General features: G+C 39.4%; 4 protein-coding genes across 10 annotated transcripts; 1 reads left to right on the top strand and 3 right to left on the bottom strand.

Moving 5' to 3' along the window:
* Positions 1 to 3345: 3345 nt before the first annotated feature.
* TMEM267 (transmembrane protein 267) lies at positions 3346 to 14913 on the bottom strand. The gene is made up of 3 exons (XM_082336485.1): positions 14828 to 14913; positions 12455 to 12842; positions 3346 to 3980 (listed from the first exon to the last, which is right to left on the bottom strand). Exons 2-3 carry the CDS (start codon positions 12776 to 12778, stop codon positions 3645 to 3647), a joined length of 660 nt encoding a protein of 219 aa, XP_082192611.1. The 5' UTR covers positions 12779 to 12842; positions 14828 to 14913; the 3' UTR covers positions 3346 to 3644.
* Positions 14914 to 18438: 3525 nt separating this feature from the next.
* Positions 18439 to 30867, bottom strand: LOC309602690 (uncharacterized protein C5orf34). Its single transcript, XM_082336477.1, has 12 exons — positions 30633 to 30867; positions 30250 to 30339; positions 26411 to 27057; positions 25692 to 25787; positions 24307 to 24430; positions 23288 to 23379; positions 23002 to 23071; positions 22527 to 22697; positions 21420 to 21508; positions 20593 to 20685; positions 19743 to 19783; positions 18439 to 18957 (listed from the first exon to the last, which is right to left on the bottom strand). The coding sequence occupies exons 1-12, from the start codon at positions 30825 to 30827 to the stop codon at positions 18764 to 18766; spliced, it is 1902 nt and encodes a 633-aa protein (XP_082192603.1). The 5' UTR covers positions 30828 to 30867; the 3' UTR covers positions 18439 to 18763.
* A 4765-nt stretch (positions 30868 to 35632) lies between these two features.
* On the bottom strand, positions 35633 to 62453 carry PAIP1 (poly(A) binding protein interacting protein 1). 7 transcript variants are annotated; one of them, XM_082336480.1, is made up of 12 exons: positions 61983 to 62453; positions 60764 to 60868; positions 56996 to 57177; positions 51429 to 51617; positions 47797 to 47909; positions 44931 to 45042; positions 43548 to 43673; positions 41185 to 41291; positions 39626 to 39743; positions 39437 to 39491; positions 38726 to 38819; positions 35633 to 36591 (listed from the first exon to the last, which is right to left on the bottom strand). In XM_082336480.1, the coding sequence occupies exons 2-12, from the start codon at positions 60792 to 60794 to the stop codon at positions 36498 to 36500; spliced, it is 1221 nt and encodes a 406-aa protein (XP_082192606.1). In that variant the 5' UTR covers positions 60795 to 60868; positions 61983 to 62453; the 3' UTR covers positions 35633 to 36497. The 7 variants fall into 7 exon arrangements, with proteins under 7 accessions (XP_082192606.1, XP_082192607.1, XP_082192609.1 ...); XM_082336481.1 differs by lacking the exon at positions 61983 to 62453 and adding an exon at positions 61730 to 61952; XM_082336483.1 differs by lacking the exon at positions 61983 to 62453 and adding an exon at positions 58399 to 58450 and having other exon boundaries at positions 60764 to 60863.
* A 123-nt stretch (positions 62454 to 62576) lies between these two features.
* Positions 62577 to 106491, top strand: NNT (nicotinamide nucleotide transhydrogenase). Its single transcript, XM_082336414.1, has 22 exons — positions 62577 to 62607; positions 63647 to 63844; positions 70594 to 70823; positions 71975 to 72192; positions 73696 to 73783; positions 74442 to 74530; positions 76114 to 76301; positions 77063 to 77196; positions 78958 to 79149; positions 80301 to 80454; positions 81356 to 81517; positions 82326 to 82436; positions 83222 to 83367; positions 83769 to 83964; positions 84585 to 84818; positions 86711 to 86871; positions 87613 to 87792; positions 92101 to 92260; positions 93694 to 93775; positions 101805 to 101923; positions 102894 to 103009; positions 104289 to 106491. The coding sequence occupies exons 2-22, from the start codon at positions 63694 to 63696 to the stop codon at positions 104436 to 104438; spliced, it is 3261 nt and encodes a 1086-aa protein (XP_082192540.1). The 5' UTR covers positions 62577 to 62607; positions 63647 to 63693; the 3' UTR covers positions 104439 to 106491.
* Positions 106492 to 144179: the final 37688 nt, after the last annotated feature.

Consider the following 144179-nt stretch of genomic DNA (forward strand, 5'->3'; position numbering starts at 1 on the left):
TACCAACTGATCAAAGCCCATGCTATGTAACACTTACAATACAAAATTTCTTCTGCCCTGAATAAATTTGCATAATTGACAGAACTTAGATTGGCTCAATTACTTACACAGAAATGTACTTTTCTGATGCATTTCATCATTTAGCTTCATACTGACAGTAGCTGATGGCATAAAAATGTATGTGTTCAAAATTAACTAAGTACTAACATTTCCTTTAGACTGAATATTAACCCCTTACCTCTCTCTTTCTGGAACTTTATTTCCATTAGCAAAGGAAATGTTCTTCTGATAATAAGCTAATACCAATGGCCTGGCTGTTAAAATTATTTCAGTTTAATTCAAACTCACCAGAATTTTCCTTGGAGCATGGCATCAGTTATGAATAATTCACTTACCAATAACCACTTAAAGGCACATGATACAATATACTTCACTGTAGAAAAACGTGGTACCAGTAGTCATGAGAAAATACAGATTACTTTTTAAACTAGAATATAAATTGATAGGAAATGCATTCACTCTTTCTGTTAAGGCCACTAGGGAATTAGGAGAAATTTTATCCTATTTCTAGAGGACTGGGGAGAAGAAACATTCTAACATTTTTCTTTTAACTTGGCAATTATTCATACCAACTTTTTATGACAGCAATCCATTAAAGCAGGAAAAAAAGCAGCACAGTTCTAACAAAAAATAACTCAGAAAAACCCTACACTTCCCTCAACTTTGTAAGTACAACTTGCAAATACGTGGAAAAAGTTTAGATTAGCATAGTAAATGAACAACTGAAATAACTAATATTTTAGTGATATGTATTATACATTGTGCATGAAATTATTATCTTGAATTTGTTAACAATTTTTTATGTAATTCACATGCTTTTTGTACTTCACATTTACTCTTTATTGTAATGCATGCAGTAAAGAACAAATTCATTATGTTTTTACTATTTTGATTTATTTTTGCCATGGTTTTGCTACATGTGGCAGGTATCAATGCATAGTTGGAAATATCAATGAATTTGAAATATACATGAAATACTGGTAAGAAATTGTTAGGAAATTCATTCATAATAGGCAGGCATATCTCCTAGGTGACATGGGCTCAAACAAATATTTAACTTCTCCTTCTCTCTAATCTGGCTACCTACAAATGACAGCATTACATATTACGTGTCAGTTTACCTTAAAACATTGCCAATGGCCTGAGCTAAAGTTGCCTAAATGTCAGGATGAAGTGTGAGAATGCCATGTCTGTTTGGAGGGAAAGAGAAAGAAGTCACGTCCCACAAGTGCTTGCTACTTTCCTTAATATGTTTCTAAGTGTTGTTCATCTATTGCTGTGGTAGAAGTGGTATAACAACGTGACCAGAAAAATAGTATTTTGAAATACAGCTGGAAATTATTGTTAAAAAAACCACAAAAACCGCTATAAATGAAGAGAATGAAAATACATGTTTTTAAACTACTGAAGATGTACCTATTAACTGGTCCTTAAACATAGCTAGCACAGTACGGTAGCAATCTTACGGACTGTTGGTGGACCTATAGTTACCAAAAATGCTACAGCTGCAAACTAAAAATGAGAAAGTGCAATTCTCCACTTTGTTCCTATATACATTTCCTTTTGCAACAAATCAGCATAAAGCACAAAATTATACAAATATTATACCATGAAACAAGAATACGGAAAATTTTCTACAGGGATTTAAGTGTTCACTTCTTGCACAAAATATATTCATTACTGGCATTTCATAACCTATAGTTTAAAATACAGGTTAGAAGTAAATGAACGAGCAACACTGCTCCTCTACTAAACCATCATGCCTTTGGATAAAAGACCGTTCCTGCTCTGAGGGCTCTAAAGCAAGACATTTCTGATGTTGTTTCTGTGAAACTTTTACATACTATAAAAGACAGAAATCCACAGTATAAGGATAATCCTTTACGGAATGTCCTGCTTCTCCAATCTTCTTTCCAAGAAAAAAACTTTTATTCATTTTATAATAAAGGCTGAACAGGCCCACTGTACTGCCAGACAAGTTTCCATAGAAAGCACAGATTTCTAATGTGAAGGACGAATAGGGCAGAGACTATTCTTTTTGTGGGAAGGCACATTTTAAAAGGGTGAAACACTTTCCGTAATTAGCTTAGTGTGCTGCAGAGAGCTTTTAGTACTTTGCAGCCATAGATCATCTCTGGCACCCATGGAGCCAGCCATCCGTGTTAATATTTTCTGCATTTTTTTTGTACTTTATACTAAGATACATTTACCAACATAAATATAGTATGAACACATCACCTAATCTTTGCACCCTTTGATAACTTAAGTTCAGCACATGCTACCCTATATATGCTCTTCCATAAAAATAATCCCTTTTGACAGCTATTCATCACAAAACTGGAATAATTAAGGCCCCATCTCCTTAATGGGCAATGGAGTTCAACGAATAAAAAATTAACAAAACAATTACAAATAGACATTTCTCAGCTTGTACACTGTAAACTAGACAAGAGCTTAATTTTTACTTCGGGACTTTTTCTGAGAAATTTCTGTAAGTGAAAACTGTTACTTTGAATAGTTCACAGTGCAAATTGCTACGTTACGAACCTGCAACATAACAACATTTTTCCTTAAGGAACTTATTTATGAAGAAATTTCTATTTCTGTACACTAATAATGCATTTTATTCTACAATAATAAGGATGATATTGCACTTAAGGGAAAATGCTGTTTATGCGTACAGTAGTAAGGTCTTTAAGCAAACTCACACTTTGAGAAATTTTGTTTTCTTATATCTTCCTGAATCTTCCGTAAAGCTTATGTTTTACTGTAATAAATAAGTTTGCCTTTACACAATCCTTAAATATTTACTAAAATTCCTTAGTTCAAAATTTAATAATATTAATAATTAGTATATTTTTAAAATTAAACAATTTGGCCAATACACATAATACTGTAACCAAACTGTTTTCTCCTTTCTAACCACAAATAATAGCTAGTCATTATCTGCAAATTGAGTACCAAGCAACTACAGAGGAATAGAATTTAGCAGAAACACTATGATAGCAGTGTTCAAAGAGGTGAAGATACACAGTTGCACACTGTGAAATACAAACAGCATTTCTTTTAAAACAGTTGTATACAAGCAGGATGTTTTTTCCAGCAGGAAAAGAAATAAATAAATTCAAAAGGCTAACTGATGTTTTTTAGAAGTGCCATACACTACTAAATTCTCACTAATACTTAGCATTTATATAGTACTTTACATTTTTAAGGCGCTATACAAATGCTATCTAGATGAAATGTATTATCTAAAGGCAGAATACAAATCCAATGTGAATGGTGATCAGATGAATGGCACCATGACAGTAAAATGTAATGTAATTACTACAGAGAGAGACCAAGTACTTTATAAATCAGCTAGCTATGCATGAACTATAATGGAAGATCAACGGAGATTACAAGGGGAATGTATAGATATAAAATTATTATCATTCATTAAAGGAATTGACACAGGAGCTGTAACTGGCTCCACAGCCTTAAAACGCCTAACTTGGAACTCGTAGGAAACATAAGGAAACCACTTCAGTGATAAAGAGCTTATTTCAAGTGCTAATACAAACAACCTTTAAGAGCAATCATTCTTATACATCAATGCGGATTCCATGTTTTATAGACATTAATTCTCTAGTGCCTGTTAAATACATAATAAATGAACATAGATGAGGTAAAGATGCTGTAATTGCCACATACAGCCAATATGGCAAAGGAGGTGTTTTTCCAAACGGGCAGATCCAGAGGCCATGACGAATTCCGTCACGGACGTGATGAGAAGTCCAGGATATGAACAACATCCAAGGAAGAAAGCACCATGAATCCTTAAGCCTGAAAAGGTGCATAATAAACTTTAATGTCAGAGCCACAACAGGAATCACAGTAGAACAATGAAGAAGTGGTCTCTGTGGAAGAGTCAGAGCAGCCTGCAGAAAAGAAAAATATAAGTGGCAATGGCTACAATCGTGACAAGAAAAGAAATGTTTCATGGATGTTTACAGGTGTAACAGGCACCAGAGATGTATTCTTTGCACATGACAGTGCATCTGATTGTTAGGTTGAACATATCCCTCACTGCATCTACTGCAGAAAGCAAACAAAGCATTGCTACAAGACACCAGCCAGTAACCCATTAATGCTTCAGTTGTGTTAATTGTTGCAGGATTCAACAGCTATGGTACCTGAGAGTGGGACTGTGGAATAGCTTCATCGAGTTTTCATGGATAATTTAGATGACTGCTTGGAACGCTGTCTTCTCTGTAAGGAAACTTTGATGCAGCCTTAGCCAAGAAATACAGAGATGGAAACTTATGGACTACCTTGGAATATAATAGCCTGTGCTTTAAACCAAAGCCAACCTTAAAAGGCTTGCAGAAAGCTTTGGTCTATTAGCTTCCACCACATACTAGTCCATTACTCTCTCGATCAGGTCATGGGATTAAAAACCTCACAAACTGTCTCAGCAGCTTTAACTGTAATGGTATGGACCCAACTCCTGCAAAGCGTGTATTTTCTTTAACTTCTTTTCTGTTTCATACAAGCAGATTGTTCGCGGATTAAAGTAGAAGAATCCTGTGATGGTGAAATTGTTTATCACCTACGCTACAAAGATAGTCAGATTTTTGTTACTGTCAGCAAGAGCCCAAGAAGTCCATACTAGCCTAATTTTGAAAAACCACCCTGGAAGGTGATACATTTTGGCAGATATCCTATTGACTGGTCACTATTTCTGCACTTTGAAAAAAATCAGTGGAAAAGTCTAAATGAGTCTTTCCCCTCTGCCCTATGGAGGTTAGATGCCAACAGCAACACAGTGAATAAGGAGAATTTGAATGTTAATTACGTATGCAATTTATCAGTATTAGCGCCAATCTTTACTCAGTTTTGGGGAGGTGATGCTTAAATTTTTTCATACAGAATTTTAGATGACAGGGTTGTTCATACAGCAAACCTGAGCGCTCAATTTTAGCAAGAGGAAACCCTATTTTGTAATTGCAGTACAGTCATTAGGCTTCTGAAATGCTGTTGCCCAAGTTCTGAGAGAAGAATAGTCTGTTTTCTCTTCTACATTCTCTAACTAGAGGAACATTTACTTCCTTGAGCTGCCAAGCCCAAGAGACAGACATGTAGTTCTATCTGGCAATATAAGCTGTTATACTCTTTCTCCTAACAGGCAAATTTGTTTGCCTTTAGAAATCACCAGATCTTGGGGAAAAAAAAAAAAAAAAAAAAAGCCTTTTCTGCCTTAAACCTCCTGGAAAAAGATGATCATGGTTTGGGTAGATTTAGGGGGACATCTACCATGAGAGAGATCAGGCTGCAGTTGCAAACAGAATTTATTCACAACACAAATTACCTTTTTCATTTGCCTATGTGTTCAATCAGGTGCAAGATCTTCTTGAAGTTCCTGCTCCTCCAACTCCTCTCACATATTACGATAAGCAGCTGGAGACAGGAGACAACAATCGCATGCAGGAGAACCCAAGCAAACTCTTTGCTTTAATGCTCAAAGAGACACCACGGAATTTATGTAACAACATGGGCTCCCTCGCTCATATTCCGTGATGCTTTGCAAGCCTGAAGTCCTTAGTTTCGAGGCCGATTTATACATTCAATGTTAAATTAATTGTGTGTGTGCAAAGCCTATTCTCCAATTCCAGACATGCTCCTGTGCAGCCCAGGTTGGTCAGCAGTGGCACATTAACCAGCTCTGTTATGTACATTTGCTGGTACAATCTTGTTTGCCACCAACTGCATTCTCTACACTTTTAGAAGCTGGTGAGTCTTGAGTAGCAAGGTAGCAATTTCTGCATGTCTGTTCTGCAACATGAGTGTTTAGGCTACAATCCTGGGGACACTTCTCACTGAAGTCATACCTGTATCACATTTAGCCCATCATGCTGCTCTTGGTTATCAGTAATACTGAGTATGATGGCAGGCTGCAGTAACTTTCACCTTCGGAGCTAGTCAATGAGACAGATTCTTCAAACACCGATTCTTAGATTCTTCTACACTTGTGTGCATATAATACACAGTAAAAACTACATGGAATACAAAGAACTACAAATTTTAAGTAGCAAAGTCTTTGTAGACTTTATACTTGATGCAAAAATAATGTGGGCAAAAGGACAGACACACGCTACTTGGTACACAAGTATTTGTCAGAGTAAACATATAAATACCACAGGTGACTATTTACCCTGAATGCTCCAGAAGAATAATGACGACACTGTGAAAAACAGCCCAATAGCCAAATAACCCAAGCAGTGAGCTGTGTCAGCAGGGACAGGAGTAGATGACTGGAGTACTGTGAAGCTAGCAACTGGAGGTAGAAGGCAAAACCTTGTGCTGCACAGAAGGGTTACTTCAAAAAAGTAACCAGTCATCAGATTTAAGAGTGATGATGAAGAGCTTTATAGATAATTGTGTAATGTGAAAAATACTATTGTTACAAATTAGTAATAGTGGTGTGGTTAGTTAATTAGTTCTCTTAATTATTACTTACTTAGTATTGTGTTGCATAAGCAGTAAACATTGTAATCTCTTAAATCAGTTACTCTCAATCCTGCAATATAAAGAGGAAGAATGGGACTGGAACTTACAAGTAAGTAGTAAAAAAGTATCCCATGAAGTAATAAATTACATAGGCAACAGCCTGAAATGATGACATGAAAGTGAAAGGCACATCATATGAAGTTGAGAAAAGAAAAATCACATATTAGAATCAGGTCTAGCTAGCCAGGCAACAACACAGCAGAAAAGTTTATGGGGATTACATTATATCACAAACTAAAAAGATGCTGATGGCATCACAAGAAGACAGAAAACCTGTAACAGATATTTTTTTTTTTTTCTTTTTAAAAAGACAGGAGTGTTGCATGCATGTCACATTAAAAGGAATTAATCTATGCTGTTTGGCTCAAATGAAGTCTCACCTAAAATACCATATGCAGTTCAGGACAGGACCCTTTGAAGATGATTTGATGAGCATGGTCACCTCACAAACAGGGACATAGACAAAGCAGAGACAGTTAATGCTTTCTTTGCCTCGGTCTTCAACACCATTGATGGGCTCTGGGACCCTCAGAGTCCTGGGCTAGAGAACCATGATTGTGAGAATGATAAACTCCCAACCAACCCTGAAACTGGGCGGGATTTGCTGCTCCAGCTGGATCCCTGTAAGTCAATGGGACCCGATGGGATTCATCTGAGGGTACTTAAAGAGCTGGCTGATGTCATAGTGAGAGCTTTCTCAATGATTTTTCAATGCTCTTGGGAATCTGGAGAGGTCCCAGTTGACTGGAAGCTGGCAAACACTGTCCCAAACTTCAAGAAGGGCAACAGGGATGACCCCAGTAACTACAGACTTGTCAGTCTCACCTCTGTGCCTGGCAAAATGATGGAGAAGATTATTCTGGGAGTTATTGAAAAACACCTGAAAGACAACACAGTTATTGGCCCCAGCCAGCACGGGTTCACGAGGGGCAAGTCCTGCTTGACAAACTTAATTTCTTTCTATGACAAGGTTACCCACCCAGTTGACCAAGGGAAGCCAGTCAACGGAATCTCTTTGGATTTCAGTAAAGCTTTTGATACTGTTTCTCACAGTATCCTCCTGGACAAAATGTCCAGCATACAGCTAGATAAACACATAATGCAATGGGTGAGCAATTGGCTGACGGGTCAGGCTCAAAGGGTTATAGTAAATGGGGTTACATCAGGCTGGCAACCAGTCACTAGCGGGGTTCCGCAGGGATCCATCTTAGGGCCAGTGCTCTTTAATGTCTTCATAAATGACTTGGATGCAGGACTTGAAGGATTACTATCTAAGTTTGCCGATGACACAAAACTGGGAGGAGCTGTTGACACTCTCAAGAGCAGAGAGGCCCTGCAGAGACATGTGGACAAATTAGAGAGCTGGGCAATCACCAACCGTATGAAGTTTAACAAGGGCAAGTGCCAGATTTTGCACCTGGCACAGGGCACACCTGGATGTCCATACAGACTGGGGAACGAGAGGCTGGAGAGCAGCCCCATGGAGAGGGATCTGGGGGTTCTGGTCAACGGCAAGTTGAACATGAGCCAACAGTGTGTCCTGGCAGCCAGGAGGGCCAACCGTGTCCTGGGGTGCATCAAGCACTGTATCGCTAGCCGGTCGAGGGAGGGGATTGTCCCGCTCTGCTCTGCACTGGTGCGGCCTCACCTTGAGCACTGGGTGCAGTTTGGGCGCCACAGTACAAAAAGGATACGAAGCTACTAGGGAGTGTCCAGAGGAGAGCCACAAAGATGGTGAAGGGTTCAGAGGGGAAGCCGTATGAGGAGCGGCTGAAGTCACTTGGTCAGTTCAGCCTGGAGAAGAGGAGACTGAGGGGAGACCTCATCGCAGTCTACAGCTTCCTCACAAGGGGAAGAGGAGGGGCAGGGGCTGATCTCTTCTCCCTGGTGACCAGCGACAGGACCCAAGGGAACAGCAGGAAGATATGCCAGGGGAGGTTTAGGTTGGACATTAGGAAAAGGTTCTTCACCCAGAGGGTGGTGGAGCACTGGAACAGGCTCCCCCAGGAGGCAGTCACGGCACCAAGCCTGACAATATTCAAGAAGCATTTGGACAACGCCCTCAGACATGTGGTGTGAATTTTGGGGTTGTCCTATGCAGGCACAGGAGTTGGACTCGATGATCCTTGTGGGTCCCTTCCAACTCAGGATATTCTATGATTCTATGAATTTAGGCAAATGGTAATCCAGAGGAGACGAGAAAAATAGTAAGAGATTTAGAAAACATAAATCCAGGTCCTTCAGATTTTTTTTTAAGTTATTTAGTCAAGAAGAGACTTTTTGTAAATGATAATGCTTTTGCAAGTTGTAAGAGTAATGCTGTTACTGCTGTAAGGGTCAAGAGACCCACACAGGATGTGGTTTACAGGTAAACATCCCTTATTGGCCCAGTTAACACCCAGTTAACATAAAGAAGGGGGAAGACTTTGTAGGCAAATGACCATGAAAAAGCCTTTGGGCATCTTGCCTTCTCCTTACCTCAGCTAAGTAAATTTGGCTGCTAAAGGGCTGCTATTCTACCTGCGCCATCTTGTACTTCTGATTTGAAAAACATTTTTGGGGAGAGCACAGCAATCAGCTGTCTTTGCAGAAAGACCTTAAAGAATAAGAAAACAACATCTAACTGCCAGCAACAATACTTTAGGCTGGATATAGAAAAAGAATTTCTAGCTGCTTGGGAACTGAAACAACACCGGATCAAATTAAGTCATGAAACTGCAATAATGTGGGATACTAGGGATAGGCTACACAAACATTCTCCATCATGAAAAGTGCAAGCATATTTAACCTTGCCTCACTGAAGGCAGTAAAGGGATAGGTCACCTCCCAATTCTATGATACAATACTCAACTGTCTAAACAGACACTGGTGAAGAGTGTCATCTAGTGGTCATAATTAAGAAAAATACTGGTGATGATCTCAAATACAAGAAAAAGTAGCAATAAAATTTTAACAATGGTTTCTAATAACTAGTCATCCATTACTTGCATTTACTGATTTTAAAATAAGAAAATACATGTTAGAATAATTATAGATTTAAATGCTATACTAAAATGTTCATATTATAGGACCCATTAATCAACCAAACTAACTTAACTTTTCTTTATATAGTTTTGTAATTTTACATTATTTCCATATGTAGAAAGTACAGAAAAGGGGAGAACTAGGAACTGCCTAGGGAGTAACAACCCCAGGCAACAGTACATGCTGGAGGCTGACTGGCTGGAGAGCCATTTTGAGGAAACGACCTGGGGGACAAGAAGTTGACTATGAACCAGTAACGTGACCTTGTGGCGAAGAAGGACAGTGGCATCCTGGGCTGCATTAGCAGGAGTGCTGCCAGCAGGTTGAGGGAGACGATCCTTCCCTTTCTCCTCAGCACTGGCAAGGCCACCTCTGGAGGTCTGAGTCCCATTCTGGGCTCCCCAGTACGAGAGAGACATAGAGCTACTGGAGATCAAGACGAGAGAAAGGCCACTAAGATCACGAAGGGACTGGAGCATCTTGCATACGAGGAAAGGATGGGACTGTGCAGCCTGGAGAAGATAAGGCTCAGAGGGGACATCATCAAGGTGTACAAATATCTGAAGGGAGGGTGCAAAGATAACAGAGCCAGTCTCTTTCCAGTGGTGCCCACTGACAGGGCAAGGGGATGACCTCTAGCAGACCCTTCCAACCACAAACACTCTGTGATTCTGTGAAAATATCCTCTTTGTTAAAGACAAATATAAGGGGAAAACTGACCAAATCCACAAACAGGAAAACGTCTTTTCTCTACAACAGTGATATTGTACATAAACAAAAACTATTTTCCCATCGGAAGTCTGATTTTTACATCTCAACCATAAGCAATAATGCTTCTTGCATTTAGCTGTCTTTACATATTAAAAAAATATGGTAAACCATTTTGCATTGTTCTTTAATTAAAGGATTACAAAGAACAGCAATTTTCCCTCCGTCTCCTTCCTTCCTCTGAGCTACTTCCTCCGTCATCCACATGAAGTGTTGTCCTGGCTTCAGCTGGGATAGAGTTAATTTTCTTCTTGGTAGCCGGTATGGGGCTGTGTTTTGGGTTCGGGATGAGAACAATGTCGAGGATACACTGACGTTTTGTTCTTGCTAAGTAGTTGCTAAGTGGCGCTCACCATGGTAAAGGACTTTTCAGCTTCCCCTGCTCTGCCGGGTGCACAAGAAGCTGGGAGGGGGCACAGCCAGGACAGCTGACCCAGACTGGCCAAGGGGCTATTCCATACCATGTGACGTCATGCTCAGTATATAAGCTGGGGGAGTTAGCCGGTGGAGGGGCAACGATCGCTGCTTGGGGGACGGGCTGGGCATCTGTCGGCGGGTGGTGAGCAATTGTAGAGTGTACCACTTGCTTTGTATTACTATTGTACTATTATTACTTGTTATTATTATAATTGTTATTATTATTATTACTACTGTTCTATTTTTATTCTACTTTATTTATTAAACTGTTCTTATCTCAACCCACGAGCTTTCCCCTTTTGCTCTTCCGATACTCTTCCCTGTCCCACCGGTGGGGGAGTGAGCCAGTGGCTGCGTGGTGCTTAGTTGCCGGCTCGGGTTAAACCACGACAAGCGTGTAACACTATTATGAGCAAACTGGAGGAGAAGAAAGAAGGCAAGACAGTCAAACAAGGTAAGTTACACTTAACCAGTTACACTGGTTGAATGGATAAAGGTTGGTATCTTCCCGTTCTCCTGTGCAGGTCCATCTGTAGGTGGGCGTGTACATTTTTGGGGAGGGGAGAGTAAGTAGTATGTATGCATACATATGCTAGCAACACCAGCATAATCAAACTGTGAAGACTTGTGTTGCTGAGCAGAGCAAATTCCTGATAATGAGCAGAGTGGCAAGGCTCTAGCTATGGGGACCAGGAGCTAGCTGGGGGCGAGGAGTGCCTACCTGAGGTATGTCATCTGGAGGGCAGCGTTAAGAGAACTCTGGCTGGGGATGGCACAGCTGGAGCATACAGAAGGTGCAAACATTTTGGAGAGTGTACAGAAGAGACTGTTGTGGTCAGGGAAGGCTGGGTGGAATGTCCGGAGCAGGCAAGAAGACAGGGATGTCTGCGCCTGTGTGAATGGGGAAGCAGGAACGGGACACACCTAAACCACTGGAGAACCACTGAAAGAGAATGCCATGACCTGGTAGTACCAATCCTATTAAGAAACTCTGTCCTAACAAGCAGTTCTGCAAATGGATGATGATCACATATATTCCTTAACAGATGCCAATTCACCTTTTTACTAACAAGTTTGACACTTGCTCTATTTTTTTTTTTACAACCAACTATATTAAAGGGCAAACTCAGACTAACTTTTTAAAGGTGACAACTCATATATAGCTTGTTTGTGGGAGAAATATTTAGGGCTGGCTAGAACTAAAGGTACTACTTTCCAATGAGACTGAATGAAATCAAACAGCAGACGGATTATCTACTTTCCAGATATTTCTACCCCTTATTGTAAATAGAAATGGAATAATCCACTTTATACACAAAGCGTGCATGGCAGCATTTAACTGTTTAAGTTGGATAACAAAGCAACTATGTGATATACATGGGATACCATGTACATGGGCTTTCAGAACTCTTTTTTCAGAGCCTTGTAAAGAGCAGAACTTAACAGCAGCTGTAAAATGTTTTTATGGCTTTTAAATTCGTAACAACTGCATACAAATATAATTCCCATATATCTATTTAAAATGTATCTAATTAAAGTATCATTGGAACTTTTTTTGTTTCGGGTATGGTAGAAGAACAATAAAGTAAACAGTGGTGAAGGAGGAAAATAAACAATCACTGATCTCTTGACTTACCTTTAACGACAGGGAGCCAGCAAGAAAGAAGTGGTCCACATCAATGACAGACGCGAGGAAGCCAGCCAGAGTGACCTCAGTGAAGTCACTTTTCTTCCTGAGTCCAATCACTATTGCCCAGGACCACATTCCCAGTATACCATGCACTGCATTATCAGAGAAGGCTCGGAGCCAGTCATTTTGCTGAATGAAGGAAAACTGCAGAAGTCTGTCTGCTACAAAGCAGAATATTCCCAAACCTAGACTAGAAATAACTGAAGCTGTGCTGAAAGTTTGGAGAAGAGCATGGGCCTTTTCAGTCTCTGAGGCCATGGCAAAAACCATGTCACAGCACACAAACTGTCACCAGGATATACACTGTGCATTGTCCTTTGTATTGTCAGTTGTTCTGTAAATGTCAGAGAACAGAAAGAAAACTATTAAAGAAAAAAATCCATTAGCACAAGCCATTTGTTATCACAGCTACAACTGAGCATAAAAACCCCACTTTCAATGTTTGCATTTAATATTCCTGGGGAATCTTTGATTTCAGTTAATTTGTTGACTTGAACATGACAGCTCTGAATTAGAACACTTGTCCTGTTTTAATTAGAACAAGCACCTTCGTAACTCCACTTTCTGAAATCTTAAATTTTACAAAATAATTTGAAACATGTCTATGATAATACATTGAATATGTTTTGAGATTCCTCCTTGTCTTAAATACATGTTGTTCATAAAATTAAATCCTTTACACTCTAACAACAAAAAAAGATTGAATTTGGAGGATTCTTAGGACTGATGCTCAAAAATCCCAAATCTTTCTATGCAACAACTGTTGAAATTGAGTTTCTAATCTATAATCCAAAACACTATTTTCATTTACATACTTTGTAAACATATGTATTATCACCCTGGTACCCATGTTTGAGCAACTCGTTGTTTAGCTTGGAGAATGGCATGGAGAATAAGCATTAAGAAAACCAGAACCACTAAAATATCTTTACTATTTATCATAAACACAAAGACAACCACCATTCAGTCAAGCAGAAGTGACCAAAACTAACTCTGTACAGAGCAAAACTACATATGCTTTTCCACAGTATGTGCTTCAGCAGCAAACACTACTGTCACTTATAGGACTTGTCTGTTGCCTCCCACTTTACCTTCCTAACAGCTCTTTTCGCAGAACAAAAGAAAATTAACTAATACCAGTCATTTTACTTTTCAGAAGTTGACCATTGTAATTTGAAAATAAAGGCATTGTTATTAGCATTAATAATCACTTGAAAGTCCTTAGAAACTATTTATGTTCTTTAATTATTATGAAACCCTCTTATACAAGGTGATTTCTTGGGAATAATTATTGTCCTTAAGTAAACTGACACCTCAAAAGAGATTCCAAAAATAATTCAAGATCTTAAAGACATCCCCACCCCACTCCCAAGAACCAATTCTAGGATTCCCAGATTATAAAGACAGAGTACTCATTTCTGTGATAACATTAAAAAGAACACTTCTGAAATAAAAATCCTCATATAAATGATGTATTCCCTAGCTTCATTACGTTAAACGCATTGAAAGGAAGCCTTTGAAAGACAGTATCAATTCTAACTGTCCCAACTATTATTCTCCTTTTGGGGAGCCACGGAGATAGACTGTAGTTCCAAAGCCTACATCCTATCTAAAACCAGATTCTTCCCAAGAGGTTGCTATTTCTGTGCAATACATTAAATCTTGATAATCCTCCTTCTTACAGTGCTATCAGGTAAATTTTTATTCTAAATGGGCTTTTTATGAGTGTATTAGACTTCCTTTAAAAATGAATACTTCTAACAATGTTGACACATAATAGTTTATTATTTTAAACACAGTATTGATTATAAGCCCCAGAAAATATTTAAAATGTTTCTTCTGGCTTATTTACATGCCTGTTTATTGTAGAATTATCCACAAGACATGACTACTGGCATTGATCTTTACAGAAAAAAAGCCCACTGAAGCATTTATTTGGAAAGGGTAAAAAAAAAGAGAAGAAAGCATGAATAATACATGGACTTTGCACACAGATGAAAAAAAGTGGGTCAAGTTTAGCGTCTTGTTAACCATGACTGTGCCTCTTCTGAATGAACATGTAGGCACAAAGTATTTCCTGAAACACTGGAACTGCCATTTTCTGGTGGCTGACTTTACAATATACAGCAAATTTCTGAATAAATTCCATTTTAAGTAACAAATGGTGATCTCTTCACAAATGTTGCTTCTATATAACCATCATGTCAGATTGGATTTTATTTAAAATTACCATAAAATCTGTATAAGAATCCAGCCTGGGAAAAGCTGATGTAGCAACATGCCATTAAAAAACACACCAGTATTCAGAATTAAACTTACCCTGGGACTAGGAGAACATATTTTTTCCATTGCAGTTGCCTTATTCCAGTAGCAAACTTGGCCTATGCCTCAGTGTTGAGCCTCTGTGCCTTCTGAATCCAGTCTGCCCAGTCCAATAGAGGAAAGACCACATACCATTTGTTCCACCCTAAATAAATCGAACCAGGCAGCAGTAAGCACTGATACTACACAAAACTCTACAAACTCTCTACAAAACATACATGGAAACTGAACAATAGTAAAAAATACAGAAAGAAGCAACATCTTTATAATTAATTCCTTAACAAATATAATTGAGCTAAAAGCAACTTCAGATAGGGCTTAGAAGCTCTGTTGAGGAAAGCAGGGAAAAAAGATCATAAAACAAGAGAAGGGCACAAATACAGATGGAACTAGATAATAATTAAAAGATAATAAAACCCAATGTCATAAGGTCGGAAAAGGGCACTTCCAGCCTTCTGTTTTAAGTAATTGCATTTCGAAATATAGAGAGATCTATTTTAACAGATGTGTGCCTGAAAGAACCGTGTGCCTGAAAGATTCCCACCTAATGAAACATTTATGAGTCACATTCAGGGATCTCTTTTTAATTTAATCCCACCAATCAGTGACCTTGGAATAGATAAACAGAGACCTATAAATTCAAATAGCAACAGAGGTTTGTGTCAGTTCTGTGGTAGGCTTACGCTGCTTTGTTCTGATATTACTAACATGTGCATAAAGTACACAGGAAAAGTATCACTACAGAATTAAAAAAAAATCCAAAACGAGTATGACTTGAAAATTACGTATCATGAGTGAAATAAAGGTAACAATCCCAACTGGAAAACAAGGACAACATGTGAATGGGTGTCTTTGAGCCAGAATGAAGAACAGGAAGCAGAAATGTGGCTTCAAATTACCCTTAGTTAAGAGCCATATCCATGGCACAACAGTTCTTTTCAAACAGTCTGTCTCTGCCGTCTTTTATAGACAAAAATGACTGCTGTCTGTGTAAAACCTGAGTCACATTCCCAGGTACAACAGTGTAAGTATAAATACTCTGCAGATCAACAGTGAAATCAGACTAGAAAAAGCAAAACTCTGTTGAACCAACATAATCTCCAAAGTTACGTTTTTTAATATAAAATTAGAAACTGTGTTTTTTGTCTGAAAAATAATGATTTTCAGACTGTTTAAAAAATATCACAATAAAGTGTCATAGGTTTTTCTATCCTATAAATCTCAGAAAGCATAGTTATGGAGCTTACATTCTTGTTAAAACAGAACAGTGGGAAATAGATGTATTACACAAAAATGCTTAGAAACCTATGGGTTGTCAGTACGGTTAAGATATTGAGGGAAAGATTTAGGTTGGGTTTACATAAAACACATGCACACAACAGCGGATAGAGCAACAGTGCTTAGAATTGTGATTTCTCATGACATTTTTATATAAGATAAAGCATTATACATAATCTCCGCCTAGACCCACAAAATGCAATTTTTCTGATATATGTAATTTCATTTAAGGAAATTATAAAAATCATTTTAACAAACACACAGTTAACATTGTAAATTACTGACACAAGAAGATATTTAGATCAAAGCTGTAAATATGCATTTAGGGAAATAACTGACACTAAGAGGCCTTTCAACTCATGACGTAAGAGCAAAACAAAAATCCAAAGGCTAAAATTATCATTTAGAAATATTGCTCTCCAAAATTTTTGCCCCAATTTTGCAAGAAGTTATCAGGTACACGAATACATATAGGAATTTAATGCATAAAATTAGCTGAATTATGCAACTGCAAGAAGTCAAGAGATTGCAGTAGTCCCTTATAATTCTAGAATCTCCTAAAAAAACATTTATTTGATATTAGATGTTAATTTGTATGAAAAACTCCATAAAGTACAATTATCATTTAAGACACAAGCTCAAACTTTTAATGTATCATCTCATGGAAAAGCAGATCCGAGCCTGAAACAATCTGTCAAGAACTGATAACGCAAATATTTTTGGGTCAGATAATTACAATGCGTTATTGGGCTTGGAGGGTAGAAGGAGACTGAAGAGGAAAGAGGACAAAAGCACAGAATAAACTGGTAGGATTTTACCAAGATACAAACTGAATTAAACCCACAAGGAAATTAAGAAAAACAAACAAACAAACAAAACACCCATAAAATCAGGATTTAATTAAATTGCTTATTTCAGGAACCGTAAATTAAAGTGTTTGAAAAGAGATACCAAGACACTCAAATGTAGACCTTCTCCTTGGTGAGTACTTTGGAACCGAGATGTACCTAAAAGAAAGAGTTGAAAGAAATATCCTAAAAGCATTTAGTAACTAGAAACAAACCACAGTACCATCCATTGGAAGAAAAAATCATTTGTCATCCTAGACAAAAAAAAAAAAAAGGGAAGAAAAAAGCATGAACAGTTTATGTATTACCCTCATAAACTACAACAATATTCGGACCATAAACAGCTAATCCAATTTATGATTAAAATACAATCGGTGTGCATAACTAAAGCGAGGGATGAAGGAAAGACGGGCATGCGGCAGACAGACACTTAAAATTACAGAGATCAGCAACAATTTTTATTCCTTGAGGAAAGAGCACGCTATGTCTCAACACCCAGCACCAAAGCCCCTCATCAGCTATCTCCTCAGTCATTAAGAAATAAAAATGTACTGTCATCTTTACTGCAAAAACGGAGGCAAGAGTGTTAGGGAGCCTTACATCTAAGTGACATGCCTGGCTTTAGGTAAAGCACCGCATTACCATTTCTTATGTTAAGACCTGACACGACGTGTGGGTCGTTATTAATAAAACAGGAATTTGACGCTGGCTCCTGTCGGACTGCTACGACAGCCTTCCCCCGCTTCAGCTTCTCCTCACTAAACCCCACTGCACTGAAAACCCCCCGGGGTGCCCTCACCAACGGACCCCCGAAACCCCATGAGGAGAAGCCCGCGTCTACTCGGCCCGGGCGGCGGCGGTCGGCTTCCCGCCTCCGCGGGGTGAGGGGGGCTGCCATGGCAGCCCCCCTCACCCCGCGGAGGCGGGAAGCCGCCCGCCGCCGCCGCTCCCTGTGCCCAGCCCGCCCCGCCGCCCTCTTCGCCCACCTGAAGTTCGGCCGCCGCCAGCCGCCCCCTCGGCCCCATGAGGTGAAGCGCAGCCGCCCGCCCCCCAGCCCCGTCGGGGTAGGAGGCATGCGTGGCCGCGGAGCACGCTGGGACCGCGGCCCGCCCGCCGCGGCTGAGGGAGCCGCCTCTCTCCTCCCCTGGCGCCGCGCTGGGGTGAAGGGAGCGGGGTTCGGTTCTGAGGGAGAAATTTTTCTAGAAATATTAAAAATAGGGTTTGGGTATTCACGACATGTTGAAATAAAGCGCTGGAAGAGAAACCAACGGTATTTGATCACTGAAGGTACGGTGCGCCACCGAGTGACAGACCACACACCAGAAAGGGCTGAAGATGCTTTAAATAAATTTATTTACTACAAAACAGTAGAGTAGAAAGCGTTTGGAAAACTTTTTATTCAATATTGGACTACTTGGTTTAAACTTCCGAATAAAAGCACGTTTTTACAGTTAAAAGTACTTACCCCCTACCCTACTAAGTTAACTAAGTTGTTTGCACAATCCTCTATAAAACTAAACGACTCAAACAGACATTGGTACATTTAAAAGCAGCACCGTCAGGTCAGCCCTGATGTGTTTATACAGCTGTGCTCTATTATTTCACCTGTTCTTCTCGCCTACCCGCAACACACAACCGCGGCGTTGCAATGGCAGCTGAGAGGCTGCTGGTCTGCTGTGGCACCCCAAGGGCGACTCCCGGCCCTGCCGCCCGCCCGCGCTCCTCTGGCACCTCAAGGCCTCCCCGGGCACAGCGGGGACAGCTCCTTCGAAGGCCGGGAACGCAGGGCTTCCCGTGCTATGAAGCCTCACCTCCCAGACGCTGCAAGCAGAGACTCAATGTCCTGAATTACTTTAGAAGTTTTTTCCAAAGCCTCCAAGACGTACCCTTCACTGATTCCTTCCGGCTCACTCCCGCTTTCTGTTTTTCTGACAGTAATACCAGGTGGATTGGTTTTTGCAGCAGATGTCCTTTCCAGAACATTGCTATTATCCAATAAAACTAGTGTTATTTTGTTAAGAAAAAAATACCAAGCTCCTCCTCCTAATGAGAAAAGTACTTCTCCGTACTTGTACTCATCATTCTGCAGTGCAAAGTCTCACATTTCATAGCATGGTAATTACATAAAGCTAAAAAATAAAAGAGTATATTACTTAAAATGTCTACAACATTTAGAGAAAATGTCTTTAACTAAGACTTCAATTTATCCAAAAGTTACTTTAAAAAGGAAACTATCTGATGTCACACTGCACAGTTTAACAGTATGCACTTTTCACACTAACAAAATTCAGCACTGGCTTAAAGACAATTATGGAGTGGCTTTAAGCACACGCAGCACAGCACACTTTTTTGAGCTGGCTGAACATAGTGCAGCAATACCGAGGCTGTTGATTTTACAGAAAGGTACTGTACTGCAACAAGCCCAAAGGCAACTGCGTCATCCCTCCTTCAAGAACAGATCAGCAGATGAGTGTTAGCAAAACTGATGCAATACCCATTAAAGGACTTCCTTTTTTTGGTAATTTTCTATTTTAGTTTTGTACTCTGCCACTGGTTTTGTTTCTGGTGCTGTGATGCAGAAGTTGGACAAAATCAATGATAAACCAAAAATGATAAATAAGAAAACAAAAAATGGCTTAAAAAGGTAATTTTAAGAAGTGGGTAAGACAATAAAAGAAGGTGAGAACAGGATAGAGAGCCTTTGATGATCTAAAATGCAGATTTGAATATGCAGATGAACAACAGAATATAAAAGTGAAAAATGTTTACAGCTTTCAAAAGGATACAGTTAAATCTCTGTATTTTTTCGAGCTCAGCATCAGCAGACCTGTCCAAGAAAATAAAGATTAAACAACTTAGTATCATAAAAGGTTCTCAAATGTATTTTCTGCTTCAGATTTTAATTTTTAATAGTTTCCAGCAATACTGAAAACTAGACAAGCAAAATCCCAGTGAAAAAAATGCTTTATTTTTGTCTTTCATATCACTAGTCAATGGCTGCCATTTGTCAACCATTTGCGTTTCCAAAAATCAGGGCTCTGCTCTAAGGACAGCCTCTTTGCTATATGTATGTATAAATATAGATAGAATTTTCATTTCAGCAGCTACTGAATATGCTATAATTTGAATAACAAGTGCAAGTGTAATCGATTTCAATTAACACATTTTTAATACCCAAATATGGTTTTTTATATGATGTCAGCAGCCCTTTGGTCAGTAGCATGCATTAAAAAGGACAAATACATTGGCAAGAGAGACGAGCGTCATTCAACAGTTCAAAGTACTATTTTGAACTGCTTGGTGTCCTGTTAAAAGATGCCTTTCTTAGTCTAGCTTCTCTTTTTCACCTTGCAAGATACTATCTCCATAACATTAATCCTCCTTTGGCAAAGTCACCATAATTCTGATTTTTAAGTAAGGCAGGCAGAAGCGCAATGCAACAAGCTTCACCTAGAACTCAACTTACCTGACGTTTTAAACGCTGAAAGAAAAATATGAAACCACACCAAATAAATGGATTTACAATTTTCATTTTTGACCCTTAGGAAATGCAGCCTATAAAACTGAGTTTATAGTCTTTTTGAGTTTTATTTTCAACATTATTTGTAGCCAATTATTTAGGATAAAGATGAATACCAATTTTCTTCAGTTAGAGAGTGCGCAGTATATTCAGCAATCTCGTTCCTTTCATTCAAACTTCTGCACCATTCTATTGCCATTCTGATGTACCTATGTTAACATGAAAATTCATAAAAAAGTAGTTATTTATATGAGAAATACACTCTATTAATTCTAGCAAAAAACTGAAGGCATTAAGCAATACACCTGGATCTGAAAGAAAAAGCCATGATTCAAAATCTAGCTTTTTCTCTAGGTTTCCTTGCCATATTTTGATTCCCACTCTTTGTGTAGAACCTCCTTCATATTTAAATCTATGCAGTTATAGAAAATTATAACAAAGCTGTATGATTTGTAATGAATAGTGTACAAATGTTAATTTTTGTTTGTGACTATCTGCTTGCTAAAACGCAGCACAGTAAGCTTCTGATGATTCCCATAATGAGTCTGTAATTAGAGCAAGCAGATTAGAGAAAGCAATCTGCAGGCAGAGGTCAATATCTGTAATAAAGCAAAAATTGGATAAAGTGCTATCCAGTTCTATGCACCAGCTCTATATAGGACAAAGATTTTTTCTTTTTCTTATCCACTGACGTTAAGTGCCAAGTTGCAGCTCTGGTTATTTTTTAAAAAGACATTACTGTAGCAATTATAATGGAATGACAGTATGCAGTGGTTCTGAGTCATACAGGTCCTGAATCTGTGCCAGATGTAAGATGGAGCTTTTATCATTACGTGTTTGGTTCCCCTCTCAATATATTTTCAGTAAATACCATTTCTTCATATAAAAGGATTTGTACAGAATTCTTTTATATTTAACTTTAAATTGTTTAAATTACTTATACCTTTCATAGATTCCAGGATGACTTATTTGGATTAGCTGCTGAACCCCATCAGGAGTAGTTAACTTACACCAGCCTACATCTTCATTTACCTTAGAAGAAAAAAAATTACAAGTATTAATTTTCTGCTGCAGTCCGAAGGAAAAAAAGCAAGTATAATATGTCAATTTAAGAATTAAGTATCTATGAACATTCCACTTTAAACACTTAAAAGTTTGTGTTTTGCTAAGGATAGAATTTGGTATAGTCTGCTATGACAAATGCAGGGGAGGGGGGAGAGAACACCTGGCATGGCCCCAACACTCGTTTTGTGCTATGCAAGAATAAATTATTTCTAAAAGTGTGTAGAAATGTTTCCAAACCTGTAGAATTTTCAGTTCTTCCTCCTTTTATCATGAGTGAGCATACAGATTTGAGCTAGCTCACATCAGGAAGTTATACTCTATCTTTTGACACACTATCATATTTATATTGTTTATAATAGAGACAATCCCAGACACATTAACATCTTCTTTGTGTCTTGTCACCTTAGGGTAATAAGCAAAGACACAGAAGCCAAAAGTGTCAGCAGTCAACCTTGGATCCCATACTCACGTAATTTTCTCTGCAGTGCCATTTTGCAAAAATCAACATAATCTTTTTACTTCTATATTAAGTATATTTAAAAATGTGTATGGAATACCATATGTGCAAGGTTACTTTCCTAAGTAATTTTTCACTAGCCATTTCCTCAATTACAGATAATTGGAAATAAAACCCAAATATTCCCTTCTTTGATCAATGTGAGTGACTTCTTAAAAGGATAAAGTTTCATTTGCCTCTTTAGGCATCAGTTATGCACTAAAATATTTTTCCTCCTCATTTCTGGTTACAATACTGGCAATACATTAACAGTGGCATTTGCAGATAGTTCCTATTTTCATTTACACTAGTACACAAGCTTAAGAGTAAGCCACGGCAGCAGACTGCTGTGAGTTATGAATCTCTCAAAAGACTTCAGTTTGTATTTTACAGGCATCAAAACTTTTGTTTAGTTTCCTCATTAGTTTCCTAGTAACACTTTTTCATGAAGAGTTTTAAGAATAGTCATTCCTCTCACTCATGGGTTACCTGGATCTTACTACAGGAAGAGCTGAAATCCCAGACCATATTCAAGGTCACCCCATCCCAAAAAGCAGCGTGGACTTTATGATCCGAGTACACGAGGAGTCTTCCTATGCTGGGAATAACTTTTTCATGCAGCAAAACTGGCAACATCTCTCGTCCATCTGTCTCAGGTACCTAGAACCAAACAAATACATTAAAAACTTGAGGAAAGGCTACTTACATCATTACAGCTGTTTGCATCTCTCCCACATTTTCAACTCACTTGTTTTTCCAGACCACAACCAGCTCTCTTTATCATGCAATTGCTTTCTGCTTCACAAATACAGCTTTACACTGCATGCTTTTGGTTCCCAAATATATACCTTCTGATCTTTGAGGATACACTCACCATTCTTCCCTCTAGATTAGGTCCTATTCCCTATAGCCTTTATAATCATCCTTGTAACACTGGAAGATTTATAAATCTTCAGCTACATACCATTTTCCAGCAGCAGAGATAACAGTTATGAGTTAATGATAGTTTAGTCTTGTAGCAGTACTGAAGTATTCTGAGGAGAAAAAAGCCAAACAAAATATTAAGCACTTCATACTTACTATGTCTTCTAAATAGCTGCGCGCTTTGTTCTGTAAGTTTATAGACACCATCAGAGCTATAAATTCCTTCAATTTTTATACTTAATGTCATAATAAGTATTATGTGTAATTTTTACTACTGTCCTTTCAAAGTCAGAGGAATTAACATAACAAAGATAAAGTAAAGTTACTTGGTTGCCTGAGTAATAACGGAGGATATAGAGTACGGATTTCCTGGTACATCAGGAGGTAGGCTGTTTACTGAATACATCTTTTCTTCTCTCTGCAGTAAACGGCAGAAAGGAGAAGAGTGAGTTAGAGGTACCGTAACATTAAAACAGTGTTAAGAGCTTGCAAGATAGGAAATTTCTGACCTCCCAGAAAGCAACTATAATCACATTTAAACTTGTCCCAGAACACAGATAAATATCTGCTTGAAAATTTTTTAAAAAATGCAGTTTTATCCGTTAAGCCTACTTCTGTGGGAAGAAACATTCAAGAGTTGCCATGCACTCAGTATGGACCAAGAAGTTCTCCTATCAGAGAGCAGACTGTAGTTCATTACTGAGTAACTACATTCGATTACAAGTTAAAGGCTAGGTTTGAAGGGTACAATGTTCACCCTTAATTCTTCTTTAAAAATAGAAAGCACTGCATAAGCACCTGAGAGGATGTCTACTCTGGGAAAACGTAAGAATAGACAGACACAGAGAAGCAAAACCATTTCTCCAGCACTGAACAGCTGGTCTGAGGCACAGCCAGAACAGAACCTGCATCTTCTAGGTTCTGTCTCCATGCAGTAAAAAAGAAAACACTTACAAGTACATAAAGATTAAACTCTAATCAATATATTAAAGACTAAATTTCTCTTCTAAATTAGCAAGAAATGGTTATTGTAGAATTTTACTGCAGTACATACTTGAGCTTGTGAAATAAATGTTACAATGAGTAAGATTTTTCTTATTGTGTCTATAATTTACAAAAATACATTCTGAAACAGAAGTAGTAATCTCATTTTTTGTATGACTGATTGCTTGATTCAGTCATTATAGTAATTACTAATGTAGGCACTTCACTACAGACTGCATAGCCTTAAACTGCATAGACTTAAAACTAAGAAAACTGCTAACTTGAAGGAATTTGGAACATACTTTAAAATTTTTTTGGAACAGATTTTAAATTTTTTTTAAATCGTTTTATAGTTTGATACCTTTTTTGTTCCTTTTTGGATTGCATAATGTACGAAATAGTTTCCCAAAAATGCTCCCTCTGACTTGAAAAATGAGTCATCACCAGGATAAATTTCTGTGATGTTTGTCCTACCATGGATAAATCTAAGAGAAATAACAAGATTTTAAACAAGTACTTAAAATCCTGTGTCACTAGACAAGCAAAACAGGGTGGTACACTTGAAGAAAGCACTAAGCTTGAAACACATTTTCAACACAACTCTCCCATGAAAAACTTTCTGCTGTTTCACAAACAGCGGTGTACCAATTACTTTTTTTAACACAGAAGATTAGCATTACCAGGCCCTTTGTTTGCCTGTGTGCATGGGGAGTGGGAGTTAAACAAGCTAAGGAAAGCTTTTTTGTGTTGAGGTAAATATCTCACAAAAGCTGCTCATTCCACTGACCACAAAATACAGTGATTCTAAAGAGAAAAATCCAATTTTCTTAGTGGACCAGCCCTACCTAGTGCACATGGGGAGCTGTCAGACTGAATGATTCATGAACAACCTGAAGGTCTTCATTTCCACTGCAGCTGTGTGTTTTTCACGAAGATCAATGGTCTTTTACTTGTGATCATACAGTGTCTTGGAGCCTAAAACCCACTTAATGACCCAATTCTGCAACTCTGTGGTTAGATGCCTGGACTTTGGTAATGGGATTTATAAGACTAAGCATGGCTACTCACCATACCTCCAAAGAAATGAGGTATAGTACTGAAGAGCTGCTAAACATTCTGTTCAGATGAGATGAAAATTTAGGAATTACACTGAGAAAAATGAAGACCGATTATGCTTATATCAAAGACTTTCAGATGCTGATAGCAACTGTAGCATTTTCAAAGTTTGTATAACAGATTTGAAAGGGCAGTTTTTAAAAAAAGTCTTTTTTTTTTTTAAAACCGTATGGACAAGGTGATTTGCCAGGAAAATCCAGAGTTTAGCTGCCTGCAACACACAAATTATGTAGGTCACCAAGACAAACACTTCTAAAGCGTGAAATCTTCAGCATCAAAAGAAGCAATGTAATTCACAAAGAAACCAAGCACCATAATTGTCAGTGAAATCTGTGGGAGCTCCAGCTGTCCAGTAACCTTTGAGAAATCAGATTATCAGATCACTTCTTTAAAAGCCTTAAACATGATTTCAGATCAATTGTTTCAGACATACCCACTTTCAGGCCTGCAAATATACTGTACTAGAAAATTTGAAGTCCAATGAACAAAGAGCAGAAATGAACAGACTCTTACATGAATATTGTGTACAATTTCTCAGAGTGAGAAAGGGACAAAGTAAGACATTTCATCTTAAAGCTTAATTTGCATACAAATGAAATCTTCCAAAGATGAAACACATGACCTACATACCTATAAAAAATACCCTGACACCATACAACTTGAATTAGCTGAGGGCACGAATACTTTTCAGTATCTTGATTCTGAAAGAAGTCACAGAAAGTCCACCTGTAGAAAATACAATAAAAGCTTCTGTAAGTCCAAAGGTTGAGGGTTTTTTTTTGTTTTGTTTTGTTTTGTTTCTTTGGTGTGTGTGCTGGTAATCATTTCTGTACCAAGAACAGATGCATGCACACCTATGCAAAGGAAGAGAGGCCATGTATTTTCAGAGTCCTCCGATTCCTTAGTTATCCATATCGGTTACCAAAGAAATTAGTTCTCTCAAACCTGCAAAGTTTTTTTTTTTTTTTGATTATTTTTAGTGGTGCTGACAGAGAATGTATGCTACTGGCCCACCTCAGAAGTATTAGTGTCTCAAAAATGAAAAAAAACCAAACTAACCCAAAACCTGTGCTATTTTTTCAGTATTCTCTTTTTCATTCACATATTTATGCAGCATGTCAGAAAATAAACTTTATTTTTCTCTGGACTAATTACTATGCATTCATTACAGTAGGATGCAGAATGTTGGTTTCACAAATGTCACATTTCAAGAAGTTCCTAAAAAAGGAATAGAATAGTAATTTTTTTTTTAATAGCTAGAATTCAGTTATTTTCCTAGAGGCTGAAGTTCCAAATTGCAGAATCGTAAAACATATGTTAACAACTACAAAGCAAACAGCTTAAATTACCTGTGTAAATGTGGGGCTCTGCAGCTGAGTGGCAAAGCTGTAGGTAAACAAGAAACTCTTTCATGTGTTTCGGAATCTACTAAAACAGCAGCTTCTGGAGATGTATCGCTGTTTTTCTCACATGTCTTCATTACATTCTTAACAGTATGTAAGTTATAGCACCTAAGTGCCAACAACAAAGGGTATTTCCATTCTTCTGGGTAGGAGGAAACAGACCAACGCTGTGTAACCCAGGTGTATTCGGAAGAACAATTTGAGTAGAACAGAGGGACTCCATTTCTGTCCTTTTGGTCCTTTGGTTTGATTGGTTCTCTGTATTCACCTTCAGCACAACCATGTTCGTTCTTCTTATTCTCTATTCTCACTTGTTTCGATGACATTCCTGCAACAGAATTTTTACTTGATTTTCCGTACTGATTTCCAGTTTGATAGTTGCTGTTCTTCTGAGAGGAGTGTAAGGATGCTGCAGATGACTGGCTGACTTTGCATAAGAACTCCACTGTGAATTCTTGCTGCAATTCTGACAGGTAAAGGTGAGCATAACCATCTACTGACGAGATCTTCACATTGCCATTGTCTATACATCTTGTCAGATCAGCTGTAGCAGGGTCAGGCCATTTAATTTCTAAGATATCACTGAAAAGAATCTAACACAAGAAAAAGGATTGGAATGTACAGCAAGATAAAAACGACCTGCTTCCCAGAAATTACAATGGAGGATTTATATTTAAATGAATTCAGTCCTTCTGCAAGGTGAGGTACAACAAGAAACTTTACTGTGTATTTATTTGCGTACGTGAACTCAAGACAAAGCAAAATACCTAACCTTCCTATCTGCCTCCTCCTGTTCTAACAGAGTTCTGTCTAGCAATAATGTTTTTATTTAATATGCATTCATAAACTAGTAAGGTACATGGCCAGACACAACTGCCCACAGACAGCAGATGTCGCCAACTGCTTCGTAAGAAACACTGAAGAGAAAGCCTAAATTATCTTGATCATAATAGTTATCAGTAGACTTCATGCAAAACTCACATTAAAACTGTGTACATTAAAACCCCACGTGCTTTGAAATCTTCTCTTTATTTTTAAATAAGCCTGTAAAATTGCATGTAACATGTATTTACGTGTTCTTACCGAAACGGAAACTTGTAGAAAATGTTTTGCAGGTAGGTGGACAATCTTACTTAATCGTACAGCACTACACATTAAGTTACGCAGCTATTACTAGGATGTGGATAAAACATATTTCTGAAGAAGAATTTAAAATATAATAAAGATTTTAGACTTTTACAATACAACATTTGGAAAGCCTCAAAAGAATAGCCTCATCTTACTGCTGTGATATTCAAGTACAGATTGCTGCTTCAATTAGCACTTTTGTTCAAAACAAATGAAAAACGTTTTCACAGCATATGCCCTTGTACTACCCCTTCTACAAAAATGAAGCAGATGATTCTCAACAAATTACTCCAAACAAGCACTGCATCTACCTCAAACCCCAGATTAAAGCTTTGCCCAAAGAGAAGATATAATTTAGAAAACGCACTGATCACCTTCTGAAACTGGAAACATTCTGTCAAGGTAGAGAATGCCTTTCTAGCCATCTGCAGAAGTTCTGCCCTAAAATGATGTATTTTCCTTTGTATTGTCCTTATACCTGATAACCACACAGAAAATATCCTTAAGTCTGCTTTCAAGTGAAGACTCCAGGTAAAGCACTGGATCCCAAATAAACGCAGAAACGCAAACCTTCTCAAATAAGGTGTGAAAAAAACTTAGCAAATGGGTATTCACACTCCTCATCATTTGTTTTATCTCAACTTTATCAGCTTTGTCTCATTTGACTGACCTTTAATCAGATACGTTTCAGCCCCGATCGTACTTTGGCCTAGTACTGGAAAAGCCTGGAGTCCAATAGAAATGAAACATGGCAGCACTAGTGTATTAGTAAGGTGGGAAAGCCTGCTGAAGGTATTTGGGGCACCAAAGATGAAAATTTACCATACAGAACTGCAAAAGGACGCTAAGAAAGAAAATCAAGTGACCAGACAATAAGGCTGCGGATAAAAATTCAGCGGAGACAAACATAGTGTGATATAAATGGGGAAAAGTATTCCTAACTTTCCATATAAAAGGATGGGCTCTAAGCTGACTACTACCACGAAGGAATAAGATCTTGGTGTTATGATTGACAGTCCCATGAAAACATACTCTATGTTCAGCAGCAGCAGTTTAAGCAGTGTATCAAATGTTTGAGAATTCTAGGAAAGGAACAAGAACAAACATAAGATATAACCATACCACTGACTATATTCATGGTTAACCAGCATTTTGAATACTATTTGCAGTTCTGAACAGGCCACACCATCGACAAGAACCCCTTTGTCAAGCTGTCTAGAGATGTGGATGGTCCGTGTGGCCAAAGCAGAGCCTAAGCAAACTGCAGCACCAGGTTGTTTCGAATTCAAGCATAAACAAAGCAATACAGTATAACTGGAGAAGCGTTTTCGTACTCAGTGGCCCAGCAGAAGTAGTCTCACTGCTAGTAACAGGCCACAGGCCGTAGGCTAACTGTGTCTTACGCAACTGTGCAAGGCCCCAGGCTGGCCCGTTAGGCTCGTTATAAACGTGTTATGAGAACAGGCTGAGTGAACTGGAGCTTAGTAACTTATCTCGTTATAATGGACTGCTGAAATGTAGGAAATAGCAAAGACCTTGAAAATATGGGCACTGGTTGAAAATAGAGGCCACGGAACAATAAACTGATAGCAAATTACTGCAGAAGTACAATCTCAAGAGCTACAAAAAGACTGCTTTTGCTTTCAGAAAAGCAGCGGCTGATAAACCAAGGGGGAAAAAAGAAAAGGCAAAAATAAAAAGCCAAGCAACAGGATAAGGCACTTGCTGTGGCCTCGGAAAGTTATCCCTCAACATCCTGGAGCAGGCAGTCACAGTGGAAGCTTTAAGTTAGAAACTGTGGAGCAACCCAGCCGTCTTCCAGAACAAGGTCCTGGCCGGGGGCAGGGTGGAGGGTGACACTCTAGTGCCAACGACAGCATCAGCTCCGTGCCCTGCACCTTGCGGGGAACGTACAGCGTGACTGTTATGGACTGACTGCTGTGAAGTGCGTAGTGATACTGACTGACGGTGTTTTCAGCAACTAAACACGAGCATAAAGTGTGTTAATAATGAAGTGTCAGCCCAGAAGTTTTAAAACATAAAAACTCGCCTCATTGATCAGTCATCTGAAGACTCCCACCACCGGGCGCACGCACTCAGTGCGAGCACTGGGGGGATGCTGATGAGGAGTAAAGCTGCTGGAAATGGTAAACGGGGTCTCTGGACGGACCTTCAGCTCGACCTGGGGCAGCCGTTCCCTCAGAGCGACGCCTGCCCCGTGCCCCTCGCAGGCCGCCCAACAGACGCACACCCGCACTTCAACAGGGAAACAAGGGGATTCTGAACCTGACAGCCTCTCGGAAAACACTGTCCCATTTCACAGAGTCTTCCCTGAAAGGTGCCAAGCGCAGAAAAGTGACGATACATAATCCAGCTTATTCTATCACGTGAACAAAATCCTAGCTTTCAGTCTTACTAAAAGTAAATGAACTCTTTAGTGTTTGGCTACAAAGGATACACATAAATAGAGGACTAAGTAACAGTTGAAACCACAATTTAAAATGGGCGTATTCTCTTAAATTGACAAATGCATTAGCCAAACTACTCTGTAGGTCTTCAAGGCCTGTACTCGTACACGTGCATAGTTATCCCAGCCCACTTTGTCAGACTACTAGGGAAGTTTATTTTACAAAAGCGCTACATGTGTAACCTCTCACCTGTTTTCTTTCTGGAGGTATGATACGCGAAGGTAAGTATGGGCGAGAAGAAAACTTGTTTCGGAAATCTAGAGCTCGTAGAAGTCGTTCCTATTGAAGCGTGAAGAAAAACAAAACAACAGTGTTACGTCACGAGCTTTTCCTATGCAGGGATGAAGTTTTAAGCTGATTTCATCCCCATCTGTTGTGGGGCAGAGGGTAAGGAAGCCCCCGCGCTCCGCAGGGAGGCACCGCCGCTTTGGTTCTGCTGGGCCCCTTCCCGCCAGCCGGCCGCCGCGCGCCTGGCGCCGCCGCGAGGCCGCTCCCGGGAGCGCGCGCGGGCACGGCGGGCGCGCCGCTCTCTCCCCCTCAGGCCCGGGAGCGCCGGCCCGCGCGGCACGCACCCTGTAGGCGCTGAGGGCGAAGGCGACCCGCTGGCGGGTGCTCTCCGCCGGCCGGAGGGGGTGGGCGGCGGCGGGGGGCGCCGCTTCGTACAGGTACTCGCAGCCGCAAGGAGACAGCAGCAAGCGGGACCCGCCCGCGTAGTGCGCCTCCACCGAGCCGTCCCCGTACAGCACCATCAGCCTCTCCGCCTCCATCGCCCCGCGAGGCCTGCGCGGGGCGACGGGCAACCGACACCGGCCGCCCGGGGCCGCCCGCGCAGGGCGGGAAGCGCGGGGCGGCGCTGCCCGCACAGCTCCGCCCCCCGGCTCGGCTCCCCCCTCCCCCGCGCGCCGCTGCTCGGCCGGTGGCGCCGCGCTTCCTGCCGGCAGGGAGCCGGTGCAGCCGGCGGCCCGCTGCCTACGCGCGTTTGTAAAAGCAGCTCGATGGAAACACACGCCGTGTCTTTTAGTTTTTATCTGCTGGAAACAGGGATGTCTTTCTTGCTGCTCCGGAAATGGAAACCAGCAGCACAAAGGCCTAGACGATAGAGAAGCCCCTCTGTGCCCGTCGCTGTGCTTCGCTGAGGTACAGCTGCCTCGGCGGCTGCCCCCGGCACAGCCGCGGCAGCGGCGCCGGCGCACCCCTCCCGCCTGCCCCTGCGGCCCTGCCGGCTGCCCTGCCTGCCTGTTGCCCTGCCTGCCACCCTGCCTGCCTGCCTGCGGGCCTCCGCTCCTTGCCTCTGCACGACAGCACCTCTGGTGAGGCGGCCTCGGGAAGGCCGGTTGCCCATCTGCGAGACAGCCCAAAGGCAGATTGCAGAGAAGTAGTTTTCTTGGGACTGCTGCTTTATGTTCATGCGCTCATCGGGCAGGGACACGTAACCCATGTACTACCTCGCAGAAGCCCTAGCTGAATAGACTAAAAGATTAATTCCCAAAGGCCAGTTGAGAAATCATGCCTAGTTGCCTTTTTAGAAGATATATATGCTTCACCCCCCTCCCCCCTCCCCCGGTGTTTACAGTTCAATCAAAGCTGTTTTAAGTGGATTGACAGTTTACAGTTAAGTGACAATTTAATTACCAGTTCGTGCGTAAAGCACTAAGTAAATGTAATTCATGTGGCTGTAACAATCGTTCCTGACCTATGGGGTGCAGGTTTCCCAGATCAGTATGCAATCATGGAAAAAGTGCATTCAGTACAACTTTCCATTCCCTGCAACTGCTTTCTCAGCAAAGTGGAGAGGAGATCAACACCCAGTCAAGTGGCTGCAGACACAGCCATGCGTCAAAATAAATATGGTTCTATTTGCAATACCCTTTTTAATGAGTATTATTCTGCATAGTACTTGCCTGAAGCGTTTCCAAGTATATAGTTGGGTTATGAATACTTTATTACTTTTAATTTTTTATGGACAATGCATTGCATTTTGCTGGCAACTTCACTGCTGTGGTCGGAACCCTCAGGATAGGAACTGTGGAAGCCGGTCACGTAGGCCGCAGCAGAGGTGGCCAACCAGCAAGTCACAAACGCTGCAGTATCTGCCCTGACTTTTGGCCGGAATGTTATTTTCTATTCCTGTATCAACTGCTAGGATCCACAGGCATAAACTGGATGATTAGAACTGTAGTTCAGTCAGAGAGAAGTTGCAAACTTGAGCTGTCACTAACTGAATGAGTTGTGTGCAGTAGGAAGGAAAGGCAGAATGTGGTAAGGAAGTACTGTCCCAGAGAGAAGTAAAAATTACTATTACAAACCAGACTGAGTGTCACTAATACTCAGTGCCATAACAGATTATTCTATTTAAAAAAAAAAAAAATCCCAGCTATGCATGATTTGTGATACCTGCCATAGCCGAGCCGGTCGTGCTTCTTTCTGCAGTGCTACAATTACACTTGAAACCAACATTCAAAACCCAGTGTCACAGAAGAGTGATTAGGCTGCTTAAAAATCACCGTCAAAGATATTTGCAAATACTGATTTTAATAGAAATTTATAAAAGTGTGATTTAACAGAGTTCGATGGCAAAGTTCACTCTATTACTTATTAAATGAACCGAATATATATATACATATAGAGAGAAAGAAAGAGGAAATCAAGCCCAAAGAAAATACAAGGAGGAAAAGCGGAGCCTTCCCGTTGAGTCACGAGGTTCAGAAAGGACACCCTTGCTTTCTAAACTCCTTCTCACAGAGGAGCCTAGGTGCGGCTGGATCCAATCCTAGCCTCAGACTTGGTCAACGGTTTGTGTCTTAAGGATTATATGTTTAGCAGCAGTTTAAGGTTTGTTTGCAGCAAGGAGAGAATCACGAAAATTTAGCAATAACTAATCATTAATTAACCTAGCATCTACAAAGTGATTAAATGAGGTTTACTGTAATATTTGAATTTATTCACACACACACACACACACTACTCGTTATATGCGCAGTTAAAGGAACCAATAAAAATCCCCCGCCGGGTTTAGTGAAATACTCATTTTAAATGACCGTCTGAACGGGCGAAAGTCGAACCTCGAGGAGCAAGGAGCGCCAGAGATCAGCTCATGCAAACCTCAGAGTTGGCAGCTCCGAGAGGCGTCCCACTCCGAGGGAGACGCTGGCGCAGCCCGCTGCGCTCCAGGGGAGCTCAAAGGGTCCCACTTGGCACCGCTGTTTATAGTCACGAGATGACTGACTTCAGGCACCAGTAAATTTCCATCCTGTGTTGAAGATTACTAAAGTTCTCAGAATTCCAGTGATGCTGGTACAGATCCTCCCGAGTTACAGCCCAGATAAGATAGGCCCCAAGGCTGCCAGCTGTTGACTGGTACGGATGAAAAATGTGCCAAGGTTGCCAGGGCTGCCTCCCTGGGACAGACAGGGCTGCTCCCACCTCAGCCACGTACAAGTTGTTGATACGGTCAAGGGACGCTTAACCTCCAAACTCGTTACACAAAGGCCAAGTTTCGACGGGGAGTTACTGAGATTGTGAAGCAGCTTTGCTTCCCCTGCTCTGCCAGGTGCACAGGGACGGGGGGCGGGGAATGCACCACCACACCCAGTGACCATCTGTTTTGGGGGGGGGGGGAAGGGGAAAATAGGCCAGCAGCAAGAAATTCTTAGCAGATTTGAAAGGAAACCACTGAGAAAAAGTTGACTTCATTTCTGAATATGTAACTCATGCAAAAGAAAAGCACATGCAAAGCAGCACCTGTTGCAGCCCAGTTTTAAATTACTTTAAGCAAAGTGGGATTTTCAAATACTAAATATTTTTGTTAAATCACAATTGATTTGTCAAGGGGGCAAATATTTTTCATACTTTTTCTGATGCGTGAAGCCTGGTCATGTGCTCGAATTCAAAGGATGTTTCTTTTCAAAACCAGTGCTGAAGAAGTTTGCTTCTCTTCTCCCCCGAAGTTTGCTTTCCATGCTTCTGCTCCTTCACTGGCTTACCATTACACCACAAAGAAAAAAAACGTTTTTAAAAGGTTGTTTATCTGTAAGGTATTGTTCAGAAACTTGTAGATGGGAAACACTTTTACGCAGTGCACTTGAAATTTGTAAATGCTAAAATGCAGGTGAAAGCATCTTTAAACCTCTCAAGACTGATCTCTATTGCACACAGAACTATGAGCAGTTAAAAGCAGGCAGACAAGCAGCAAATGGCAATTATGACAGTACGAAACCTGCTGCTTTCTTTTGCTCTCTCACGTCTCATTCCACCATCACTAATTTGTATTAGACTCCTGTGAGATTTAAGACAAGTAGGAAAGATTGTTAAGTGTTTAAGGCAAAGATTATCATGTCTTCCTTACTCAGTAGGACACTTAAAACCAATTTTTCCTTACTGCAGTACAGACTTAAAGCTTTTACAAAGCTTCATACATACAGAGACCACAAACTTCACCGCTCCTTTGAAGAAGTCTCACTTTGATTTTTCAGTATTTCTGGTGGAGGACAAAGCTTGTTTTGCAAACCTTGATCTCAATTGCTTCATGTATACAATTCCTAGTTCCCAACATTTTTGTACATGATGACTTGACATACTTCTTATCTATGTGTAAGAGATACTGTCTCCACAAGCTGGCAGAGTATACATCTAGAATCTGACACCTACTTGACAGAAAAAAAAAGATACACTACAAAAGAGGCAGACCTAAAACATGTAAAGCGGAGTCCCTTGAAGACACTACTTTACTATAACGCATGTATGAATGCTTGCTCCTTGGGACTTTACGTTTTGAGTAAATATGTTTTCCGTAAAACATCTGCTTGTAAAGTCATGAGGAAGTCTGGCCTGTATTTGGATTAAAAGTTTTGTATGAAAAAATATGCTTAATGTTAGAGAATGTGTGTATAAAAATAATCTAATTTAATTTTCACTTTTCTAGTTTCTGGATTTTTGTCTAGACACTTAAATGCTAATATGGTTCTTATGACCATATTGCCCTTTGATAAATTTTATTTTTTCAATGCCCATTAAAAGATAATAATTAAAAGATACTTTTTTTAAAGAAAAAAAGTGTTAGGTGAAGGGGAGATAGAAGGACCAAAAAAAAAATTTTTTTTTAAAGCAAGGAGACAAGGTAGTGAAATTATACCAAAGGAAACAAAGCTAGTTAAATTTTATTTTCCAAAACTCCAGCCTAAATAAGTTTGTTAAATAAACATCCAGAAAACAGTCAGTGCTCACTCTATTAGCAGGTGCACAAGTTATTTAACCAAACAACAGTGAAATATTAACAGAATTATTTACATGCATATTTACAACATGTTCTTTACAGTAGCTAACTTTTGGGGAGTATTTCCATTTGTTTTGGTAAGGGGTTCTACTCAGTCTGACCAGTAACAGATAACAGGAAACAGTACAACTGAGTTTGGCAACAACAACAGTGGAGTATCCTAGGAAAACTAACATGATTATATGGTGTCAAAAAAGAGCAGTTGGCTTCAGGATGTTAACATCTATGAACTATATGAATTTACTCCAACTACAAAATTAAATCAAACTACATAAAATTAGAAGAATGGAGAAAGATATAAGGGTTGCTGGAAGGTTAGACATGTTAGATACATTAATTAAAAAAAAAATATTGCGCACTGCACATACTCTTGAGAAGCATGGGTTAAAACATAACTATCATCGTATAGTCTTGAAGAAAACAACAAATTAAGGGATAGTTTTTGCTTGTAGTAGTTGAAAATAAGCTTATCTGAACCAAAGATCTTGAAAGCACTCAACTTCCAAAATACTGCTTGCTTTTTCACATATCAATGTATAACATGTTTATTCCACAAAAAAAAGTCTGGATCTCACCCATACAGGTTTTGGAAGAGGAAGAAAAAGAAATAAACAAAACAAAAAAAAGCCACACAAAACAAAACCTTCACAAAGCACTTCTCATGATTGTGATCTAACTACCAAAAAAAAAAAAAAAAAAAATCTGTATTTGAATCATACTTGCCTTAGCAAAAAAGAAAAAAAATTAAATACCAGATACTGTGTGTATCGTAAAAAGGATGAGTAAATCCAAATATATACTAAAACAAACAAGCAATTAAATTTAGATCAAGTTATTCTCCCCCTTTCTCCCTCAAGGGAATTTTTATGGGACAGTTCCCCACTAAATTTTAATTTCAATTATTATAATTTTTAAATCATTTTTATTGCAGCCAAAACATTGTTCATATACCTGTACATAAAATAAACTATGATATATACACAACATTTTAAGTTACAGGGCATAAGTTTACAATTTTTGGCAGATTCTGTTAAACAAAATGGAAATTATAACTTCAGTACTCAGAGAAACTCAAGTTCCTTCTTTTGGTACAAATGTTTTGTGTCCCCCTGTATTCTAACCATACCTAAACTGGCTTAATAAACTAACATTAATGTGTAACATCTCACTGTTTTCTCTTATGTTCTGATTCTAGACAGAATTTTTCATATGCTTCTTCAATTTCTGGATCCATCTCATCATCAATGTCATCAAAATACCTAAAACAAACAAACAAACAAAAGAATCACCGAAGATGTTAAGTTTACGTATGGATTTTCCAAAACATTTATGTAGATGTCAAGAAAAACACCAGAGCTTTATGAGTAGCAGTTAACTATGATGTTTTTTTAAATGGGATGACAAGGAGAAAAATCATAGCTACTAGGAAAGCAAATAAACACAAACCTCAAAGCAGCACAGATATGTACAAATAGCTGCAGTGTTTGTCACCATTTTAGATCATCTTATGCTGTCCACATTTTAAAAGACAGAAATAGTTCCCGATATGATAGAAAATGCAATAATGCAATCCAAGCTTCCCCATATTTAATAATGCATCTGTGCTGATCTATTTGCAAAAAAACATAATTAGCATCATTTTAGCATTAATTTTTGGTCGGTCAGCATCCTAGTTCAAATACTGCATCAACTGTCTTGGTTGCACACTAGTCAAAGAATGTTTATATAGAAAACCTGCATTTCTATTTGTTGATACATGAAAGAAGGCAACCTTAGTTCACCTCCCTATTGCATCTGCATTATATTACCTGCTATTATATGGTAACCCAGTCCTTCGGAAAAGATCCGTCTTATTTATGTCACAGAGAAGACTGAATCCCATTAACGACAGTAAGTATTGCACAGAGTGGAGACTACCATAGAGTTTCAAAATAAAGCTGGGAAGTTATGGGCCTCACTTCAGCTTGCTTTCTCCCCACAGTTATTGGGAAGTAACTAGAGTGTTCCTTGTCTTCTCTAGGTCTAACTGGAGTGTTCATCACCATGAACTAGGACAATGCACTTGTAGCTTGAACATGATCGTGTATATAATTCTGAACAGCCTTAAAAAAAAACAGTCAGAAGCTATTGATTCTCAAAAAGTGTGCATTAATTTCAGGTGGTCAGTTTATTATCTTCTGTGCCTTAATGCCAAACAAGCACGTGTCATCTGCACAGAGGCCATAAATGGTATGTTTCACACAGTAAGTGCCACAGAAACAAAGAAGTATTTTTTCTTCAGCATTGTGCATTGAAGAAGCAGTCTATGTATTTATTTGTTCCTTCTTTCTTGTAGAAATGTAGACTTGAGACGGGACTCAACACAGAACCCTTCTCCCTGATGTCAGCCATGAGAAATAGCTGACAGAGGATCAGCATACATTTGTCTAAGCTTTTCTTAAGCCTTCAACAGAGAAGGTTCCACAGTCACCTTGCATGAAGGTTGACTCACAGTCTTCCACGTGGCTCTTTGTATTTGCTGTGTTTTTTAACTGCTGTCTGTCTCCATTTTGCATTTAATTTGTTCTTCTTTGCACAGAGGTTCACGTGGATCTTTTTTCCCCCCTCAGTATGAGCTTGGTGATTTCTGATGACATCTCTAATTTGTCTTCCAAAGTTCTTGCCACTCCCCTCAGCTAGGCGCCATCTAAGAGTTTCCTAATTTACTAACAAAAAATATCGATCCAGGCCAGCACTCTTATCACACAAACACAACACTAAAAATGTTCTTAGGTATCACATTATGATCTGAAAGTCCTCCTTCGGCCAGGTGAGTGCAAAGCTCAGAGCCATTTATTTTAGACCATATTTCTTTTACTGGCTTCCTATTAAATTCTTATAAATCAGTGTCAGAAAGTCAGACTACATTCCTACCTATTGCTTCCCCCTTTGCCATTACATTGCTTTTCTCATTCTACAGGAATACTGAAGAGCCATTTAATTGAGGGAATGCTACTTATCCTGAGGAGAGAAATTTAACAACCTCCTCCCTCTGAAAGACTCTGAAAATTTTGTAATCATCTCTAGCTGGGATGTATATGCACACCAGTCAAATAAATTCAGGTTGCCTCACTACCAACACTTGAAGTTCTGGTGCTTCATTTTGCTTGCAATTTTTTTTTTTTTAAATGTAGAAGAGAGTATGTTTGTACATGTGCATAAATATCTGAAATTTAATTACTGTACTCAGCTGGATAAATATAAAACTTGTTTCAAACTTGTGCGATTACAATCCAAATTGTAGAGCTAAATAATATTATTTAGCTTCATTTTTGTCAAGACTGGATTCCTCAGTCTGCAGTAAAAATAACCAGTATTAAAAAAAAATATCACTCAAAAAGAAAGAAAACATACGGATCTCCAGGTCCTGATAGATCTGTTCCATTTTCTTCATAATCTGGAAAGAAATCCTCTCTTTCAAGCAGCTCTTGGTATTTTTCTTCGTAATCTGGCAAAGCAAAAATGAGATTGAGTCATATGTAAGACCAGTCATCTAAATTAACATACATCTATACAGTTTGAAAATAGCCTATTTAATGAAACCATAAACGGCATGAAACATATGATAGAAAAGACTCCCACTACAGTGTTTTCTCAGGACATCAATCGGCCTCTAAGAATGATACCTGTCTTCCCAGAGAACTGTAAAGGTAGTCACAGATGCCTTTACCTCAAGCGATGTCATGCCACGCTGTGCTCAGATTACAGAAAACAAAGAAATCAAGGAAGAAGGAAACCTTTTTGCTACTAACAATGGACAAACAAAAGAAGACTTGAAGATTTCTGGCTTCCTGGAGAGACCAAGTGCTGAGGACCATGGCATAAATTCTTCTGAACTATATGAACTCAAATATATATTCTCCATTTCAAACCTTTACCTTCTTTTAATGCAGAATAAGGCATGTGTTACACAAAGCCAGGAATTCAGACATAATTTTGTCTTCTAAGTTGTACCAGTTTCAGATGTTTGAAGAACAACTTTTTATGTACTTCAACAGGACATAAACTTAACTACAACTTTTTAAAGAAGAACGAGAAGACACGTATACTAAGCTTGTGACGTACCTGGATCTGCTGCAGTAAAAGGAACACCATCAGAAGTGTAAAATGTGGGCTCATTCTAAGAATAAATTTATACAGAAAGTTATATGCATTCAGAGAGACAGCTGTTTGTAATTTTCAGCAATTTGATTGTCTATGAATCAAATTAAATTCACATAAAATTAAGGAACTGAAGTGTCTGTACATTCTTACCATAAAATAGTTTGGGTCATTTTCAGGGGTAGCTTCTGTATATAGAGAAGTTCCATGAACTCTACCCCAGTTACTTGATCGCAGTTCTACTAGTTTCAGCAGCATATGTTTCACATCTCTGAAATAAAGAGAAGGACTATAAAAGTTGGAATGTTTTGTGCTAAGCCAGAAATTGGGCCTCTCTTATCTTGCATATGCTAGGTAGTTAAATCCCCCCCCCAAGAGCTTTGAAAAGGATAAAATTTGGTCCAGTTTGCAGATAATTTTGAGTTATTTTTTTCTGCTGCAAGTCTAGATGCTTTATGTGTCAGATATGAGATACCCACCCTCTCTACTTCCTCTGTGGCAAAGTAAGGAGCCCATATGAAACAGAAATTGCTATAGTTTTTATCAAGATACCAAACCTGCAGTACAAGTTGAGGAACAAATCCTCTTCTGATAAAAGGATAGTACTGCAAAAAACAGGGGGATGAGCTTCAAATTGTATTAATAATCTAATTTATGCTCCTAATTTTAGCCCTCTTAATCACACTGAAATTCTTCAGTCAACAGTGAGAAGTAATGTCTACAATACATTAGATACCACCACCCATTTCATCCCTAAAATAAGAGAAACTGCTTTCTTCTTTTAAGTAAGTCCGTGGAGGAGAGTCTCATTAACGAATAAATAAATAAATAAATAAATAAATAAATAAATAAATAAATTCTTCAGTTGTTTTCTCTATTAAAGTAAGTTTGTGCTCCTGTCAGCTTTGAAGCCTTGGCTTGCGCTATCATTTCTCTGGTTCCCGAAGGAAAATTTTCCTCATCCTCCCTGGGGGCAGCTCAATTACAACCCATGGATGCTATGAGCTACCTCCATATGGCAAGAGATAGGTCACAGTATCTGAACCCTCTATAGGTTTTTAGGAAGTTTGCAAGAAGCTGAAGATGAAGTACAGCAGAATCAGATAGCCTCATGCATGCAGTTGATTGCAAACTGAGAAGCAGAATACATCAGCCAACCACTCATTTTTTTTCTCCAGACTACAGTAAGACCCTGCCAAAAAGGTATGCTCTTCAGAAAAAAAAAACCCAAAACAAAAAAACAAACCCACAAAGCATATTCCATTTTGCCTTTACATTTATAGTGATTTGTATATATTTAACACTGTTACATATTTAATACTGTTTGTATATATTTTATACTGTGAAATTCAGATTTAAAAGTATAAACTATGAGGTATCGCCACTATTGTCTCTTTGTATATATACTAGCTCTTAGAGCCTAAAGCACTTATGGAAGATTTCAAGACGTAAAAGGTTTTAAAAAAAGAATAATTACAGTGGAACATACATCTCTAATAGAAGATAATATAAAAAAAAAACCCAAACAAACCAACCCTGAATTGAAAAATAGCTTTTTTTTGTAACATGGGAAGTGACCCAAATATCACCTTGCTTTTCACAAATAAAAGTTTTTAAGATAATGTTTTGAACATGTTCACTATTCTTGAAGATTTTTAAGGTGTTACGTTTAATATAAAAACAAACCACTGCACATAAATTTATCTTCTCACCTGCTACAGTTGGCATCCAACACAACATTTTCAATTCTCTGAATCACTTCCTCCATATCATTCTTTCCTTTTTCTTTCCAGGCATCTTCTAAAACTGAGCCTGTCAACTAAGGACAAAGGATTAGTATATTTTTTTTTTTTAAGAAAATTACAAAACTTTAATAAACTGTCAGCAGAAGAGATTCTGTAACAATTCGTAATGTTTAGATGCATTGTGTGACTACCTGAGGGCTGAAACTCCCAACTGCCTACATCTTTTTGCTAACTAGATTAATAGACCTTGTAAATAGTTTATTTTAGACTACAGACAGTATGGTAGCTCTATGTCCAACGTTTATGTTATGCAGAAGTTCACAGCCACTTCTCTCCTTTCAGTCTTGAAATATGATTTTGAAACAACTCTTCAGTGACATTTGTCAGATCTTACTTGATTTAAGTATATGCTATAAAAAAGGAGACCTTATTTTTGCAGGGGATGCCACCAGCTTACCTGAGAATAACCAATGGTTTAATAAACTTTAGAAACACTTCAGTCAACTTAACTAGCATCAGACATGCCAGAGAATTTCACCCAGGTATATGTAAGAGGAGCCAAGAATTATCTAACCAAGCCAGCCTGAATTTTAACACATAAAATCTGTGAGGCTGAAGCTGCTGCTGAGAGAGCTTTAGCAGCAGTCTAGAACTGCTGTGGATGAAAGCCTTTTATGTTAAGAATAGGTACTTCATTGCCCAGTAACTGCACAGTAGGAGTTAAGTCAGAAAAAATTAATTTGCCAGTATGATCAAAGTTAATAGCAATTCCTGATCTGCTCAGTGTAAATATTACATGATCCAAAATGCTTGGAATTGCACCTGATGATGCAAAGGAATAAAATATAAAGATAAAAGCAAGCATCTTCATCAGCACTTGTTTGGTGTGCCCAGTTTTCTACTACCTTGATCCTAGATAATTAGATAATAGCACCAAGAAGGTTTAATTAAAAATAAACATATTGCAAAGCAAACAGGTGAAAAATCTGTTATCTATTACTGTATTAAATGGGAAAGACAACAGGAGACATTTATTGCTTCAGTAGTGAAACCAAGGTTTCATGAGGTAGCCCAATCTAGCTACACATATACTCCAACATTTGTAGATACTGTAAGACATCAGAAAACACTTGCATTAAAAAAAAAAAAAATTCCGTGTTCTGTAACACTTTTTAGATTTAGCAACATGTCATAAAATAATTTAGACCACTGTCTTTTATTTTAGAACGGATGCTGTGAAGCCAAATAAATATTCCAAGAATATCCACAGAAATTGTGAGACCTCCATCTTCTTTGGAGAATGATTATAGGAAACAGCAGCACTGGAAAGCTTCCTGATTTGTGTACTGCCTTTTTGAAAGGTCCTTCACTGTGCCCTGCCTCACAGAAGCACTGCCAACATAAGGATTGACCACAGGAGTGAATGTGCTCATTGAACACAACCTCACACTTGCTATGAAGCAACGTGCTTAAACATCCAAACTTCAAATGAAGGGTTTAAATTGGAAGACGTAAAATCTCTATTCCCTACTCCCTATTTACCACATCTAAAGAAGCTCCCAGAATTGGAATTCAAGATAGAAAAGTCTGAAAAATAGTGGAGTGGGAGGAAGGAGGAAGAATGAGGAAAAACAAACCAAACCATCACAAAAAACCAGAAAAAAAACTCCAAAAAAATACTGTTTAGCTTTTAACCTTCATTCCTAAAATAAACTGTGCTTTCCCAACTATGAGCATAACCATGGCTAGTGAAGATAAAAGTTTCTCCCTGCATAGAGACTAACAATTTTTTTAAGAAAAAGTAAAACTTAAGAGCAAAGAAGTTTGTTTTCATCATGAAAGAGAAATATATATATTTCTACAGTAGTAATGATGCAAACAATACGGTATGAAATAACTGATATCAAGAACCTTTTGCTGCAAAAAAGTAGTAGACCCTAACTGCTGAGTGTCCTGCAGAAGACAGAACATACACAAAACCCCGCAATTCATTCAAGTTGGTTACAGTTTTCTCCCACACCAGAAGCAGCAAAAGGAGACCTGAAGGGACTGCTTACTCCTTTGCACCTTGGCTTCAGTTCTGCTGCTCCTGTATGTACACAAATGGTCTTGCAATTTACTTTTAGAGCAGTACATTACTTTTTTGTTGACTCACTTTCATAATGGTGCTAAAGAAAAAAAAACCCGAAGTACAGCTTGCTCTGCTAATGATGTAATGGATACAATGCTATAAACACTTCCTCATTTGCAGTTTCCCCCACTGCTCCCAAAGGTAGGAAGGTTAAAAAACTTGATTTTTTTTTCTTTTTCTTTTAAAACTACTGTCTCACCTTCAGCAGTTTCACTGCACATATCAAATTACTGTCCACAGGGTTAGAGAAGAGTGCATTTAGTAATTCCCGAAGGCCTTCTTGAAGAATTTCTGCTCGCGTTACCTGTCCCTTTGTTCCTTTAATCTGCAAAAGAGATATTAAAAAAAAAATTTAAAAGACTGAAGTTTTAGAAACTAATTTAATCGCAATTTCTCTCTTGAATGCTGTATGATTTGGTTTGTGATCAACACAGTTGAGATCTTTAGTTGGAAGAACATACCAAATCCTGTAACTATTTTACAACACAGACTCTGAGTAATATCCTTACTATTCGGACATATACGTAACAATGCATGTCTAGCATTTTGTTTCTTTGCTAATAAATTGCTAAGAAAAGCTACCAAATGCCTGGCAAATGGTCCACAAAATCCCAAATTCCCAGAACCCCATGCTACATTATGTATTCTCTACAGCTGTAGTGGCTTACTTCTAGGAGTCACTCTTTATGTATTAAAAAAATTACAGAAAATGGTTTAAAAATAAATGGTATACTCCACAGAACTGGACAAGTCCCCCTCCCCCAAACTCTTTGCAAATCTTCCTTTTTACTTCTAGCAAGTGAAAAGCAGGTTTCAAGGCCCATTTATGAACAGAAATAGGAGAGTCAGATCATTATTTTCTTTCTTCATGCCAGAACAATTTTTATAGTGTCTGCTTAAGTCAAACCATTGAAATAATGCAGTCAAAAATATACTTTTAAGTACACTACAGCTGTTAGTGAACTTACTGAACTCACAGGTATAAGAGTCAAAGAAATTTTACGTGTACGTACACTTTTCCATACATATCACAGATACAAAAACCCAATCTAAATACCAAGATTTCATGCTTCATGCATAAGCCAAGGACTCAATCTTCAGAAGAAATATCTTTAAAGGTCTGCCATTTTAATTGCTCATTTTGAGGATTTCCACATCTTACTCAGTGGTTTGATAATAGCTCCTGTTAGTGGCTGAATACTGAATTACATGGGTTATCGATCCTGATGTGCTTCTGCTAGGTTGTAACATTTCCTGTGTTGGTTAAGTGTAGCCACGTGGTGGTTTTGCCAGTCAGAAGGAAATACCAAAAGCTTCATTCCAAACGTGGTTTATGGTTTGTTCTTTTTATGAATTCTTACACTTCTTTTTTTAATCTTTATACACTTCTCTTCTAATGATCTCGTCCTTTTTTGTTTATCTGTTTCTTGGACACACATTATAATGAAACTGTTATAAAGTCCTTTTACTTTATTCCCCTCTCCCTTTAGAAAAACACCTCAAGTTATATTCTGTTTCATTGTTTACCTAAACACAACAAAAAATTAATGAAGAACCACCTGACATGCAATTTTTTTCTTACCTCTAGGTTAAGGTAAAGTTCAGCTAAGAACAGCACAAAGGCATGAAATTGTCTTCGAGTAGTCTCGTCTCCTTTGGTAGCTTCATCTCTGTTTTCATACTCTGTTCGACACCTGTAAACATTAAAACAAAATCATATCATCTGTAGACGTCCCAACATACGTAACATGCTACTTATTTAACAGAATGCTAAGACTTTATGAACTGCATTAAAACTGTTAAGTGCTGAATGCTGGGAAGCATCATTTGTGAAGGAAATGAGAGGACTTCACAAAGCCACCGGGGATTTGTGTCCCTTTAGATGAATACATATGATTACATGATTGTGTTTTCAAGCACTGAGATATCCGAGACAGCAAAATGAAACAGAGCAAATTACAATATGTAAAAATTAAAAGACAGTTAAACCGTTTAGGTGTATTTAGAATATGAGTCCAGGAAGTTTAACACAGGCAGCCAAATGTCCACAGAAATAAAGGAGATATACTCTGAAAGACATTTTCCCCCTTTCGGAGTGCTGTCCACATTGTCTTAGATGCCTTTACACTCATTCGATAAATTCTTTCTCTCACCATTTTAAGTGACAGGGATGCATAATTCATGACACCAAGCTGCATGGTGCGGCCGACACGCTAGAGGGAAGGGATGCCATCCAGAGAGACGCTGGACAGGCTGGAGAGGTGGGCCCGTGCAACTCCATGAAGTTCAAAAAGGCCAAGTGCAAGGTCCTGCACATGGGTTGGGGCAATCCCGAACACAGATACAGGCTGGGCAATGAGTGGATTAAGAGCAGCCCTGTGGATAAGCACCTGGGGGTATTGGTGGGTGAAAAGCTGGACATGAGCCGGCAATGAGCAATCGCAGCCCAGAAAGCCAACCGTACCCTGGGCTGCATCAAAGGAAGCGTGGCCAGCAGGTCGAGGGAGGTGATTCTGCCCCTCTACTCCTCTCATGAGGCCCCATCTGGAGTACTGCATTCAGCTCTAGGGCCTCCACCATCAAAAGGACATGGACCTGTTGGAGCAAGTCCAGAGGAGGGCCATGAAGATGATCAGGGGGCTGGAGCGCCTCTCCTATGAAAACAGGCTGAGGGAGCTGGGGTTGTTCAGCTTGGAGAAAAGAAGGCTCCAGGGAGATCTTATAGCAGCCTTCCAGTATTTAAAGGGGGCCTACAGGAAAGACGGGGAGTGACCCTTTATCAGGGAGTGTAGTGATAGGATGAGGGGTAGCGGTTTTAAACTGAAAGAGAGTAGATTTAGATTAGCTATTAGGAAGAAATTCTTTACTGTGAGGGTGATGAGACACCACAACAGGTTGCCCAGACAAGTTGTGGATACCCTGTCTGTGGAAGTGTTCAAGGCCAGGTTGGATGGGGCTTTGAGCAACCTGGTCTAGTGAGTGGTGTCCCTGCCCATGGCAGGGGGGGTTGGAACTAAATGATCTTTAATGTCCCTTCCAACCCAAACCATTCTATGACTCTATGAATCTATAATTTAGATGTGAATACAAATACAGAGGATTAAAATAACATGGAAGTGAGGTACTACTTCTAGTACTCAACAACTGTGCCAAAAATATACAAGTTTACGTAGCAGCTCAAAAACAGAATTAAAAAATATTTGAGATAAAAGGAAAGCCAGACAACTTCTAATGTATTCTCAATGGTTATGTAATGGGATTAAGAAACACCAGAGAAACTGAAAAATCTAAGGAGCTGAAATACAAAATTTAAGGTAGAAACTTGGGCTGAGAAACAGAAGAGGAGCTCTCTGTGGTCGTATCTTAGGTTGTTTATCCCCACCCCCTACCCCCAATTCCATCCATATTAGCAATAACAATATAAGCACCTTTAAATTCATGGCTTCAGGGTGCTAAAATGAATGTCATCTACTGGGTTGGCTTTAAAAACCAGGAATAATCCAGATAATCCAACATTAACACGGATTTCCTTCATGTTCAAGTAAGAAACATAGTTAAAAACCCCAGAAGATAAAAGTGATAATTTTGAAGGCAAAAAGGCTCGTCTGCTTTGGGACAAGGGAAAAAAATATTTTCAGCTTCTCCATAAGGTACCACTCCTGATAAAAGATGATCAGAATGCACTGCTGTTAAAGTTTATCATGCTTTTGCTCCTAAACATAGGTGGACTAAGTGAAACTTTTAAAATAAGAAGCAAACCTGAAGCTTAGAAAGCCAGAAGTCCTTAAAGAAAAAAAAGGCTAATTGCTGAAGAATTTCGCAGTATTAAAGTGTACTACTCCTTCATATGTCATTCAGTAAGATTTGAAAGGAAATATATCCATTTAAAAAATGTTGCATTTTTGTCAACTACAAAGTCTAATCATTATTAAACCATAGGCCCCCAGAACTCTGTAGTAACTGAAAACTGAAGAAATTTATCCTTCTGGATTTTATGCATCTACTTCACAGATATAAAGTCAGTTACCCAATCAATGAATAAATACACAGCAACTCCAACCAGAAAAGTAATTAAAGAATAAAACACAATGAAGTGAGTCCTGGCAAGAGTCAAAGGACAAGGGCAGTACATATGTGTGCATTTATTATACTTTTAAAGTTGACTAGCTTTCAAATTTACCCTGTAATTTGGGATCAGTCTGAGATACTCAGTTCAAAAGAGCCTACAGAACTCCGAATGGAGTCCTATCATCATATTTAAAAATATTAAAATATTTAAAAATATATGTATTTGAGATCCAGTATGTACCTGTGCTTTAATAATCCTCAACCTAAACTTCTATTTTAAATATATACCTCTCTGTACATGACGTTAAGAGTTACATACAAAATAGGAAGACATGTAACCTGAGAAAGTAACAGGCTTAAAATGACATGCTGATACTGACCTTTGAAGTAACAACTGTCGGAAGTTCCCACTTTGTGGACTAATGGTTAGATGGTGAGATAGATAGTTGCACAACCGTGCTCCCATATAGGAAAAATTTGGGACAGATGTGGCCTTCCAAAATAAAAGTGGAAAAATACGTTATTCATATAACTCATGATTAAGCTATCAGGAAATTTCTTTAAAAGCTTTTTTGAAAACTGTGTTTAACAACAGGTGATTAGACAACTGAAGAGCATAAAATTAATAATTACTATTTGTCATGTTAATTTTTGTATCTCATCAACACTTTGTTACATGCATTTCAGCACTTGAAAGTTCATTATACTGTGATTTTGTGGCTTTAAGAAAACAACCACCATTATGCCGTCTGTCCTCAACTCTACTTCTCCCTTGTGACCTACAACAAAAGAGCGTCTGAAAGTCACTGACAAACTGTTTATAAAAAAAAAAAAAAATCAACAGTGGACATTAAGACACTTTTTCAAGGACAGATATTCTCTCAAGGAGAAACAAGTACACGAAAACAAAATAAAAAAAAGTCAACTTCATTCAGTCTAGGAGCTATTTATCCCAGAATCTATTGTTGGCAATAGTGAATGCCCAGGGAAAGAGTACAAGAACATGGCAAGATAAATATTTTCTCCTGTACATGCTCCAGCAATCTGCAGAATAGCAAACTCCCGATTCAGAGGTTAAAACTGTATCATTACAGTTAATAGCTCTTGATGGGTCCTTTTTTCTAAAAAAAGTCCTGTTGTGGTTCAGCATTTACACTTTTGTCATCTAAAAACAGGTGGTAGCAATGAAATGCCACAACGTAAATTATATACTGTCTGAAAAATATTTTGCTTTAAATCTGATACTTCAAAATGTCAAGAGGTGGAAAAAAGTAATTTGGAATTCAATAGTGTCTACATTCAACCTCTCATAGAACTTAATGCAGAATGTCCCCTTACTTTGGTAATTTATTACTGTTCACTTGTTTTGAGCTCTCTTCTAACAACACTTGAATCTGAGATTGTTTCTCAGATACAGCTTCGGTGAAAAGAGGTTCTGGTGTAAATAACTCCGTCAGCTCTGCCAAAAACACCAGGGATACTAAGAATTCAATAAACTTCTCCTATGGCTTTATCATCTTTGAACATTCCTTTTACATCTTCATCACCTATCAGTGGTATAGATGTGCTTGCATGCTTCTGCTTCTAACATGTTTGAAAAAAGCATCTTGCCATTAGCACGCCAGTGCATTATAGCTAATTATCTTTTACAGCCAGAGAAAAATATGCACTCAGTGTAACTGTACTATGTGCATAAAGTCACTGGAAAAAACTGAAGTGTCTTTGGAATACAGAACAAGTTTAAGTAATTAAGACAGTCAAATAGAATTTCGTTTCCAGTAAGGGGCACGTGAAATAGCTAACAAGCTTTCTGATGCTTTAGTTCAATCAGTTGCTTAGACTGGAAGAGGTACCCCCTTTTTTATAAGGCAAAATACATCACTTCAATTACACTTCTCTTTCCTCACCAAAAAAAAAAAAACAAAAAACAACCCAAACACACAAACACACACACAAATTCTTCAAACCTCATCTGTATTTTTTTAAGCATTATCTTCCTAATTAGTTGGTCTGTATTTGTGGTTGCATCAAATACTGAAACAATTAAATTTTAGGTATTATGACCTGGCATAGCACACAGAGACGAAAAAAACCATCTTAAATCTTCTTAATAACCAATCATTACAGTGCAATATCATTTTCCCTGATTATTGTTGCTGGTAATCCCAGTTTATCTCTGACTCAAAAAAGTCACAACCTAAGCATGAAGGCTAATCTACCAGTACATATCTTGAGAAATTTTAGTTGCTGTTAACAGGAACAATCCACTGTATTAACTATACAACAGTCAAGATTCTTAAGACATGAAGTCAGTGTTCAACTTTTGGAAAACAAGAGAACTGGCACTTCACTCTGTCCAGAGACATAAATGGATTAAGAACAGGGGAAGTATTTAATTAATCCTTATAGACAGGCTAAGATACCTGACACACAGATAAAGGGAAGACTGTACAGGACTTGGGTTTCCTTCATTTTAGTGTTTTTGCTTCACGAAGCTAGCATCTGTAAATCTGCTCAGTTGAGTTAAATGAGTATCAGTGAAGCAGATACTTATAAATACACTTCAGCAGTTTCAATTGTTTTGTGGTAAGCCAGAAAACACAAATACTTGAGACTCTGCTCAAGACAGAAGAATAATAAACATAGTTGACTTACACTTAAACACTATCCTATCCTGACATACAACAAAACTAAAATCAGATGCTTTTGGATACTAGCACAGCTTTTTTGCACTGTTTTATTTTTCACATAATTTCAGACTGATAACACTCAGTGCTTCTCAGCTGAGAAAGGCACAGCCAACCCTAACACTGGACTTGGTTTTAAACAGGGGGAGAGAGGAAGAGGCAACATTAAAGACTTACATTAAATGAGAGTCAATGTATTTAACATATGTGAAGTTAGAAATGGGATAAATTCCTCTTTTTTTCTTCCAATAAAGTTATATGGAATGTGTTTTTTAACTATCCTCCATGTGTTCAAATAAAGGATGGGAACATGATGCTGCCAAACACAGCGCAGGTAATCTTAACATCTAACTAAACTGTTCTGAATTAAATGCGCATCAATTCTGTATGATAATAAGAAACTTGAGACTCTACAGTTCTGTACAATGACCAACCAGTCATGCAGCTTCTACATACCCCAGATTAAAATATTCTGCAAGTATCTGCACTTCAAAGGTGAATAAGAGTTTGCATTCTTCCAGGTAGAATTTGAAAGCAACCAACCCCGGAAAGTGAGAGACACCCAATGTAATAAATAGCAAGCACAAATGTGACTTCATTCTCTGCACCAAGCCCAAAAGGCAGTAAAGGCAGCTCATTTGCTAAGCAACACAGACTAAGCTGTTCTTTCCAATGGCTCCCCCAATTAGTACAGAGTTCAGCTCAAGGTCTCTGTCCTCATTTCCATGGCCATCAATGGGACTGGACCTAGTTACCATTAGACAAGCTTTCCTTTCCTCCAATTATGCTGTTATGAAGTAGGTATATTCCAAATGAAGAAGAAAGTCTGTCAATAAAGGAGCATTTCCCAAAGAGTGATGTGTACAGTAGATATACATTTAATTTTTAATACCAAGAAATTAAAATTATTTAAGTATTATGAAGAAATTGTTTTGCTGGACAGAATAAACACGTACAACTCTGGCATTGCTTAAGAGATTCTTCAATCTCTACTAGATAAACACAGCAATTCAAATATAACTCCCTTTAATTAAAGTGCTGTAATTTCAACTCTAGTATGCAACCCGTGAGATCCAAATACACAACAAAGGAAACGGAGTAACTTCGGGAAATTTATCAACCATCCAGGCATCCCACACTTGAGCTACCATTTCAATTTACTGGGGAAAATCTTCCCCTATATGTTTCAGTCTAAAAAGAAAAATTCAAACCATTAAAATACTAAGTAGATACAATTACATGACAAATAATACTGGTATGCGTATCTTGGACACGAGGTAACAGAGGCATAATATCCATGTTATAAGACAGAATACACAGGCTACCTGCTGATAGATGAGTTCAACAAGTTCTTGTAAAGCTTCATCTGCAGCGACCCAGCCATTCAGTGTTTCGGCAAACTGCTCTATTTCAGTTTCAAAACAACCTGGTTGCTCCGTGAGGTGATTTAGGAAGTCTTGTACATATTCTGCCAAAGTCAGATAGCCATCATATCGGTCTTCAAAGGGAGAATCCTATAGCAGTGAAAGAAGATACGAACTATTTAAAAGGAACCTAAAATAATGTTGTTACACTTACTATCTCCAGAAGTAACCATATAGCCTTTAGTCTTGAGTCTCTGCATAGTGATCTTTATTACACAGCTCACTTCAACATTTTTAGAAACCATAGACCTCAACGCATCAGAAAGCTCCAGTAGTCCTATCATCTTAAGAACTAGGCAACATGTTTTTATAGATATTAGGGTCTCCCAGCAAAACACGTCAAAAGACAGATTAAAAAGAAGTCAAACAGTTTGCAAAGTTGGGTACAAGATTAACTAAGAAACTAATAAGAAAGTATATCTGTTAAGAATAAAACTACCAAACTGGGGCTCAACACTCATTCCTGATGCACACGCAAACTGTGCTGCAGATATATGAACTGTACAGGAAAAATAATTGAAAATTTGAAACAAAGCATTTTGGTCATACATAGAGTGTATAGTTCTGAAAAATATACAGAAGGGTGAGAAATTACACAAATACAATAAATACACTGTAGTGGTCCGAGGTAGAAAGTATAGCCAGGAGACCTAATCCTTTAAAGTCAGCAAATTTGCAAGTCTTGGCAATGGATGAAAGATTACAAGGTATGAAATTAAACTATTTAAATATTAATTTGCAGCTACTGAGGTTGAAAACCAGACAGTAAACACACCTGCTCCCTAAAGAAAGGATGAGCTAGCACAACACCACTTTGTTGATGTTTATGCCCCCGCTGATGGAACAGAAGGCTGCTAATTTTGTCTAATTATAAATGAATGTATGTTACAGTATCTAAGGTCAATACTGTTCTGGATAATTATAATGATGCTATATGAGGGGAATAGCAAAGGAAGCAGCATACTTTGTGACGTCACCAGTAATAACACACTACACAAAAGACACTGAAAAGCATCTCATATAGATTTCAGAAGTGCCTGAAGAGGGACTGCTAAAGAAATGACTTACAATTAGCGATTCAAGACATAAGAGTAACATAGAGTATCAGAATTCTCAACTGATCTACTATTTAACAAGATAAAGGTTCAAACTATATCTACTGTAATGAAAAATTGAGCTAAAAATTATAAAAAACTTTTTACTTAGTGGACATAAATACATTGATGAGGTTTAGAATTATATGCTCCCTCTCCCCACCACCCCTCCCTTAATGAGGGGATGTTGTTAACTTTCTATCTTCAAAATGCCTCTGTCTCTCCTCTACTGTGAAGCAATATGGATCTGTGAAAGATTTTTATCTGGATATGAACTGCGGAGAAAGACAGATACACACAGCTGAAAAATCAAGTATAGACATTAATTTCATGACCTCTGCTGGTTTCCCCACACATTCTTCAGATTTTCCAAAATTCTTCAAAGACCCATATCGTAAGGGTATATGTCTTAAGCTAATGGGGGACGCATCAAAATAACAAAAGAAAAACTAGGAAGATTTCCTATGATGTTTAATTAAGTAGAATATTTGCTTAGTGAATAATACTAAAGACAAAGTTACTTAATGTTGCCCATCAGGAAAAAAAATATGCGTTTATGGAAATGGTGGCAAATTGTTACTACTCATAAGGATAAAGCCTCCAACAACCTGATCCAAGTTGGTTTTGCTTTGAGTTGGGGATTGGAGCAGAGGAACTTCAGAGGTCCTTTCCAGCCTGAAGTATCCACGATTCTAATGGTTTCGAGCTTATAAAGCCAAAGAATAAAGGCTAACAGGCCTATGTGTAACTTACTAAATATTCTGTTTTGCTAAAGGAAATCAACTTTTACTAGGCAATTGCAAACAGCCCAGTAAAAGTTCTCTACAATAAACTTAAAACTATTTTGTTCCACAGAACTATGACATTATTGTGCAACTGCAGCTTTTAATCACATACAGCTGAACTAGCATCTCTCCAAACAACCTATTTGAAAACTCTCCAGCCAGGTTGCAGGGAATGCAATTGCTGTAGCTAGTAAAAGAAGCGGCTCCTTCTGACAGCCATCAGGTTATTATGAAATCCTCATTCAGCAGAGAGGAAGGTATCTTCCTCTCATACTCACCTGATAAGAATTCAGTCTTGGAGAAGAATGTCCTTGTTTTGCAATGGGCCCCAATACTGGTGTCCCTGTATTCATACTCCTTTTCCTATTTTGTAATTAAGAAGCTAAACTCTGCACCACACTCATATACCTGGACTAAATATGCAACTCCAAGTTTAGGAGGAGGTTGCAAGTCTAGGTTTTAGTAGCTATGCCAAGGAACAGAACACATGGGCGAGAAAAATGCATAATTCAAACATTTTAATAAAGTTTTACATTGCTAAATTAATAGCACTTGATACTCTAAACACTAATTAAATTTAGCCCCATAACTTTTAGACATAAACCACTTGCATTACTCATTGGCAGACTAAGATTTAACAGAGAAGACAACACCACGTACTGTACCAACTAAAGGAAAACAGCAAATCCCTCTTCATTATTTTTGAACAGCAGTTGGCTAAGAGGAGGCTATAAGTTTACACATTCATTACAAATTTAAGATTCAAAGCCATGAAAGTCAACTAGAATTTTTCCATTAATTTCGATGATTTCTCAGTCAAGCCAACCAACACTGTCTAATCCTTCTCCTTTACGTTTGATAGCTATAGGATGGGATCCTGGATTATTCACAACAAGAGAGTCACATATTTAAAGATTATAGATTTGCCTCTCTTCTACTAAGAGTCAGTTCATGAGTTTAAAGACATAACAATGAAAAGGCTAAGTAGGTACTAAAACTCCTCTGATTTGCATAAATGTAAAACCCAGAAAGTCTACAGAAAAGATCCATGAGCCAAATCTGCTCTTGGGCTCTGTTTCTGTGCATGTGCTCATTACCACTTTCCTATGCCTGAAAAGTATTCACAACATTCCCACTTAGAAACTTAGTCACCAATAGTTTATCATTGATTTGATTTGTCTTCAGACTTCTTAGGAACAAGCTTTTTTTCCCCTTCAGGTTATATGCACTCAACAAGTTTACAATAAAGTTATTGCAAACTTAAGTGCAAAGACTGTTGCATATACAAAATCACCTATCCATGCTGTATGAGGTTAAGTGGCACCCTCGTGCTCGGCTAAACATATAAAACTAACACTGAGGCAGCTTAGTCTCCTTTTGGACATTAACTGAAGTTTAAAAACAAAACGCGGGGAGGATTCCACCTAAGATAATACAAATCTCATTCCTAAAACTATGAAGTGAGAAAGAACATCATCATGCCCTTCTGATGAAGTGACAGCCATATTATTATCATACACCCATGCCAGAGAACAAGTCTGACATTTCCTACTGGCAATCCAAACCTAAATGTAGTCACCAGTTCTACTGCAGATATCCACAGCTTCCAAAGGGATGGACAGCTGTATGCAAACACAGAATTCCACAGAGGTGTTTTTTCCCCAAGTCCTGGTAAAGTTTCTCTGAAAATTCTAGTATGCCTTGTATGCTGTACTCCTTAAACTGTCTTCATGGATAACTGATAGTTTTGAGTATCAGAACTAATTGGAAATTAACTAATCTAATAATCAAACGTTATATGGACACATATAGTAATTACAGTAATGTACAATCAAACAAGAAATCAACACTTTATTTCTAAAGCAATAAACGCTTAATAGCAAAACCAGTGTTTTTTATAAGAGAAATGCGAGTTTTCAGATCTAAAAATTCCAGGGAACATTATAAATGAAAGCTAAAAATTATTAATTTTAAGTCAGAAAAACAGAAGTGTCTCAAAACTTTGTTTTGATTCAAATTTTAAAACTCATGGTCAAAATCTGTGTAACAGTAAATTGTGCTAAATTTCTTATTTTATTGCAAGTGAGCCCAGTTTATGAAATTGATTCAGTCATTGAAAGTAAAAAAAACCCCAAACTTTGTAATAGTGAAGGATGAAAGTCTGAAACACCACTATTCTATGCCTAGCATATTCTGATTAGATTAAGGTCCCTGCAACATACTTCCAAATAAATGTTCTAGATTTTGCTAGCATTTTAAGAGGTGTTTTTATTAATAGATGAGTCACATACATAGCATATTCCTACAACATAGCAACCAGGAACTCCCACATGCTTGTGTGTTTTTGCAAAACAGCTGAAAAGCAACATTGCTGGCCTCAAAACTTTGTAATTTTAAGTATGCACTATGTATGCCATTCCAAATGGTGTTTGTTTTGGTCTTGAAACTGAAATCTTTTCTTATAGAAAAGATGTAACATGTACTTAGGCAAACTAGTTATTTTTCCCCTGTATTATCCCTTCACTGAAGCATGTTCCTGTTGGCATTTTGGTAACAGTTGCATATTGACTATGGTCTTGTATTATCCAGGACAGTAATTCTATTCAGTAAGCTGGCAAAGCTGGTAACGCCAATTTTACTGGTGAGGAAAAGACTTCAAAACACCAAACCACCATATGTATCATTCAAATAAAGTATTTTTCTGTAAGTTATTGAAAAAATCTATTTGTTCCAGTATAATTGTTTTTTATCACTTTATTGTATTTATAAAGTAATAGTTCCCACCTGTTTATATACAGTACCAGAGTTTGGCTGCTTGCACAACAAAAGGATATTCCAAGAATTCACATAGATCTTCCCTGGAGTAGAATTACTGAGCAGTAACATGGAAGATGATGGAGTAGAAAAGAAGAAGTACCAACTTTTATTACATAATGCATCTACAATAGGTGATCTGGGATCACCCTTAGTCTGGCTGCAAATATATTTATTAGGTATTTGGGTAGGTAACTCCTAGGAATGAGCCTAACCGTACTTTTTTGCCCTTTGGTGATACAATAGCACTGAAGGAATTAAAAGACACATGATGGTACATTGAGTTAAGCAGTCATGGACAATCATACCCATGGTGCAGTAAAATTTAGGAAAGGTAAAGCCTGTGCTCAGAAAAGCTGAAGTTCAAGCTTTCTCCCACACTTGCTTCAAAAACCTGTGAAATCTGCATAAAAGTACAGCTAAGTCTTTAATTAAAATGCAGTGTAGATGTAACTACAAGAGAAGCAGTCGCCAAAAAGACAGCTTACTCTTATGTTGGGTGTAATCAATGCTTGGTGTAATCAACAAGGAATGCGGTTATCTGCAGCAAGCTTGAGCAAAATATCCCACACTAAAGGCTCTCATGTACACCACAATATTCACCCATTATCACTCAGTATTCCAACTGTGACTCTGGAGGTTATCATCAGAATTTTTGGAATCTCTTCAGCAAATGCAGCATTGAAGTTACCTGATATACAAGATCTCAAGAAAACATTGTTAATTTGAATACAAGTAAATTGGCATAAACTAAGAAGAGAAGATAAACACTCACCATGAAGTTCTGATTGAAGTTCTGGTTGTATCCTGATGGATAAAACTCAGGTGCTTTAACAGACAACTTTGATGTTACTACAGGAGCCACAACCACCTGAGGTTGAGCCATTTCTAGTCCAGAATCAGGAGCTGAAACTTTATCTTGTGATCCGGGTGGAATTCCCATGTGTTGAAGGTGTTCTGAAAAGTTTTTGTTAACAGCTTTTCTTAGAAATCGCTAAACTAGTATGTATTCACACAGAGTACACCCAGAACACATTGATTTTTGGACTTTAAATACACTTTTACTATAAATATACTTTCAAGTTTACTTCAAATATATTGTTTTTATTGTTTTTCTTAAATATGGATAAAGTTTTCACTTTAGAAAACTCTAGATGCCTTTCTACATGATAGAAAGTAAACATGATGTTCATGTGAAGGTGATAAAAAAAGGGGGAGAGGAAGGAAAAAAAGAAAAGAGGTCTCTACCATGAAAATTCTACAAGAGCTAACCTAAGAAACTAGTAAATCTGCTTGTGGCATGCTTGCTCACCTTGTGGGTTTTTCACATATTTCAATGCAAGACTGTGAAGGTCAATAAATGGAACACATCCCTAATTTTTAACTACACTAGTTTTAACATAACCCTCAAAGACACTTAGCTATCATTGCTCTTGCACATTTGCTGAAAAATCCAACGACAGTGTTTTTAAAACCGTATTTTCCACATTTTCCAAATATATCTTTATAGATGAGCTCCTCAGTTTACTGAAAACAGAACCTGATACCTACCTGAGAAAGCTAACCAACAAACCATGCTTTGTATTACTGTTGGGTTGGGTGTATTTTTTGGCAAACCTTTAGGCTGGAGTTCTTCAACAAGGGGAAGGCTGAGACCATCTGTGGTCAGATTAACAGGTGGATAAAACGCACACGCAGATGTGAAGGCACAGAAAGGGAGGGACGGACAGAGAGGTGTTGTGAGCGGCTGCAACACAACATCACACCTTTACCTGCGCACAGGCCCATAACCCAGAAACACGACCACTCTTCTGAGGAGAGGTGCAGGCGCCCCTACGCGGGTCATCTCCGTGCAGTGCCGAGAGGAGCCAGACAGGCGCCCGGGGTGCGCAGGGCGCTGGCCCTCAGGCCGCGGTGACCTCTCTGCCCCTAGGTGCGGGGGGGGGGGACAAGGACGCGTCCCCGTCGCCAGGCCGGAGGGAAGCCCCACGGCTCCCGTCCCAGTGGGATGTCGAAGGGGGGTGGGGGTGGGGAGTCGGAGCGACAGGCTAAGCGGGAGCAGAGCGGTGCGGGCAAGGGAGCGGAGCGCGGCACGCTTCGGGGGGCTGCTCCCCGGCACCTTCCGCACCGGGGGCCTCCGGAGCGGCGGGGAGGGGGCCGCTGCGCGGCGGCCCGTACCTGCGATTCCGGTGCCCAGCGGCGCCGTCTTCGGAGGCCGCAGTGGTTCCTGCTGCGAGAAGAGGCCGCCCGTTTGGTGCTGCTGCTCCTCGGCCAAGCCCGAGCTGAGCGAACCGCTGCCCCCGAGGCGGGCCCCGCCGCCGCTCTCCGACGCGCCCGCGCCGCCGAGGGGAGCAGCGCCGCCGAGGGGAGCAGCGCCTCCTCGGCCCCGGCCCCGGCCCCGGCCTCGGCCGGCACCCGGAGCTCGGTCGAAACTCCCCGACATGCTCAGGCCGGGGCGGCTCAAGCGCTCATGGGAGGGAGCCGGCGGCCGGCGCGGGGGTAGGCTGGGGCCGGGGGGCGGGCGCAGCGCGGCGGCCGGGTCCCGCCTCGCCGCGGCCCGAGCGCCAGCCCTTCACTTTCAGTTTCGGCCCCCCCCCCCCCAGGCGCCGCCGCGATGGTCGCGGCCGGCAGCGCCCCCTCCCGGCTTGGCCACGCCTGTCGCCATAGCAACCGCGGCGCCGCGCCGCCGCCGCCGCTGGCGGGAAGGGGAGGAGCGCGGCCCGGGCCGCGTCCGGCTGTGGGCCCGGGTCGGGGTCGGAGCCGAGGGCTGGGAGCCCTCGCCCGGGCGTCGGGCCGCCCCGCCGGCCTCGGGTACTCAGAGCTGATGAGTCGGCACCCCTCGGCGCGGGATCGGCTGCAGCAACCGACCCGCGCGGGGCCGGTTTGTGCCAGCGGCCGGTGCTGGGGCGGCGGGGTGGAGCCGCCTCGCGCCTTCCTCCACAACCGCGACGGCCTGGGAACGGCGCGTTCAGAGAGAGTGTTCCGTGTCACCGCGGCCCTGCGGCCACCAGCAGCCCGCGCGGTGACCGCAACAGGGCCGAGACTGCCGCTACGCTTGGTAGGAGACCTGTAGCTACAGGTGCGTGACGCTACACCATGCGTAGCCGGCTGTTTGCACAAGAAAGCGGTTTGTGTGGAAAAGCTGCAGGCTAAATTCTAAAGTTAAGCCAAAAAAGTTAAGCCTCCAACGTGGCAATATTACCATGCTGTTAGGGCTATTTAATATAAACGTGCTTGTTCAGAATAATGTATTTTCATGCATAATTTATGCGTGACGTGGTAACAAATGCTCTTCTGATTTAATTTTTAAAACCTTCCACGCCAACAGGAACTAACTGAAGGAGACCGTCCGTGTAATGCGTTTTGCTAATATTATCGCATTACCTGTGAACAATTCAATTCGCCTGTCCATTCACAATTTAATCCTCCAGTTTCACTCCAGAGCCTTGCTCTACTTGCTTTGCAAACTCTGGACCACAACCTGCTTTCAAGACGAGGAAGGTAACTGAGACCCGGGGCGCCCAGCGTACACCTCGGCAGATCCTGCTGGAGACGTGTGTGTTTTGGCTGCCTGCAGGGCCTGGCTTGTGCTGCCCTCGCCACCTGCGCCTTCCACAGCCAAAGTCAAAGGCCTGTGGGGTTTGGGTCAAACCCCGTTCACGGCTCATGGGGGGATGAAAAATACGCAAGTATGTATGAAACTTTTATAAAAAAGTCAAAATAGCACTGTCTTGTATTAAAAAAAAAAAAAATCCAATTGTATTGTAAAATGGTGTCTTCAGAAGTTATGTTCCTATTTGGATTATTGTTACATTTTACCATTTTTAATTATTAATGGGGGGGAGGTGGGGTATAAAATATTTGTTAATTCCCCAAGGCATGAGTTGGACTGATTTTTGGTGCGAGACAAAGTTGGCCAGACCGTAAAGGTGACACACTTAAAATTAATTAGGCTCATGGGAAAACTGTTCCTAGGCAGCCCTCACTAACAAATCTATATTCTGCAACTGAAATGAGAGCAAATGTAGGAGATTTTGATGAGTCTTCAAAAAAATGGGAAGACTTCCCTTGTGCAAACAATTGTCAAACCTAGATTTAATCAGTATTACCAATCCTTTAAAGATCACAAATTAGCTACTAAAGTAACCATATTAAAAATATTCAGTGTTCTTGTGTTATTTCAGGTCCAGTTTTAAAGCCTATATTGTGACCTCTGGTCACATCTGTAGACTTTACCTTACCAGGAGGAGAATGAAAAGCTTAGGTTAATGTGAAAAAGGAAGTTGAGATTCTCAGTCACTGGTCTCAGGATCTGGAGGCTTTAAGAAAATCATTGCTATATACTGGCATCATTTTTTAATACGCCAGTCTTTCAAGAAAGCAAATCTCATTCTTTAAGGTATACACCTATGAGGAATTAAATGCCTCAGGTTATCATTATTGAACCAGACAACTTTTCACCTTTGGTCATAAATGTGAATTCTTTTCCCTTAGCAGACGTTCTATATTATCTTAATTTAATGACTCTTTGGCGCCTACTTACCGTTTAGAGTGGAATGTGATTCCAGATCCATCTTTTTGTTACAGATGCACTGCGAGAGCAGTTGTGTTCGGTTGGGAACCCAATTCCTCCTCTCCAGTGTAGACACTTAAAACAAAAATAAAAAAAAGACTCAGGCAGTCAAATCCAAAATTACAATCTCCAAATACTACCTACAAGAGTCAACCCCTTTAGACAACGCCTAGAATCCTGCTTAGAATGTTCTGGCCTGAGTAGCTAAGTCCTGTCAAGTACTTCAATCCTCTGAGACCAAACAGCAGAAAACCCGAGATAGCCAAGCTAGCAAGACATATCGTAAGCATTCAATGACTGGATTAAAACTTTCACCAAATGTCATTATGACCAATGATAAATATCCACTGGGGAGTCACCTGCTTTGTCCTATGCGTGTTACCTAACAGTCTAAAACTTAATTCAGAAGCAATACTGCACACACCTGCAGCGCCTGGTGCTGAGAAACCAAACTGCAACTTTTGTCACTGTTCAGCACACAAGCACTTGTACATGTGTTTGTTTTTTTTTTTCTTTTTATGCTCACAACATATTTCCAGTTAGAAAAATGGAGAGGGCTGGTTTTAGCTTTTAAAACTGAATAGATTATTAATAACTGGAATTACGCTGATCCCTGTCATACTGATGAGGCATGTTGTTGCGCTAGTCAACGGTTACTGAGCCCAAAACATAAAGCACATATAGTAGCACGTAAGTGGTAACTCTAAACAGAATCTTCCCACAAATTTATCTAAAAGCACGGTAGTCTCCTGAACATCTAGTACTAGAGTATCCTATTAATTACTCTCAAAGACTCATGTTTTCGTTGCTTAACTTCACTTCTAGCCATAATCTATCAGTTGGGAGACTGGAAGCTGTGTGGCACCTCTGGCAATCCATATTTTGCATGAACAGTTACACAGATGTAAATAAATTAAAAAAAAGCCTAGCACGTACCTCGAGACTCCAGATCGCGTAAAATAGGACAACATATACAGGCAATGGGCAACCTGGCAGTTGTCCTCTGTCAGCTCTCTCTTTAATGGCACGTTCTCGTTATGGAGTCATGTATTATATTTACACAGTTGCCAGAGTTCCTCTTTTTCTGCTGCCCTCCCGTACTGCACCTACCGCTCCAAGTCCAACACGTACCCCACATCGCTGCTCTATTACACATCTCAAGAAAAAACGACGATAATAAAGAAGGTACCAGCTGTATGCCGCGGCGCTTGTCCACGTGAAGCAACCACGCTTCGGGAAGTCTCTTCGCCGTCGGCTGCCTCGACCTTCGCCTCCTCGCCCCGGTCCCCGCCGGCCCGCCCCGGCTGAGGGACGAAGGCGCCCGCGGCCGCTCGTGCCCGCCTGCTGCCAGCGCCCCGCGCCTGGCGGCTCCCCCAACGGCTCCGGCGAGTCCAGTCCTGGCGGCGGTACCTCAGCTTCCCCGGGGAGCCCCTCGCCGGCGCGGCGGTGCGGGGCAGAGCGCAGGACGGGCGGCTACCGGCGGGTACCGCCGCCCCTGACCGACCCGTCCGGCCGCCTCTCAGCCGCGCGCGGGCGCCCGAGGCACGGGCGCGAGCGCCAGCCGCCGGCGGCACGCAGGCGCCACGTGACGGACACCCCCCGCCGCTCCCCCTTCCACACCGGGGACGGGGACGCCGCGTGTCGCGACCGCTCCGACCTCCGCCTTCCCCTCACTCCTTCCGGGTTGGCGGGAAGGGCCGTCCGTCCGTCCGTCCGCCCGCTCCGCCCCGCCCCGGCCCCGCCTCGCCCCGCCGCCCCGCCTCGCCCCAAGGTCGGTCAGTGCCGCGGCGGGGCCGGCGCCGGCGGCACGGCTGGTGGGTGCGGGGCTCCGCGGCGCGGTGGGCCAGGGCGCGGGGCTCGGGGGCGGCGGCACCTCCGCTTTCTGCCCGGGCGGGCGGGCGGGGGACGGCCGTTGCTGAGGAGGAGGCGGCTGCGATGTTCCGCTCTCGCCGCGCCCGGGAGCGGCGGGAAGGAAGAGCGGGCGGGAGGAAGGACGTGTGGGAGGAAGGACGTGTGGGGAAGGCAGGTGGCGCGGGAAGGGGCCTCCGGGAGCGCTCCCAGGCGGGGAGCGGAGAGGTGGCGGCTGCGGGCTTTCCCCCCGGGCGGGCGGGATTGCCGCCGGCCGTTGCGGCGGCGGGCCTGGGCGGCGGAGGGCGAGCCGCCTGCCCAAGGTCAGTCAGTGGCCGCGGGCTATAAATAGCGGCGGGAGCGAAACGGGGCCGCTGCCTTGTGGGGCGGGCCGGCGGGGAGCGGCGGGCCGCCGCCGTGAGCAGCGACGAGGGGAGGCCGGAGGGGACGGGATGGGACGGCAGGGCAGGGCGCCGTACTGCGCGGCGGCGGGGTTTCGGGCGAGGAGCCTTCCCCTCCGCCGCCTGCTAGCGAGGGTGGCCCGGCTCCCCTGCCCGCTCCCCGCTGCTCGGCTTGTCCCGCTCCGCGTGCCTGCCGCCCTATGTCCCCCGAGCACCCGAGAGCTGTTGTCCCGCTCAGGGCAACTCCCTTGGGAGCTCCGGCCGGGGTTTGAATTGTTTGTCTGGTTCTTTGGGGGGTGGGAGATTTTCACGTGTCAGAGTTGCTTGTTTAGAGCAATGGTGTAAAGAGAATACCGTCTTGAGTCACGGAAATATGATCTCTAGGTCAACTTGTAATGTCAGTCCTCCCATTGACTTGTTCCTTTAGCTTGGTAGTTGTCTTACTCAGTTAGAAAAAGTTGATTTTGGTTTCTAGCTAGAAAGAAAAGGTGGGGAGAAACAATCGTCTCATGGCTACTGGCAGTCTACGGACTTCAAGCTGCCGAGTTTACATACCTTCTGTCTGGTGTCATTAATTATTCTTGCTTTGTTTTTACATGTGCAGCGGGGATTCCATACGTGGCAAGGAGTCTGCTGTGAGGTCTGGGTGAAATGGCGAGCCTTCTGCGTATTGCTGTTAGTGGGTGCTCTGCTCCTGTTTTTGGCAATGTGTTACCAGCTAAGGTGCATTCTGCAAAGATGCCATGCATGCGGATGTTTAGAACCCACCAGATGCTCAGGTCTCAGGCAGCTCCAAAGCCAGGTAAATTGATTGAACTACTGTAAATAATCTTTTATTTTGAAACATGAAGTTAGCTTGAATTTGTCTTTCAGATATGCGTCAGAACACACTTAAATCACATCAGCAGCTTACTTGTGTCAGTTGCAGTACAATTCTATGCTGGTTTTAAAGGACTTATCCAGGAGGTGTTGGTGCTTATTATCAATACTTTGAATCCAAATAGTTTTCAAGGGTAGGTGGTCAGAGCTCCTGCTGGCATTTACCTTGCTTGAGGGAAGTATTTAAACAAATGCTTTTCTAGTTAAAAGCCTCAGTTCCCCATGAGTTTTGGTAGTGCAACTCTTTGTGTGCATGCAGGGGAAAATACCGCTCTCGCAAAGAAAGCATCTGGAAGCATGACTGTATGTAGATGTAATTATCCCATCTAAAAAATCTCTTAACTTTGCTCAGGGAACTCTTATGTTGTACTGCCTTGAAGAACTTTTGATCTACATCATCACGTGTAGGGTTTGTTGGTATATTTGGACTAATTATGTCTTGGTGCGGATAATGGACAGGTTCAGGTATTTTCAGGAAAAAAAAAAAAAAGAGGAGGGAATGAGGGCATCCTTGGTTCCAGTTTGTGATGTGAGCCTGGCATATGAAAATCAGAACTGGCATTTTTTTGCTCTATCCTATGCTGTACATAGCCTGACAGCTAGAAGACTGGAGAATATGTAAAGCTGGCTTAATGATATTTTTACCCATTATCCTGCATGGGTTATGTCTCCCTGGAGGAATTTAGAGACCCTGGTTCAGTGCAGACCTAGGGTCTTCTCAGTCTGCGACAGATTGATGTCTAGAGTCAGACTGATTGTACATGTGACATCCCGTTCTTCCAAACATACACAGTAGGTAACTGCATTAAATATTTTGGAGTATTAGAAAAGTAGTGCTGTTTGTGAATAGAAGTGCCTGGTTGTGAAAACACAGGACATAAGATTTAGACTGTATAACTCGGAGAAGCCTTTGTTGCATGGAATTTCTGGCAATACTAACAGTGGCTAGTGCATTTTGGGGTCCTTTCAAATTGGTGACCCAATGTTTTGGAGCTTCTGAAGAGACATGATGAGAATAAAAATTTCTTTACTCCGAGGACTCCTGATAATCTGTATCACATGGCTTTTTACCACAGTTGCATGGTGAAACCTGAATTTCTTTGCTCTGACTGACAGCCCAGGGATCTGGGGTCTGATCAGAACTGGTCAGGTAATTGTTTTGCCATCCCATGAATTTGTGATGCTCCAAATTTATTTTTCTGTGTTCAGTATCTGAATAAAAGAGGCAACTGCTTGTCTTGATATGACACATTGTCCCTTGGTTGGGAGTGTTAACCTGGGACGTAGGAAACTGGGTTCAAAGTTCTTTCTCAAATGTCCCAGGTAAGTGCCCTTGTTGTTGTTTGAGTTTAGAATCAATCTTTGTATTTGACTTTGACCACAAATTTGATCATGAAACTGAAAGATCTCTTCAGTTTTACTGAAATAGGTATGCTTGTCTCTGTGTGTGTGTGTGTGTGTGTGTGTGTGTGTGTGTGTACATTTTCTTATTTTTATGAATCACTTTTCAGAAATTTTTCCACAAGGACAGAGAATTCTGATTAGTGTCGTGTTTAAGCAGTCAGTGCTGTCCCTTCAGATCTGTCGTGTGGAAGCCCTTATTTAAGGGCAAGTAGTATTCATGCAATGCGGTTATTTAATGCTGAGAATTATAAGTTTGATAAGTCTTTTGGTTGATAATTAAGCTGTCCTTATAGTTCATTTTGGTAACATGAGATTTGTCATTCAGTAGAGGACAAATCAAGGACAAAACAGCCATTGAATGACAAATTAGTAGCAGTACTGTTGCCTATGTATACTTTTTAAGCGTTCTTGAATCAAAATTTAACAGCATATAAAATAACTACATTTTTTTCTTACTTTTAGAAATTATCTTTGATTATAGTGACATTGTAATACTAAGAAGAGTAAGTTTTCTGAAAAGGCTAGCATGACAGTAATTCTTCTTAAGCCTGTAGTTACTACTTCCGTCCTCTCAGATTAGCTTTCATTTAGTGCAGGATGTGTCATGTACAAGAAAAACAGCTGCTTGAGGAGTGAAGAGATTTGAAGTCAGTTGAAAACTAAACTTGGAGGGTGGATACTTTTCTTATTGCTATTTATTTTGCTGCTATTTTCTTTGTTTCTTAGAAACATAGGAATTTTCCTACAGGAGTAAACAAGTATTCCTGTCACCTGTCTTAAATAGTTGCTAGCACTGGATGCTTCAGAAACAGATGCAAAACTTTCCCAAGCCCTGGGAAAGGTGCTTATGGAGTGACCAACTCTGAGGTTTCCAATATACTTCCAGATTGGTTTGTCCTACAGCTCTGTGACTTTTACCCCTCCCTCTCTTGGGATTTTTAATGTCCTTTTTATTTTGATGCTTCTTTCTTAAAATTTCCTGTTTTTTTTTTCTAAATCTCACAGAACTTTTAAACCTATAACAGTTTACTGTCAATTAATTCTCTAGATAAGCTGTGCATTATTTATAAACCATTGATATTCTCCTTTAATTTTCTTGGGTTTTTTGTATCTCCTTGCTTATGTAGGAAGAGGGATCAGGTGTTTGTTTAATCTTCTGTACCATTTTTTTTTTCTTTTCTTTTTGCCAACGTCATATTGCTGTTCTTCGGAATATGTCCTCATCTTCAGAACAGGTGAGATGGTTTGTTTAAAGCTGATGTTAGAGTAACTTAGAAATTAGGCAGGTTACATATCCTGTTTTCCCATCCCAGAACATGTGGCATATAACCAAAACTTCTCCTTTCTCTTTTCTATAAGTCAGTCTCTGATATTTGTTGATAGAATTTTGCTACAGACTACTTCCTGAAATCAGGTTAAGGAGATAAAAACTTGTATTTTTCTCTGTTTCTCTACAAATAATATTCTGAGTTTTCTTGATAGTTTTAGCTTAGGATCTTCTTTAAACACTGGGTCTGTAGATGGAAGTTAAATGGAGAAAATAACTTTTATAGTTATTTTTAATTGTTTGATTTCTGTAGCTTGGCGATGTAGACTACCTACTTATTTTGTTTACTTGAAGTCTGAGATTGTAACGAGGACATATTCAAAGCACACAGTTGAGATTATGTTAAGGGGATGAAAAAGAGTGGCTTCTTACTAGTTTTTCTAAATTCTAATTTACGTACATTCCATACTACGATTCTAAGGTCTGTGAAATTTAATGATTCTACTTTTAATAGTGGCAGAATCCTTTTGGTGTTGATTCTTTGTATCAGAAAAAGTACTGTGTATCTCCTACTCAATGAACAATACATTCAAAATCTTCATTCGACTCAAAAAAGTGCTCAAGGTATGTGTATATCAGTCTGTTTTTGGAAAATGTTCTTGATGTCATAAAGTAGTAAGTTACTAAAACATACTCAAGGCAGCTCTTAAAGAGATTATCTGACATGGAGGCTTAGAATTGCAACTTGGAAGCTTTACTTTCATGCAGTTTTAAACCCATGGCAAGGATAGCAGATGTGCTTTCTCAAAATAAAACCTAAATCAAGATCCTAAGTTTCTAATTCTAGATTTCAACCTTTCAAAACAAATGACCTTGATGAAATTACTGAGTTCAACAAGCGAAATCTGTGCTCATAGTATAGCTTCCTTCAAACACAGTATTTTCTCGTACCCTGTCCTGAAGTTTTAAGAGATCTTTGCTTTGCAGTTGTAGACATCTGCTCCTTTTTGGTGAGGAATGATGTGATACCTCAGGGTAGTCTGCTTGAAAAATGTCCTATACCTGCTGCAGCTAAAGGCTGCCAAACTGACATCTGTTTGCTTCTGTATTCATTTGCTTTTATATTCACTGGGTGCTAGAAATTTGATAGTGGGACAGAGGAGAAAAGAAGTTGAGAGGCAAATGAGACTTGTTGAATGTTTATCTTGGATTTGATCTCCCAAAGCATTGGAGGAGGGCATAGTCTTCAATATTGGTCTCTGATCATTCTCCTTACTAAATAAGACTAAAGTACTTTCTATCTGAAAAAGTTATACCTGTTTTTATTGCATGCAAGATGTAACAATGTGAAAGAAAGACATGAGGAAACACGTTTGCCGTATAGCAACTGCATGTTCTGTCCCATCCCTCCTAGCCATTTACTCTTCTACTTTGGTAACCCACACAAAAGCAATTGAACAAAAAGAAATCAGAAGCATCGGTTGTCATTTGAACTTGGGCCTTAGGAGCTGGAAAAAAAAAATTAAATCTTTTGCTTGAGAAGTGTATAAGCTTTAGTCAAGTGTCTGTGTGCCTTTAAATTTGCGGTCATCCTTCCATTCCCTGTATGCTGTAATTTATTCCTTCCTTCCTCTGCATTTGTGTGCTGCAAAAACTTCTGAAAGGAGAAAAGGAGGGTAGCAGTCCAGTTTTTATTTTGTCAGCGCTCCTTGAAGAGCTTTTTGCCTTCAATCCTAGAGCTGCTTCCTTTCTGAAATTACGATTGGTCTCTGTTATTCTAATAAATTTCAATCTTCTAGGCTTCCTAGGCTTCCTTGCTGCTTCTAACAGACAAGAGAGCTAATTTCCAATGAGTTGATTTAGTGAAGATCAGAAGCAGGACTTTATTGTGTAGTAATTAGGAGAAGAGGTGAGGAGAAAGTTCTCTTCCAAATGACAAGGGTAGTTTGTATGAGTGACAGCAAGTTACCATAGCTTTCGGGTGGTTAATGCTGCTGTGATAGGGATGCCCTGAGTTGCGTGGTGATGTTTAGATGTGTATGCTGATGAAGCAAATCTTTGCAAAGCTTTGTTACCTTTGTGAGTCTGTTGTGTTAGATCTGCATTGTTGCTCCTGTTGTGACTTCACGTTCCTTTAAAGCATGTTTTTCTGAATTTGCTTTTTGTCTTGTAAGCTAAAGAATTTTAAATGTTCTCCATCATATAAAATGTCAAAACACTTGCGTCTTCAGACTATTTGTTACATTTTATTAGTTTAATTTCAAAAAGAAAGCTAAAATTAAAAAGGTAAAAATAATTAGAAGTTATGGACTTCTTTGGTAATCTTTCACTCTGTCTTCATGTTGAATGTGTTCATTCAATTTTTTTAATGGGTTAGAGACTGATGAGTACAGGTAGGTATTTAAGTACCAGTTCTTAACAACTTTCAAGATACTATCAACTTATAATGTTCTGAAAATACAATACAGAGTTGCTAATCTAAAACATTTTCAGATGTTCAACTTTAAGGACCTTACACTCCCAGTTTTATTTCATAGGTAGATTTAGATTTTAAAATATCAAAATAATCCAGTTCCTCAAAGCTCTTATAGTATGGTATGTTTTTGGCTTTGTTTTGCTTGTTTCTATCTTAAAAAACAAACAGAGGAAAAAAGTGAAAAGGAGGCCTTCCTGAAATGTGCAACACATTACTAGTCTGGTACAATTTTTGTAGTACAGTACACAGTCTTGGTGGCCAAAGTAAAATCAGATTTGTAATTTAATGCAAGCCTTTTACCCTGCTCCTTCCTCTTGGTTTTTTTTTTTTTGGTTGGGTGGTTGGGGGGGTATGTTGGGTTTTTTTGTTGTTGTTTTTTCTGGGGTTTTCTGTTGTCTTTTTTTGTGGTTTTTTTTTTGTTGTTGGTTTTTTTTTTTTTTTTTTCCGCTTGATCTTTAATATGAGTGACTGCTTAGGCTGCTCAAGTTATATTTCATTAATATATATGTGGTGTAGGTGTCTCATGTATAAATGTCACAATCCAGGTTTAAATTGGGGACAGACATCAGTGAAAGCCGGTGCAGAACTGGGCCTGTGTGCTGGACTGCATGCTGTCTAGTATAATTGGAGCAATGTGGTAGTTTGATACACAATTATTCTGCTTAAGTTTGTGTATTTATAAATAATGTATTTAAATACTTGATTGGATCAGAGAAGTTTAACATTCAGATACTAGACTGGAAGCCCACAAATTGTACACGAACAAAGTTAGACGTTTGTGATTTGAAACCTTAGGCTAAAGCTGATAAATTACAGCTTCTGCAGCTTCCTGATGTTGTTTAGTAGAGCTTTGAACAAGTTAAGACAAGGAGGTAACATTGAAGAGAAGTATAATTGAACAAACGAGTAGATGGATATTCCATTGTTCTTCAGCTACTCCTGAATTCACGTTTTTCATTTCTGTAGTAACTCTTGGAGTACCTTATTGATGTAGTTGTGCCTTTCAATGTACTTTGTGGTATGTAAGTTATATTCATGAATAGTGATCTGAGACAACTGTAATTTGGAAACGTGTTCAGTTAAAATGCAGTTCAGCTGTTCAAGCTCATTTGTTTATTTCTTCACAATAAAGTTGAAGTGAGTAAGGAGGGGTTTAAATTCTTCTTCCCCCGGGTAGAATGTGGTATCACCAGGACACTGTATTGTGTAATTGGCATTTTGATTTATACAATCAGAACTGCATAAAGTCAGATGGGTATGAATTACACCAAACACTTGTTACTGCTTGTGTGGCTGATTTTGCTGACCTGCTGATTTGTGAGGGAACAGGGACCTCTAGCAAGATGGTGTAATTTAAGGAAATGTAGACTGCTAGAAAATAATATTCTGCTTCCTTATCCCTTAGGAGAGAGAATTGCTAAGTGTGACAAGTCTGCATGCGTCTGTACAACACTGAAGAGTGCCATTAATTTCAGTTCATTAATCTTCAGTGCAACTAATGCTGTCTTATTTGCCACTCTTACAGGAATTCCTTATAAACAGCTGACTGTAGGTGTCCCCAAGGAGATATTTGAGAATGAGAAGAGAGTGGCTCTATCACCGGCTGGAGTTCAAGCCTTGGTTAAACAAGGCTTCAATGTTGTGGTGGAATCTGGTGCTGGAGAAGCTTCCAAATTTTCTGATGACCATTACAGAGAAGTTGGAGCAAAGATCCAGGGGACCAAGGAAGTCCTGGCTTCTGATTTGATTGTCAAAGTAATTGCTTTATTAATATATTTCCTATTACCTTCTTTTTGGAGAAACATATAGGTCAATTTTTTGTAATAGTCTGCTGAAAGTTCAGTAAGTAAGCTCCTTTAAATTAATATTTTCCATTCTAAGTTCTGATTCGATTTTAGTCTGTCTTTTTTTTTTTTTTTTTTATAGCTCAGTTGTACACCTACAGTAATAAACTAGTAAGTGGCAGCATTGAAAAAATTGATGAAAATTTCTTACCAAGTTTTTAACTACCTTGGAGGAATTGTGTTTTCTAGAGTGAGGCAGACTAGTTCTGGACTGTAATCAGATAAGATCCCAGCTCTAAGAAACTTTCGCTCCAAAATTAGAAACATAGAACTCAACTTACTCTTTAGAGAGCGTTGCTTAGAATTTTGAAGATGCAAGTTTATAACTTTTCTCAGTCAGACACCCCCAATTGCACAGCAACAGTGTGTTTCAAAAGTATTTGTAACTAGATGAGTTGTAGCTGATCTGCTAAAAGTGAAGTTTCTTGAGAGGTATTAGACTGTGTTGAGTCCTGAAGGAAAAAAAGAAAAAGACCTTAAACTTGATGTTGAGGCTTCCTTTAACTGCTGTATTTGAAGTTATCCTGTCAGGACTGAACATAGAATTTCTGTGAGCTAGTTTGTGAACAACCCTTTTAAGTAAGTTTCTTTTTGGAAAAAAGTAAGAAACTCAAAAGAAGTGACTACAGATCAAGATGAGTATCTGCTGGACTTAACGGTTGAAATTCCCTGTATGTAATAGTGCCTTGCAACCTCATTAGTGATTCTTAGCCTGTAGAGCTTAATTGGCACATCTGTTCAGTAATCATTTTGCTGAAAATTGGCTGGTTTGGGGGCAGCTGTCTCATAAAGCCAGTAACTGCTGGTTAGAAGCCATCAGATCCTTGTGAAGGTATGTACTAACTATTACTGGCCTGTCACCAATCTGCCTAGAGCTAATTCTAATATGTGGACTGCAGTTAAGAAGTGCGGTTACTCAGTTCAGTAGTGTAAACAGCCTTTGATATACTTCCTTCCTTGTATACTTTGTGGAGGGGAATGGACAGACTGCAAGCTGGGAGAAAGGGAGTGTGTTCTTATTTATTTCCTCTGATTAATTTGGAAACTTCTCTCTCTCTTCAGGTGAGGGCTCCTATATATAACTCGGCTCTAGGTGTACATGAGGCAGATCTTTTCAAGACGGCGGCTACCCTGATTAGTTTTATCTACCCAGCACAAAATCCAGACCTCCTAAAAAAACTTGCAGAAAAAAAAACTACTGTCTTGGCTATGGATCAGGTTCCACGGGTCACCATTGCTCAGGGATATGATGCACTTAGCTCCATGGCCAACATTGCTGGGTATGAATCTTACTTCTTTTTCTTCTTTTTTTTTCCCCCCAGCTTGAGTAAGTATAGCTGGATTAAAAGCTATGTATTTGATATTAGGTCTTTCTAAAACAATTCTGCATCTCTATTTTCATGCAGCTGTTTCAAGCAGGATGAAGCTATTGGAGGTGCCAAACAACTTCTTAAGTTGCTTATGGTCAGCTTTGCAGTTGATCAGAGCAAGGCTTTTTAAAAAATAAATAAATAAACAAAATGGAAGGCAGTTCTCTGAATTCCTGGACTGCTTTGTCTAGTGCCTTTTTGGTCTGAACTAGACCAGAGCAGGCTCAAGGATATCCTTAAGAGAGCTTGAACACAGATTGTCTGTCATTGGGATCTGATGTTGTTGGGAGCTAACTAACACAGACAGCACTCAGTATGAATGCAATCGCCATGGCAGATATAAACAAAAGACCAAATACTCTCAGGCATCTTCATGCTTTGCAACTGGTATTGTAGGTATTGTAGTGAATTAAAATGTTGTTGTCGTCAAGTTGACTTCTATTATTAGGTTCTTTGCTGCCTTTTTTTTTTTTTTTTTTTTTTTTTTAAACTTTTTACATAAATCATGTCTGTGAGGCATAATAACCCTTGGAGAAGGCTGCTGAGCACCAGCAATATACATCCACATACATGTTTGGTTACTTCTCTGTGTTTTCATTCTGTGTAATTTTACTAAAATACAGAAATTCATAATGTATTTAAAGGTGTAAACTCTACAAGCTGTATTCCAAATTTGAACTAATTTTATGGCATACGGACCTCCATATGCCCCTGCTAGAGACAGGAAAGAGAGTGGAATGGGACTGTTGAACCACAACACTGTTAATGAAAAATGCAAGAAAACGTGCACTGTTGTTAAGAAAAGACATAATCACATATTAATCTGCATTTTCAGATAGCTGTACTGATGTTAACTTGGTGTTCAGCCAGTCATTCTAGGGTGGCTACAAAGCAGATAGGACAAAAGAAGGAGCAAGGTTAAGCCATTTGCCGTAAGCCATACAGCTCTGCAGAGTTAGGGTCAGAGTGTCTTTTTTGAATGTGTGCTTACTTGTCTAAGTGAGCTTACTGCCAAACTACTCTGGGTTTTGCAATTGCTTGTTCATGTTTCCTTCCCTAACAAGCCTCAGGTTACAGACTTTGAAGGTAGCTTCCAAGACCACAAAGTTAACTTTTGGCAAACTATGCATTTGTTATTCAGGTAAAATTTTATTTGAGAGAGTGAATAGTTGTGGACATCCATTATATTGCAGTCCAAAAATTCTGTCTGAAAATGCATTCCATTATTTAAAAAAAAAAAAAAAGGCAAGAAATACAAACAAAGGCCATTAAAGTTGTGCTCAGTAGTAAAATATTAAACTTGCTTTATCCTACGCATGCTATGGTCAAATGTTCATCCTTTTGATTGCTGTCATGAATGGAATTGTACTGAGCCTGGGAAAATACTGATATGTGTTTGTCGTTAATTGACAGTTACAAGGCTGTGGTACTGGCAGCAAATCACTTTGGTCGATTTTTCACGGGTCAGATCACAGCTGCTGGTAAAGTTCCTCCAGCAAAGGTATGTACAATTAAACAGATACTGTGGCAGAAGAGTATGTGAGTTCCTGAGCACAGCTAACCACTGCTGAAACGGTGTTAAAAGGTTTTTTTCCTGCCTTGGGGCTAGTTCTAGAGACTTTAGAAATCCCTATAGTGATTCCTGTACGAATTTTTGTTCACTACCTGTAGTGTTGTATTTTTGGGAATAATAGAACAATTCAAGTTTTATTTAAGTTTGCTTAGTTTTAAATATCAGACTAGCTATACATGGATGGATCAGAGATGCCGGGATTTCTGGTCTGTTGAAGGCTGTGATGGAAGGGATTGCTTAATTGGAATTGCAGGTGGAGTGGGTTGAAGAGAAATGAAATTAGAATTAGGCAAGGAAAAAAAAATATGAGAAATTAAGGAGAAAACCTGTACTTACCTGCATAAACTGTTAGCTACAGATGACTTGGCTCTCAGATAAGTGAAGTTAGGAGTTACAGTTTTTAAACTGTTAGATTCACGGGGCAGCTTTACCAAAGTAATTTTGGGATCTGTGTCCTAAGGTAACTTGTTTAAATGGCTGGTTAATGAGACCTGTCTGCAGGTGTGAAAGCCATACAATGCTGCTGCTTTTCTAACCAGCTCTACTTTTAGTTTATGTTCCAAGCATGATGATGGTATCATTCTAGGTCTTGATCATCGGAGGAGGAGTTGCTGGCCTGGCTTCTGCAGGAGCAGCTAAATCGATGGGTGCAGTGGTTCGTGGATTTGATACTAGGTAGGTGTGTGAAAATGGTAATAGCAATCTGAAATTATTTTAAGATTAAGTAGTTTGTAGCTGTATGACAGTGAAAGCACTTGTACTGCACTGAGTCACAATTCCTTTGCTACCATTTTTATACCATCATTATTCCTCTGTTCTTTATACCTCAAAACAACCAAACCTTCCAAAGAGTGCTTCTCATTACATAATTCAGAACTATAAGAATAAAAAATCATTGCTTTATGAAAATGAGGAAGTTAGGGCTTTTATCCAGAATCCCATGTCTCTGTTCTTCTTGGTGACACAGGGAAAACAGGAAAGAAGTAATCTTTATGATGTCATTTATAGCTTGGCTTGATCCAGGTTCATAGCTGCATAGTCTCATTCACCTCTACTCTCCTGATCCCAGAGAGGCCAGCTAGGAACTCTTTGAAGAGACACTTCTTTTAATCTGCTGAAGGAGAGAAACTCAAGATGAAAGAACAGAAACTGCAGCTGAAGCTACTCTAAATGCTGCTTTCCTCGAGTCTCCTCTTTATGTTTGGAAGAGTTATTTTGTGCCATAGTAATTTTTTAGAGCAATAGACTCGGGAAGATTACAGAGCACAAACATTTTTCTTTTTATAGCTACAGGGACTGCAAACTTCATTAAAGTTTGTCCTATGAAATGGCCTTCTTGTATTGAATTTGTATGTGCTTAATACTGGTTTTGCATTAACATTACTTATACATATTTGTTTTCATGCAGAAGTGATAGCTAGTGCTACTTAGCTATATCTAGTATGAAAGAAGAAAAGTTAATATATCTCCAGATTTATAATGTGCAATATGAAAAAACCTTTACTTTGGTTTGTTAGAGAATCTGCATATGCTTTAAAACAAACTGGAAAGAGTTTGTTTTTCTTAACAGCATGATCAAAATCTGTCTAAAACTTCTCAGATTCTTTTAATTCCCTTGTTAAACATCCTGTATGCTTTTATCTTGGTGTGCAAGAATGTTTGTGTTAAATCCTCTGCATGTTGCGAATGTTCACCTAACACTGAAATTTAGTGTCATTATTTACTGTGATATCACATGGTGCAAAATAAATTACAGATTTACAGGATAACTGTCAAAAAAAACAAAACACCACCACCACCCCCAAAGACAATTTTCTCTGTGAAAATAAGAGTTAGTAGTATTTTCCATTTCACAGATTAAAGACAGAGCCACATGTTGTGTATTTATCCCCTGTCTTAGGCATCTAAGTTTAGGCTGTAGATTTACCTAGTCATGACAAGAGAAAGGGGTGAGCAAAGTTAGTCAACAGTTAAGCTCCCAGCATTGAGACTTGTCTTGGAGCAACTCTGATGACTGTACAGGAAACGGTAGGCTGCCTTCATTCCTTATCCAAGTATTTTCATTAGGTACCTAAAATTAGTGATGCACTTACTTTTTTCACTAAATACAGAAAGCTGAGGGCTTCAGTTATGATCTCCTTCATCCAAGAATAAGTTTTAGATCTCTTGTCTGAAGACTGCTACTAAAAAGACCAGAAAAGTCGTGGTGGATATTTAAAGTAGTGATTGTTTCTTCCCCTGCAATTTTCTTTTCCTAGAGCTGCAGCTCTGGAACAGTTCAAGTCTCTTGGTGCTGAGCCTTTGGAAGTAGACTTAAAGGAATCTGGGGAGGGACAAGGTGGTTATGCTAAAGAAATGTCCAAAGAATTTATTGAAGCTGAAATGAAACTCTTTGCCAAGCAGTGTCAAGACGTTGATATTATCATTACTACAGCGCTTATTCCAGGTATGTTCTATATGGAAGATGCTAATTTTCTTTTATTATGTGTAAGTTGGCGTGTTTTGGAGCTGTGCCTGCAGTGAAAACAGAGGTGTTAATGAATTGTGTCTGTGTGAGCATGTACCTTTTCCCTTCCCTGATAAATGCTGGTTTTAATGTGTGTGCTTTTTTTTTTACTTCTGTTTTCACAAACTAGCAGTCTTTGACTCAATATCATCATGTTTTCTTATTAAACAAGGAGTAGATAGTAAGAAAGTAAGAATATATAATTCTCTTGCATATTTATTGCATCACTGCTACTTCTGCCATCCAGCTTGTGCACTGAAACAAGTTCAGTTGAAACAGTACTGTCTTGTAATTGAAGCATAGTAAGGTAGAGCTTAGGTTTTGCACAGCATTTGTCTTTTAATAATTTATGATGTGGTGTGTGGTGGGTTTTTGTTTGGTTGGTTGGTTGGTTTTTTTTGTTATGACTTGAATTGTAAGATTGGATGTTGTCAGTTTACTGAGGACAAAATTGGATTTGCCAGCATCTTTGGTAGACTGCCGATGCATACCTTTTTTATATGCTTGGGAGCAAGATGTTCTAGCATCTCTTCTCTGGCTGTATAAACCTTCTGTGACATTTCACCCTAGGTACTGATTACTTGAAAATTTTGCTCACAAAAATAAGATTGAGAGAGAGAGAGAGAAGGGGAGAAATCTCCTGAGCTCTACAGGTAAAAAGCCATATTTTGTGTTTAACTTACTATGCCTTGTCTTGTCAGGCAAAAAAGCGCCCATCTTGTTTAAGAAAGATATGATTGAATCAATGAAGGAAGGTTCAGTTGTTGTGGATTTAGCTGCAGAAGCTGGAGGAAACATTGAGACTACAAAGCCTGGAGAAATGTATGTTCATAAGGTGAGCATTTTAATCTGCAGATCATTTGCAGTTTGGATGAATTCATATTGTGTTTGGTAAACTATACTGAAAATTAGTGGCTAATTTTGCTATTTGGGCTTAAGTATTCCTTTAGATTTGCATTTGGTCACTAGTCATCTCTATGTATAACAAGTTGAAGATTTTTAAAGAAACAAACACCTTTGCATAGTGTTAGTTTCGTTGTTGAGTACGCAAGTGTTGCTACTTAGACTTCCAAGTCCAGTGATTTGTCTCTGCTGAGTTGAGGGTGTGGTTTGATATCTATTTCTTGGTCTACCTAACGAGACAGTAGTAGCAATAGCTTCTTTGACTTGCCTATCACCTCCCACAAGTGGAGGTTAACAGTCCCTGTCATGGGTAAGCTAACCAGGTTCGGACTGTGTCATTGTTTACTTCAGTGCGAAGTCTCAGGCTTAGCTCAGTATAATTTCAGCTTCAGGAGAGTGCTGTCTTTGTATGTCTTTAGCTTTGCCAACATGAGTGTGTCTGCCCTAGAGTGTCCAAACCACTTGTAACACAAACTAGGAGTAGCATGAATTCGTTCATTAAAGTAAGCAATTTTGCCCTGGACTGAACTAACTACTTTGGTTTTGCTCCAGTGTTCATTGGCTCAGTTGAGAGCTTGTTTTTCTGATTTTTGGGTTTTATTTTTGGTATTTGTGAGAAATCTGCTAGCAGTTGCAGAAATTTGGGTGATGAGATTTAAAGTAGCAGATTTCCAAGGTTGTTATTTGGTAATGTAAGGACATAATGCTGTTACTAGGGAAGCCTGTAGGACATATTGCTGACATGGTTGTCGTTAATATAAGCACGGCTGTGTGTCAGTCTATCATGAGTCATGCATTGTATTTGGCTTTGTGGTTTTCTAAGGCTTTTGATGTCATTGCTTAAAAACTGAAATTGGAGTATGTAAAACAGAAATAAGCAGACACTTGCATGAAGAATTTATATGGAGTGCTTTTAGTCAGAGGAATATTACCTCTGGATATAGTGTACTGGCACTGAGCTGTAGAAAAGAGCAGCAGTGCAGAACAATTAGCAGTGTGCCGGAGCATTGCATTAAGAAGCCAGAGTTCCTGGAAGCATGTATGGATCTTAGCTCTAAGTTGCGGGAGCAGTGTTTTAACACAAGCCTGCTTGAACATGAAGAGTGTATGCCAGCCTCAGCTTCTCGTACCTTCCAAAAGCTCAAGGGCCTGATAGCCAGGTATACTCATGTTTGTTCTTTAAACAGTGTGGAGATATTATGTTACATCTTTACATAAATGGGAACTGAGCATATTACTTGCACAGCTAGCTGGCTAGCTCTGAGGAAGTTCCTTTCACTCCTCTGTCATATAGAAAGTTGCCTCCAGTGCCTGCCCTGCAGAAGGACTGAGAAGATGCCAAGCATTGAGCAGGATAATCTGTTACCTGGTTGCTTTAAGAAGCTAAGCTCTGAGGGAATGATAGGATTTGGAGAGGACAAGCTTGTGCACCAATACATCTTCCTGTCTGTGTAGGCTTGTTGCTAATAGCGTTTAAGCTGTTGGATTTGATTGGGTTGAATTCTATAACTGTTGTGAGTAATCTTCCCCTGACTTAATAATGTTAGAGCTGCAGGTAACAATTTTAGCTGGAGTTAAAAACAGAAATAAGTGAAACAGTTTGGATATGTATTTCCAGGAGGATATATTGGAAGAGATGCTGCTTCTTCAGAGGTTGAACTAATCCCTAATGTTTTACTTGAATTTTTTTCAGGGTGTTACACACATTGGCTACACAGACCTGCCTAGCAGAATGGCTACTCAGGCCAGTACTCTGTATTCCAATAATATTATCAAACTCCTAAAGGCTATTAGTCCTGACAAAGAAAACTTCTACTTTGATCCAAAAGATGAATTTGATTATGGGACTCTGGATCATGTTATTAGAGGAACTGTAGTCATGAAGGTAAGTTAGTAAATATTCCCTTCTTAATTTGTGAGTACATACTTCTACATTTATCAGTGTTGTCTCTTTCAAATGCATTCAAAGATACTTCTTGCCAATAGACTTCAGATGTGGCTCGGTAGACACTGTGGACAATTGTGTTTGTATTCAGCTGAATATTCCTCTGTCCATTTTTGTGAAGGGAAGCCTCTTTGCTTTTGTCGTCTTGTCACAGTTAAACAAATACCTAACGTTTGCTATGGAAAAATAGGAAAAAGATTAAATTTGCATGTTGTATTCATGTGATAAAAGCATTGTTATTTAAAACATGTTTGAAACATTACCAGGACCAGAAAAACATTCTTCTTTTTTGTTTTTTTTTTTTTTTTCTTTTAAATAAATACATGTTTCTGTTCTTATAAGAGTAACTTCAGAAAAAAATGGTGGAACTAGAATATGCAGGATACTCTAAGCTCTATTAGGAAATGATAAAGTACAAACTTAGGGCATGGACCAGTATGGACTCTCCTCCTGCAACTATTAGGAAATAATAACTTGCAGTTTAGTTAAAGGATTAATTTCTGTTGAGTTTTGCTGTGTAATATTGCCAACATTTTGTGATGCTTATGATATCTACTCTGGAGGAAGCTTGCATTGACCAGCTCTCCCAGAACACTGAAGTGTGTACATCTCAGGTCTGACAGCTTCACCAGTTGTTTCTCCAGGGGCCTGGAGAACAGCAAGAAATGTGAGACATTGTGCTTGGTACCTAGCTGAGGTCTGGGCAGGCTCTGATTACAGTTCAGATCTGTAGCAGATTTTGCTGTTTCTAAGACCCTGTTTTGTTTTTCCATAAACGTTTTCCATTTAAGGAACTTCACCTTTTTGTTTTGATTCCTTCTTTCAAGCCCTGTGCTGTGTTTCCACCAGGTGCTCTTGGACACCGATACTAAATCTTGTCTGAAAAATGTGTAAAGCAGTATGGTTGACTTGGTCAGGCTGTACTGATCATTCAGCCTTGCAAACTTCTGCTGATGCAGAAAAGGAAGATGTTCCTGTAGCATGGCTGTAGGATGTTAAGATTTATCTGAGTTGCAGGATTAAGAAGAGTAGGCTCCTCTAATTATAAAGCATCTGCGATGTTAGGGATAACTGTAAATATCTCTTGTCAGGATGGCAAGGTGATTTTCCCAGCACCTCCACCAAATAACATTCCTCAAGGAGCCCCTGTGAAGCAGAAGACTGTAGCAGAGCTGGAGGCGGAAAAAGCAGCTACTATTACACCTTTTAGAAAAACTATGACTAGTGCATCTGTATACACAGCAGGTAGGCAACTTCCAGAGTTGGAGAATCAGTGTAGAGTGCTCCTCATTTGGCTAGTGCTTTTAAGTGACTCGTCATCTTGCTCATTCAATTTAATAACTAGTTGGGAGAGCAGTTGATTGGCTGATGTATCCTAGTGCAAACTCAGTGTAGTGAATAATTGCTTTTGAGAGGGGAAAATAAAATTTTAGAAATTTAACCAAAAGTATTAACATTTCAAATAGTGCTGACTCATGCTGTGTGCATGTATGTATGTTTGGCTTTATTTAAATATCATTAAAATACTTAAGATTCTGAAGGACTCCTGCTAGGGACTGTGCCCATACTTTGCAGCAGAATCAATTCAATGCCTTTGCTTTCTTCAAACTTCAATGTATTGTATGAGACTTAAATGCCCACAATCTACTGAATACTGAGAATAGGACATTTGTCTTGGCAAATAAATGTTGGCTCTTCTTGTCATTTGATATTCTTTGTTCGCCAGAACTTTTGCATGAGGTAATTAATGAATTGAGTATTCTGAATTTTAACCTCTGTGTTTCATATGCACGCTTTGAGTTTTCCAAGTAGTATCTCAACATGATTGTGGCTCTTCCACATTTTTGCTACAGAACAGAGAGTGACAGGATTCAGTGTTGGTGTAGAAACGTATCTTTGCTGCTTCGTGTGCATGCATAACAAAGATGTGTGTATTGTATTTATGGTTTTGTTCTCTATTGTAAAAGAAATACTAGCACCGAAAGAGCCTTGTAGTTGACAAAGATGATCCAGCTGATCCTGAAACAAGTCCATGCACAAAACTCCATTTTGCTTTTAGCTCAATACTGGATTCCTGTTGTACAGAGTTTAAATGTAAGAAAGCATTGAAAAGTTACAGAAAAGTGTTACTGTGCTTTTCTTGCAGGCTTAGCCAGCATGTTAGGACTGGGCATTGTAGCTCCTAATAATGCTTTCACGCAAATGGTGACGACATTTGGCCTAGCTGGAATAGTAGGGTACCATACGGTATGGGGTGTGACTCCTGCTCTTCACTCTCCGCTGATGTCAGTGACTAATGCTATCTCAGGTAAGTACCTGTCACACAACTGCTTATTTTCTATTTGAAGTAGGCACAGCTCTTCTTACTCAAACTTTAGACATAAGTCTGCTGATATGCCTTTTAAAATGCCAGAGCGCCTAGTACTACTTCGCATGTCTGAGTTTACTTTCATAAATAGCAAGGACACCTGAAACATACTCTTTCTGAGAGGATGTTTTTTCAAAAGAAGGGCAAATATGGTGCTGTGTATTTTTAATTTTTATAAGTAATTTTTCACTCCTAACCTGTTTGCTTTAAAGTTTGTTTTACTTGGAGTGCTGCAGTCTCTCCTGTCACAGAACACATCTTTCCTTCCATCTCTTCAAAATGTTGCCCTGAAAATAACTTGTCTTTCATATTTTCTGCGTTCTTTTTTTCCTCTCCTCAAACTACGTGTTTTGAGAGGGTTGGAAAAAGAAAAAATTCCTAAGTGACCTGTAAAATTCGTAACTCTGTAAATATGTAAGATTTTATGTATCTGTGTGTATATATGTGACAGGTCACGAGTCTGATCTACTTTAACTGCTAAAAGCAAAGTTTCTTGTATCAAACAAGTATGCGGCGGCTGACTCTGTGCTTGAGGCACTGTACTTCAAAACTATATTCCTGTACTAATTTTTTTCTTTTGAAACATGTTTGTATTGCAGAAAAAGACCATGGTAGTCTTTGTTTAAATAGTAATGTGTAGAGTAGGGTCAAAATTTGATTGACTGGTATCTGTTTGGCAGCTGAAAGGAAACTTGCTATAGGTATAGAGCCTTTTAAGATTCATAACACTTTTTTTTCTTTTGAATAGGACTGACTGCAGTTGGTGGGCTCGTATTGATGGGAGGAAACTATCTCCCTGAAAACACTCCTCAAACTCTAGCAGTGCTTTCAACCTTTATCTCTTCAGTCAATATTGCAGGTATGAATGTTAGGTTTTCTCCTGAGGGTAACTTTAAAGCACTTGTGTAATTCTTTTATGTCTTCTAGCTCTTTAATTGTATAGATTCCAGAAATACTATTCTGGGAATAGCATCTGAGAGCATCCACCAATAAAGAACATCCCCTCCGCCCCACCCCCCGCATATTTTCATGGTAGTTATTATATCTGGTTTGCACACCCTGTGGTGTAACCTTTTTTCAGGGAAGCATTTAAATGTGCGTTTTTCTTCTACAGTATCCTTTGGGTCATGATTATATGAAGTATCTTTTCCTGTATATCCCAAGATGGTATTGCATTTGTGCTTGTGTTCCTTTTCCTACTTGAAAAATATGCTAGTGGCATAGAACAAAATTCTGCTTACTCGAGCTTTGGAAGTCCCAGCTTCACCAATAAAAAAGATAAGAAAGTGTGCAATGTGACTTATAAATACTGCTTTTTGCTAGAGTAGACGGGGAGCAGGACACAGTCATAAACTAAGCTGTATCCTACGGTCAGCATAGAGTATGGAGCCAGAGCAAGTCCTCCAGGCTTTCCAACTCCTTTCATGAATTTTCTCCAAAGGTTAAAAAAGACAACAGGATCTCACCCTGATTACGCCTTCGTTTCCTGGTGGGTTTCCAGATTTCTAGCTTTTCAGAGGCTATATTGGTGTCAGTTGCTAACTTTGTGTGATAATACGGTTTAACCAAATATTTCTCTTATAGCTTGGCATATGCTTAGTTTCAGATTTTATATTTGTAAAATTGTTCCTTTACTTTGGCCAGGTGGATTTCTAGTTACACAGAGAATGCTGGATATGTTCAAACGTCCCACAGATCCTCCTGAGTACAACTACTTGTACCTACTTCCTGGTGGTGTATTTGTAGGAGGCTATGCAGCTGCTCTCAATGGTGGCTATAATATTGAACAGGTAAGAAGATAACTCTGTGGCTCTTTAGCCCACTGTTCATAGCATGGTATGCTTCTTCACTGGTCACTCTGTTGAGGAGTAAATAGCAAATTAGCCATGGTCTTTTTGTCAGCTATATGTTCCCACAAGACCAATCTAAAGTTCATTAAGCTTGCAATCATACACCAAATGCTGAATCTGCAAATTTTAAAAGCTTTGTTTTTTTTTTCTTCCTGTAAAGCAACAGGTGCTTTGTTATTTATTGGGCAGTTTTCCTCACTTACAGCTTAAATGTTACAGTGACTACAGAGATCAGTCTTTGGTTTAAATGTTTCTAAATAATAATCAGAAAGATTTTCATAATGATTATGCAATTTGTCTCTACTTTAGGTATGCATATTGATGTTTTTCTTATTTTAAAGATGATGTATCTGGGCTCAGGCTTATGCTGTGTTGGTGCCCTGGCTGGACTGTCCACCCAAGGAACAGCTCGTCTTGGAAATGCTTTGGGTATGATTGGTGTTGCAGGAGGTTTAGCAGCAACTCTTGGAGGCCTTAAACCCTCACCTGAATTATTGGCGCAGATGTCGGGTGCAATGGCGCTTGGTGGTACCATAGGTATGTCTATGATACTATAAACTAATAATATATGCTCAATACATGCATTTACGCAAGCTCTATATACACAAACTATTGTATATCTCACAGGTGAATTGACTAACTTATATTTATGGTTTGTGTATGTTATTTTGCAAATATGTGAACAAAGAATCATAAGTCCCAGAGCTTTTATTAATTCATCAGGATGTGGTAAAGAATGAGGAGACTGGTGGAAAAGCAGGAGCACATCATCTCTGTTAGGGAAACTGGGTATGCAGAGGTGAATGAACTTGCCCAGCTTTGTACATCTGTTCAGTTCCTGACTGAATGCTGCCAAATTCCCTTTTTCACACTGTGCTTTTGTCACAGAAAATGTTGAATTTCTCAGTATTTAGTGAAGCTTCTAAGAACATGATATGCTTTAATCTTCTAATTTGCATATCCTCATTGCACAAAATAGACACATGCAGCTTTCAGTTAAATACCATAGCAATTTCTAGCGTAGAACAAGTTCTTCCATTGGAACAGACACGTGTGTGTATGTATTCATTGCACACTGAACCATGATACCTTAATTTCTAGCTGCACAGATTTGTTGTGTTTTGTAAGACTTCCCTTTTGTCTTCAACTCTCAATAGGTTTGACGATTGCTAAACGCATCCAGATTTCAGATCTGCCTCAGCTAGTGGCTGCTTTCCATAGTTTGGTTGGTTTGGCTGCTGTGCTCACCTGTGTAGCAGAATACATAATTGAATATCCTCACTTCGCTACTGATCCAGCTGCAAACCTCACCAAGGTGGTGGCGTATCTTGGCACATACATTGGTGGAGTGACTTTCAGTGGCTCTCTTGTTGCTTACGGAAAACTGCAAGGTGAGACCTTCCATTCAGAATTAAGTATTTGTTAAAGGGTTCCGCCCCCCCCCCCCGGGTTTAGCTCTGCTTTTAGACTGCTGTGTAATTGGAAAGAAACCTTGCATTTTGTATCATAAGTACACTTACGAGTGTACTTTTTTCTTTTTCTTTCTGTTAAGTTTGTGTACAGCTTTAGTTACGAAAGGTTTGTTTTCAGTGCTTGAACATACTACTGCTATTAATTACAAAGTCATGCAAGTTTCCCTCAATTCATCTTGTCTAGAAATAATTGTTGCTTTAGTGTTGTTAAGACACTACCTAACACTGTCTCTCTAATTGATTTTATTGAACTTTTATGATCACAACTTCGAATTCCTGAGCAGACATTTTAATTGAAACCCTGGTGTTGGTGGACTCCGGGAGCACTACTAATAGTTATGGGATCTTGTTCTTAGCATTACAAGCTTCATTTAGTAGGTAGCTTGCAGTATCAGTCGAGACTGTCTCACTTTAAACCATTCAGTTCACTATCTATTCCCCTACTGTGCAAACTCCATGCTCCATGCCTCTTACTGTTTTAGTAAATATGCCTTTTAAATTAAATACTAATTCCTGATTCTTACGCACCTGAAGGTTTCTTCATTGCATTTATTTTTGGTTTTGTAAGCACAGAGCTTTTGAGAGAATGAGATAATACCTGTACTAAGAAGTTCTAGCTAAGAGCTTCCTATTACTAATCCTGTTACCAGCTTTGCAGTAGTTCCTTTGGGAAACATCTGTTTGCTTTCTTCAGTGCTTATGAGGCCAACCATTAAAGGAGGAAGCATGACATGGATGGAAAGCTGTCTTCTCTATAATCTTTTGAAGGATTTGTCAGTAATATGTATTTCTGCTAAGTAGTTACTCATTCATGTCTTCTTGGTTATTTTTTTTTCCTCCATCTTACCCCATCCACCTCAGTGATTTGTGCACATGTCCCTGCTGAACTTCACTGCCTATTTCAGCCCACACTCCTGTTTTTTTGTTGTTGTTGTTGTTTTTGTTTGTTTGTTTGTGGTTTTTTGGGGAGTTTTTTGTTTGTTTTTTTTTTTTTCCTCTTGCATTTTCATATCAGCACCATAATAATAAGCTTGTCTATACTATTGAACTAGAGGTAGTAGGTCACGCACTTTGACTCCTAGACCTGGGACCATCAGTACATTCTTTCCCTTGAATTCAGCTAAATTTAAACGAGACACTCGGTAAGTAATTACTTACACCAAAAGTAACAGATAAACTTGCATTATTTATACTCTTTGCTGTGGTGTTTGGAAAAAAAGCAGACTAGGGTGAAAATAAATATGTAAGTGTCTTTTAAAACTGAATCACACAAATACTGAACCCTCTTTTCCCCTCAAGTCTCTGCCAATGTGGGAAGCTGTGGGAAGTTGTGTGACTGAGGGTACTGGTGAAATTAAAGCATTTGAAAGCAGGACTGTTTTATATTTGGAGTTATCTGCATATTCCTATTTTGCTAAGCGTACAGCTTTTGAGAGACTGAGATAATACCTGTAGTAAGAAGTTCCAGCTAAAAGCTTCCTATTGCAAAGCATCCTATACAACATGCAAAGACGTGGGGCCAGAATGAAAGTACGTTTTTTAGAAAAAAAAAAAAAGGCTTTTCAAGAGGAGAAGAGATTTTTGTGATTATTTTGAAGCGCTTCAGGAAGATTAGGAAGTAAAGCAAGTTTAAGCAGGAGTATTACTGAGTCAGCACAAGGTCTCAGCTTCAACTAACTTGTTTTATCTTCCACCCCTCCCTTTTTCTTTTTGTAATTTTTCTTTTGCTGAGGTATTCAGTCTTCTCTGAAGGCAAGAGACTGGCTCTCCTGCATGTATGTGTCAATCTCTGAATATGCATTTGATTGCAGGTATCCTGAATTCTGCACCACTGCTCTTGCCTGGTCGACATGCATTGAATGCAGGATTGCTGGCCGCCAGCATTGGCGGAATGGTTCCCTACATGATTGATCCTAGTTACACTACAGGAATTACTTGTTTAGGTTCTGTGTCAGCTCTCTCAGCCATAATGGTAAGTTGGGGAATTGTAGGAGGTGAAACAAATTAAACAAGCAGTTTGTTCTTCAGCTTTACAACTGTCCTCTTAATGATTGTATTTCACCATCCTTAGTCACAATCGTCATATTGCCTGTATGCTAACTTGCAGTAGCAAGTAGCAACTGACCTTCCTAAATCTAGCTGTAAACCAGAACTGTTCCAGAGAACAGGTGTGTATGTATATAATTACTTTTTGTAGCTATGACTTAATGGAACCTTTTATATGACAAACTGATATTTTCAAAGACTTTTTGGGAAGTTTATCCTTAGAATACTTAAAAGAACACTGGATCTACAGGTTATCTTAATAACTTAGGAAGATTATCCCCATGTGTAACTTCCCCCATTTACTCACACCAGCTGTTGCAAAATTTGCCCTGAATATTACTATTCTGTAAACTGAGTCTTGCAAAGACTGCTCAGGATGAATCCTTTAATGCTATGAATACTTCCGTGGAGCTGATAGGATAATTTTGTGAGTAAAAATATGTGACTAAGCACAGGATGAGGACAGTAGAGTGCCTTCTTGTCCACTCTCAAAAGGCAGAATTGGTGAGTGCAATCCTCAGGCTGCACCTTGATGTTTCCTACATTGAAAATACTGCAATAGGTCAAGTAACTTGATACTTATTTTTCAGTGCTGCAGGCAGACTGTCTTCTCTGCATGTTATCCTTAGTTGTAGCTTATACTGAAGTATTTTCTTTCCTTTTCCAGGGTGTCACTTTAACAGCAGCTATTGGAGGTGCTGACATGCCTGTAGTCATTACTGTCCTGAACAGTTATTCTGGATGGGCTTTGTGTGCTGAGGGCTTCCTGCTGAACAACAACTTGCTGACCATTGTTGGTGCACTCATTGGCTCCTCTGGGGCTATCCTCTCCTACATCATGTGTGTGGTAAGAAGTCAGCAGAAATTGTGCTTGTTTTCCAAGTAACAAAAAACCTTATTCAGCATGTTTGCTAGGAAGCTAAGCAATCAGAAGACCGAACTGCTATGTGTTTACAAGCTAGAAAACTTTTGATTGAAGCTATTGGACTAGATGTCAGTCATCTCCCTTTGGTTTGGAGAGATACGTACTTCAAAACTGACGAAAGCTTTTGCATTGACTTGAGCATTGGGGGTTTGAATCTGAGCACAAATAGCTATGATTACTTATGCTCAGCTCTTTTTTTCTTTTAGTCATATTACTCTGCAGTGTTGGTAAATTTAAGCTAAATTTAAATTTTATCAGCAGGAGATACTATAACTAGTGAGTTCCTTTAAAAAAAATGTTTAGTTCAATTAGAGAGTAGTTTAAAGTTTGTTTTTTTGGAGTGTAGGAAAGTGTGCTACTTTCTTCAGAGCAGCTACTTCGAAGTACCACGAGGTGGCAGCAGGTTTGCATTAATGTATTGCTGATACTAATGTCTGTGTCAGAGCAAACTTCAGCTTCAACTCTGTGTGTAAACCATATTGCATTATTAGTAATGGTCTCCTTTCCTCTGGAACATTCGTACAGAAGTCTCTTGTTTTCCTGTGTCTCTCTCCTTTTTGTTTTCAAAGATGGAGAGGGAATGACTTAAAGAACACAGTGCAACAGCTGCCAACCTCCTGATTCTCTGTTGTGTAATTCTGTTCCACTTCTGCGGTTGTGTTCTTTGTATGATCAGTGTCGCTGTTCTCCTGTCCTGATGTTTTCCTATGGTCAGCCCTGGCTGTCGTCTTTTACTTCATCTCTGCTGATAAATAGTGTTGTTACCATGTTAGGAATGTTCAGTATCATTCATTTTCATCTCTCTTGAGGATCAATTTCAGAAAAGCTTAAAAATTATTTTTGTGCAGCTTCATGGAGGTGAGTTCAAATGAACAGTCCCAGGTACGAAATTTAAAGATTCTTGTTCTTTCTTGAACATTTTGTATCTCCTTATCAAAAAGAAATCAGATGATGTGGCTCATAGGACATCTTTTTATATATAAATATATATATATACATATATATTTGTATACAGTCAGCATTTTAGTCTCTATCACTAGAAAGATGATGCTTCTGGGAAAAACAGGTATGAAAAGTATGTTCTTCAAGACTTAGAAGAACTTGATCTTTAGTGAAAATATGATCTGTTGGGTACACATTTAGCAGTAGGCATAATCACTCTGTACTTTCATTTTTCTTTCACTGTTCCCTTCCTTTGTTATTTGTTTTATTGCTAGCTCCTCTCAGGACTCAGAGTTTTGAGATAGTTGCATCTGTTGGTTGGAGGAATCTAGGTAAACAAGAAGCCTGGGGAGGTAATTAGCAAAATAGTTATGCAGGGACAGAGTGGCTTTCCTCTACGTATTTGTCGCGTTTCAGGAGATTTAGTTTTTTAGGTGGTATTCTAGAAATCTAGTGATGCTTTATATAAGCTTAGACAATTAAAGTTGATCAGCCAGTAAAATTAAAATTATTTTGCATAATTTCTGCACAAGTAGCAGAACAACTTGTTTCTAGCCCAGCATTTTTCTTTTCCGCTTTAGTTCCTTTAATGGAAATCCTTACTTTTAAAAGCATTGTTATAATCAGGGGATTCAGTATCATTGTCTTGAAGGTGCATTTCAGGAGAAAAAATGTTCAAGAGTTTCAATAAATTCTACTTTAGGCTGTTGCAACCTGTGCTAATGAAGCAACAGTTTTCCTTCCCGTTTTTCCCCCCTTCCCCCCGCCCCCCAGTATGATTTCCATCCAAAGCAGTTTATTTATTGAAGCTTATCTAATACAGATGAGAAGGTGTTTGTGGAAACATCTTAATGGTTGAAAACTTCTTTTTACAATGTTTCCAGTTACTTTTTGTGATAAAACTGTAGCTTAATCATCCAAAGCCTATCCAGATAATCCCTTAAAGCTTGAGTTGATAAAATTGGCCAACATGCATTCAGATAAAAGTGCAAAAACTAAGTGGTTATCTGCCTGATTTTTCCACCCATTCCCCTTTTGTGCCTATTAGTAGGGTGAGGTAAGGACAAAGGATTTAACTTCAAAACAAAAAAGCAAAGGCCTCTACTGTTCACTCATCCTGTGAATTGTGACTTCTTTTAAAACACTGACACAATGTGTCTTCGTCAGAACACTTGACTGTATTAGCATGTCCTTCTTCCTTTTTCTTTTTTTTTTTTTTTTTTTTTTTCCCCAGAGTGAATACTTGATGATTGCAACTGTAATAGTAGAATCGGGATGCTTAGGGATGGGGAAAATCCTTCAGGTGGAAGAGGAGCCATTAATTGGTGATGAAACAGAGCAAGAGAAGGAACAAATTGTGTTAGTCTTATGAATTGTATGCTAGCCCATCACTAGCTGTGTAGTTTCTGTGGGCACAGTGGAAGGACTTGAAGTTCTCAGGGATCAAGGGTTTGGTTTTCCTTGGGCTGTAAGCTCCTGGCCAGTATCACCTGTGTATGCACAGCATAGAGGGCTTTTTGCTGGTGGTTGGGTTATCTGTGAATGGTGAAGCCTGTACTCTATTCATGTATGTTCGTGGTCTGTGGTGGTAAAGAAGGTGAAAGAGGCTATAGAAGAGTTTCCACAGTGCCCCTGTGCTGAGTAGATCTTAGCTGCATTGGTTAATTGTTGTTTGATGAGGTCTTGGCTCGTTTTGAAGCCTTTTGTACCACCCCCTTTTTTGCCAGACTTCCATCCTCTTTCCTCGGCTCTTTGGTTGGTGCAGAGCCAGGCAAGGGTGCTTCAGTCTCATGCTTGTTTTGTGTGGATTCTCAGATTTCTAATAATATTTGAACTTTTTTTTTTCCTTTGGCCTGGTCTTAACTGTTGTCTTTTGGTTTAGATATGCGTAGAAAGTGCTTTGCTGCTTCTAAGCTTAGTGTGCGCAAACATCTAAGAGGGTATTTTCTGTCTAGGCTGTCTTACCTGACACCTAACTTCTGTAATATACTAAGTGGTCTGGTTTTGTGTTTGATGGTTTAATATTGTGATACGCATCAAAGGCAGTGTGTCCTTAGAGGTTATGAACTACTGCCTACTGCAGACAGTAGAAAGATTTCACTGCATTTGTGCACCATCCTTATAGTATCTGAAACAGTGATGATTTATCAGGATAAACAAAAGTTCTTCTAATATCTTTGTTGTGCTTATTTGCTAGATGATGAATTTCACAGAATGGCGTATCTTCTCAGGCTATAGCAGAAAACCTGTGGAGTTGCTTGATTTGAAATGTCAGTAGAAAATGGACACTTGGAAGCATACTTTTGTGTGGGTGTTTCCTCTTGCTTGTATGTGTGCCTCTCCAGATCCGTTCTTAAATTTTGCTATGGTTTCTGAGCTAGCACAGCAGATGTATGACACACGTGTTTAATTAAAGAAGCAATTTATCCTGTTCCTTTCCTGCTTCTGAAGTTTTGTTTACTGCAATTACAAGTTTTGCCTACTTCCAGATATTGCCAGATACTGCTTTGGGACCACACTCACAACAAGACATGCCAGTGAAAGCATTTAGCCAGTGGCTTTTCCTGGCTATATATGGAGCCAAATTTTCAGGATGTGTTCTCCTCTTAAAGCTTCTAGTTTAAGATCTCTTGTTCCCCTTTGGTGCTCAGCCAGTAAGTTAATGGCCCCCTTCAGTTCATTACAATTTGTTTTGAGTTAGCATTTGTTTAGTTTTGTGTGGCTACGTAGCTTTGTTGCGTTCTTCCCTGTCTTGATGCTGTAGGAGCTTTGCCTCTGTACTACCTGTAAGAGCTATGTGGTTTCCATGCTGTTGTATAGCAGTTCTGTGCTTACATGTTGAATTGCTCAAGAACTGAAGAAAACATCTTGCAAAAATTATGTGTCTGTGTATATATATCTATGTAAAAAAACCAAAAACAAACAAAAAAACACAAAACTGTCACCAAATATGCATTCTTTTATATCCCTCCCTTTTAAGAACAGAAAGAGACCAATATTTGCTACTTGTGTTGTTTTGTTCTTTGTCTTGAGGAAATGCTGATGCTCTCTCATTATGTGTGTAATGTAATGTGTTAAAAGCTGATGTTTGGCTATTGTTGTGTTAATCTGGGTCTCTGTTCTAAGGAGCCTGTTTTAAGAAATTTCAAGTTTTACGCAGGCAAAACCAGCAGATAAAGACTATTGTCAGGAAGGCTTTAGTATTTTCAGAAGTTTTCTTTGTGGACATCGCCTCTCCTTTATTTTTGGATTTCATCTTTAGCTGATCAAAAACGTCTTATCTTTCAGGCTATGAACCGTTCCCTTGCAAATGTGATTCTAGGGGGCTATGGCACCACGTCAACAGCTGGTGGGAAGCCCATGGAAATTACTGGAACCCACACCGAAATCAATGTGGACAATGCAATTGAAATGATAAAGGAAGCCAATAATATCATTATTACTCCAGGTAAGACACTCTTGACTCATACAGCAAGATGTTCAGCAGATATATTATTTAAAAACAAACAAACAAACAAAAACCCAAAACAAAGTAAAAAACTGTAGCCTGTCTTGCAGTTGCAATGTAGCAGCAGCATGTCAAATGTTGACTGGGTCTCTAGGTTTTGTTTTTGTTCCCAGGTCAGTCATCATTCCTCTGTATAGACATGTGTATGCCACTTTATTTTTCCTTGTGTGTGTCTTTTCAAATGTTGTCCTATTTATTTAGGTTTTAAATTCTTCAGGACAAAGACTGTCTCTTGCAAATTATGTTTACAGTTAATTTTGTGTACAGCTGTTGTGGTGTGAGTTTCTAAGCACTACCACAGTACCAGTGGTACCAATAACAAAATATCTGTTAAGTTACTGAAAGAGAAGATTTTGTTTATTCTTCTCATCTACTTGCTGAATTCTGCATTGTTTTATTAAAAAAGGCAGAAAAACATCTAAAACTTAGTTAGTATACAATAAATACTGGAATTAAAGTAGAAAAAACCCTGAAAACCAAAACCCTGAGTTGTCTGAAACTATTATGTTGGCTGTAGGCTCATGTGGTTCAATAGCACATTTCCTGTTAGGAGAGGCCAGGTAGGGAATAGCTCAAAACTTGTTTTCCTTCAACTGAATGGCACAAATATTGTGTTGCATGTTTTTTAGCATTCTTCTCATTCCAATTCTAAAATAAAAAGTCATTTGTTTTCGTGTTTTCATTTTGCTTCAGCTTAAATGAAAACATCAGTGAGGTAGGGTTCTAATTTGGGAAGTTACCTTTGTTTCCAACAAACGTTGCAAACATCTTGAAGGAGTTTGCCTCTTGTGCCTGTGGTCAAACCTTCAGGACACCGTTAATAATTTATACTCTGCGTTTTCTTCCTGGGCATTTTCATTCTGATGAATTAATTGACAGAGAAAGACTGAAAAGATGATTTAGTGCATCATTCAACTACCAGATTTGCATTATGCAAATCCAAAATTTTGTTGAGGTGAAGTAACCTGATAGTAGCCTCTTTATCAACTTTTCAGTGTACCTGTCTGAAACATCCTTTTCTGATAGAGAAAGGAACGCGTGTTTTTGTGAAGCTGAAATAAGTTACTTGTGTAGTTTGACTGGTCAAACCACTGCACTGTTAGGGGTCAGGAGACCAAAAAGATGAGGTGGATTACAGTGGTCAGGCTGAAACTCCCCTGGGAATAGATGAGTATTTGAGATATAGATAAATATATATAATAAATATGTGTCTATATTATATATTTATCTATGTATATTTCTTATATATAGATGTATATTATTTATTTTTAATTATTAGAACTTCTGTTTGTGTGGAAAGTACACTTATTGTCTGTAGCTATTCTGTCTGCACTGAAACAGAAAAATAGCTTAAAATTCGGAAATTCTTTCAGGTTATGGTTTGTGTGCAGCAAAAGCTCAGTACCCCATAGCTGATCTGGTGAAGATGTTGAGAGAACAAGGGAAAAACGTCAGGTAAGTACTCTCCTTGATCAAAAGTATTACAGGTTTGTTTGTTTGTTTTTTCATTCCTTGAAAATCCCCTAAAAGTCTGTGGTTTTGTTTAATTTTTCTTTCAGCAGTCATTATTATGCTGACCTCTCTCTATCTCTCAGAAATATGAGCTGGAGGAATGCTCTGGTTTTACTAACCTGTAGCTGAATATCTAGAGATTTCATGCTTTAGTGTAAAAGATATTTCTACCTTTTACTGATTTTTGGGAATTAAGATCCTTACTCCCTTACACTCTTATTAAATTTGATTTTTGGAAGTAGCCCCAGCAGTTGGAGAATAATTTTGTTGTTGTTTTGTTTGATTTGGTTTTGTTTGCTGTCATGCTGAAGTTCAGTTAAAAAGAATGGCTTTAAAATTTAATACTTCTTTATTGTAGCAACAAAATCTTACTTTTTTGAAAGGTAAGTTAGCTTCTTTAGATACATATGCTCTGCCTTTAGATATAATAGTACTTTTCAACAAAACAAGCAGTGAAGTTTTTTGAAAAACAAAAACTTTAATGTAGTTTTTTGTATTGTCTTCAAGAGAACAGTTAGCAGCGTTTTCTAAAGGTGGAGGTTGGAAAGTTCTGTGAAAGCAGCCACTTTGTGGAAACATGTTACTGTGAGGAGTAATCGCAACAGCTGACTTCAGTGCAGGGAAAGCAGGGAGAATAGTTTTTTCTTTGTGCTTGTAGTCAATGGGGACAGAGCACAAGCCTAACTGAAGTGCTTTGAATTGCCTCCTAGAGACACCTCCATTAAGGGTGATTGTTTACTAATCTAAATAGCTTTAATATTTTATATTTTTTAAGTCTTAATTTGCTAAGGAAATGGGCCTCTCTGCTTGTAAAACTGTTGGGGAATAGTTAAAGGGGTGCAATGAGAATAGTTGAGGCTCCTAGGCAGGAAAAGAGAGCCTCCTGCAGTATGGAGAAGTGTTTGCTGGTGTCAGTCTGGTATGAAGTGGAAGACTAGATCAGGTAGCGGCCTCTGCACAAACAACATGGGACTTACTTCTTTCCTGGGCTAACTGACTTGCATTAATAGAAGTAATGCTTGCTACTACACAGGAATGTTTGTACATAAAATAAATATGGATAGTAACATCCAATTCTGATTGGCATGTTTGAAACAATGCTGAAAACAATTAACCGCGCTATAATGTTAGATGCCCTTCTTAGGTTAAAAATCCAGAGTCTACCTTGCCTCTAAAAATTTTGAAGACCCATTAGCTGTGCAACAAAAGAACCTTTCTTGGCTAATGTGATGACAGTGTCACGTGTTTTTGGCTTTCCTTCCAGTGCTTTTGTGGGGATGAGCTTTAGTTTTTATCAACGTTGGTGATATAAAAGATTATTGGTTTTGCCTTTTATGTTGGCTTTGCAGGGGAGAAATGTGAATGAATCCTTGAAATAACTGGCTTATACTTGAAATTAGTCGATTTCAGGAAGGGATCACTGCAGTGGTTACCTAGTATTTTAATGAAATAAATCTGTATTTACAGTTTGTGGTAATTCAGGCCTTTCATCACTTTGTGGAGCTCCCATGGTGTTCATTGAGTGCAGCTGCTGTCCCTCTGGTTTCAGTAGGCCTGGAGTGCCTCGGGACCCTGTGTGCTCACCATCCAGATGTAGTGACACTCTCACACATCCGCTGTGGAGGGGTGCCAGCATGGACATATGATTGTCATCAATTTGCAATGCCCATACCGTGCCAAGAAAAATTGCGCCTGTCATATGGTCTTTTTTTGCTTCATGGCTCACAATTGATCCGGAGAAGCTGTTGTTTTCATTTACTTTGCCTATAGCCATAACATTCTCAGTGAAGAGCGCAGATTATATAACATGATGCATAACCTTTGACTAAGGTTTAAATTTAGAAATATGGGAGAGTCTGGAAACTTCAGACTGTTTTAGTTATTAAATTGCGTAGCTAACATCATCGCTTACTTGAGATGGTCTTGCAGTGGATCACATCTTTAATGCATTAGTACGATCACATAAAAAGCTGGATATTGCTGAGCCTTCATTATAGCTTTCCCTTGTCACGGATGGGTAAAACAACAAAACTTTTCCTAGGCTAAATCCTGTAGTCCCCAGAATCCATTGGTCTTGGAGAAGAAATGTTTGTTCTACAACTGGTGTCGTATTTCTGCAAAGTTACAAATGAGTAAATTGTTGAAAGGTCTCGCCTTACCAAAGTTCTTCAGCCGCATGCTGTGTTGTTTGTAGACGCCTAGTTGTGAAATTCTGATTTCTTCTATGTAATTAAGTTATATTCTATAGTACTCTATATATAGATATATAATTATTCCATAGTATTATAGTACAGTTTAAATCTGTATACATTCTCATATGTGCATGGGTAGTTGATGCTGTCCATGTCCACATCAAGTTAACTATCTTAGCTTTTGCCACAGTATGACTTCCCTAAGACTGTTTCTATCAATGTGTTTTGTTTTTGTGCATAGTAAGAAATTCTTGATGAGAAAATATTGTTCTTTGTATAGAGTTTCGAAATATAACTCATAATTAAATATGGTGGTTTTCTGGTAACTCTCATAGTTGAAAGAAATGCAGCTTACCTCTTTAACAGCCTTTCAAATTAGTTGCTAACGTGTTAGTGTTTAGGGTTTTTTTTTTTAACCTAATTTTTATAGGTGGACGTATTGAAGGACTTGGATTTTTGTCATAGAATCATAGAATCGTTAAGGTTGGAAAAGACCCTCGAGTCCAACCGTTAACCCATCACTGCCAGGTCCACCACTAAACCATGTCCTCGAGCACCACGTCTGCCCTTCTTTTAAATACCTCCAGGGCCGGAGACTCAGCCACTTCCCTGAGCAGCTTCTGATGCTGGAGAATCTAACTACTTTTGAGCACATTGAAACCTGGGTTTCTTACATTTTTGAAAATGTGATAGCATAGATTTAGTGTTGGACCTGCTTCTTTTGATTTTTATTGGTACCTTTATGGCTTAGCTCTTATCAAATGTGTTTAGGGTTCCATTTTTTTTTCACCGTTGTTCTAATTACTTGTGAGTAATAGAACATGTGGGTGGGTACCACTTACACACTTATCTACAGCTTAATAAATAAAATTATTAACTTCCATCATTTAATTATATCAATTTACAGTCATTGTTCTTCGTTACTCTACAAGAAAATCTAGAAGAATTTTAAAGGATGAGCTGTTAAGATGCTGTCCCAACCAATCGTAACATACTACATAGCTCAGGTGTGCATAAGATGGAGATTACTGTCACTGCTGAATGACAGCATAAGAGCAACATACATTCATGCAAGTTTTTAGGAAGCTGCAGTATGCTTACTAGGAAGACACTGAGTGTGTGCATGTGTGTCAGTTCTCAGTTTGTTTCTTGTAGTCAAATTAACTGGGTGGGTTCTGAATTATTAATGCTGCAGATGAGGGGACAAATGGAGTCCAACAGATCTGTTAGCTCAAGTGCTGTATTGGTGTAGCTAGAGAGAACTAGCAAACCTTGCTGTCCCTGATCTGCTTCTGCAAGGATGCATCTATAGCTGTATGCTCCTGGGGTGTGTATTATAGTTATGTCGTTGGTTCCATATACGATGAGCTCAGCTCCAGGTGACCTTACTAGGTCAGTTTGTGATGCTTTGTGAAGGCAGGCTCTTCTTTCTTCCCTGCAGTTGGGTTCTTGGGAGGGTTATTGCATTGAGCTAAGGTCTATGCCATGTATTTGGATCTTGCCCCTGCTGTGATAAACCATAGTGGTTGGAAATAGGGAGCCAGTACCAACCCTCCCTAAGTATGCTTAACTTAACTAATTTAATTCAGTTTAAATTTAACTGACCTGTCCCCAGCAGTGCCACTGAGCTTAGTCCATGCTGAAGTATTGTTTCTGCGGACATGTTGTTGCCTCAGCCATGACACCAGGCCTAAGCTCACTAAGCTGGCTTTGATGCTAGTAATCTACATAGTCATCTGTAACGTGTGATGAAAGCATTATACTGTGATACTTATAAGTCATGCTACGCTGCAACTGTTGCTATATTGCAGGATTCAAGCTGTGGAATGTGTGAATGATGCACTTCTCAGTTCACCTAGGTGTTTTTTTTTTTTCCTTCCTGTTACCTGTTGAATAACAAGTTATTGTCTGTACTGAAAACAGAGATGGAGAGGTGTCAAAACACAAATAAAGTGAATAGGTGGGCAGAAGATGAAGTGAGGCAAAAGCGTTGGGCAAATTATTCTCTGTATATATGGCTTCTGAAGTGTTGAGTAAGCTAAATTAGGCACCAGCCAGATGTTACTTACTTACATCACTCTGTCCAGTTTTGGCATAATGACAGGAATCCTATCTTTACATGGATGAAGTGATCTTGAAAAAGTTCTGCATTGGGTTAGGTAGGTGCTAGTTCTTTCAGTATTGATTACAAGAATGTTATCTAGCCAGTTGTAATAAGGATAGATGCTGACTTTATGAACTGTATGAAAAGTAATTTCCATTCTGTGATTTTTTTTCAAAATAGTTTTTCATGCAATGGCTGTCTTGTTCATAATACTATAATTAACTTCATACTACTTTAAGTAACTTTTTTTTTCCCCCCAAATTAAAATGCTTTTTGTGCTGAAAGTGCTGCCCTAGATATGACGTGTATGTCAGGAGTTTTAGATTTTTAGTCTAAATTTAAAAGAAAATGTTGCACTCATATTACAAGAAAAGATTCAAAATAGGAACTCTTTTTTCAGTCTGCTTTGTTGGCTTTCTAAAGCTAAAAAGTATCCAAAAGAGGCTGATTAAAAAGGCTGAATAGCCTTCCCTGGTACTCATGCTGTTCAAGGAGGTGTACCCTCACATCAGTGTATCTGACAATTGGAGGTGATAAGCAAGCTCCATGTTACACCGTCAGGGTCAAGAGAGAGAATTCCTGGTGAATTCTGTGTTTCAATGGACTACCAGAATAATGTTCAAGTCAGACACAGTGTGATTGTGAATCTTTGTTATGGGTAAGGTATATGTAGACTGAAAACTTAATGTTGTGTAACGAGAAAGTCAAAAAGAGTGTGAGATTTTTACTTGATTTAAAAAACAAACCAGCCAACCTAAGGGAGCTCTTGCATAACTGATATTAAAAGCATATCAAAGAAACTTAGCAATTTTTCATTTTAAAACATTTTTGCCATAAAACATGTCTCTCTTTTAAAGTCATTCATGTTTTGAATTTTTGAATGAGTGAGGTTCACATTTTGAACATCTAGGAGAGCATATGTGACAAAATATTTCTGCAGTAACGCATATAGCTTTGGAGAGCTGCTGCTGTTGTGAGTCAGGAGCAAGATACACAGCTTTTATTAGACATTTTGTGAGCTGTCAAGGATTTTAGCTTATCTCTTTTCCATGCTTACCTGAATTCTGCTTTCAATTCGACATGCTAATTTCACTCCAGATATAAGTAGATCTTCTCTTGTGAAATAATGAAAGCCTTAGAGAAGCACATATTTTTAATTCTTCTTTTTGACACATTTGCACATCCAGTTCTAAGATGTACTGGCACACTACTGTCATATTTGGTTAACAGGCTCTTAGAAACAGACTTCTGGGAGTCACTTCAATGTTTTTCCAAAAAGCTTTTGTATGAGCAGCTTTCTCAAACTTTGTGAGTACACAGTATGTGGTTTCAAGCGGAGTCTGTCAGAAGTCTCTTAACTACTGATGGTTGATGCCATAACTCTTCCTGAACGAAGATGATGTGTCCCTTACTTTTCTTCTTTCTTTGCCTCTTGCCAGGAATAGTGAAGTCAAAGGTGAAATTTGTTCTCTTGGCAGCTTAAAGTTTGGCTTTCCAGCCCTTGAAATAAGATTGTATGTGTATATAGTATTTAATAGAAACCTCACGAGTATTTTGTTTTGTGTATTGCCAAAGCAGCTTTGGTCACAAAGACGTTCAAATAATTTTATTAGAAACAAAAGAGAATTTTGTTGGAAAATCTATTTTCACTGCCAGAGGAGTGATGGGTTTTCTCAAGTGTACTTCAAAATAAGAGTTTTCCTACTGTACTGTAAGTGATTGAATTTGGTACACTTTAGGACCAGCTGCAGTACTACACATGGCTTGTATTACTGAGTGAATGGTGTGACATGTAAGCTGTTAATATTTTGTCTTGTATATTTACTCTCCTTTTTCTGATTCTAGGTATTGTCCTTTGCAACAGGATCCCAAATGTTTGCTAGCTGAATACAATCTATTCTCTTTGTTTCTTTAAAAGCATTCCTTTTAAAGCTAGCTTTTATCCTGCTGTTTGACCTAGAGCTTAAAATTGTGGTATATCTAGTATTATGTGGATTAATCATATGTCCTTAATTTTGTTTCTGGAGTTCCAATTGTCTCATCTTTGCATTGTCTTAATGTTGTTTTGCTGATGGAGTGTTCAGTTGCCCTTTTAAGGATGTATTTGTACAGTGTTAAATTCTCAAGTGATCTCTATTGATTGGACTGTGACTTGTGGACCATCAGTGATGTGTTATCCGCTTCCATTGCAGTGGAGTTGAAAATAAAAATATGTGACAATCCCTTTGTCATGGCAAGTTGATTTATCAGTTTTTCCCTCCTTTCTGAAGAAGTCTGAAGTCCTTTTATTGCATTCCTGACTCACTTGGATTTCTGCTCAGAAATTTCTGTGCAGAAATCCAAGAATGTACAGTTTTGTCTTGGGTATTTTCTGTCTCTTCCAAAGTACATCTAGGCTTCCTTATTAAACATTTAACTATAGCAATATATAGCATTCATCTGAGGTATTTCTGGTGTGCTTGAGTCAGCATTACATTTGGTCATAGCTCCAGAGCTGGAAGGATAGAAAATGCACAGGACAGTAGACATTGATCTGTCTAGTTTATTCAGGGCCAGTACATGAGCATAAAAGTACAATCTGCCGACAAGAAATAGATTTGTGTCTGACCAAAACATGTCTTTGGGAGTTGTACCCAAACCAGTTTAAAATCTCCATTCTGAATTCCATCAGGTTTACAGAACTGCATGCATGCCTTAACACCCCCCACCGCCACCCTGTTTGTGTCTGAATTTTTATAACTCATAAGCAGTGTATTTTCTCTAAGTTGGCTTTGAGCTGTTCTGAATATATTTCTGAAATTGTCATGCTTAAACTGGTATAGCTTCTTAGCTCTCCACCTTCTCACTCCCCCTTTCCCCCCCCGGCCCTGCCCCAAGATAAATCATGAGAAGAAAGAGGCATGTTAACCTAATTCAGCAAAGCATTGTCTTGTGCTTGAAGTAGAGTTCCGACTAATTTTTCTGTTGGAGTGTTAGACTGTGATAGCCATCCATACTCCAGAGATACTTAAGTCGATAAGGTCATTTGCCAAGGGCATTTCTAGGTCTAGGAGTGGTTTTGCTTCAGGAAGGCTGCCCAGTCTTTTGGCCTTTTCATGAAGAGTATTAGATTGTTGCCAGTTCATTTACTCTGTGGTGCTTTCACTTTTCAATGATGTAAGGGACCTGCAAAGCATATTAATGTGGGTGGTGGTTTTGCAGCAAAAAGACTTATTCATAAAAAACCAAAGATATCTGTCACAAGGCTTTAAATATGGTACTGCTTGGAAGGTGGACACCAATGATTGCTGTGTGTGATGTGGCTCAGGCTGATGATTGTAGCAAGACAAAATGGTAAAATAGTCCTAACTTCTTTAGTTTTACTGGGAAATGAGCATATTCTTTTGCATACCTGTTGTGTCAGTCATCCTTTTAACTTTGCAGAAAATGAACAGCTGCTCTCCAGGTGAAGAGTCAAATTTATGGGCTTTGCTCCCTTTCCCACCCACTCGGTTCCCTGCAACACTGGAAAAATAATTTTGATATTGTTAAGGTTTAAGCATTTCTTTTTAATAATTCACGTGTGTGTTTATACTTAAGAACTTCTCAGCCTCTTGTAGATCACAGGTGGCAATTTTACTGTATAAAACAGAATGGTCAGTATGTATTAATGGGGTTGGACTTTCTTTCCTGTTAGGTTTGGTATTCACCCTGTGGCTGGCCGTATGCCTGGTCAGCTGAATGTACTCCTAGCAGAAGCTGGTGTTCCATATGATATTGTACTGGAAATGGATGAGATCAATGAAGACTTCCCAGGTTAGCATGTGAGCTATAAGTTTCCAGTAGATTGGATTTGATCTTGTCAATTTTTATTTCATTCTGTTTTTATATCACACAAGGATTTTAAAAATATAAAATTTCAGTTAGGCCTTTCAGTTTCTCTTTGTGCCTGTTGTGATACCACTGTAGAGGAGCAGAGGTCTTTCTCTTGCAATCTGAGTGCTCTCCCAGCTGATGGCAAGTGAGCACAGTGGAATACAAGAAATAGCCTGACTCAGAAGAAGAAAACTGAGAAGCAGAGAGTACAGACAGATGAAGCAAAGGGAGATACTGAATGCAGGAGTAAAGAAAAGAGTAGATATTGGAGGGAGGTGAAATAAGCCTGTGAAACGTGTTTCCTCCAGATCCAAGAGAACACTTATTTTTTAATCGCTTATAGCTGCGAAATGCTGTGTCTTTTTTGTCGTTGTTACTGCTCCATACAGGAAAACTACTGTTACTTCTTTAGGTCAGGTGTTGTGGATGACTTGACTCTATCATGTCTTGCAAACCAGTGTAGCATTGTACAGACAACTTCTTGCTTTCTTACATCTTTATTAAATCAGAAAGTTGCTGGTAAAAGGTTTTTTGAAAGAATATTCAAAGGAAAAGCCAGGCACAAAGAAATTTGAAGTTGGTGATACTATGTGTGTATGAAACCACATTTAAATACCAAAGGATTTAACTTCTGTTGGTAGAGTGGTCTAATGAGTCCCTTGGTAGGGGGTTGTAGATGCTTGCAGTTTGCCAGAGGTAGTTGGTAGCACACATGGACTCTCACATATAACTTGCCTGATAAATTTGTAAAATATTTGTGTATGAAGTCCCTGTAAATGTTTGTAGAATGTATACTATAAGAGGTTCTTCTGCCTCTGAAGAACAGATTTAACACAAAAATGTACATCAGCCTCAGTGTTCAGGTTTCAGATAATTTTTCATCAGTTTTCTTTTCCTTGTCTTGCTGCAGAAACTGACTTGGTCCTTGTGATTGGTGCAAATGATACAGTTAATTCAGCAGCTCAGGAAGATCCAAACTCTATCATAGCTGGAATGCCAGTTCTTGAGGTCTGGAAGTCCAAACAGGTGAGATTAACAGAGTTGCTTTAGCACCTACCTTAGCTAGCATGCTTTTAAAAACATGTTTCATAGGAAAAACTAACAAGATTCTCCTACTCTTCTGGTTTCCATGAGAAGCTTTTCTGCAAAGTGTCCAACAAAACAGTCAGTACTTTGCAAGTGTGATGCACTGTTCATGATTTTATAATCATCATCAAGTACTTTAGCGAGACTAATGACTGCAGTAGAAAAGACCAATGAAAATGCTTCTGCTAAAAAATGCGGTTAGAATAAATGACGTTCTGCTCAGACCTGAAGCCCTGAGGCATTTCTGTACAAATATCTGCTTTTTTAAGTTTATAGGAAATTTCATTGACAACTTTAATATTGAGGTGGAAAAACAAAAATGAATAATATGCTTAAATAAAAAGAAACAAACAATGAGTGGCTGGGTTGACTAGAGAGCTTAGTCTGTCCAGATCGAACTGACAGTTTAGTTACCTCACCAGTTTTGCTCTTTGAAAGCAACATTGTCTGATCTGAAGTACATATACTTGAGTTTCCTTGATCTGAGATCTTTGATCTCTTGTTCTGAACCCAACTGTAGCCTCAGTTCTTCTGTGCGTTAGCCATTCAAGTACTGAGAGTCATAGGCACATACATTTATCAGTGTTTTGTGTGCAGCTATGTGTTGCAATTTGAGAAATAAACACGTACATGGTTAGAGTTGGTAAAGCTTCACAGTCTCTCTGCTGAAGGTGCAGTGGTTAACTAATTTGACATTTAATAGCTAAAACTGGCTGATATTTCTTTTAGGATTTTTTTTTTTTTTTAAATTAAATCCCATGTATGAAGTAATACATAGTAATAGTCTGGAGAAGTACCAGAGAGCATTGCATCAAGTACTGATGTGAATGCTTATCTGAATTGTGTTGCTGTCAGGGAATTGGTTTCTTAAAATAGTTCAAAAATAAAAACCTTCTATGTTGTAATCATAAGTCCCCATCTTGCTTTGACTTTATTACATGGAATAAAGTAAAAGCATATGAATATGTAGTGTCCAGTCTCTTCATCTGACATGTAATATTGTGTTTAACAATAAAATGTTTCTGAAACTGCTCTGGATATCGGTTTGCCTGCTACATTAAAATTTGAAACACAGTTTTGTAGCAATGAGCACCCCTGCTTTGGCCAGGGATCTCTCTTCCTCTCCCATCGTTTGTGGACGTTGGTTTTATGTTGTCTTTGTTTGAGGGGGGATGGTGGTTGGTTTTTGCTGTTTCAAACATGAACTCTTTATGTGCAGGTCATTGTAATGAAGAGGTCTTTGGGAGTCGGTTATGCAGCGGTGGACAATCCAATCTTCTACAAACCCAATACTGCCATGTTGTTGGGAGATGCTAAGAAGACTTGTGATGCCCTGCAGGCCAAAGTCAGGGAATCGTATCAAAGCTAAATACCGATTTATATTCCACTCATGACTGTGACTACAGTTTTTGTCACAGAGGTTATGGAAAACAAGAATTAGAAGAATCTCTTGCTGTTGTAATGCAGCTGGCATTTGGAGAAGACTGCATTGACTCATAGGAGATGTAGTTCAGTCAGGGAATGTAGGCTTTTATGAAAGGATGGGCACATTAGCCCTTCAAACTAAATCTCCCATGAGGCAATGCATTAAAGAACGAAAATGTGCTTTTTAAGGTTAACATTGAGCTGTTAGAAGCAGGAACTAATAACTCATGGTCATCTTTAAGTAGTTATTGGCTTCCTCCTCCTAACTGTCTGTACTTCTGTCATGGAAATTCACTAAAAAATACTGTGCCAAAATTGTATTCTGTCTTATCATCAAAGCTGTTCTTTGGCCAGCGTGGACAAAACAACTATTTATTTCATCAAAACTTAAAGCAAAATTACAAACAGATGCAAGCAGATGCAAATAGATGCCTACATGGTTTGAGATTCTAAACACAATGTTCTGTTACATCTCTCTAGAAAAATTGAACTGTTTCTTTTGTGGATTGTATGGATGCTGTGAATCAGGAACATTTTAGGAAAGCTACTTTTCTTTAAAATACAGTTCCACTTTTTTGTAGTGCGCACTTACATTATGTAAAACGAAACACAGAATTTCAGGGACCTGCCAAGTGATCTTCAAGCCTGACAAGGAAATGTACACTTACTTGCACTGCTTTACTGTTTTAAGCAGCTGCTAAATTCTCCATCTTTTCCAGTTGTTGCCTTTTTAAGTGTCTGAGGAAAAATATGGTCCAGTTCTGCACAGGCAGAACATCTTGGATATATGATCTGTTCACAGAATTTGGACCACAGTGTTTCAGTTTATGTTCACTTAGACTTTTGACTGTATTTGCTACTTTAAAATCTAATGATGCTTTCTTAAGTAACATTTTTGTGATGCTGGAAAGGGCACTTTTGAACATATTTAAGATGCTGGAGTTTATTAGAATTTTTCTAAATAAATAAGCTATTGTTTGGACAGCACAGAAACATACCAAACTTAAAATCCAATGTTTTGATTATTTGACTTCTCCCTAATATAATTAAAAGCACTGTTAAATTCCCCTAAGTTCAGCAAAGAATTAAATTAAATTATGACATAGATTGCTGTTTTGTTTTTATTATGTTAAGTGTACTTGAGTGGAACTCAAATATTTGCCTAATAAAATGAATTTATCATGTTTCCATAATGATGTATCAGCTGTCCATGGTGACGAAGGCTAAATAGAAATGGCTGTACTTGTGTTAGAAAGCATTCATATCAGGGGAAGACAAACTATTATGAAGTCAGTCTTGACATTAATCCATCTTTATTGATAGAACAAACATTTTTTTATTACACCATGTGTAGAGACCTCATAAAATATAGTATTTCTACTTGGCTACCTCTGTTTTTATGTGAAGATCACTTAAAACACAGACTTTGAACAGGTAATGCATTAAGAAATGTAACAATTGATGAAAGAAGCTACCCTTTTTGCAAATCTCTTTTATATAATTTTAAATAAAAATTATCATGTAAGCATTAGTATGTTGTACACTGCAGGAAAAGACTTGTAAGTAAATTTTAATTTAAAATATCGCGGCAGCTATATTTGAATGTAGCATGTATGGCCTCTTGATTTCATTGTATTCAACTTTTCTTCTAGGTCCGCATAAAATAGGAGGTAAATGGGAGAAGGGGAAAGACAAGGAAATAATCCTCTATCTCTCTGCCTTCCAGCTCAGCAAAAAAAGGGATTTGAAGGGATTTAACATGGGAAAGTATTAATTTTTGTCTTGTCAAACTTGAAGCATCTAACTGCGGTATGCAACATGTCTCTGCTTACAAGTAGCTAATATAAGACTTAGCTTTTCCTTTGTATTTGGAAAAAAACCCATACTATTATGTTGGATCAGAGGTACCAGTGTTATCTTTAAAACTGTGCTTTACCATGGAACACCAGGTAATAGTTGAAGCGCTAATAAAAAGTTGATTATTTTTCTTTATTGATCACTGTCTCTTTTCTCTGCTGTTGTGTTTTTCCTGAGTAGGTAAGTGGTCTGAGATGCTTTCTGGGAGTTAGAAGATCAAAATGCCACCAAAGGATGTTGAGATTGAAGAATGTAGTGAAAAGGAACCATAGTGAAATATGCATATTTCTTTTTCAAATTTGAAGCGTTCTTTAAAATACTCATTCTAGGTATGACTGACGTCACCTGACCTTAGCAACTTCACTATGAGCTCTTCTAGTAAATGAAGAGGGTTAGACGCTGAAACAGTTGATCCCAATGTGTTGCCTTTTTGACTTCGGAGGAAAAAAAAAAAAAAAAGCTGTAAGAACTAACTTGGCTGAGTACTCCATTTTCCATTGGCTGAGCTGCAAGATTAATCCTATCCCTTTGAGCCTGATGCCATATAAGTTTGCTTCAGTTCTTAGTTACTTAGTTCTACAAGATGGCCAAGTTGATTGTTGTGATGATTTCAGTTCCTACATTCAAAGTGAATGATAAATGAATAATTTTAGCCATCTGAGTCTGTTCAGTTGTATCATTGCACAAGTCTGACATGCAACTGTCATGTTTTCTTCAAGCTTTGATCACGCTGAGACTTGAGGTCTCTTTCAGAGGCTGCAGCCTGGTATTGATTCATGAGGTAACCTCTCTTCCCTTTTGATTGAGCAGCCCACCTGGGAGGCACATACCCACAGTATATGGATTTGTAGTCTGACAAATGGTAAAGCCATAACCTATGTCCTTTTGTGGATCTGACTGCTAGTCTGAAGATTTTACTCTCTATCCTATCTCCACCTGCTTGTTATCACCCAAGAGATATTTATTCTAGCCTGCCTCAAGCAGGCTATGAAAATCTGTTCTGATCAGATCATGGCAAAGCAGTGCAGCAAGAACAAAAGGAGAGGCTGGAGAACACTAATCTCTGTTCAGCTGGTGGAACTTTTCCAGTTTGCAGTGTGTGTCCATGGCCATGAGACACCTTGGATCTTTGTTTTTAATATAAGTTGTTGGACTACTGAAGTTACAGAGGACTTTAGTTTGGAAGGATCCTCTAGAGATAACTTTGTCCAGCGCCCTGCTGCAAACAGGTTCAGTTTGATCAGATTGCTCCAGGCTTTGATTTGAACATGTCCTGGGTGGAGATTCCACAGCCTTTCTGTTCCCCTATTCCAGTGTTTGTTCTTCCCATTGTGAATAATTTTTTTTAATATCTAATTGGAATTTCCTTTGCTGCAACTTGTGTACATTACGTAGCCTAATCCTGTTACTGTGCCTTTCTAAGAAGAGTCTCTTTTCACCGCTGTCTCATGGAAAACAACAGGAAGATTCTGCCCTTATCCTTCTAAGGCTGACAAACCCAGTTCTTTCTGTTTCTCCTTGTATGTCATGTGTGAATGATGGCTCCCAGTTTGGCTCACTACAGTATGTCAGTAGTTTCTTGTACTGGATACACTAATGCAGACACAGTCTCATAAGTATAAATTACAGGGGAATCATCACTTCCCTTACCTGCTGGCTGTATGCTTACTGATGCAGCCTAATATGCAGTTTGCCTTTGCTGCAAGGTTGTGCTGCTGTTTCATGATGGTCTAGTGGGACCATCTTTTTGTTTTCTGCAGAGTTGTTTTCTATGTAGTCAGCCCTCACTCTGCTGTTGTATGGGATTATTCCATCCTGTGTAATGGACTTTGCATTTGCCTTGGAACTTAATGAGATTCCTGTCAACCTTTTTCTTAGCCTGCTGAGGTCCCTCTGGCAGTCATGCCCTCCAGTATGTAATTTATTCCTGCAGTTTTCTAAAATCTGTGAGCTTGTTGTGAGTGGCTTTCCTTCCCGTTGTCCAGGTCAGTAATAAAAACATTAAGGAGTGTTGACTTTGGTACTGACCCCCTCATGAACGCTACTGGTACTTCACCACTAGCTGGACTTCATACTGCGATCACAGCAATTTGAGTCTGGTGAACCAGCTAGTTTTTCACCTAGTCGATGTTCCACTTGTGGAAACTATACATCACTAATGTGCCTGGATACTGTGGGAAAGTTGTCAACGGCCTTGCTAAAAATCAAGACACGCAACATCCACTGCTGTTCCTGTGTCCACAGGGTCAGCCATCTTGCTGTAGAAGGCAGTCAGGTTGGTCAGGCATGATTTGCCTGTGGTAAAATCATGCTGCCTCCTCCTAGTACCCTTGTCTTCCATGAAGCTCCCAGGGGAATTGGCTGTGCAACCTTCCCAGGTTAAAGTTAGGCTGCCTGGCCTACTGTTTCCTTGTCCTCCCCCTTGCACTTCTTGAGCCAGTGAATTAGATCAGAAATTAAATTCTACCTTTGTAAAAGCTGTTGTTTCTAGCAAATACACTGTTTACTTTCTGTCCTGAAAAGTACAAAGTTTTGTTTTGTGCTGATAAATTGGCTTTGTAACTTTTTATAAGTAGGGGAATTTCACTGATTACAAAACGGATGAGTTTGCAGTTATATGATCTATTAATCCATCAGTCTGTTTCTCAATCTCTTGCTTTAGTCTGGAATTTTAGAAACCATATCATAATCTAATGAGTCACACACATCCTGCTATGTCAGTTCCTCACAGCAAGCATATAATTCTGGTCCATTGAAATAGGGAAATTGGGGGACTGAACCTACTTTTGCATTTTAGGTTGAATAAAATGCTGGCTTTTGGAGTGAATCACAGTTTTTTCCACTTGCTAAGTTTTGATTTCTGTTGCAGAGCAGTCTTGGAGCACACAAATTTGGATTCTTTTGAAGCTAAGCTAGAAGATGCATTAGAGCCATGAATGAACATTTGGTCTGCAGGACCAGATTAGAGGTAGTCCACAGTAAACACCCTCAAACATATAGGAGTGGATTTCATATCCTCAGCATAGACTGCCTTGTTTGCCAGGTTTGATTCTATTGTGCCAAAATAATTGCTAAGGTGGACTGCCAGATGTCCAGAGCATGAGAGAGAGATTAGAGGGTATGTGTAATTCACTTTCTTCCATTCTAGGGCTTAATTATTTGTAGTGAGTTAACTGAAAATTTAAATTCAACAAAACCCCCCAAAACAAAAAAGCTTTTTGCTCTGCTAGCACACGCATGCTTTTGTGTAAGCTTTCAAATTCTGCAGGAAAACTTTACAGGAAGGGATTTGAATACTGGGAGATCTAGGCACTCTGTTCTGTACCTAAGCAGTGCAGTTCAAACACTCGTTTCATAAGAGTTGCAATGAGTATTGTTCCAACAATATCACTAGTGTGGGGTGGTTTAAAAAAAAAAAAAATTACAAATGGTAATGACTCGCATAATCTAACTGCTCTGTAGCTACCCAGAGGATATATTGCATTAACTGTGTTAGACTAATGTGACACATGGTTCTTTCTGAGAGGAAGATATGTACTTAAGCATTTTCATAAGTGGGCTTAGTAATATTTGAAGCTCCAAGTTCCCAAAAGGTGATGATTTGAAGTAGCAAAACCAGTCCTAAAACATTATTTTAAGGTATTGTTTGAGAAATTAAGAGACTAATTTATAGCCCTTATTCCAGGGTGATCATCATAATGACTTCTAAGGAAAGAACTTTTTCTCCAGTTGCAAAGATAATGAGAAATGTTAGCTAATGAGAGGAGAGCAAACAGCAAAAAGGGTTGGAGGAAACATAACTATTCTCCTTTCTCTATTTCACTTTTGCCTGGAGACAGATTTTCCCTGAGAATGAGGGGGATCCTACTCTTCAACTGAACGTATGCATGGATAGTTTGTGTTCTTCCCTTAATGACAGTTGATCAGTTTTTCCCCATATACTCCAAGACTGCATGTAGCCCTGTACATCACTCTGAAACCTGGCACTCCACAGTCCAATTTTCTGCACAGCATATATAAATTATAAATTAATACCTGGTTTTAGTTACCTGTTAGGGAAATGGCTTTCTGAATTCTACATTGATAATTTTTAAATTCACACCTCTTGACACTTTTTTGAACTCTGTAGGTTGTACTTATGCAAAGCAGTTTCAGTCAGACAAGGATATGGAAAATAACTATTAAAACCTATTTACCAATTACAACTGTCTTTGGAATATGTGAACAAGAGGTACAAAATACATCTGTTACACATTTTGAAAATAGGGTCAAAGTGGGTCAAACACGATGGGGAAGAAATTGTATGTCAGAGAAGTAAAGTAGTCGTGCTGCAAAGATCAGACCTTTACTTCACATGTAAGTATAGCTTTGAAAATCAGATTATACACGATGCAGTTCTGTGAGATGTGCTGAATATGACATTTACTAACAGTGTGATGTTTTGCAATTAAGCATGAGACCAGGAAAAGGCCCTATGTGTCTCTTAACCTTCTTTTTCTGTCCCTTGTTGACAAAACCCATAAAACTGCTTATTATCCAAACCTTTCATTATTAGAGGAAGGAAGCAACAAAGGAACTGGAAGACAAAAGGGCTGAGGGGGCTTCACACTCAGTAAGAAGTGTCTTCTGAAAGAAGATTGCGGTTGAACTCTAGCACAGCATGAAATTAAGTTATTCTATTACATGGTCAGTCTAACCCATAATTTAAAAAAATCCCTGGCTGAATGGAAACTAACAGCTAGTGAACATAAAAAGCTCAAGCAGATGTTAAAGCTGTCACATGCAGTAATAACTAGCAGTTGCCCGTTCTCCATATTAAAATATTACAGATGTGGATAGGGAAGACCATTTGGTTTTCTGATTTTACATTCTCAGAGCTCATTGTTGTCATAGGCCATGGTACAATGAACTTAAGTTTTCAACTGTTTTATGGTGGATTTGTTAATGTGTGGACGCAACACAGGAAGTTGGCTCTTCTCTGATTTATAGGCACATCAACATTCCTTATTTTTCATCAGCATTCTGTCCCCAAACATATCCATTGAATGTTAGTTTAATGAACCATATAATATGAGGTGATCTAATTATATTTGAACTTTAAAACCAGAGAAGTGTAATCAGTATAGTGCAATGTGCTAAGTATTGCTATAATTTTCATGTTAACAGTCCCGATGTAACATTGACTTCTTATTCTAAACTTTTAGAGATACCATAAACCACTCTTTCTGCCTGGTCAATTAGATCTGTGAACAGTGTTAAATTTACCTGTGGAGCTGCTGAATTTTGTCTGTAGACCTCAGAACCCTTTTTGTTCTGCAGGGCAATGGAGCAAGAGTAGGTATCTGTTGCCTTTTTACCTGTTTGTGTGAAATCATTATGGCATTTGGTGTTTAAATGCTAACTCTTACTGAGGGATCTAATTTCTGTTGTCCTCCAGAGGACGTAGTCACCTTTGCATTTTTTGTGGAGTTGAACTTACAGGAAACCATACAGTAACCCCACCTTACTGTCCTGTATCTATAAATCTGTTAGCAAGCTAAAAAAAGAGAGGCAGCTTCCCATCTCTGCTGTAGACTGACCATTGCAGTTGGTCCTAAAATGTTACTCTGCTGCTCTAACATGTTTTCAAATATAAACCTGCTTATTTTTCTTCACTGTGAGGCACTGTGAGGCACTGGAACAGGTTGCCCAGAGAAGTTGTGGATGCCCCCTCCCTGGAAGTGTCCAAGGCCAGGCTGGCCGGGGCTTTGAGCAACCTGGTCGAGTGGAAGGTGTCCCTGGCCATGGCAGGGGGGCTGGAACCAGATGATCTTTAAGGTCCCTTCCAACCCAAACCATTCTGTGATTCTATGATTCATTTGCTCTTTAAGGTAACTGTAAATCCCTTGTGTTCATTAAAGATATGAATAGAGTGAATATGGCCTGAATGGGAGATGATGTGAATGAGAAACTTCAGTTTTAGTTTGGAAACATACACTAGTATATTACCTTCAGATTACTATTGTCCTCATGTTAGACACATCTTGCAATTCCTCAGATTTATTAAAATGGATTTTATTAAAAGGCTGAGCAAAACAATGTTGGGATGAAGCTGAGGTGACAGTGAAGACCAAAATACAGTGCGAAGAGCTCAGTGTAACAAATGGTATAATATTGGAGGTAAAATACTTGCATTGGTGGTCCTGCAGATGTAATGGGTTGGTCTCCCTGATGAATTGCAGTGTACCCCTCTGGATAAGAAGCAGGCATCTGAAGTTTTATGTCCTTTGTTGATGGCATGACAAATGAGAAAATTTTCAAGAGAGGGTGAGTTTGACTTTTGTAACAATCAATTCTCTTTCATTCTATTCAGGGACCAGCTCTGTGGCTTTGGGCTGAACAATTAAATCTCAGTGTTTGAACGGATGTGATATCCTTCCACCTCAGAAAACGTACAATGAGTTACAAACAGCAATGATTTTTTAAATAAAATAAGTAGTAGTCTTAGCAACACATTGTTTCTGTGCATGCATTCTTCTCAAAATAATTGTCTTTAAAATTGTCAGCTCTTAAAAATAAAAAGAAAGCTGGATCTTTTACCAATGAGAACCTGGAACACATATAGTGTCCAGAGTTCTCTCATGTTGGTTTTGTGTTTGTTAGGTGGTATTCTACCATTAGTTTTCAATAAGCCTGTAGCAAAGCCTTCCATGAATAAGATAACTTTTCACTACAAGTAGCTGTAAAAGCATTTTAGCCTAGTTGTCTCTTTAATTCAGAAATAAGTTCTAGTATTTGGAAGATGTTTTCTTAGAATTGTTCCTGCAGACAATGTTTTTTTTTTTCTCCAAAAAAAATAAAAATTGATGAGATGCAAAAGTCAGTATTTGAGCCTTAGTTTTCAACCAGTATCTTTTTTTATTTTATCTTCAACATATACTGATTTGAGACTTAGCCAGACTTACCTAATAATGTATTAGGTTAGGACAGGGAAGTAGCTCAGGTTTTGGTCAATTTGACATTAAGTTTACCATATCTGAAGACTTATATTCTTTGCAGGAAATGCCAAAGCAATCTGCCAGAGTTTGAATTCATTAATAGTTTTCCATTTCCAAGCAGAAGTAGTATCAACTCCCTTTTGTCTATTTAACTCCAAAAATTGTTTCCCTCATGGCTTTTACTTTAAAGAATAGTTGCAATTGGTTTGGGTATTACTCTGATGAACTTGCAGTATAACTTTTATTGGGTTCATTTTGTGGGTGAAAATTAGTTTTGTTTTTCTTAATTGTCTGTGTTTTGTGTTGGAGGAGGTGGCCATGGTTAATAGGAATGGAAAAGAATTACCATAGTTTGCAAGCATTAAATTGTGTTGAATACAAAGGTAATAGGAAGGGAACAGAGACAAATAGGAGTTGGGCATCTAAAACAGCTTTTTTTTTTTTTTTTTTGTGAAAAAATTAGGTTTTGTATATTAAAGTTTCATCAAAATAAAGACACAAGAAGATACTTTATCCAGCCTGCATCTGATGCTATATCCACAAATTTCAGTGCTCATAATAGGAATTATTTGTGATTTATGCCAGTATTCACACACTGTCAAAATAGAGGCATTTAAGAAATGTAAAAGTTGAGATTTTTATCTTTGAAATGTGAAAATCATGTTTTCTGATTAAAGTATAGATAAACCAGACCGTTATCCTCTTACTGGATTGTATTTCTTGTGTAGAAAATATTTTTTGGGGCCCAAAATAGGGGATGGTTGAAAAGAAAGCCCCTTAAAGAACAGTATGATTCAGACCTTTGTGTCTCAGGGAATGTTTGATAATCTGAGAAGGGGAGTCCCAGTTTGCCTCATAACTGCTCTGTGATGGTAATACCTCTACTTTACAGGAGGAATTAGGATCTTTGTCAGCCCAAGCACTATGTAAGTGTTCAGGAGAGAATCACAGAATCTCTTAGGTTGGAAAAGACCTTTAAGATCATCAAGTCCAACTGTTAACCTAGCACCGCCAAGTCCACCACTAAACCAGGTCCTCAAGCACCACCTCTACCCATCTTTTAAATATCTCCAGGGATGGAGACTCAACCACTTCCCTGGGCAGCCTGGTCCAGCGCCTGACTTCTTTCAGTGAAGAAGTTTTTCCTAATATCCAATCTAAACCTCCCCTGGTGCAGCTTGAGGCCATTTCCTCTTGTCCTATCGCTTGTTACTTAGGAGAAGACATCGACCCCCACCTCGCTACAACCTTCTTTCACGTAGTTGTAGAGAGCAATAAGGTCTCCCCTCAGCCTCCTCCAGACTAAGCAACCCCAGCTCCCTCAGCTGCTCCTCATAAGACTTGTGCTCCAGACCCTTCACCAGCTTCGTTGCCCTCCTCTGGACACGCTCCAGCACCTCCATGTCCTTCTTGTAGGGAGGCGCCCAAAACAGAACACAGTACTCGAGGTGCGGCCTCACCAGCCCTGAGTACAGGGGCACTCTCACCTCCCTGGTCCTGCTGGCCACGCTATTTCTGATACAGGCCAGGATGCCATTGGCCTTCTTGGCCACCTGAGCACACTGCTGGCTCATGTTCAGCCGGCTGTCGATCAACACCCCCAGGTCCTTTTCTGCCAGGCAGCTCTCCAGCCACTCCTCCCCAAGCCTGTAGCGTTGCATGGGGTTGTTGTGACCCAAGTGCAGGACTCGGCACTTGGCCTTGTTGAACCTCATACAGTTGGCCTCAACCCATTGATCCAGCCTGTGCAGGTCCCTCTGTAGGGCCTTCCTACCCTCCAGCAGATCAACACTCCCACCCAACTTGATGTCATCTCCAAACTTACTGAGGGTGAACTCAATTCCTTCATCCAGATCATTGATAAAGAGATTAAACAGAACTGGCCCCCGTACTGAGCCCTGGGGAACACCACTTGTGACTGGCCACCAACTGGAGTTAACTGCATTCACCACAACTCTTTGTGCCTGGCTATCCAGCCAGTTTTTTACCCAGTGATGTGGAATATGAGTTGCACATCTTTTAAAGCTAGTGTTTTGCCATCATTTATTAAAACCCTGTCGAATAAATACTGTTGAGGTCCAAACAGTGGGGTTAAAGCTCTGTTTGTACATGTGTTGGTGTATGTAAACATGAATTGTCAAAATGTAGGTTTCGGCTGATATTTATCTCTACAAACACATGTTGCTTGAACATCTGAGACGTTTATGTACGCTCCTGCCTGGTTGCACATTTAGAGATTTTTTTGAAAGTTCGTTCCAGAAATGTCAAAGTTAGCTCTCTGTGGCTTAACTTGTGTTCCCATTACAACTCAGAAATAATCCTCGTGTAGAATGTGTAATGGTGCATCTGTGACATCATCTTCTGAAAAAGAGCTTTCCTTCTTGGGGAGTTGGTTGTTGCTATTGTTTGGTGGCTTGTTGTTGTCATAACAGACTAAAAATGAAAGGGAGAGTTGACATCTTTTATTAGGCAACTGATGCAGTTGGGAAAAGAATAGACGCATTTTTCAGACCTCATTTTCTTCTTTTGTCAGAAATAGCCTTGTACTCAACTTCAAAGAGTGTGTTAGCCTGAAAGCTTGTCTGATTCTTTTCCCTGCTACATTGGTCTTACATTGTTTCTTTTCACAAAAGTTGTTTTCTGTGGTATGTCAGGCATACCTGTACCTTCTAACATTTCTTATTAGAATAATAATATTTCTTCTATGGGGTCTAAAATTGTTAAATATTAATGTGGTATTAAATCTATCTGATATGTTTTTCTGGCATTTATTCTTAAATGACTATGCCCATTTTTCTTTAGCAGCAATGTTTGTTAACCTTCTCATTTGAAATCCTAAAATCTTGAAAATTCTTAGATAAGAATTTAAAATAGAATGTACGCTACTATTAACACAGCAAAAAAAATGAAATGCCTTTCTGTAAGTAAGCTACAGCAAAAAGAGAAAGTTGTGCATGCATGGTAAACAGGTATAGAGGATATTTCAAGGTAGGAAAAATGGGCAAAGTTTTTTAAATACTATATTGAGTTTTCTAGCATTTGATGTCTTTCAGACCAGGGTACTTGATTTGAATATTTTATCAAATACTTCTTTAAAATTAACTAAAATAATTCAGCCTGTTACAGAATTATATAATTTATAGCATTCTCTCATTATTTAAGTGGATTTCAGTCTATATCTTGGTAGTAAAATAATATAAAGTAAAATAAATGCCTGCTATCCCAAAGCTGTTTGGTAATCATGCAATGTATTCATTCTAGAAGTTTTCATGACACAAATGGTCAGTGGCTGCCTTTTGATGGGACCTGAGCTTCTTTTCTGTTCTGTGTCCTTTTTCAGTGAGTTCTGGTATCAGTTGTAAGAACAACAGCAAGGTCTGCTAAGTCCCTGATGCTGTGGCTGGGCCCTATGCTTGAGACTGGAGTAGGAGATCTCCGATTTTCTTGGGATTGTTCCAGCATGTCCAGGTTGGAGATCTGTCTATCCCCGTCTTCCCCAGTGTATAAATTCTGCCCATGTGATGTTATTGTGAGGAGTGTTCAGTGAAAACAGATTAAGGAGATGATTTCCTAGGTCTTTATGTAACATTATGTATGCCAATCTAGTTAGTATGGAAATGCTTGATTTTTGAGCTCATAAAAATGAGGTTGAATGTAGTTTATAAGTATTTAAAGTACCTTTGGATATCAGATATTTGTAAAAATATTATCCAGCAAGATGTCTAATGCTGCGTCTGTGTTCCCTTTCCCAGTCCTAGCAGAGTCTTGCTGGGATTTTTCAGAAACAATTTCTAAATACACCTACTCAATTCGGCTGTCAATATGTGCTTTTTGAGAGTATTCTATGCAGCACTTTAAGCTTTGATGTATATCACAGACAGGTAGCAAATTTCGTTGGTGTACCTTTAGGAAATCAATTTGCTTTTGTGAGGATTAAAAAAAGCTACAACATAAAATGGCTTTGCAGTCAAATGCCACTGCAAACCTGAACAGCAAAATCCTCATTTAAATGTGATCTGGGTTTCCCGTCTACCTCCCTAATTCTTGTGTCATTCTCCCTTGTGATTTTTTAGTGAGGGTCCTGAAGAAGTTCGTCTCAGACAGAAAAGCTGGTTGACTTGCTATGAGCACTTGGAGTAAACAGGGAGCAGAAGGTAGGGAGAAAGATATCCATGCAGGAGCACCTGGCTTGAGAGTTGAATAGTAATTGACTGTACCAGCCACTGGATGTCACTTGTTCCACATAAATATATGTAAGAAGTTAATAGTCTTCCATCGGAGAAAATAGTTTCTGTGTCTGTTGTGAACATGGAAATGGTGCCTAGGTGAGCATGGGCAGCAGAATTTTTCTTTCTCTGCCTTGTGTTTTTTCATCTGAAAATCCAGAGAGGTTAATCTGAAGTGACATCTCGTTACCTTGGAGCTCAAAATGTTTGTAGTTGACTTCTGCCTATGTTATCCTATAATGCTTCTAAAGTGGGGTTTAGATGTTGGCTTTTCCTATAATATCTAACCATGAGAGAGCCATCAGGAAGGTTCTATTTCTGTCACTACTGTGCTGATCTCTATCCCCTCTGTAGTATTAACATTGACTTGCACCATGAGTTTGAGTCAATAGAAATGTGGTTTTCACAATAGTGCCTTTGATCTGTGCATTTGTAGGATTGTCTTAAAGATGAAAATGTGGGCATACAGAAAGATACATCAAAGGCAAAAAAATGAAAGATGCAGACAAAAAAAAAAAAAAGAGAAAAGACAGAAAGGAACAAAAGCGAAAAGGAAGTATATTCTTCTTGAGGTAGTGACCATTTACTGCAGAGTATCTAGCTATGGAAATTCACATTTTGAAAAAATGTGTGCACAACGTCAACACCAGTCAAATTCTAACTGTTCTTCTGTGTATTGACATATGTAGTTACACTTGATCTGGTCATGTGTTCTGCAAACAGAATTGTCCATACATATACAGCCTGTCTGTTATGTCAGCCCTAACGGCGGCACCTGACAGCATTATCAAAAGACTGGAATAAAAGGAAGAAGGGTCTTCTCTTGACTAAGCCCCAGAGAAAGTCTTTTTCACTTATGAGTCAGTGCATATACAAGTAATGCTCAGCACACTGTCCCATCACTTCTTTTCTGTTCCTGGGTAAATTTTCATGTTTCTAGTAAGTATGTAAAACAATAAAATATAAACAATGTTCCAAATATACTAACAAAGTATAGAAGAATACATAAAATCAATATAAAATATATAAAATGGATAATCTAAACAAAAAAAAATCAAAAATGCCCTAATTAATGAGCCTAATTAATAATACAGACTTCCTGCAGTGTCAGAATATTCTTTTCTACTGAAATGCTTCCTGTCTAGTTGGCAGCTCGTAAAATTTTACTGGTATTTAGAATGTAGAATGACATCTTGTCCTTAGTGAAGTGAGGTCTACTTCTTCCAATGACTTCGGGTTGAGCAGGGTTTTCCCATGTATACTGAGTTGTTTTGAAGTGCTATGGCATTCTCGCAAAAAAAAAAAACAAAAACAACCCAACAGAACTGTCCCCTGTCATGTGGGAAATAAAATTTTAAAAAAATCATCCAGTGAAAAATCAGTTCTAATTTTTATTTCTAAACAAAACTTTTTTGTTTAAAATGAAAATATATGTTGTTGTATCTTAGAAAATTCTGTGCATTTGATTTTGAAGAATAGAAGTGTGGATACAATCTAAAAACCAGCAATTATTTTTAACAATTTTGCTCCTACTTGTCATTCCCCTGAAACTTACGACATAAACACTTAAGTGATAGTGTCTTTGCAGGGTACATTAATACATTTTTAATATCTTTGTATTTGTAAATTTTTATTAAGTTTCACCTATTTATGGTAAATTGCTATCTTAAAGGTTTATTCAGTGCTCTGGAAAACTTTTTTATTTTTACAGTAATATCTCATTAGTGTGTTTAAAACTGAAATAGCCTTTTTTTCCCTTCTAGTTGTGTTTTCATCATCTGATGTCATCTGCTATTAAAACTCAAGTAAGGGTCACTGCATGGTAGGGTCTCAGGTGATTGCTGGTTACTAACTCTACAGGCTTTTTCATTAAAGAATGGTCTCTTTCCAAAGGTCTTTTAGTCAATGAGAGTGTTTTCCTGTCTGTTTTTTAATGACGCCTTTTAGAAAAAGTTTTGTCTGTTCAGTTCTGTTGTATTGTAAAACTCTACAGTGAAGTTTTCAGTCCCAGTTTTTCATTACTCTATATAGTATTAATTTCCCAACAGCAAAGGCTGCCTCTGTCTGGTTATTATAAAACCATATTAGATACCAGTGGAGACAACTGAGCTTGTTTACTCTTAATTACATACAATTCAAGCAGTGTATAATACAAACCTTTGCTAATTTTGTTTTAACAATTAAGCATATTGGTCAAATTTGGTAAATGATGCCCTAAAGGACCATGCTACAGATTACAAGAGCTGAAGCAGTTTGTCTTGTGAAATATAGCTGCTTTCTGGCACTGAATATTTTAATTAAAAATTAGTGGAGCTTTTGTAATCACACACATGTGAGGAATGGAAAAATACAAAGAAATAAAAAATCCACTTTTAACTTATTGTTGTGCACTTCAATGAAATTTTTTTCTTGTAACAGCTATAACATGAAATTTCAAATGTTCCTAATAGAGTTCAGATAAGGAAGGAGAGAGCAGCTTCCACCATGGCTGTTCATGGAGGTAAGCATTCATGTGCTAGGTGTCCATCCTAGTTTTCTGAAGAAGCTGTACTCACAGTTAATCTCTTTCTATTGTGACTCCACTAGTATTCAACTGGTGTTTTTTTTCACATTGGAGGAGGAGGGCAGAGAGGTGCTGCAGGTAGACAATGGCATGTATTATGGCTTTGTGTCCTGTTTCCCCATTTGCCTTCTGTCCTCTGAGCAGTGCAGATTCTACCACAAGCCAACCATTCCAAGTAGTTTTATTTCAGTTTTTTTTTTGTGCCACTTTCTATTTCCATGATGAGAAATTCCAGGTAGAGGAGCAAAGAGAAGGTGTCAGGGTTAGTGTGTTGTGGAGTTTCCACCTCTTCCTTGCTTTGCCTTGTAACTAAGTGAAGGAGACCTCACTGGGTGTTTTTATTCATTTATTTGTCTAGTAGTCCTATAGGTCTTTTTGTTTTGGGGCCTTATCTAGTTCTAAATTACAGATGAGTAGACACAAGCAGATTAATCTTAGGTTCCTTGCTTAGCTTAAATTGTATCAGCTTCTTCTGAAGGAGCTCTTCTACAAATTCCATAGAATCACAGAATCATAGAATCGTTAAGGTTGGAAAAGACCCTTAAGATCATAGAGTCCAACTGTTAACCCAGCACTGCCAAGTCCACCACTAAACCAGGTCCTCAAGAACCACGTCTACCCATCTTTTAAATACCTCCAGGGATGGAGACTCAACCACTTCCCTGGGCAGCCTGGTCCAGCGCCTGACTTCTTTCAGTGAAGAAATTTTTCCTAATATCCAACCTAAACTTCCCCTGGTGCAGCATTCTCCTTAGAATGTCTCCTAAGCATTCCCCTTAGAATGTCTCCTAAGTCTGATATACAAGATTAAAAACTTACTTTAAGGAAATATTTGCTAGCTTTAAATTCATGATATGTGAAGTCATGAAGAGTGGTATCCAACAGAAACCCATGTGCATGATGGTACCAAAAGTATAGCAGATTCTTGGGGCAGTAGTATAATAATCATACAAGAGCCCAGTGCTGTAAATTTTACTGCAGTCAGGTTGCAAGCACTGTAAGTGATGAAATGAAACAGTATCTACTAGAGTTCCTCTTCATGCAAACATTTCAAACAAGCTGAGGCAGAATGAATAATGCATGCATTAGTGTTCTGCAGGGTGATATTAATTTTTTTCAAGTGTATGGTGGACCTACTTGTGAATCATGAGAAAAGACTAAGTAGTTCCAAGCTGCTAAGTGTCAAAATCTATCTAAAAATGGTAGAAAAAGTAATTTAGACTTTGTTTTGTTCATTCTTTTGAAAACTTGTGTGGCAAGTTTTAAGCTCCTGGTAGGCTATAAATGAAAACCTTTTTTTCCTTTCTTGTACAGCAAATAATGAAACAGTTCTGCCACTGACAACTCACAAAACAAGTAGAGAGGAAAAAATTCAGGTAAAATAGTGTAGATAGGAGTCATTTTGTCCAAAGAAAATAGGCAAGATGTGACTTTTTCATTGAGTTCTAGCAAGTGGCAAAATGACTCATGGTCTAACAGTGGGTACATTCATGCTCCATGCTAACACCTAGGAGAGCCCTGGGTTCCATGTCCTGATAGACTCACCATTAAATTGGAAAACAAGTCTTTATCTGGAGTCTGAGCATCTGCTATCTGGGTCTTAAAATTATGCAGGTTGGTGAGATGACCGTAGCTTAGTGTAAAAAGGGTAACTTCTTGCCTGAGCTGAGCAGAATTCTCTTCTCCCCACCCTTCTCCCTCCAGTGAGGCGGGTTTTGGCATCAACTCTGTGACGTTTGTATGAATTACTCCTTTCCAACAGAAAACCTTTATGACTCTGAGCTCAACACAGCGGGTCCAGCTGAGAGCTTCAGCCTGGTGCTAACGTACGATGTTAATGTAGCCAACACGCTACTGCATATCTATAGTCCATGGCTGAACAGCATGTAATGCTAGATTTGCATGCTGCATTTCCAGAAGCACAGACCTCCTGTGGTTTGAGCTCAAGAGGAATTTCTGTCCGGGTAGCGGCTATGGTTTGGAGAGGTTTCATTCCTCCCTAGGTCAGCCAATAAGGAAGGACCTGTTTACACACAATTTGCGAAAGGCAGGCATTCCTTCTAGTGAAACTGCGTAATAGACACTCAACCGAATATATTTCAATAGGCAAAGTTATGTGTAGTGTTTTCTGTAATTAGAAAATATTTATATGACTAACCTCTTAGGAAAATGGGGAAAAAAACTATCAATTTTCCCACACTTTGAACTCTAGAATGTGACCTCAATAGGAAAGTTACCTTTGCCAGCAGATTTCTTTTCATGAGCAATGGTCTTTGGTTTGACATTTGAAACTTGTGCCGAAATTACTGAGGTCAAAAGGTAGAATTAAGAATTTTTTTTTTTAAAGGAACAGGTATGTGTCTCTGTACAGAAGATTAAGAGATGGAGTCTTTGCCTTTCAAAAAGTTACTTATTCACTTGAAGTTTTGCAGAAGAAAAAGTTATTTACACACTGGGCATATATGTTCTGTTTATCTGCCAAGACAATTTTTGCACTGTAATAATTCCTTCTGAAGAAACAAATGTCCCCTTTCACATTAAAGCTATGCACAGTTTACATGAATTTTTCCAGGGCTGCACTTTAGAAAAACTGCAGTAATGCTTACATGTTTTTCTTCTCCCTCATGTGTAAGACGTGACCTTTTCGTCATGGCCCCATGCTTATACAAGCCAAAGCACTAGTAGGTGATAACCTGTAGGTGTTATGAAAAGTACTCTGCTAAACAGGAGCACTGCAAGTTTTGTCAGAAAAAATAAAGTTTTACCACATCTGAGTTAGAAGGGCAGACCAGAACAGGAATTAGGAGCTCAGGCTTGATGCAAATGTGGGACTATCTGGTCTGTGAAACACATCCAGCCTTGACTATGTTTCCCTTCTTTTGGGTCCCCACCTAACAATGTTGAGAGGCCTATTATGCTAAAAGCTAGTCTCCTAATATTTGTTGTACCAAGAATTCTCTTACTGCCTACCAATGAATTCTTTAAATAAAGTCTTTTTTAACCACACCCCCCCCCCCCCACCCATCTGAAAAGAATCCAGAAAATACCAGCTCCTTCAGAACAGAGGTTATAATGCCTCTTCGTTAGCTTGGTGGCATATCCAAGGGTTACCAGGAAGATGTGGAGGTAGGGATGGATGCAGATTTATGGAGCATCCTCTACCCTAACAGCTGAAGATTTTGCTCATTCTCTCAACACCTGGTTTGGACTTTTTCTTCTGTTGTCCCTCATTTAGAGATGAAGAACTAGCATCAGGGAACCGAATTCAAAAGCAGTTCAAGCCAAACCCTAAGTAACCCATTTAGCTACTACCTAATACTAGAAATGCCTAATCACATAAGAGACTGCATTTTTGATATAAAAATCTGTTTTTGTTAAATCAACACCTATCAACACCTATTTCCTTATGAGTGTGTTGAGCCTGGGCTGAATGATTCCTAGTTCTGCTGGTATGCAAGTCCACTGGGAATTCTTCCAGGATGCTTAAGTCCTGGTGGCCAAAGAAAGCACTGGATTCCTCCAGAAATACAGTTATACAGATGCTTTTTTTTTTTTTTTTTTTTTTTTTTTTTTTTTAAACAGGATTGGCACACGCAATGCCCCAAAATAGCCTGTATAAAATAGCCTACTCATTAGAGCACAGGCTCTGGAAGCAGAGACTATAAGCCATGAGGAGACATCTGCCTCCTCAGAGGACTAAGACATATCTCCAAGGAATTCCCTAAACTTACTTAAAAAAAGTCTTATATTTTTTTCTATTTTTAATTAATCTTGAGTCTTTAACAGTAACAGGCACAGACTTTTAGAAAAGGGGTGGACAAGCTTGAGTTAGGAGGAGGGAATTGGATCCTCTTCTTTGGTAAGCATAGTGCTGTAATCCCATTTATTGCTTCTGCTGGCTGTGGCTGTAGATATCCCAAACTGATTCTGCACAGATAAGCATCTATATGGCAAACCCTGGGAAAGATTAAAGCCTCTCAAGGGACTAGGCTAGAGAAACACCAGTCTGCAAATTGGACTTTAACTTTTTAAGTACTTTCTAGCCATACAGGTACCTATAAGTATAAATGCATCCAGAGGTAGGATTGATTTAGTGCCATAAAATCTTCCTTGAAGATCTAAGCTGTAGCCCTTTGCCCAGGGTAACTCAGTGTGTGGCACAGCAGCCAAGAGGGCTTCCTTGTGCTATGTCCTCCTCAGGTACCTTGCACTAGGACCCTACAGCTCTGCAATGATTCTTCTTTAATACCTCACTGTGCAGAGCTCCGGGCAGGAGGCTTGTTTATCACTGCTGGTTGCCTAAAGGGCCTATGTTCATTTCCTCCCAGAGGAACAGAGCCCTCCTGCCAATTTGGATGGTTGCAGTGAGTGCTGAAAGCAGTGTCTGAGGCTGCAGCACATGACCAAGGAAAGCACCTCAGGCCTACCCTGCTACCCATCCTTTCAGGGGCAGAGCTCTCTGGCCATGACCAGTGGTCAGAATAAAGCTGTTATTGCTGCACTAACATCCCACAGGTGCATTGCCCCTACCAAGAATTCTCAATAAAACCCAGGAAGCATTTTTTTTAAACTCATAACTGCTCAGATATTCCCAATTGCGAATCTTTAAAATACTTTGCATATCACTAGGATTAAGTATTATTTGCTTGGAGTCACCCATGCCTTTGAGGTTAGCAGTTACTGATTTGTTTTTACTCTTGTAGAGAGTACTTTTATTGAAAAACTATTTTTTTGTTGCTAGCAAGTTTCTCCTATTAGAACTGATGTATTATGTCATTCACAAAAGGCTTGTGACGTTATTTATGTGACATATAAGATGTCATTCACAGAAAACCTTTATAGGTGTTAGCTGTGGAGAGTAATATTATCTTGATAAACTGCATTTTCTGAACACCTTATGGAATTAACTTTCTTATGTTGTCCTATGCTTTAAAAGCAAGCTAAAGGAAGGAAACAGTCCAGGAGGTTCCTGGAGTGTGTGGAAGAAAACTTCCTGACACAGCTGGTGAGGGAGCCAACTAGGGAAAGCGCCCACTGGACCTGTTTGCAAACAGAGAAGGCCTGGTGGGTGATGTGGTGGTTGGAGGCCGTCTTGAGCATAGTGATCATGAAATGGTAGAGTTTTCGATTCTCAGAGAAGTAAGGAAGGAGGTCAGCAGAACTGCTACCTTGGACTTTCAGAGGGCAGACTTTGGCCTGTTTAGGAGCATGGTTGACAGAGACCCTTGGGAGGCAGTCCTGGAGGGAAAAGGAGTCCAGGAAGGCTGGACATTCTTCAAGAAGGAAATCTTACAGGCGCAGGAGCAGGCCGTCCCCATGGGCCGAAAGATGAGCTGGCGGGGAAGAAGACCATCCTGGCTGAACAGAGAGTTTTGGCTGGAGCTCAGGAATAAAAGGAGAGTTTGCAACCCTTGGAAGAAGGGGCCGGCAACTCAGTCTTTAACAGTAACACCAGTTGTTCTTCGGGCACTCAGGCTCCTGAGCTGGAAGGCAAAGATGGGGAGCAGAATGAAGCCCCCATAATCCAAGGGGAAATCATTAGCGACCTGCTACACCACTTAGACACACACAAGTCTATGGGGCCGGATGGGATCCACCCAAGGGTACTGAGACAGCTGGTGGAAGTGCTCACTAAGCCACTTTCCATCATTTACCAGCAGTCCTGGTCAACTGGGACGTCCTAGTTGACTGGAAGTTAGCAAATGTGAGGCCCATCTAAAAGAAGGGCAAGAAGGAGGATCCGGGGAACTACAGGCCTGTCAGCCTGACCTCGGTGCCAGGGAAGGTTATGGAGCAGATTATCTCGAGTGCCATTGCACGGCGCATATAGGACAACCAGGTGATCAGGCCCAGTCAGCATGGGTTTATGAAAGGCAGGTCCTGCTTGACTAACCTGGTCTCCTTCTATGACAAGGTGACCCACTTAGTGGATGAGGGAAAGGCTGTGGATGTTGTCCACCTGGACTTTAGTAAGGCCTTTGACACTGTTTCCCACAGCATTCTCCTGGAGAAGCTGGCTGCTCACGGCTTGGATGGGCATATGCTTCGCTGGGTAACAAACTGGCTGGATGGCTGGGCCCAAAGAGTTGTGGTAAATGGAGTTAACTCCAGTTGGTGGCCAGTCACAAGTGGTGTTCCCCAGGGCTCAGTACGGGGGCCAGTTCTGTTTAATCTCTTTATCAATGATCTGGATGAGGGGATCGAGTGCACCCTCAGTAAGTTTGCAGATGACACCAAGTTGGGTGGGAGTGTTGATCTGCTGGAGGGTAGGAAGGCCCTACAGAGGGATCTGCACAGGCTGGATCCATGGGTTGAGGCCAGCTGTATGAGGTTCAACAAGGCCAAGTGCCGGGTCCTGCACTTGGGTCACAACAACCCCATGCAACGCTACAGGCTTGGGGAAGAGTGGCTGCAGAGCTGCCTGGCAGAAAAGGACCTGGGGGTGTTGATCGACAGCCGGCTGAACATGAGCCAGCAGTGTGCTCAGGTGGCCAAGAAGGCCAATGGCATCCTGGCTTGTATCAGAAATAGTGTGGCCAGCAGGACCAGGGAGGTGAGAGTGCCCCTGTACTCAGCGCTGGTGAGGCCGCACCTCGAGTACTGTGTTCTGTTTTGGGCGCCTCCCTACAAGAAGGACATGGAGGTGCTGGAGCGTGTCCAGAGGAGGGCAACGAAGCTGGTGAAGGGTCTGGAGCACAAGTCTTGTGAGGAGCAGCTGAGGGAGCTGGGGTTGCTTAGTCTGGAGGAGGCTGAGGGGAGACCTTATTGCTCTCTACAACTACGTGAAAGAAGGTTGTAGCGAGGTGGGGGTCGATCTCTTCTCCTAAGTAACAAGTGATAGAACAAGAGGAAATGGCCTCAAGCTGCGCCAGGGGAGGTTTAGATTGGATATTAGGAAAAACTTCTTCACTGAAAGGGTAGTCAGGCACTGGAACAGGCTGCCCAGGGAAGTGGTTGAGTCTCCATCCCTGGAGGTATTTAAAAGATGGGTAGAGGTGGTGCTTGAGGACCTGGTTTAGTGGTGGACTTGGCAGTGCTAGGTTAACGATTGGACTCAATGATCTTAAAGGTCTTTTCCAACCTAAGTGATTCTATGATTCTGTGAAAAATAGACAGAAATTAAATGTGCAACACAGGTTTTATACAGTAAGTTCAAATGCAGTTGTTCCCTGTAACAAGTATGTGTCATTTTATAAAAATATTTCCTTTTCTTCTGGAAAAGAATTTCCTATATTTTAATACTCTTTATGTATTTGTTATGATTGGTCATAGGAAAAGTAGATAGGCCTTTGGCTAGTGGAAATGGAAGATATATTATTGTTTTCATTACCAATTGTAACTTAAGTGTTAGGACAAAGGCATATATTTTCTTTTATAGGGCTATTGGTTACCAGGTTGTAAGTGCTGTAATAAAAACTAGTATCTGTATGGTGTGTGATTAATATAAGATAAAACATTAAAAATGAAAAATCCAAAAATATTTTAGGTTTCTTTTTCCTTGCATTTTTCTCTGCTTAGGCAGTGAGAGCAGGCTAGTGTCTTGGACTTTTTAAAAATCTCTTCAGTTTTGCTTACTACCTTCTACAGAGTGAGACATTTCTTAGAAATTCAACAACATTAGGGGCCTCTTAAAATATGAACTGCTCTTTTTGCTGAGACAGTTTAAACTCGTCTTAAATTTTGTACTAACTTTACATTTTTGTTTAGAAATTTTTTATTAAATCCAGAATTTAGGCCTAAGTTATCCTGACACCATCCCTTTAAGAAAATGTCTGCATACAGTAAGCACTGTGGATACGCTTTAAATTTTATTAATGTAGAGGAGGTTTTGGGGGGAGAAGGAGGCAGGGGGGATGTTGGACAATTCAGAGCAAAGGGGAAGAAAACCTAACAAATTCTTGGGTACTGTCCAATTACTGAGCTAAGCCATGAACTCCATATTTGGCTTGAAATAAGGAATTTTCTCCTCAACAGCTGTCCCTGGAGTCAATATAAACTGTTCTAAAATATTTAGTTACCAGCAGAGAGATACTACAGGAGACACTAAAACAAACTGTTGTGAAGCACTGGCCATTTTAAGGAGCCCTGATTCATAGACTGTACTGTACATTGCATAATGGTGCAATTATTCCCCTACATGTTTTCAGTGTTATGGCATGTTACATAATGAGAGGGCTTCCAAGGCTCCTAGGTAGTTCTTTTGGGAGGAACAACACACAGATCAATAAAGCTATTTTTAAGGAAGGAATGTAGATCCAGGCATGATGATAGAGGCTGAATTGCCTATCCTTTATTCCTTAGAAGACTTTTAAAAAGAACATGGTGTTCACCTCTTAGCCTGTCTTTGTACTTTTTAAAGACTTACTGCTCTAATAAATGATGATTTTTGGAAACAATACTTCCTGACAATGGAAGAAAGCCAAAAACCTCTTGAAACCTAACTGGAGCATTAGAAATAAAAGTACCCTTTGAGTAAAATTTTACCATTTTGAATGAACCGTGTATTCAGTCAAAGTCTCGAAACACTACTTAAAATGAAGCCTTAAGAAAGACATTACTTTTCTTCTTTCATTTATGAACCATCATAAAAGCAGGATAAAAAGCTTTTTGTAAAATGCTGCTTGACTCCTGAGCTGCTGAATTGGAATCCTATGCTAATCCAGTGTATGCAACTGAATAATGAACTGAGATTGAGATTACCTACTCTAGGTTGCATATTTATACTGCTAGAAAAGCAGCAACCTTACTGCATATTTAAACAACGTATGAGAGAGTGCATGCAAATAAAGAATGTCACGTAGATATAAACCAGAACTGGCTGGAGTAAGGGGGCTGTGGAGCTGTATCTTCTCTTATGGAACATTTTGTAGTCTGCTAAGAACCCTGTGTATTTTATGATTATCATGGATGGTGACCACTGTTGAAATCTGAAGTATTGACAAAGAAGGTTTTGATGTAACTTCTGCAAAGAAAGTACTACCAGACTGCATCACAGGACAGAATGGTCTTTTCAGATTTCTCCCTTCAAGGGCAGTTCAAAAGAATTCAATAAAATGGGTTTATTTTGTACTGAAATGCAACAGTTGGCAAGAGTTGTCTTGCAACTAAAGCAAAAGATTAAACCTGTTTTGGGGTTGAATGTGGTACAGCATCAAGAGGTTGAAACTAAAGTCTTTAGCTCACAGGTATTACATTAAGATTGCTGACAGCGAGCTCATCATGTTTTGGATGTTGGCTGTTTCAAATGGGGTTAACCTCATTCAGTTAAAGTAAAACTGGGGGACTGTTTATACTGTTAATAGAAGGACCACAACACAAAAAAATCCTCAGCATTTGCTCAGCTCAGGAGAACAGAGGAGGTATGGGAACAGCGAATGGGAAGAGGATGGTAAGGATAGTGAAAGGAAAAAGACAAAAATATAAATATGTAAACATATGCAATATGTAAGAATGCAAATAACTGTGGGTTCTAAAAAGATCAGGATTTTTCTTGTATTGTCCGTAGTATTCAGGGACTGAGCAGTTCACAATAACAACTAAATTGTATATTTCCTAAACAGAGGCAAGAATTGGTGTTAGATTTCTGTACAAAATTGCTGGCTTCCTCTGTAGAACTATGGTCATTAATGAAAGACAGTATCATCCTGAAATTATACCGAGACATAGGAACCAATTATTTACATAAGTTTGGTCATATGGTTTGAAAAGTAATAACTTTTTAATGAAAAGAAAGCCATTTTCTAGGGACAGTCTGCAAGAACAGTTTTCTCTAAAGCCATGGCACTGATTGAGACAGTTAGCATGTGCAGTCTGGATACTCATCTCTTTCCAGTAGCCAACTGGCATATTCCTCCAGCAGGCTAGTAGAGAGCCCACACTAATGTTAAGAGTATTTAATTGCATCTCTTTTGAACACCATTTAACTTGTTCTCCAGGTAGAGTGTCAAGGGTTTGAGGGCCAAAGACAGTTTTTCTACAAGGGGCAGGTGTGAAAGGCATCAGCATGCAAGTGCCCAACAATCTGCTAGACGCAAAGGTAAGTAAATACAATGCTCCCATTTGTGCTCTTACCTATAGATTGCCTTAGCTTCCTAGGCTGGTGAACCATTCAGGTTTAGAATGGGTGTAGAACTGAAATGCGTGTTTGTGCTGCCAGTGAAAACCCTGCTAAAAATCAGAAAACTCAAGTTAGAAAACTTTAAATTCATACAATTTCCTCTCTGTGGTAACCCCTGAATTAAGTCAATTCTCTGGAGATAAATCAACTTTTTGTGTCCATATTCTTCCAGTAAAGCACTGATATTTGCTGCATTTGCTTGCATGATCTGGTTCCCTGTAAGAATCTATGTAGCATGAGAATGTCCAACATTTTGACTGAAGTCTCCTATGAGGAGTGGATTGTCTTCAAGTTTTATTTTGCATAATGCAAAATGGTTGTTGACACTTGATGAATACTAACAAATACTAATTTAAATATTCTGATAACTTCATTTAAAAAACGATTAATGGAGGTCTGTTCTGAGAAGTTCTGAAGTCAGGGTTTTAATTTAAATATATTACATTATATATCATTTAACTTTTCTGTACAAAGTTTAAAATTAATAATGCGTGGTTTTCAAGTTTTAGACAATTGTTGATTAATTTCTTTACGGAACTTCTGCAATGAAAACAGTTGTTCAAAGCTGTCAATCTGCAGTCTCCAGTAAATCACATCTTATTTCTGTGAATTTTACTGAACATACCCTTACAAATAAAAATTAACTCACAACTCTCAAATGTTGATAATTCATATCTGCTGAAATAACCGATTATATAAAAATATTCATTAGAATGTATGCTTGGCACTTGGGCACAATCCTCACTCAATATGAAAACAGGTTTATAAGTTTTAATGTCATAACATTTATGATGCCCATAACCTTTCATTTCTGTGAATGTAAAAACTTGAGTTTTAAAATTGTTTGTTGTTAGAAACAAAATTATCTGGAAGGAATTTTGCTTCAGACTCAGAAAAAGGTTTTATAGGATGGTTAGGGGGATTTTTTTATCTCACTGTAAGGGGCACAGTACTGTCTCCATAAGCATCAAGATCTTAAGTAGATCTGGTTTACCTTTATTTGGTCCAAGTGGCTATAGCTATATTAGTAAGATATATAGGTATATTAGTATAACTGCTCGTGTGGCTCCTGGCTGTGGCCCAAGCCAGCTGGTACATTCACAGAGGAGACCTGGCCCTGAGATCACCCAGGAGCCATTCCCAGGAGCTGGTTTGGATGCTGGTACCCTGGTTTTGTGGGCAGATGGGGAAGGGGACACAAGCGGCGTGCTCTGTGCGTGGCCGGTTGGCCTCAGGGCCAGCAAACAGTCCTGGGCCTGTTGTGAATATAACCAAAGCATGTAGCAAGGCTGAAATGATGACTCTCCCTTATCAGGAAAATCTTCTATGGGCAAGAACAATTTATCAATATTTTCTGGAAAAACACCGAATTGGGAGTTTTGTTATGCCCCAGAAAAAAACGTGCACAGTGCTTTAGCAGGCAAGTGCGTTCAGCAGAGATCTGCTCCTTAGTAGCCTGCCTTCTCCCTGCTCTGCCAAAAGTCTCCACTCTGAGAAACTGTGATGTATCTTTTCCTTGCTCTTCCGGGCCTTATTTCATCACTGATGTGAGTTGGAGCTGTTTCTTTGCAGACTGTGGAGACTTAATGTACCCCAGCATATTACCCTGCAGAGTTTCCCCATAGACACAGGTGGACAGACAACTCCATTTATCTCTCCAGCACATGTACTGTCTCTTCAGTAGCTTGTCTTAGTGAAAAACATGATTTCTCACCAACTTTTCATACCTTTCAGAAGAAAGAGGGAACAAAACATTCCTCAAACCCTATGACAGCAGTATTGCAGCCAGAAAAATAATATATAACCATGAATATTTAAGGTGAATTCTAGGATTCTTTCCCCTGGGCTCAATTTCATATTAATGCGTGCCAAAATCAGGTCCTGCAGCACAGCCTACTGATGAATTCAGTCTCCCAGAGAGGTGGGTCCCCAGGGCACCGATTATTTGAGTTAATATATTTGGCATAAAGTACACCCATCTGAAATTCATAATCTCCAGGACTAAGAGGTCAAAAAAACATTTGGAAACAACTGACAAAGGCATTTTCTAATTGTTATTGTTTCTGGGATTAACATGGAGACATTTGTCTTCTTGCAAACATTAATTCAGTGTGCTGCGATTACATCTGTAGTCCAAATCTTCTTGTGAAGAAACTAGTATCACTTGACTAGACCTTAAAATGGAGACTATCTATGGCCATACTGCCTTCTTTTTGGGATCTTGCCAAATCTGACAGGCTAAGAAGAGTAGGGCATGTTGGGAAACTTCTGAGGAGAGGTTGTAGTTGAACCTACTGACAATCCACAAGCCAATTTTTGTCACAGCTTTCCTGGCCGTGCACTCAGTTTTTTCTGCAACTTTTTGTTTCTTGGTATGAGTTGAGGGAGTATCTGGCCACATGGCCAAGTTCAGCTGCCAGGTTTTTGGGGCACTCAGTGGTGTGGGAGAATGCTTTGGGTCCATGCTACCCTTGTCCTGACCACAGTATCATATGGTAGACATTGTGTAAGCTGGTTGTGAGGCTTTATTGAGTGGATCTGCAAATTATGGGGTCTGGAGCTATCCTGAGCCATTGCCTAATGATGTGTTCTGTGTCTCTGAGCTACATACACTCTGCTTCCAGGAACCTGCATGGGGACCTCAGTCAGGGAGCACAGGTGTGTTCATCAGCCTCTTGCTTGCACTCCTATGGGCTGCAAATACAGCTTTATGGGACTTCAGGGACTCCCTTTGGCATAGAAGCTAAGAGTGATCATGTGTCTCCACTGGGTCTACAAAGTTTGGTATCTTTCCACATCTGTTGCATTGTATGTCAGTTTTCCACTGATTAAAAATGTCATGTCCTTGTCTCAGAGAGAAGCTTTGAGAACTAATGTATGAATGAGTGTGATATTCTAGGGTATCATTCCAATAGAGGCCATCAGTGTATTTTCTTTTTTTATGTGGCAAGTGTAAGATTTCAGATGTCCTTTATTAATTTCCTGGCTTTTAAGTGTTTCACTTTGTAAATTATGTGATAAGTAAGTACACTGTCGTTTAGCAATAGTCATTGTTTTTACTTAAAACTCATTTTCCCCCTTAATAAAAACATCAGTTTGGACCTAGTAAGATACTATGGAAGGCCTAGTTAGTTCTTATATTTGTTGTATGTTACCCACCAAATGATGTCTGTCTATAAGACAATAGTTTTCCACTTTTTAAAATTATGATTTCTTTCCCCCACTGCCAATGTGGCCTAAATTTTGTTAAATACAAGTTTTGAGTCTGTCTGTGTTTGTATTTTCCCAGGCTTTCTTAATGCCTGAGGGAATAATTTATAGGGCTGTAATTTTGTGGGTTACTGTGTTATGACCATTTATAAATGGCTCCTTAGGGCACTAAAAGGGCCAAGAAAATGTAAATACAAACACAAAACAGAAACAAATACCTGCAACATGAAGAAAACTGCAAGGAGAGAGACCATATGGCCTAACAATACAACTCCACTTAATGGCTCCATTCACCCCCTATTGAAGTAAAAGCATGTTTTACTACTGACCATAGTGAAAGAAAAATTGAATGTTAAAACCTCACCTGTAACATGACAATCAACTCTGCGTTTAATAATATCCATACTCATTTATTTATTTTTTTTAATATTGAGCTGCAGTTCTTTACTACCAAATATAACTCCTTATTCCCCCTTCCCTCCAAATTTAATAATAAATATTTTGAAACACTCCTGTAGCTTTAGGCTTGGCTGATTAATAAGCTCTTAATGACATTTTATGTTGCAGTAATTAAAGGGAACTGTTGGCTGGGACCCCTGATGGGAGCCAGGCACTGTGGGTGTGGTCAATTTTTACTGGAGAGAGACACATGCTCCCACCGGGAGGAATGGGAGCTTTGCTGGGCTGAGCTGCCCTGTGGAAACATACACCTTATTGTCAAGAGCATCCAAGCATCCGTCATGGGCAAAACATCTCCGCTCAGGGTATTTTTGCTTAATTTATGTCCAGCTAGCATCAACTTCTCGTCACTGATTTGGGTATAGAGGAAAAAGAGAACACCAGGAATCAAAAAATTACTTGAGCCAAACACTTTTCTCTCCCTCTTTTCCAGGCTTGACTTCGCCTGTGTTTGGTGGGGGTTAAACTCGGTCTGTCCCAGTTACTCTGGTCAGGTGATGGGTGACACAGGAGGTCTGGGGTTGTGTGCATAAATGTTTTTTTGTGCTGCTCTCTTTTCTTATTTATTTTGTTCTGCTGCACTTTGCTTCTTACTGCTTTTCCTCTGCTGCTATTTTCTTCTCATTGATTTTCTCTGCTTCTCTTTGCTTCTTCAGGTTTTCTTGCTATGCTGTTTCTTAGTGCCTTTCCTCCAATCTGGGTTGCCTGTGGGCCATAGTCACTCAGAGGTGTCCCTGTGTTGGCGTGGGTCCCCTGTGGGCTGCAGTCCCCTGGGAGTGGCCTTGCTGCAGCGTGGGTCACTCGTGGGCCCCTTGTCCCTTGGGGGACTGTGGGGTACTTACAATAGCTATGTGAGCATCTTGCTCTGCATCACACCTTATGAAGCTTGTTTCTTTCCACTGTGAAGTAAAAATTTCTGATGTACTTCTAATTCCTCTGGAATCAGGTTCCTGAATATACCTGAAAAAGGTATTCCTCTGCTCTTTAATTCTCCACTCTTAAAAATGAGTACACCATGTACACATATAGTGTACATACACACCCTACAGACCGTGAAGTACTCTGAGAGTGTGGTCATGTGGACAAATATCTCATTTTGAATAGATGTCTTTTCCTTTATTGTGTGATGATAGATTTTGTGAATAACTACCTGCAAAGGCATTACGGGCCAAATCATGGGCAATAATCCTGCACAAGACTAGCTTCCTGGCTTCATAGGGACAAATGTTGCACAAGCTAAGCTCTGTGATTTAATGATTGAGGACAGTCTTTTTCTATGAAGAGTCTGTGAAAGACAGCTAATGAAATCAAGGCTTTGCTCAACTGACATCTGCTATACAAGCCTCCCACCTCCCCTGCAGAAAAGCTGAAAATCCAGGAATAGAAAAAGCCAGAAATCACTGTTTTGGGCCATTCCTGCTCACATTAAATCTACTATGAGTTTTGCCAGTAAATCTATTTGAATTGGGACAGGAAGCTGTATGAGAATATTTAATGTGACTGACAAACAATCCTACCTTTTTCCCACCAGAGGAAACTTTTACTAAATGGTAAGAAAATGAAAAGACGTGATGTAATCAGGAAGCTTTTTCAGCCACACTGATGGTTTGCAGAAGGGTAGGTGCCATACGAACAATGCTGCATGAGCCTTGAAACCTCCTGGCAGGGAAGTCAGTTCTGAATGAAAAATTCTTGCCAAATGCACCCTGTCATGTTTTCCATCAGTAGAGCTGGATATTTGTGTATAATTCCTGTGGGACTGGAGGATGGTAATGTATACACACAGAAAAAGTTCAATTTCAAGTAGCTGCTAACATCCAATAAACAGTATGTTCCAAATTCCTTTCAAGGCTCCTAGCACACTGGGTTTTTTCTAAACACTGCCATTCTCTGTGATGTTCAAGACTATTGGTGAGAAGCCTTCATAACTATAAAAAGAAAAGAACTGGATGCAAAATATTTCATATCGAAGCTGCAACAAACAGTGTGCCTTCCTCCTAGCTGCAGTCCTCTGTTTTCACTGTGGCCATCACCATGGCACTTCAGCAAAAAAAGATTCCGGGCTATTTCAAAGCTGTGTGCCTCCACACAGTTTCACTGATTTGATAATACCAGATGGCCTTACTAAAGTTCATTTTTATCATCATAAAATGGGGAGATTCTGGACCCTTATACCATGGGACTTTATGACCAAGGCAGGCAGTACACACAAAGCTGCTGTTGCTACTGAAAAGGCACTGAGCGGCAGAAACACTCTTGGAATAGTCTGAGATGCACCTGTGAGTTCACTGACTTTTTTTAAAAGGAAATAAAATCCCTGCTCAGGGTTTTTGCAAAGCATCACATGCATGTATTTGTGTTTATGCACATTCATAATAAGCAGAACCTTTGCTTAGCCACATGGCAGGATTGCAATCCCTATCATCAACACTGAGGTTACAAAAGAAAATTCCTCTGTGTTGAACCCATAGTTTGTTTCTTCGCACAGCACAGGCTGCAAACATCAGCCATTGCAGCTCATCCAAACACACTGAATTCCCTTTCAGCCTGAAGGGTGCATGGACGCACGCATACAGCCCTCGCTACCCTCAGACAGCCTCTTGCACTCTTGCCATTACTGCCGTCAAGTGAAGGAAGCTGCTTGGGCTTCATTTAAAGAGGAAGAGATGTGATGGGCCATACTTGAGAGCTGGAATATTTATCCAAGAGCTTATGAAGTGCCTCCGGATACTCAATAAACAGACTTCAAAAATCATGAAAGTAGCTTCAAAATCATGACTTGGCGTGTCATAAAATGTACCATGCTTTGCCTTTGGACTTTGAACTTTTAGATATGAGGGGTGTGCATCTTTAAACCTCAGCACGAGAAACTTCATTTGGTACCCAGGCCACCTAACAACGTGTGGCTTCATTTTAACCACATCAGGGTTAGGATGCCTTTCTCAACAAGGGAGAGAAGGAAGTGTCTTTGGAGGCCTGTAGAGGGAGATCCTGTCTGCTTAAATTCTGCAGGAAGGATGGATTCTTTGGGTGCTTTAGGGTTTCCATGCCAGTTGAATGCTTAAGATAAGCAATGAATGCTCCTGCTTGAAAGCAGCAAAATGAGGTTCTTCATGAACTGGGATTTTAAGAAAAATATAATGTATTGGAGTATTCTTGATAAAATCCCATGAGCTGACAATGTTATGAGAGAGCAGATGAGAACAACAATACAGGTTTTTTTTGATTACTCAGGGCCTTTAAACACCTATAAGTGCAAATAGAGCTTCCTTAGTCAGAAATGATGATTAAAAGGTTTGTTATATTATGATGAAATAATACTAATTGTTAAGCTACAAACTGTACTCCAGAAGTAGTGGAATACATGGCTACCCTGTGTTTATAAGTTGATTTTCCAATAAATTCTCAAAGTGCAAATGATGAACTGGTTGGGAACACTGCACTGTTTCTGTAGAGAAGCAGGACGGTTACTGATTGCACCCATCACGCTGGATGGACACACTGGATTATGCTTGTTCATGTGGGTCTGGGTAATCTTACTATTGTGAGTCTTACGGAGAGCTTGCTAGGAATTTGCAGTGGAGTTATTTCCAGTCCTCACAAGCTTATCATGCCCTTATGCAAATAAAACAGGAACTTAGAGTCTTACTGACTCCTGCTGGCTAACATCCCTAGGTACTTCTACCCACTGCCTGGAGGCTAAAATAGTCTTTTTAATAGTCATTTGTGATTATGAGGTGAACGTGTGTGACACAGACTGAGTTTAGCTAACAACAGAGACTAAAGGTAAGAAAGGAAATTTTCCCATCAGTTATAACAGAAAAGGATTAACCTTGAGGTCTGTGAGTGCAGATCAATACTTCGCTAATTTTTTGTTTCTTTGGTACAAATATTCATAGGATGAACATCAATCATTCACATTGGGTTACTGCTTTCAGTCTCTGACTATCTCGGCAACGCTGGAGTCAAGAACCTTCAGCTGTTAGTCTCTGTCTTTCAAATAGGAAATAATTTCAGTAAAGGGATACAATTTACTCTGTAAAAGCTGTCATTGTAATGTTAGCTACTATATCACTGCTAACATTGTATACTGTCCCACAAACAGCTAAAGCCTATAACATTTTTCCTACATGTCACATCTCCAATGATTTCATCCTTTGACTTTGTGCAGGACTGCAAACACAGAAGTAACAAGCAGACTCCAAACAGGGTGACATTTCACTAAGCTGGAGAAGAACATATTTTGAACTTTACTAGTAAAAACTGCATTTATATTCTAACTGATGAAAGGCACTGCCTTGTCCTGAATAAGCTGTGAACTGAAAGAAAGAAAAATTGCCACATTTTAAAATATGGAATCAATCTTTGTGACCTGTGAGCAGGAAGATTCATCATGCTGGTAGTTTCATTTGTTGTGCAAGCGGCCTAGCTTCTATTAACAAGATAACAAAAGTGCCTAAACATGATTCCAGCACTACTGGTTAGATACAGCCATAAATGGTGATTTGTGAAGCAGCTTTAATAGGTGTGATAATACTTTTTATTTCAACAGGGCCTGTTTTCTGAGCCAGAAGACTTATAAATATTAATTGAGCTTTACAAAATTCTTGTGAAGTAAGTATAGTAAACGTAGCGATATTAAGTTTAGAAGAAAGATTATCTGAAATGTTAAGCAATTTGCCAAAAGTCATATAGTTACCCAGCGCCTGACCTGGGAGTACAGCTCTCCAGTTAATGCTCTAAGCCATTAGACTGCACTAGATTACAGCTCACTGGAACTGTAAATGAACTCAGAGCAGCCCTAACGCATACGGAAATGATCCTTAATGTCTTCTGTCAGCAAATTACAAGGCAGCAAGTCAGCCACACTGGAACTTACCAGAGAATTTGATGCTGGAGCAGTTGGATTTAATAATGCAACTAATTATACTTGATGTGGCATTATATGAGAGGGTTCTCCAGCATAGACATAAATGACATGTTTGTTTTGAGAGTAGGAGAATCTCATCTTGGGAAAGTCAGTTGAGTATTCAGGCTTGACTTTGAAGGCTTTGATGAGAGAAGCATGTCTGGTTTAATCTCTGAGTGACAGGTTCATAAACTCACGCACTGCAGTGCTAATGGCCATATTATGCTCTGCTGATTTTCTTTGCCCTGCTCATTCAGTTTCTTTAGAGACATCCAGAGATGAAAGAGGAAAATGCACAGTATGTTGTAAAGACCAGAAAGAGTTTTTGTTTGCAAACTCTCTTGTTATCAAGCAAAGCTTTAGACATGTACAGCAGCTTGTATGACTTACAGAGGCCATGTAGTATGAAAGAATACCACTCTTTTAGATGAAAACCTGTCAGTGTCCATGGGAGGTAAATGTAACAGTGAAAATACAATGTCACTGAGAACTGCTGCCTTCCATCTTTGCTCACTTTGCTGGTCACATCTGTGGAAATAATTTGCTATCAATTCTGAGTCCCTTTCCTGCTTTGTGTCATGATGTGACTTATAAGCAGAAGAAAAACTGGCTTCAATTCTTCCAGAGTAGGATGAAGCAAGTCTTCAGCAAGTGCAGACTGATGGTGAAGACAAGGGTTGTTATGATGCTGTGTCTCTTACTGGTCACAGCTGCACTGAAGGTCTGGGCGGCTGGGACAAAAATCAGGTAGCCTATGAGCTGTGTGAATGTAAATCAATGCTTTTGACTCTCTTTTTGTGAGTGAAGGCCACTGATTTCCTGTGGCTACAACAGGGTAGAAAACTGTGTCTCTGTAGCCATTAACAACAGCTGGTACAGAACATAATCAGGTCCATCATAGAAAAATGTTTGGAATCTTTGTTTATTCTGCTTCAAAATCAAGTCATTTCATAACAACAGTTTCATTTCATGCTCCGCTGGAAAATCATCTCTCTCTACTTTAAGATCTCTGAGTTTAATTCTTGGTATATGTTTTTCTCTTCAAAAGATAAAGTAAAAATGTTAGTCTTGAATTCATAGGCAAGATGTTCTTGCCAGTTTTATAGACATAAACCCATCAATCTTTCAATTAATGATTAAAAAAAAAGTTCATTAGAACCTGGGTTGCAAGAAAATTATATAGCTCTTGTAGCTATATTTTCTCATTTTCAAATGTCCTCTCTTGTGTCAAAAGCTTAACTACATTAATTCAGGGATATGTCATGCTATGGAAAAGGGCACTGAGCTGGCATGCTGGGGTTTAACCCCAGCAGTGGCACTCTCCTGTTTGGTGGCCTGTAGTAAGTGACCTTCCAGCATAGTATGTCTGAATGCTCCCTGCCCTTTGCCCACTCAGAGCCTATGTACTCTCTCCCACACGGTGGAAAAAATAGGTTTCTGTCCTGATTAGGCATTAAGAGGCATTCAAAGAATGAACAATAAAGTTTACTTGTGCATGCTGATAGTGAAATGTAAGACAATGGGTAGGAATCCACTTTATGCTCTAAGCTCCCCTCTCTCCTTCTATGTTCCTCTTCTCCCCTGCCCCTCCCTGCAGTGTAAAAGGGACCAAAAGTGCTCTGAACAGCAGCTCTGCTCTCCCCTATGACCTTGGTGGGAGCTGAAAATCTGAAAATACATCTCACAGCTGATAATGGATTTGGAACTGGCTCCTGTTACTGAAAACAGACTGCTCCCCCTCAGCCCTTTCTCCAGTTTGGACATATCTGTTAACTGCCCAAGGGAGATGCATTCTTCTTTGATTTGAATGTCTGGAAAACCTTCACCTTAGTGTAATGCTGCATGGCTCTGAAATTTGCAGCCTGTTCATTTTTACATGCTGTTATGCCCATAAATGCTCATCAAATATTTGCCCTTTGCTGTCTGTTGTAACTGTCCCAAAAATGCTGTCTGGCAAATACATTCAGTCATAAATCTAAAGGATTATTACAGCACTATAAAATTGCCATCAGCTGACTAGGTCAGAGCAGTAGATAAGTTGTGATGATTTTTACATGTATTTTCTGTTAGACAACTGTATGTTTTGGATTCTTGTTGCAAAGAATCCAGACACAGCCAGAAAAAAGTGCATATGGATTAGTTAACATTTATGTGATCCTTTTGTGCTGTTTCATCCACCTGTTTACGTGATTACATGCATGATGTGGTCCTAATGATGTGTAAGGTACTCCATTCTTCAGTGCACAGTCCTTATATGCACTCTCTATGTCTTGATGATCTGCCTTCGTATCTCTCTTGCTAACAAAGCATTTGGTCCATTTCTTCATGCTCTTAGGAAGTCAGCTGCACAACAAACAGCTTGCGTTGCTTGATGCTCCTGCCCCTTCGGTGAACTTGATGCCTCAGCCAAGTGACATTCAATTTCCAGTCAGTGGGGAATGATGAGAGCTGAACACAGGACACCGCAGTTTTGTTCTCATCCTTAGGCTCTCTCTGGTCCCTAGGTAAATAGATACTGGGATTGCAGGGAAACTGGTGTACGCTATGTGCAGGGCCTCAGAGACCTTCCTGGCAACCTAAGGAATAGATCATCCTAATGGACTTTGAAGATCCTTTTAATCATTGGTAGGCAGTGTGTGATGACTGTTAAAAGCTCTTTTGTGGATGGGGTATGAGAAAACAGAATAGCTTTTTCAGAGCTATTACTCAGAGGGTAATTTGGCCTAATTTGCATAATGGTCATAAATGAACATAGTAAGTCATAAAAAAGAGTAAGACACTCTCTGCCCCAAACTACTTTGTTCAGGCAGCTACTTTATTCGTGCAGCTCAGTTCATAAAATAAAATAATGCAACGCCTTCGTCCCATGTTGTAATTACAAAAATTGCATCAATAGCAAAGAAAGAAAAAAAATTATGTTCAGGCACAGACAGATGAACACCTTTACAGATGAAAAGTAACAGATGGATGGAACCCTGAAAGAAAGAGAGCAAGAAATAGCATTCAAAAGGAAAATATCTTTTAGTAGTATGTACTTGCTTTATAGGAGACTAGGCTAGGAAACAGAAAGACAGAAATCCTAAATCCTGCAGTGTAGCTGTCTCTGTTTAGAGATTTCAAAGTTCTAATTACAAGTCCTACAGTGGTCTTAATACATTGTGTTATCAGAGAATGTGTAGTAACAACTTAGAAAATAAAGGAATAGAGAGGTTTCAGAGGGTTATTTCTTTCATTCAAGGCAAGGTAATGGGTTTGCTTACAAAACAGGTGATGTGTAATTTGTTTCAATTCATCATTGTCTCACTTTTGTGATATGGTTTTCTAACTGAAGAGAGAAGCATGCCTGATACTGTCAAGTAGAACTGTTAATAAGAGAGAGCATGAGAGTGCTTCATTTTTAGAACTTAGACTTATAATTAAGCCATCAGTGAAACAAAAAATAAGAGAAACAAGAGTATCACATTGTGCCAGAGGAAAGTTTAGTAGCATGAAAGAAAAATTGACAAGATGGAATAAAATGTTTGAAGGGAAAAACAGGAGATACAGAATAAAGGAATAATTAGTATCAAGAGGATTGGCATAGCCATCAGTGCATGCTGTTGCTCGTACTCTGAACAGAACACCAGCGCTTGTCATTGATAGCAGAAACAGAGGCTGAGTCCTTCCAGGGAGCTGACTTTGCAAAAACTAACAAACTAGAAGGCCCTGTGAAACAGAGAACCAGAAAAAGTAATGCAGAGCAAGGAGGAGATACAGCCATGGAATCAAACATTAAGTGCGGAGGAGAAATGGAACAATTACATAGTGAAGTCGAGAGCGTAAAAGATAAGAAAAGCAATACTGGCAAATGAAATAAATCCTCTGAGATTAAGGCAATAGAACTTCCAGGAGAACAGATAGCACATGAGAGATGTGAAGTCAGTAAAGGAAGGAGGAAAGAGCAGCCTAGATTAATTTACTGCCAAAAAAGTTAGAAATTGCTAAAATCTCTTCTAAAGCAGTGCCCCTGCAAAAGGAATTCAGCACAAATAAAGAAACTAGCAAACCATGGACCACTTGAAATATTATGTAAAAATGCTTCTGACTCTTAGAGTGACATAATTGTTAGCCTGTAGGTTCAGTGAGAAAGAGGAGGTGACTTCCTTTGAATGAAGACCTAGTTTGGAAGCAGAATGCTACGGCGAAACCCTTTCCTCCTTGTGAGAGTGGGCTTTTGATGACCAAATCAGCTTGACTGAAATTCTGGGTTTTGGGTACTGGGCAGTCTAGTTCTGTGTTTCAGGACTCTGAGGCAGTACTACAACTCTTGGGCAGTCAACTCCGTCTGCATAGGATGTCACAGATGTATAGAGGTTGGGTCTTCCAGAGACTTTGCTGACAATAGGTGAAGTCTCTGGTTCACAGCACCATGCTGCTTGGATGCATTTCCAGAGAGCCTACCTGGTGGTGGAGCTCTTGTTTGCAGTCTAGGGATAAAGTAGTGGGCAGGCAAGGAACTTGGGCTCAGCCAAGCCACAATCACTTTTACTCTGGAAAACACTAGATAGTTTCAAAACAACATCCTGTACGTACCCTCCTCCCCCGCTTAGCGTGATCTCATCTCTCCTGGGAGTCGTGGTTTGGACAACATCTTTCCTGCCTTTTCATCAGGCATGTGGTAGTGGTTTGGCCTTTTTACTCACACAATCAACTTTTATCATGGTCTCTGTCGTTCTTTTGTTTGCATAACTGGGAGCAACCTAGTTTGCATACTACCCGCCCTCCACTGGCTTCTTTACACAATCTGTCGAAGCAATGACCTTACTGGTAGAAAACCCCTTTTTCCAGTAAAAAAAGATTATCAGACACCAATGGATCTTGACTCCTCTCTCATTGTTAATACCCTCTGAGGTCTCCATATGCCAGTATGAATGTAGTCAATATTCAGAAGAGTGAGCCTGGGGCTCAGTTGGTCACTGGAGACATTGCAAAGCAAGGACCTGTGTAAAAGGTATGTCAAAATGGCATTTCCCAAAGGAGGAGTCATTCCTGGGATAATGTGGACAGATCCCAGTGCAGAAGTCCACTTCTTCTCTGTATATTGAAAGAGGAGGAACCCGGTCATTTCAGTGCAGGTATCGCACACTGGTATGGTGTAGCTTTGCCCTCACAACCCACCTACTTTACCCTTTCCAGACAGTAAAATTAGTACTCACATATTGGCAACTTCCTGCTGTATATACAAATGGTGCTAGTCAACTGCTAACCCACTTCACACCGTTCAGGGGCTTTCCAAGTCACTGGAGAGGCTGATGAGCTCTCCTGTTCTCCAGAGACCATGCTTTTGCTTGCAGGGACTGTGTTGTAATTCTTTCCTCTATTGACCTT

The sequence above is a fragment of the Platalea leucorodia genome (genome assembly GCF_965183815.1).
Source record: "Platalea leucorodia genome assembly, chromosome: Z".
NCBI classification, from domain to species: Eukaryota; Metazoa; Chordata; class Aves; order Pelecaniformes; family Threskiornithidae; genus Platalea; species Platalea leucorodia.

What these genes read in the sequence shown, in the direction of transcription:
- TMEM267 (XM_082336485.1), bottom strand. Translation starts at nt 12,778, where the DNA reads ATGGTTTTTGCCATGGCCTCAGAGACTGAAAAGGCCCATGCTCTTCTC. An exon ending in CTGGCTCCCTGTCGTTAAAG is followed by an intron (nt 3,981 to 12,454) that starts GTAAGTCAAGAG and finishes TCTTTTCTGCAG; the next exon opens with GCTGCTCTGACTCTTCCACA.
- NNT (XM_082336414.1), top strand. Translation starts at nt 63,694, where the DNA reads ATGGCGAGCCTTCTGCGTATTGCTGTTAGTGGGTGCTCTGCTCCTGTT. An exon ending in AGTGACTAATGCTATCTCAG is followed by an intron (nt 81,518 to 82,325) that starts GTAAGTACCTGT and finishes TCTTTTGAATAG; the next exon opens with GACTGACTGCAGTTGGTGGG. An exon ending in GTGGCTATAATATTGAACAG is followed by an intron (nt 83,368 to 83,768) that starts GTAAGAAGATAA and finishes CTTATTTTAAAG; the next exon opens with ATGATGTATCTGGGCTCAGG.
- PAIP1 (XM_082336478.1), bottom strand. Translation starts at nt 58,663, where the DNA reads ATGTCGGGGAGTTTCGACCGAGCTCCGGGTGCCGGCCGAGGCCGGGGC. An exon ending in GCTGGGCACCGGAATCGCAG is followed by an intron (nt 57,178 to 58,398) that starts GTACGGGCCGCC and finishes AAAACTTTTCAG; the next exon opens with AACACCTTCAACACATGGGA. An exon ending in AACTTTACCTTAACCTAGAG is followed by an intron (nt 43,674 to 44,930) that starts GTAAGAAAAAAA and finishes TCTCTTTTGCAG; the next exon opens with ATTAAAGGAACAAAGGGACA.
- LOC309602690 (XM_082336477.1), bottom strand. Translation starts at nt 30,827, where the DNA reads ATGGAGGCGGAGAGGCTGATGGTGCTGTACGGGGACGGCTCGGTGGAG. An exon ending in GTTATTACTCAGGCAACCAA is followed by an intron (nt 23,072 to 23,287) that starts GTAACTTTACTT and finishes TTTTCTCCTCAG; the next exon opens with AATACTTCAGTACTGCTACA. An exon ending in TCTCTAACTGAAGAAAATTG is followed by an intron (nt 19,784 to 20,592) that starts GTATTCATCTTT and finishes TTTCTTGGACAG; the next exon opens with GTCTGCTGATGCTGAGCTCG.